Source organism: Trachurus japonicus, chromosome 1, assembly GCF_045865225.1.
Source record: "Trachurus japonicus isolate A0001 chromosome 1, Traja_1.0".
NCBI classification, from domain to species: Eukaryota; Metazoa; Chordata; class Actinopteri; order Carangiformes; family Carangidae; genus Trachurus; species Trachurus japonicus.
Genome location: NC_140907.1, coordinates 23,064,801 through 23,208,061, shown reverse-complemented (window position 1 = coordinate 23,208,061; position 143,261 = coordinate 23,064,801). Strand labels below are relative to the sequence as shown.

At 41.1% G+C, this 143,261-nt stretch overlaps 8 protein-coding genes across 15 annotated transcripts; 6 read left to right on the top strand and 2 right to left on the bottom strand.

The window, feature by feature from the left end:
• The first annotated feature begins 30,058 nt into the window (after positions 1-30,058).
• Positions 30,059-47,760, top strand: psip1a (PC4 and SFRS1 interacting protein 1a). Of its 8 annotated transcripts, none has more exons than XM_085780894.1 (17): positions 30,059-30,091; positions 30,596-30,686; positions 31,571-31,647; positions 32,124-32,262; positions 33,349-33,438; positions 33,792-33,932; positions 35,116-35,175; positions 35,283-35,343; positions 35,589-35,682; positions 35,804-35,987; positions 36,077-36,153; positions 36,404-36,459; positions 42,749-42,819; positions 43,575-43,676; positions 43,772-43,973; positions 46,503-46,599; positions 46,996-47,760. In XM_085780894.1, the coding sequence occupies exons 2-17, from the start codon at positions 30,615-30,617 to the stop codon at positions 47,018-47,020; spliced, it is 1,548 nt and encodes a 515-aa protein (XP_085637020.1). In that variant the 5' UTR covers positions 30,059-30,091; positions 30,596-30,614; the 3' UTR covers positions 47,021-47,760. The 8 variants fall into 8 exon arrangements, with proteins under 8 accessions (XP_085637020.1, XP_085637035.1, XP_085637011.1 ...); XM_085780909.1 differs by having other exon boundaries at positions 30,059-30,094; XM_085780885.1 differs by having other exon boundaries at positions 30,059-30,156.
• Positions 47,761-48,456: 696 nt separating this feature from the next.
• Positions 48,457-54,173, bottom strand: snapc3 (small nuclear RNA activating complex, polypeptide 3). The gene is made up of 9 exons (XM_085780816.1): positions 53,871-54,173; positions 52,783-52,866; positions 52,594-52,672; positions 52,377-52,481; positions 52,118-52,267; positions 51,859-51,941; positions 49,588-49,746; positions 48,837-48,944; positions 48,457-48,755 (listed from the first exon to the last, which is right to left on the bottom strand). The coding sequence occupies exons 1-9, from the start codon at positions 54,104-54,106 to the stop codon at positions 48,608-48,610; spliced, it is 1,152 nt and encodes a 383-aa protein (XP_085636942.1). The 5' UTR covers positions 54,107-54,173; the 3' UTR covers positions 48,457-48,607.
• Positions 54,174-55,779: 1,606 nt separating this feature from the next.
• On the top strand, positions 55,780-61,290 carry LOC146991931 (tetratricopeptide repeat protein 39B-like). The gene is made up of 18 exons (XM_085780804.1): positions 55,780-55,999; positions 56,440-56,471; positions 56,919-57,023; positions 57,134-57,265; positions 57,438-57,514; positions 57,638-57,767; positions 57,880-57,985; positions 58,105-58,170; positions 58,253-58,361; positions 58,459-58,526; positions 58,636-58,695; positions 58,813-58,974; positions 59,095-59,186; positions 59,280-59,400; positions 59,487-59,598; positions 59,706-59,823; positions 60,601-60,717; positions 61,114-61,290. The coding sequence occupies exons 1-18, from the start codon at positions 55,970-55,972 to the stop codon at positions 61,226-61,228; spliced, it is 1,752 nt and encodes a 583-aa protein (XP_085636930.1). The 5' UTR covers positions 55,780-55,969; the 3' UTR covers positions 61,229-61,290.
• A 1,970-nt stretch (positions 61,291-63,260) lies between these two features.
• Positions 63,261-71,451, top strand: dnajb14 (DnaJ heat shock protein family (Hsp40) member B14). The gene is made up of 8 exons (XM_085780791.1): positions 63,261-63,411; positions 67,264-67,438; positions 68,732-68,877; positions 69,096-69,290; positions 69,627-69,712; positions 69,845-69,954; positions 70,258-70,430; positions 70,562-71,451. Exons 1-8 carry the CDS (start codon positions 63,279-63,281, stop codon positions 70,684-70,686), a joined length of 1,143 nt encoding a protein of 380 aa, XP_085636917.1. The 5' UTR covers positions 63,261-63,278; the 3' UTR covers positions 70,687-71,451.
• A 923-nt stretch (positions 71,452-72,374) lies between these two features.
• On the top strand, positions 72,375-79,704 carry LOC146991929 (group XIIA secretory phospholipase A2-like). Its single transcript, XM_085780778.1, has 4 exons — positions 72,375-72,778; positions 73,144-73,220; positions 78,091-78,256; positions 78,926-79,704. Exons 1-4 carry the CDS (start codon positions 72,559-72,561, stop codon positions 79,042-79,044), a joined length of 582 nt encoding a protein of 193 aa, XP_085636904.1. The 5' UTR covers positions 72,375-72,558; the 3' UTR covers positions 79,045-79,704.
• Positions 79,705-82,302: 2,598 nt separating this feature from the next.
• Positions 82,303-85,438, top strand: LOC146991928 (group XIIA secretory phospholipase A2-like). Its single transcript, XM_085780766.1, has 7 exons — positions 82,303-82,581; positions 82,715-82,822; positions 82,962-83,060; positions 83,222-83,356; positions 83,488-83,564; positions 84,312-84,474; positions 85,131-85,438. The coding sequence occupies exons 1-7, from the start codon at positions 82,377-82,379 to the stop codon at positions 85,247-85,249; spliced, it is 906 nt and encodes a 301-aa protein (XP_085636892.1). The 5' UTR covers positions 82,303-82,376; the 3' UTR covers positions 85,250-85,438.
• A 970-nt stretch (positions 85,439-86,408) lies between these two features.
• LOC146991927 (caspase-6-like) lies at positions 86,409-89,633 on the top strand. Its single transcript, XM_085780752.1, has 8 exons — positions 86,409-86,520; positions 86,771-86,812; positions 88,202-88,244; positions 88,341-88,490; positions 88,618-88,694; positions 88,815-88,990; positions 89,089-89,239; positions 89,360-89,633. Exons 1-8 carry the CDS (start codon positions 86,490-86,492, stop codon positions 89,593-89,595), a joined length of 906 nt encoding a protein of 301 aa, XP_085636878.1. The 5' UTR covers positions 86,409-86,489; the 3' UTR covers positions 89,596-89,633.
• A 1,680-nt stretch (positions 89,634-91,313) lies between these two features.
• On the bottom strand, positions 91,314-106,120 carry LOC146991926 (calcium uniporter protein, mitochondrial-like). The gene is made up of 8 exons (XM_085780739.1): positions 105,777-106,120; positions 94,456-94,525; positions 94,132-94,299; positions 92,943-93,047; positions 92,627-92,787; positions 92,272-92,481; positions 91,769-91,879; positions 91,314-91,582 (listed from the first exon to the last, which is right to left on the bottom strand). Exons 1-8 carry the CDS (start codon positions 105,882-105,884, stop codon positions 91,505-91,507), a joined length of 1,011 nt encoding a protein of 336 aa, XP_085636865.1. The 5' UTR covers positions 105,885-106,120; the 3' UTR covers positions 91,314-91,504.
• Positions 106,121-143,261: the final 37,141 nt, after the last annotated feature.

The window sequence follows — 143,261 nt, the reverse complement described above, 5'->3', positions numbered from 1 at the left end:
CTTACTGTCTGTTTTATTATCTTGAACTAAATGCAAACTGGAGGATGCTGTTTTTGCTGCAGGAAGGACAAATCAAAAGTGTTGGACTCTGCTGATGACAAACTTGGAGAACATGTATCCTCATCAAGGAAACAATGACTGTATCCAGGATTTCAAAGACATAACCACCACTCTCTGTATTCATTTAACCCGATCCAAGTCCTTTGTAGACACCGCTGTTCCATCATGGACCCGACTCACTAATTGTTTCTCGTGTCTAGAAAACAAATACATAACAATTATTTCTAATCACTCCGGTAAAACGGCCGGGCCCTCTCAATTTAAACGTGCGAGTAAGTGATTGTTTGTGTGCGCAGGCCACTCGTATGAAAGTGTAACTGTGCAACGGCATGTGTGTAACACACCAGAATGCACATTTCAAAGGCAAGACAGCTCCTGGGCTTGCTGAACTTTTGCTTGTTATCAGGAGCTGAGAGTGAAATGGAGAGAATTGATCTTTTGTCTACTGGAGGTGCACTCCCTTGGGCTGCGCCGCTCGCTTGCTCACTCGCTTGGCTGCCATGCAGAGGGCTCTCTTTCTCATCCCACCCCACCGCCACCCCCCCACCCACACCCCCAACCACCACCATCCTCTCTTCTCCCTTCATTCACTCACTCTCTTTCTCTCTCTCTCTCTCTCTCCCTCTCTGCATGGCGGCTGCCTCTCCTCCAGCTGACACTTGTCCTGCCGTTACTGGGAGAGATGTGTGCTGAGCTGCTGACACCAGGATTGATCTTCCTCCTTTTCCCCATAAGCTCCGTATCAAGCTCCTGGAGACTCTGGAGGAGACAAAGAGTGGGGAGGGAGGAGGGGATGGGGATATATACAGGGGTTGGGGAGGCGGCCGGAGTGGAAGGGAGAAGAGGGAGAGAATATTGTCAACTCACATCGCCTCTTCAAACTAACAATGTTTGGTGCAGCAAAGAAACGGAGAACGCAAAGTTGACAGTTTTATTGGCGGTGGTGGGAGGAGGAAGTTCACTCTCTTCACAGCACCGACATCTAGATTCCCTTAATGCTACCGACCGCAGTCGTGTTTCCTGAACCAAGTTTCAAATGGTCTATTTAACAGAGTGAGATAACCGTTAAAATAAAACGGTTCCAGGATTCTGTAACTAATAGAGCTCAAAATCTGCTTGATTAAAAGATTTGCCAGGACTTCCTCGCCACATTTTTGTAAAGAGATCCCCAGCGGTGTGTGTGTGTGTGTGTGTGTGTGTGTGTGTGTGTGTGTGCTGAGACATCTGCCTGAGTCAGACTGGCCTATTACTGAGCCCACAGGATGATTTTGAGGTCACACTTAACACAAACAAAATCAGTGCTGAAGCGCGACCTCCAGAGCTCTTTGCTTACTTTGATTTGATTTCTATTGTATTGATTTCTACTCAAGGTAAATGTTTATCATGCTGATGAAATCTACTTTAAAGACATGGAAATCTACTTTTCTTTACTGCAACTTCCTGCAACTGGTTATTATAACGATGAGACTGCTTCAGTGGTGGCAGGAGAAATAATCTAATGTTTAACTAAACTGGAAATTGTTTAGTCTTCACTGCAATAGACTTAATAACCATATTTTTTGGAAATATGTGTTTGCACATCAATTAAGTCACAGCTGAGTCACTAGTCTTCACTGGAGCGAGGCATAATGCAGAACAGATTTTCTTTTCTTTTTTTTAACTACATGGTCTTCTTTAAATAAAAAGTGCCTTTACACACAAGCCTTGGAATACCTACAGTATGTTATGTGTGTATTTCAAAATATCTTAAACACGCCTGGTGCTTACACAGCTCGTGTGTAATGCCTAAAAGTGGAAAATGCAGACATAAAAAGCATTTAACCAAGCTAAAAAGTTGCTTTGAAGCCTAAAGGGGCCCAAGTAACTTCTGACTGAGACAAAGGTCAAAACTAGCAACAACATGGATTGAATGAAGGCCAAATGGTCAAATGTAAGTCAGTACTAAAGCTGCTGTCGGGTTTATTATATAAACTAAATAAAACACAAAATGTACATCAGTCAAGGCCGCAAATGACTGAATTTGTTATCATATTATGTTACTATTAGGAATTTTTTTTTATCCGTGATCATCATCAACATTTGCCTTTTTTTTCCCAATCAAAAAAATGCTGTCATTCAATAATGTTCTCAGCGATTAATACTTCTTTCTTTTTTTTTTACCAGATTTCCAGCTTGGTGCCTAAATCTGAAATTTTTCCAAGACACTGACCAAAAAAAATAAAACTAAATGCAAAATACAACTCCATTGGCAGATGTAAAATTTACAGTGTCTGTAACTGAAATATTAATTAGAAATGACAATCACAGCATGACATCAAAATAAATAAAATAAAATAAAATACTTTCATCGTGATGTGCAGTCGTACAGTAAAGGGCGTGTCCTCAGTGGCTCTTGAGGACTTCTGTTGTGATTCTTAGTCCAGGCATGTGAGTGGATTTGACTGGGGATCTTTACAGTTATTACTGTGTGTTATTGGCGTCGTGAGGGGAGCAGGAGGAAGGGTTAAGGGTGGAGGGGGCGGGGGCAGATGGGAGGAGGGGAGGGGAGGGGAGGGGGGGTCTCTAGCAGCAAACATGATAATTTGCGGGTTAGCCAATTTCAGGAGGCCGGATGGCCCGATACCCTTGGTAAGCATCCAAGAGCAGCGGAGAGCAGAGCAGAGCAGAGCAGAGCAGAGCCGTGCAGGAGGAAGATGAATCAAGTTTAATAACAAAGGGTTCTAATTGCCCCCCCACAACCCTGCCCACCCCCACCTCAGAGCTGAACTCTAATTACAGTCAGAGCACAGTGCACTGTCACCCAATATTAAGTTGTTGAAAAGCGGGCCGAGATAATCGATGAACACTTTAGTTGTGGTGGTGAGGGTGGGGGGTGGGGGGGTGGGGGGGAGACAGAGAATGAGAGAATGAAAAAGTAAAATGCCCCTTCCATTCAGTGGGAACCGGCACCACCCAAAGCCCTCCTGGCTCATGAGAAGGCCGCTGGGACGGTCCAAGAATGATTGCAGAGCAATAATCCTGAGCACACCTCCCCAACACCCCCATACAAACACACACACACACACCCCAAACACAGACCCGCACGCACAAATACACACACATGCACTTATGTGAGCTTACAGCACAATGTAGAGCCCCACATTCCCCACAGGCTGCCTGAGCACCCGTGCGTCTGAGAGGAAAGGTGAACACGGTCACCCTAATTACAGGGGCCCTAGCTCTCTCACACACTTACACACACTCGCCAGGCATAACTAAAGACAGGCCAATTAGGGCGAGAGGGAGATAAGGGAAGTTTTATTTGTATACTAATTAAGCCCCTGATGAAATTCAAAAGGGAGGTGGTGAAGGGGATTGGGGGAGGGAGCGGACGGGTAATTGTGTGGTTGAGAAAAGGTTGCTGTAGGTACGGTTATCTGAGAAGCACAGCCTTGAGATAGTTGGCCCCTAATCCCGTGCTGAGCCCCGGCACTTCACTGCAAGGTCTCTCATAATTTGATCTGTTACATAGGAAATGGCAGGCTCTGACAGCGAGATCATCAGCAGCATTTATTGTCTGTTTGCTCCACATTTAAGTTACACACAAAAGAAGATGTCACGAAAGCAAGTGCTTTCTAATTCTTTGTTGTCTTACTTTTTTTCTTTTGCTGTAATCTAAGATTATTTGTTGAATAAAATCTGCATTAAGAATAGTTAGACGTTTGCTTGCAGACTTGTAACATGAGAATCTGACCACTGGAGTTTAGATTTCAGTGGCTAAAAAGTCACTTTAGCTGAACAGACCAATCAAAACAAACACAGCACAAGTGTGACAAACAAATCAAATTGATTATCAATTAATCTGTTGATTAGAGTTGAAATGTTTAGACCAGTCTGAGCATCTCTGCAAAGGTATGATGAGCATTTAACACCACATTTCTTGTATTCTCTAAACCACTCTTAAAGTTTTAGTTTTCACTAATCATTGTGCATAATTGTCTGTGTTGTTGTCTTTCATGTTTTAAAATAAGATTTCTACAGGTGAATGTCAACAGCTGTAAATGAATACAAAAATGAATTTGTAATGATTCTAAGGTCCTAGTTTTTTCTGACTTAGCACCGGTACGAATAATGTTCAAATTGGAGAAGCTGAAATCAAATCAGTTGTATCAGTTTTTCTGTTTGAAAAATTACAAAAAAATATTCAATTTAAAAACAATAATTGCCAATTCATTTTGCTGTTCAACTGATAATCAACTAATTGCATTGTATTGCAGTTCTCATCCAAAACAATCTAAAATGAAGTGTAGACCATGTCCTTGTATTCAGGAGTGACTGAGATATATCACTCTGAAAGTTAGCTTAGGCCTACCTTTGCTTGCAGACGCAGCCATTGTTGCCGCTGCGTGCACCTGCCACGTAACGTCACGTCATCGGCGCATCCGCTGCAAGACGGCCTAGTTTGGAAAGTTAAAAAAAAACAAAAAAAAAACCTATCATCGGGTTAATGCATCAAAAGTAATTAAGTAAAATAAGTGGCACAAACTACAATAAGTTATGTCAGCACTCCTGCACCACCTGAAGGCAGCACAAAAACGTTGTATGTTTTCCCCAGATTCAAACTATGAGTGAAAATGATGATGATGGAAAATGTAGGAGGCTAAAAAACAGCCTAATATGGCAGAGTTGGTCCTTCTTGACAGTTATTTTCGTGGTTGATATTTTCCCCAAAGTTAAAATAATCAATTGATGAATGAATTAGTTGATTGTCAGGACATGAACCGTAGCCTAACCATTTTTAACAATTTCCTACAAACATGTTGGTTTTGTTTTGTTTTGTTTTGTTACTTGTCAGACAAAACAAGACATGACAACACAGGTTGTCTGTTCAATCCTTTGAGAACAGATAGGCCTACTTGTCAGATGTGCAGATGTGTTGATAATTGGTAGCCTACTTGCATCTTTGTATTAACACAACCTTCTTCTGGGTTTTCTGCATGTTCATTACTATTACTATAGCCTATCAAGAGTTGTTTGACAGAGTAAATTAGCTCAATACAAACTAAACTGGAGTTTCACACAGAAGCCAACTTCAGCCACAAGACTAAGGAGTGATCAGAGATGATTTTCTACTGCAGTGGTGAACATTTGCAAATAACTAAATATTGAACCCAATGATTTAGAGTAAATCCAAGGCTTAAGGAGCCACAGGCCATGCATGTGTAAGGTCTATGAGCAGTTGTATAGGTTTTGTTCCCGTGTGATAATCCAGCCTTGAATATAAACATATAGCCTAACTCAGGAAAAGTTTTCGTTTTTAAAACCTAATTTATAAAATGTTAAGTTTATTTGATTCTGTTGGCCTTTATTGTTATATAAAGCCACTTTGTGTAATAAAACTGCAGTATCTCATTGAACAGTAGCACATCCAACAGCAGAGGGCTCATCATTAACGTTTCTACTTCAACCATCTTAAGACATCATCATTAACAGCCAATCCTAGAACAGTTCTGTAAGATCAACCTGGCACTCAGTCGCTTCATCAGAAGCTGCGTTTCATCCCTTATTAGACATTAGCTTCACAGAGACCCCCTGTGACGTGTTGTCACAGTAAGCCATGTAGGGTTGGGTATCAAAGTGGGTGCCCCACTGAGCTTCAGCAGAGCTGGCAGGATCATCAAAAAGTCAAGCAATCAGGATGATTTGATGGTTCACAGCAGGCGGGTGTGTTGCTCATTTCTGAGAGCGATTCTTCACTGATTCTCCACCATTTTGCAGCGCTCTCAGCTTCAAATTGAATTTGCCAGCCAGCAGATGAAAATATTAATGATGTAATAATTCAAGCCCAAATTCTTATATGTGCTATATACTGTGTGATGTTGAGTGATAAAGGGAATAAGATATGACCCTTATCAGCGAGCTGAAGACACATGCATTCATATAAACGCAGTATCTTTTAAACCACATGTGTAAACCAGAAAGTCTGGAGATATTGTCTCAACACAGATTCAGTTGAAACAGTGAATGTGTTAAGACAGACTTTGTTGACTGAAATATTCCCACTGTCACATCATACCATCAAGTTGAGTGCACTTTTAATTTCAAGACATCACTGACATTTAATATCACAGTCCAATGAGAAAAAAAAAACGTTTGCACCACTCTGGATTTCTATTGACTCTCAATAGTCCAATTAGTTATAGAAAATTTGGATCAAGTTTCAGAAGACAGATTGCACTGCAAAACTGACTAATAAAGATTTAGAAGAGTGATTTTCATTTAGCTATGACCATTTGTGCGTTGTACATTCACTTGCCAGGAAGAGGCATTGGGGGAAGATTTGAATAATTCATCCAAGTTAAACCCATTAAGAATATCCATGTGGACACTTTTTTTGATGTTAAAGACAGTGTATGATCTCAGGGTGCTTTCAAACTATATCTGGCTTTACTTCTGGTGTCTGTTTTCCCCTGAAGCGACAAAGATCAACTGGCTCCTGTGTTAATTCTGCAGAAGTGTACAGTACAGAGGTCTATGCTGCAGAGCTGGCAGGCGAGCCCGACTATCAGTGTTAAACAGCTCTGCACGTAGTCTGAATAAAGTCTCTCAAAAGCTAGAGAATGACAAATTATTCAGTGCATCTTTCTTAAAATGAATTTTATGGAGAAAAAAAATGAAGCATGGGAGAGCTCCCACTGTCAAATGACTTTGAGTCATCACTTCAAAACTTTGATTAATATCCTACTTTTACCTCAAAAGTTTATCAGTTTGACGTGAGTATCACTTGGAAAAAAAGACCATGTGAGAATTGCCACTTTATACTTCCTTATTAATTCATATGAAATTAATGTTGTTTACTGATTTTCTGCAAACACATCAGTCCAATCTTCATCCATCTGATAGGTTTCCCCTCTTGAATTTCACAAAAATATTTGGAGGTGATGCAAACGCCAGCAACAACCACCGGGTCAAAACAGGGTTGTGAGATCTCATAGAAACACAAATCATCAAAAATCTCTCAGAGTGCTCAGACAAGCAGCGTGCATGTGGGCATTCGAATGAAAGGTAATTCAACACCGTGCTTGTCATGGATCGCAAAGAAAAACAACAATCGCCTCCTTCAGCACAAGAGCTGTCAAAGCCTTTTATAGTTTTTTTGCCCAGCGGTCACTTCACTTTTCAAGGCGGAGGGCTCGACCAAGCCCCCCCACAGTGATGCCGGGAATCAGAGAGTAGGCGGTTTTCTGTGTGAAGCAGGTGTGGTAGAGGTCCACCTTTGGGGCCTGACTGTTTCTCCCAGCCAAGACATTGCACTCTCCTCTCAGGCAGGATTTTTACTGGCCCACGGCATGTCTGCGATGTATATTTTGGGTGTCCATCTCCCACTGTGAGCCTCCGTGAACTCCCTAAAAAGCCTATGAGCTACAAATTACTGCTAGAACCGGTCCTTTTTCACCTGTTCCCGGTCGTACCATGGATCCAACAGGAATTAAAAAACACTTCAGTGCCAGGCCTGGTGACCTCAGAGCGATTCCTTCAGAGGTTATTAGCCAAGGGCCACTGAGGAGGGCTCTGGAGAGCTTTCCACACACAAGAGCCAGTGACAGGCTCCGCACAGAAAAAAAAACTGCCAGAGAAGCACAATAAAGATAATTAGCAATGAGACCACTAGCCGCCCGTAGCCCCACACCACCGGCTCCATATCCCTGGATATCTCACCCCCTTCCTCCTTAAACTGTGCTTAACTCATCCCCTCCATCTCCTCTCCCCAATACAACCCTGCTCAACCTTGATCTGCGCACTATCCGTCAGACCAATAAGCATCCCTAAAATTCACAGTGGCAATGTCTTCAGTCAGGCAATTAACAGGTTAAATACATTTTTAGCATCTAACACTTAGATGAGAAGATGGATACCACTCTAATATCTGCCTGCTTTTTTAATGTCCTCTTGTGAATTTCTATAGCTTCTTATTTTATTTCTCTTCTCATTCATACAGCTCCTAATGTGTTTTCTTGCCACCCAGAAACTTGAACGTGTGAATTTACATAAGAAAACAAGAATGTCAGTCTTTATGTTGACATTTTTGCAACATGGCCACTGCTGCGTAAATGACTCTGTAACAAAGGGGAAAGTGGTGTTAAATGAAAGCACAATAGTCCTATATATATACAGTACATATGAATTTTTTGTTTGTTGTTTTTTCATGGTCTGCATGGACGTAGCCTCCATGACATATCCCATATGTTTTTGCAGAACAGTTTTGATGCCATCTTGGCAGTGCCGGACATGTGCTCATCCAAAAATGGGCAAAGAAGTGGGCAGCCTGTGGAGCCAAGGCTTTGGCGCATACAAGTTTAAAGTTGGGCGGTTCTGTGAAGATTTCCCATCATTTGCAGCCAGCACTTAAGTGGCAAGTGAATTCTATGGTCGCACCATGTGTAAATAAAAAAGCAAGTTGCCGTATCAACTTAACAGGGTGGGTGATAAATCAAAGTCTTTGCTCTGCGGCTGCCCAAAGTGGCTGGGAAAAAAAGTAATTAGTAAAAGGCTTAAGCTTAAAACAAAACAGCGACATTACACACTGATCATCATCACATAAAGTCCAGGCCTCAGCAGTGAACCTGAGCCCTTACAGTAGGCTACTTCTATGAGGAGGCACAGGATAAAATCAGCGGGAAGAAAAAAAAAAGCAGAGGAGTCTGATGTTTAGCAACCCATTACTGGACCCACGACACTCCACCATTAATCCCAGCCCTTCAGACATGTAACTTCTGTCTGAAAACAAGGTAGTGTAATTTAGAATGCATTTCAGGGCAATTAAAATTTCTCAGGCACAATTACTTATTCCCCCAGTGGGGCCGCCTCAATCAGTCTATGTGTGTAATGGGTTTACGGCCTTGACGCGGCAAACATGTCCTGCCTATCTGCCTTGTGCTCTTCTCAAGGCTGTGGTTATTAATTGTGGCTAAAGTTGATAAATAAAATCACCAGTGCTCTTAATGCTAATTAGTGTTTGAGATAATATTTATGATTTCATAAGCACATATTTCTCCAAAGGCTCAGGCATTGTGCCCCCATCCATCGGTCATAGGCTGTCTTGGATGTAATCTATCTTTGGGGAGAGGAGAGGCCGAAAGAGGGGCCAGAGGAAACACAGGCAGTAAATACTAATAGTACTTAGTGGGTACTTTGGGAGCAGGAGTATTTCAGGCTATTTATTGAGCTGGGCTACTAAAGCAAAGATACAGGCTTTTATAGCGAGAAATATATGATAAATAAGATTGTCCTCCAAAATGGAAAACATTCAGTGGTGTGTGTGTGTGTGAGAGACAAATATTTACTGACTAAATGTATGTTTTCTGGCTATTTATCTGCACTTTCATATAATCTATTGCAATCTATTGTAATACCTTTGTGTATTCGTCCTTTGCACAGTCTATGATGGCCACTTTTTTTGTTGAATCCGTTGGACTGGACTACATTACACTGAAATGTGTTTTGAATATTCTTCCCTCTCATGTTTTGTAAATGAATTGGGGAAAACATTTCAAAACATCTCTCGATATAATTCAGTCCTTTTCAACACCACTGCAAACTTCAACCTCAGAAATGAATGTGTACAGTAGTTAAATTAACACTTTCCCCCACAGTTGTCAATCAAAACCAAACACTGTTGTCTCTGCAAAGGTAAAGATTGATCTTCTCAAATATGACTTTTAACAACTGTAAAGTCGCAAGGTCACAACTTTTGCTGTGTATTATTAGTCTATATACAAATGCTGCTGTAAACCTGTTTAATCGTCATCTTTCAGGGCTGACTTCTTTAGCAGTTATTGTGCATTAAAACATCTGGCATGAAGGGAGCCACATTAGCATTCATGTGACGTTGCTGTTGAATGTCCACTGTCTACTCCCCTTTTTTAGCTCTGGTTTGGTCTCCTTGAGGAAACAACCTCATATGAAGCCACTAAATACTGTTGTTCCCCACCTAGAGCTGCTTTGCCTACTGTTTGGTGCCAGTATTGTCGACAGGGGAATATTATAGAGCCTTTTTGATAAAACAGCTGCCTGCATGTGTCTGACAGTGTAATAGCACTGATGAGAACAATTAGAGTGAACCAAAATAGCTAAGTTGTGTACCATAAAACAAACCTAACCAGTTAAAAGACAGTAAAATGCTTCACAGCACTGAATAGAAAGATAGTGGTGATCTTTTTTTTATTTTTATTTTTTTTATTTTCCTTTGGCAGTACAAGTGACAGCAGCACAATCATTTGATCTATTGTTAATCTAAACACCATTTGTTATCTGTTCTGTCTCCATCTCTCCATCATTGTCGTCTTTTTATGGAAAACCTTTTTTTATTATTATTTTTTTTTAGCCTGATCCATTGTGGCTTTCCAGTACTTTGTAGCCTGCAGTGTGCTGCTGAGATGATCTTGACAGGAACTGCCTCCTCTCACTTGCCCAGCACACAGGCATTGAGAAGCACTTGAGCTACTTTTTAACATCACAACATGCTGGTGCCAGTGGCTCACTGGTCTGACTATTGATCCAAGTCACCACATCAAGGTGAGCATCAGTGCTGCAGAGTCCATTGTGGGACCTCATCCTGAAAGAGCATAGCTGTCCACAGCTCTAGGCGATGCCCGAAAGAGTGACAAGTGCTGAAACCACTTCAAGGGGGCTAACAGTGCCCTCAGCCCTTTCTAGTCCCCGCTTCAAAGCCGAGAGCAGCCTCTGGCAGTTCACCCCCCTCCCTCCTTATCTCCCTCTATCTATGGTCCTCTGGGGTAGCCGGTCCTATTCTCCTCTCCCAGGGCCGTCAATGTCAAAGCATGAGTGAGTCCAGTCAAAGCTAGTCCCCCCCTCCAACACACACACTTGTTTTATTTTTTTCTTTCCCTCCCTTTAAGTTTTCTCTTTCCCTCTGATGCACAGGTCCCATCCCCTCTGCATGACTGGCCTTCACTGACAAGTGGAAATCACAGAGATCCTACTGGCAAAAGATGGAGAGCGAAGAAGACTTTAGAAATGTGTACCCTACAGCTATCAGTGTCCTCAGCTCAAGAATGAAGACACCAAGTACATCTTCTCCACTATATACTATGAAAACTGTTGAGAGCATGTTCACAAAAAATTTAAAGGGGGAGGGGGGGGCTACAAAAAAAAGGTTTGCTGCGTGGTGATTTTTTTTTTTTTTTTTTTGACTTTCTAAGATAAATAAGTGATAGAAAAGAGGGAAGAGAGGGAGCTTTACTTTGCCAAAAGGGACCTTGGGTTTTGCCCTGTGGGCATGGCAGCTTTCATTTTCCTCTTTCCTCCGTTCATATTCCCAGCCGGTTTCCGGAGTTATGATTGAGTTTCACATATTGGAGTTATATCTGGCAGCCAGACTTGTTTATCTGCTGGGGCTGATAACTGTACTGGCCTGAGTATGAAGCAGAAAGCGAGGGGAGGGAGACAGAGAGTGGGAGGGAGATACAGAGAGACAGACCACTCATATGTTCTCATCTCCTCCAGTCTTTTCTCATTGATTTAGCATGTCTTCATCAACAGTCTGACCCAGGTATGGCTCTTTTTTCTTTATCTCACACTCCGGCTTAAACCTCTGGTATGGACTCAGCGGGACGACCTGCCAAGCGTGCGTCAGTCAAAGCAGCTGAAAAAGGACGAAACAAGGCCAAGGACATAATTTATGGGGACAAAAAAATGTTTTAATATATTTTTAATCAAAGCGCTATTTTTCACATGTCTATTTTCTGGGAGATTAATACTCAGTGTGAATGCATATGTGCATTCTTAATAAGCATCACAAATCCTAAAGAGTTCAAATGAAGTCAAGGTTTTAAACATGATAACAATGCAAAACAGAAAAAAATGGGTGACAGAGAGCAACACACTACGACTCAGGTATAATTTCACTAAAACTATAGTGCCACAACATTTTTGAGACAGACAAGGACCAGTTGAAAGAAAAGTGAGACAAAGAGACTTGGGGAGGGTTGAGAGGAGGGGGAGAGAAAAAAAGAGGACTGAGGGAAAGTGAGAAAGAGAGAGAGTGAGAGAGAGAGAGCAAGCAGTGCTTGCTGGACCCTGACTGCGTGCGAGGCCTCAATTATTCATGCGGCAGTGCACATGTCAAGAGCTCACAGACAAGCACAACAGCAAGGCCGAGCGCAAATCAAACAGCGCATCCGTGGGCAATGCCCACAATGCACCTGGAGGAACACACCTCGGCCCATTTCTCTGTTGTTCTCGGATAAACAGAGAACAAGCCTACCTGAGCACTGCCTGATTCTCCTCAAGAGCCAAGAGCTGCTGAAACAGTCTTTGTTTGTTTGTTTTTTCCCCCCCTACTTTATTTACTTGCTTCTCTTTTTGGCAGAGATGTTAGTGCCTGTGGGTTCTATCTTTTCATGGCTCATTAGCCCACTGTTTCGTTCACTTTATTTCTCAGAAACAGCTATCATGCCCTTAGTGTTGTTTAAGTCCACTGCCTCTCTTTGCTGGTCCCCAACATGTCTACATTAACTACGGCTGAGGTTTGTCTCCTCAAGTGCTGGAAGTTAACGGATGGCTCCAGACTTCCATTCTTATCTTGTCTTAGTTTATCGACCACTGCCTCGCTGTCTACTCTGTTTCGTCTCTCCATATACTCCCAGGCTTGCTCCCAACACTCATGCAGGCTTTTTTTTCAATATTATTATTGTATTTTTCAAGGCTCTAAAAAAAACAAAAAAACACCCAGCAACAGAAATTACAGCTAATCATCCAGGTAATACTTCAGGTCTTATTGGTTTGATTCAACTGTGCTGCAATCAAATGTTCAATGATGTGTGTATAATTGTCATCATGCTATCTTAAAAAGTCCATAACCAAACACTTTGACATTTTGTATTCACTTCAGCATTTACAGTAGTCTGACATCATGCTCATGATAGATATTTTGTGTTTGGAGGAGCCTAATTTTACCCTCAGTTTCCTAGCTCATAAGAAGGACGTTCACATGCTGATCCTTTCTACAAACAAGTGACTGGGTCAGTTCAGCAAATGAAACTGTCAGAGTTACTGGAGAAAAAAAAAGAAATAGTGATTTTGATAGTTTTCGACAGGTCTTGTGTTATTTTAAGATTTTATTTTGTTTTAATGGTGAAATCTCTTCTAACCTCTTTTGAAACACACTTTCTAATCTCAATAATACAGTAATTTGCCAGTTGAATAAATGTAACGTTAGAAAAAGAAATCTGAGATGTGGGCAGAAATTCAGAGGTCTGGGACCATTCAACTTCAAATGCTAAACAATGTACAATACAAGATCCTGACAACCTTTTTGTGCACTTAAAATGTAAAATGTAGAAATAATTCCAGAAGAATACACTCTCCATGTTGCCTGTTAGGGGTCTCCACATCATCAAAGCACTGGTCCCACTCCCACCCAAGGGTCAGCCCTTTTTAGTGGCCTCTTTGATTGGCTCCCTGCGGCCGCTGACAGGGAGCGCTGATGGGTCACCTCAGGTCTGCCCCGGGCACAATGCATTCTGGGACAGCTGCCCACATCCTTGGGAGGACTGTGAAGCCACACCGGCAGCTTGTTTAACTGCATGCCATGTGAGCCTGTGTGTGCGGAGCTGGTCTGTCATCCAATTTTTTATTTTTTTATTTTAAATGTCTTTATCTACCTTTTATTCTAAATTTATATTATAATATACAAACAAAACAAATATCTAAGAATGTGTTTCCTCTTTCTTCATTCAGTTTTTTTATTCTTGGTGTGGTCAGCCGGCTCTCCAGACACTACTCACCACACTTTTCTATGATACCTGAAATACATTATTGGCCCAGTCCCTCTGTGTTTGTATCCTGAACTGAATTTGCACTGGCCTGACAGACATGAAATGTACGTTGCACAGCTTTAACAGTCGCTCTGCTGAGGAGCGAAGTGGCTCCGGGAGAAAGAAGAGGGGGGGGAAAAAATCACTTTTTGGAGACATCATTTTACCGGTCAGTGAATCCCATTTCTTCCACAGTGGGGAATTCTAACCTACAGTAATGCAATAATCTAACATGTTTCCTTTGGAGCTGAACTGTCCAACATCAATTTAGAAGTATTTTCAAGGGAGGGCACACGGGGCTGTTTGAGCCATTCTGATTTTACTGTGAATTCCCACTCCCTCCCTTGTACTGCTTGCTCGGCCATGCAACATTAATATATATTTGCAGGTGAAATGGCCTTTTGTTCTTGCGGTCAAGCTGAAGAGCCACCAAAACAAAAACTTGGGGGGCGGGGGGGATTGTGAGGATGCGAAGGCCTGTGCAAACACACTACAAGGTTTTTTTTTTTTCTGTCAATAGCGCGACAAGCTTCACAGGAAATTACAACAAAAACACAGTTTCAATGTATGTACAGTAAATCCACAAAGGAACATTGCCATCGTGTTTCCAGTGTGGACTCATGTTTGTTTACTGACACACTCAAACATGTGGGACTGACACAAGAGTTTATATTAGCTGAGGGACTTCCTGTTGTCGCAGTCAAGTGCTTGAGAGTCATTGTTCAACTTGTTCACTCTCTAAGAATACAAGCTTCTGACCATGTGTCTCTATACACAAATATGGATTGTTAAAGTCATGATCCATGTCTCATGTTCAGGCATCTTCATCACAGGAAGAGATCAAGTGCTAAAACATTTACCAGGAGGGAGATCTTTCTCCCCATAAACCCAAAGCAGCCAGCCTTGGTGTTCTCCATGGTGGCAAATGAGAGAAGGAAATCGTGTGAGTTGAATATTACACTGTGAGCATCACACACAGGTTCAACACCTTCTCGGGATGGCTCCAGGGTTGATGTTGGAACTGTTGCACAAAAATGTATTGTTTTGTGGAAAGCAGGAGGTGAACATTTTGAGGGTTCTGCGGGCTTTTGCAGGATAACCTCATGTTTTATCTTAAAACAACACTTGGCTGTACTCTTCTTTGCAGAAGGAACTGTTATAAAATCATAGTGTTTTAACACTGGCCCATAAAATTGTAAATCTATCCTTTAATATTACACATTACACTGCAAACTATGCACCAGGCTGTTCTGGGTATGCAGCATGTATGTAGACACCTGATCAATATAGACAATATTATAACGAGACATAAGAATGGACTCTCTGCAAAAAAAAAGTTGAACTGTTCCTTTAAAAAAGAAAAAACAAGCTAAATCACAAGAATAAAATCTCTTTGTCTACCTTCAGTGTGATTTATATTCCAAACAGACTACTTCTTTTATTATTGTTTGGTGAGAACAAATGCCTAAAACCTTCTAAAAACCTAAAACCTTTCATTAAAAATTGAAGATGGAAGGACGACCAGTCTGCAGTGAAATTATTAAAATGTGTAAGGAGTAGTAATTAGCACAGCCTCAGTGAACTGCCAGGCTAGAGTTAATCACACCCTCACTGCGGTGGCATTGGCCTGATATAGATGAACATACACACACGCACACTAGCAGACACGCACACACATCTCTGTCCCACATCTCTGCAAGCAAGCAAAATAGACTCACTCTAGCAAGTAAGCACAGTCGGCCACGTCGGTCTGCTGTGTGGACAGTGAAAGCCGGCTCAGCGGCGCGCTGCCCTGCAATGGCACCGGTGACTGCTTTATCAGCATCCCATAATTTATGTTGTGTTAATTAGGTCCCTGTGGCTAAGGCTGGCTGGTAGCGGTGGCTGGTCCCGTGAAGAGAGAAAAGGATGGAGAGAGAGAGGAAGAAAAGGAAGGGGTGGTCCTCACAGACATAGTCGCATTAACATGCCCTCAGCAATGGCACCAGACTGAGATACAGGCATGTCATAATTAATGTTAGTGAATTATTAATGCAGCTGTCCTCTGTGTGTGCATGTGTGTGTGTGTGTGTGCAAGCCCTTGTGATTTTGCATGTTTACCTTGCAGCCTCCTGTGATGTTTAGACCAAAGCGTTCACTCGGAGCTGCCTCCTTCACATTCACACACACACTCTCAGAGATGAGGACGAATGTCATCATCTGGAACCTGGAGTAAAGCTCAGCTGCTGCAAGGCCCCAGCTCGGCCGTCCTACCTGCTCATTAGCTCAGGCCGAGGTCAGGGGGTCAGGCAGGGGAGAGCTGCAGCCCGCCGGCACTGCGGTGCACAGGGGCCGACATGCAGGCAATCCTGCGAGCCCCGCTGCTGTGTTATTAGCTCACAGTCTGTTGCCAGGGGCCGGCGCAGGTCGCACACTATGGTCCACCGCAGCTCCTACGAGGATCCTATACACACACACACACACACACACACACACACACACACAAGGACACAAACACACACGCTAAGCTGTGCACCGTAGAATACAAAATGTATACAGAGACTTCTTCCCAGAAAAGGGGGAAAACTTGCATGCACTCACACACACTCTCTCACACACACACACACACACACATTGAGCCTACATAAAATGGAAAGGCTGAGTGGTATTAAGATCCATATTGACAGAGTGGAATCCCATAAGCACCCCGGTTCTCTCTGTATGTCAAATATTCCTCTAGGTGCGGATCATTCAGTTTTATTACCTTGCTTTAAAATTCAATTGCTCAAGAGATTTAAGTCTTTTGGTGGAATAAAACACACACAGACACACATACACATACACACACAAACATGCCTACTCACGTTCGGTGGATGTATTACTCCTGACAGAGTGAAATACTGATTAAAGGAGCAATCCTTAATTTTTGAGGCCATATAAATTTGATTTGGTTAAATCCAGAACTACCAGATATATTTCAGGAGTTTGATTTATAAATGTAAAATATAATTTTGTAAGTTTTTCACTCAGCCTATTTTAGCGCTGGGTTTGACAATAGTATAGCATTTACACGAACACTGTACTGAACAGCCATTTAAATTTCACTAAATGTCATTACAAGAAATAATACTCATAGTACAAAATATAATGAGATTACACCACCCAACAGGCTATATACTGTAAAATACTTCACCTTAACCAGTTACACAAATAAAATCATTTTCACAAATGCACCCACCAGTTATAGTAATTCACTATGTGGCCTAATAATTTAGGATTTTCTGGGCCATTATTATTATACATTGATACTGTAAGTACATTTTGATGATGATGCTTTTACTTTGAATTGAATACATTATACAGATTTTTGCTTTTATTGGAATCTTAACTTAGTGGTCCAGTTTTGATCTGTTATTTGCAAACACAGTGATACAAACTGACATTTACATAACATAATCGGAAATCAGCTGTTGAGTAGTCTTGAAATGACACTACTATGTACAAATGTTGATACTAGTGCAAAGTTCACCTCTGACAGCAGTTGATAGACCAAAAAGTAAATTTAGTTGTTGTTTCATTTGTATTAGTCCATGAACAAAAGAACCTTTTCTTAATTTTTGTATTGTGTTTTTTACAGTAACATGGGATCAAAATCAGCATTATTGTATAATGCATATTATTCATGAACTGAATAGCTCCTCGTTGCTGGTCAGTGGTAAGAAAATTACATAATACACTTAAAACATGTACAACATGAAGAGCAGTGCCATCGTCACTGCTGTTGGGATATTCCTTTAATTTGTGTCATTTTGTTTGAACTTGCGTTGATTGTTGCAGCATCTGATGCTTTTCAGCGAATAAAACACTTTCACGCCCAGTCAATTACATAATTAATGCATCTGAGGCAACGTGGGAATAAATATGCCTTTTTTTAACACACATTACAGAGGCATAGTCTGACAAGTAGCAGTTTTATTTTTCTTTTACATACCCTATATAGCACATAATAAAACTCCCCCTCAAGACATTTAAATTGCTAATCACCACATAGCTTTACATATCATACAGACTATAAATAATTTAGACTAATGTCCAGTCGGCATAATTCATTCACTCTTGCTCAAATCCCTCTTTATTTCCAATCTGTCCAACCTTGAAACACTTTAATCCAGCGATGTTAAATGAGATAAAATCATAATTATGGCAGCAGTGTCTGTTATTTAAACCAGATCAAGGACAAGAAGGACTTCAGGGATGGTGGGATGTAGCATGGATAGCCATGTAGTAGGAGGAGTAAGGGAGAGCTGTAAATGGGCCAAATCCTCCAAGACCCATGGCACTTTGTGGAGGGTATATTTTAAACCCACAGACCATGAATGTCTCTATGAGCTAAAAACTAACCTTCTAATGGCCAGACAGGAAAAGTATAAAAGTATAAATCATAGCTTTTAGCATGTAAGGATGTAAAGAGCATTAATTTGGGACAGCTAACACAATGAAAATTCCTGTTCTTTCAGTCATACTGTCAGGTTTGGAGGGCCTTTGTATTTTACTGTAACATCAACATTCATTCAATTTGTCAGATAGCACTGCTGGTGCAGAACGCAACCAAACGCAACACTGTTTACCATTTGTGCATTGGTATTTGGCACTATCGGAGCATTGGAGCATTTTACGTCACTCTTGCATCAGTGTGCTTTGAATAAAAAAATAATGTTTGTCTTTTCTCCTGCATGTGTCTTGAGCTTCAAGTGTAGTATAAGCAAGAAATAGGTGAAGTGTGTGTTCTGACCGAACACAATGTGCCTCAAAGTATCCATTACTGTGTGGTCTGGAGTGAAGGAGTCACTGATGGAGAGAAAGCTGTTATTTGATAGCAGTCTAGTGTAGATCCAGATGACTTTGGCAGGGTGTGGATGCCATGAAGAGGTGTGCGTTCACGTGTGTGTGTGTGTGTGTGTGTGTGTGTGTGTGTGTGTGTGTGTGTGTGGTGGTGGTGGATGGTGGCCAGAATAGCTGCTGTCTGTGTTTGTGCAGCAGCGGGCCAAGAGGAGCGTGCCTGCGTCGCGGCCACAACCTTCAGTGCCCTGCCCACGTCCAGCCACCTTAGCCCGGCTGCAGAAGTACAGGAAAACCACTGCAGGAATAACAAGTCCAAGATGTTGGATAAAATCAAGTCTCTATCCACAAAAGTCAAGAATCAACATGAAGAATGTCAATGTTTGCGCAGAGAGAGGAAAAAAAGACATCTTAAAATATACATTTATTCAGAGCCTGCGCAAGATCAAACAGCAAAATTGATCTGCTCTTCCTTCAACCCTTGCTCTGCTCCCTCCCCTCAATTCCCCTTCTCTCCGAGTATCGACTTTCTGCACGGGCCATCGCCATGACGACTCGGGCCTGGCCTGCTGTCACCTCTCCTCAGGGCAGAACCATGACTACTATGGGATAGGGTTCGTTTGACTGCCTTGGGCAAAGATGTGTTTGGTGGAGTGGTGCACAGATCCCCATTCAAACACACACACACACACACACACACACACACACACACACACACACACACACACACACACACACACACACACACACACACACACACACACACACACAATCAAACTAGGCCCTCTTGTCTTACAGCAGTGAGCCACTGTTTCCCTGGGGCCCCTTCAGACCACAAACTACAGTCTAATCAAGACTATAAATGTGAGCCAAGCTAACGCTACAATTCTCCTGGATCCTCTTGCATTGATCCAGCAGGAAATCAGATTACTCACTGTGACCCATCAAATTTAATTAATCTTAAGTCTGCTCATTTAAATTGCTTCTTTGCTGACACCTCCCTGTGATTAAGACATTTCAGAAACCTTCCATAATACAGTGGGAAAGTAACAGCTTTTTATAAAACATTTGAATCCAAACAACGATACATTAGTGGCAATACTCAGAAACAGAGGCAGGAGCCTGTAAAAGCTTAAACAGAAACAAAATTAACAATAGGCTAAATATAAATGAATAAAGTCGGTGATATTCTCAACTTTTTTCTTGTGTTAGTCTGTCCCTCCTGACTTCCTCAGCCTCTGTTGAAAGAAGTGTCTTAAAACAGCTGGATGGTAAAGTTTTTAGTAATGCTACTCATACAGAACTAAAAGCAAAATACTATGTGGGCTTGACTAATAATAAACTACATTTTTATTGTAATGAGGTAACATGTCATGCAAGTGCATCAGTGTGGTCCATTAAACTGTTTTGTGGTGTCAGTGTATCCCTTTTGCACAAATAAGATGCAGTATGTATCAGACAAGATATGTATTGTCGGTATTGTCCCATACAGTCAGTTGGAAAAAATAAAACTCTGACCCAAACCATTTGTAAAAATGCATGTAAAATATGTGTCAACAGGCAGAACGTTAACACACCACAGAACAATTCCTATGAAAAGTATACTCTTTGAGAAGGACGGTAATCAATCTTGTAACAGAAAGTTTTGAGAGAGTGAATTATGTGTGTGGGTGTCACAATTATTCACACCATCCAACATCTTTGTGATGGGCTGCCAAGTATCTATCATAGAGGAGTGACCACTGATTGTAAACGATCCAGGGTCCTGGATATATAAAAGATACAATTCATTTGATACCATAAGTGAAGAAGTGCTGTTGTGGCTGGACGGACGCTGGGTTTGGTCCAGTGGTGCAGATATGGATGCAACAGCTCCTGTGGAGGCAGATCTCAAATTGGTCAGAGAGGAGGATCAATACCACCAGGAACAGATCGAGAGAATGATGGGCATCCCAGGCATCTCACTGAAGTAAATTACATTAGAAACTCAGACACACTGATTCATGATGAAAAAAGTAGAAGAGGAGGGAAAAATAGCCAGAGGGAGTTTTTTTTTCCAGCATAAGTTACCTCTTAAATTTATGGACCCGTTCTAGAAACATCAGGTTGTCGTTTCTATAAAGTCAGCGTAATTTTACCAGTGAAGGATCACCAATTTTGTAGGATTATTTGGGTGTAAAGAGTTACATGTTGACATTACTTTGTTTGAGATGGATAGTAATGCAACAATGGTATTGAGAAAGCGCTGAATCTTTGATCCCAAAACAGCAGAATCCTTGAGAACTGGGTATGATTGGTTATAAAACTAAATTTTATATGGGCTTCAGCATGAACATTTTAAAAGAATACATTTGAAAGAAGCTATTGCAAAACAAGTATTCAGATACTTAACATACATAAAAGTAGCAATAAAAAACACAAAGTAAAACTCCTGCATTGTCACTTTAATAAAAGTATGTCTTACTTGAAAATATTACTTAAAGTAGCAAAATAAATGCAAAATGAAATGACCCTTATGTGGATTATACTGTTATCAGACCATCATGTGTACAAGTACCTCAAATTGGTACTTGAGAACAACATTCAGGTAAATTCTACTTTCCAAAACTGGCAAAAGAGATGAATAACATCCTCTCAGTCCTGCCAAGCTTGTGGAATATGGGCCACAAATAAAATAAATGTCCACAGTAAAAGTGTGTGTGTCTTTGTGTGTGTCCTCCAGTTCCTTGACCTAAAGCTCCTCCTCTGGCCAAACTTATCAACGGTGTATTTCTTTTTTAAACACTGTCTACTGATCATGATCTCTGCCTCCCTCTGGCCCGTCGTGTTGGGTATATCCACCTCCACACTCTCTGGTGATGTGACAGGGTAGATGTAGGTGACCAGTGGGTGGCCCCTGCGAGAGCCAGACCGGAGGTCAGCCAGTCACTGTCCCTACGAGGCAGCCCTGCCGCGGGTCACCTGCTGCCCGCCTTCCCCTCGTTATTTATCTCTCCCTGACAGTTCATTCCTCTTCCTGTCAAAGCCCCTCCTTTTCCATCTCCCCATTTTCTCCTCACCTCTGCTGAGTTTGGCACCAGTCCTCCGAACCTTTCGCCAATACCGGCTATACCCGGGCCAAGGCATGCTGAGTCGACCCCTTCATATCACCCCCGTCCGGGTCATATGACATCCAGCTTCAGGGGCCTCCCTAACGATGGGGGCCGGGCCACGGGCCTATAAGTGAAAGTCCACAGTGTGTGAGTTGCTCTGGCTGGCTGGCAGGGCTCCTCTCAGCGGTCCACCAGAGGGGTAATTACCTCCCCAAGTTGGGCTTGGAACTGGACTTCTTGCCCCCTTGAGTCTCTGTGGACTGTCCGGGACGCAGCACCCCCTTTCATTAGGAGAGCAGCTTATGGAGGGAGAGCCTCGAAAACAGACAAAGTGAAGGCCCTCCTTTGGCTGGTGATAAATTGGTTTCCCTCACAGATGGGGGGTGGAGAATGACACTCAGAGGACACAAAGGGGATGAGGAAGTCACAAATACGGTATGGGGAAAGGAGGGATTTTGCAGATAAAAATATCTTAAGCTGAAGGTACAGCAGAGATGAGACATGAGCGCTGTGCAGTTTGGCCTCTATTCTGGGTGTATTAGCTGGGGAGCACTCTTCAAGGACAGAGCCCAAAGTGTGAGCAAGTGGTGAGCATTAACATCAATGAAGCACATGGTAATCACAGGAAAATAATTGCTATCATCTTCGCTAGGTCACTTAGACATGATTATCCCAAAGCCAGTTCCAGGTTTCTGTACCTTCCCCTGCCTCCCAGTGATCACAGCCAGTACAAAGTGACATGGTAAGGAGAAAAAGGAGCGAAGTGAACATGTAATTAGCAAGTGGTTTCATGTAAGTGCTCTTTGATTTATAATTCAGCATAGCGAGAACCCCTGCTACCCAAGGCTAGTGCTCCTCTGCATTAGCCCTGCGACTAGGAGAGGCTCCAGCAAGATGGGGGAAGAACCTGACTAATTTGTGCTCTGTTTGAGGTGGGTTTAAAAAGGGAAGGAGACGTGAGGTCCATACCTGAACCTGGTCGGCAATAGATCACAGAATAGGGCATAGGGAGGTTTTATAGGACTCACTCTCTCTCTCTCTCTCTCTCTCTCTCTCTTTCTCTCTCTCTTTCTCTCTGATTAGATGAAATGATGGTCAGAGTTATAAATGACTTTGAAACTGAACCCTAGACAGAAAAGTTTGATTTGATGAAAGCTGCTCATTTGTGACTCGAACACTGAGATCAGCAGTAAAGTGTGTGATAGCATTGGACTTATTTGCAAATGGCAACATGCAGCCTACTTACAGAATTTTACAGTTTCCGAGTCAAACTTGTGTATGAAGTTATTTTCTGTGGGAATTAAGCAACATTATTCCTACTCTGACTGCATCTTTGATAAGCGAGGTTTTTCTGTCAGCAGTGGCCTGGTTTTTCCTCCACTCAGCTTGGTACATACTGGATTCTCTTTGGTTCCCCATGGGTCCAATGATCCCCTGATCATCCTATATTCTGACGCCCTTATAAAGCTAATGTGCTGATTTTACGTTTTCAACCTGCCATGATCCCCCAGAATCCCCTCTGTTCCCTCCGGTTCTGCTTTCACACTCAAGTGAGGATCCGTTGCCGCTTTGATCACAGTCCCCCGTTAAAGGTTTAAAACGTCTCAATTCCTGATGATTGTTGGGGCCTCTGTGGTTTACTTTAAGCATTTCCCCATGCCCCCTGTCCAAATTCACCACTCCTAAATGAGGTACCCTCTCTCCCAGCTTCCCATCCCAGCGCTGCTTTCAAGTTCCCCCGATTGGGTGCCGCAGCTGTAAGCCCTAGATTTTGTCTCCTCCATCTTTGTCAAGCCCATTTGCCAAATACAAAAAAGGCCCAATAAGCTAGGTCTTCATTGCTGCTCTCCAAAGTAATCCCCAGATCTCCCACTCTCTCAAAAATCAATGCAAAGGTTGAGATGAGGTGAAACTCCCTTCTTAACTCATCGTGCTGGGAAGTGATAAAGTCTTAGGATCACTTTTTTTTATAACCATTGTGGCTCCATGATGAAACTAATTGTCCTATTTCATGTAGCCTTGCAGCTTTTCAAAATGTCCTTTATCAACACACATAGAAAAAAAACAGTACTGATGAAGAGCTGTGAGATAAGTTCTGTTTTTAAAGCTGAATTAGGTGATTGCTAGAAAAAGATGCAGAAGAAAGACTCCAAACAACTTCATATATTTCTTCCTGCAGACATGACTTATACATAAGTTTGGTGACAACTTCATAGATAAGTAATAAACTAAAGCAATGATGTACACGTTTAAAAGATGTAAGTGCACATAATAAACAAAGTGGTAGAATTGTTGATTACTCTGGGAGTGTGTCAGTATGGTTTGAGTACAAATGTTGGTTAAGCCTGCAGCGACAAAATTAGCCACAAGCTGTGAATGCAAACAATGTTTTTTTGTTGTTATTGTTTTTTACACACCCAGCAGATACTGACCAAAAGTTAATTTTTATTTCATGTCAAGTTTCAGGCCACTAGGTGAAAGTTCCCTTGAAGGAAATAGCTGATATTTCAAATAATATATTTCTCGACTAGCAGCTAAAAGTTCTGCTATGTTCATCAGCTAAATGCTAACTTTGTATCCGTATGGCAGGTACAGTGTTTTTTTTTCAGAGCGTTCTTTGCGGCAAACTTTTTCTGTCTAATGATGCGGATGAGGATGGTAAGGGAAAACCAAACAATAAATCTGAGTCAAAAACATACTAAAAAGCTCCATAGAGGGGTGTCCTGGTGACATGAGAGTCCAGGCACTGACCATAAACCACAATCTTTCCAGTTCATATCTGGTAACAGACCTTGGTTGTATGTCATTTGCCAAATTTGCTCCCGTCATTCTTCTGTCAGCCGTCCAGAATATGTATAAAATGGCGAAAACATTAATTCTGGGGGGAAAAAGGAGTCATTGGGTTTGTCGCTATACAAGCAACCCCATTTACAATCATTGAATGTATTGATGCCATAAAAATACTGATCAAAGCAGCTTTAATTAAACTTAAGACATTCCTATTAAGTTTTTTTTAAAGCATATTCAAGTGTTACTTTTGGATATCACCTCAGACATAACAGTTAGTTAGTCAGTTGTGGTTGAACCAGTTCAAACTGCTGCCTCTGCATCAGTGAGGTCTGGTTGAGAAAGAGGGCCAGTGCTGGGACAGCAGTAAATCTGCCAGCCAGCCTTGGCTAATGTCAGCCTGATGGAGGCTCCAAACCAGTGGGGTGGGATGTTCCGCTACAACCCTCTGCCCTATGGTCTACCGTCATAATTAATATGTTGTTGTATCAAAGTTGAAGCATTTGCCTCCGAAATGTCCCGTGCCCAGCCCCCTTATTAAAGACCTGACCTCCAAGCAGCTGAAGGTTGCTCTGCAAACTTGGCACACCCCCGAGTGAAAACATCTGCTTTCCTCACAGGCAGGACCGCCACGGACCCCATGTCTCAGCTGGTTCCCACAGCCCAGCGAGAGAGCCCTTCCCCTGTCCTCGCTTGCTGACCCCCACATTTATAACCCCCACCCCCGCCGCCACCGCTGCCACCGCCGCCGAGACCTCCTCAAGCCTTGGGCCCAGGCCTGGACCTCTCCATCACCTCAACCCCCTCCCCTGTCCACGTGTAGCACCGTGCCAGTGTGGTCACTTTACTGCTGAGAGGACTGCTCCTGTCTTGTTATCCCCACATCATAGCCTGTCGAGAGGAAGGGAGGGATGGGAGGCGTGGAGGGAGGGAGAGGGGGAGGAGGAGGCATCTGTGCTGCTCCCACAAAGCGGCGACTGTTGGAACGCTGACAGAAGCATCTGTCATCCCCTGCCTTCACACACTCACCTGCTGTCCGAGGGCCCGACTCTTCCTGTCTTCCTCCTTTCGCTCCCTCCCACTCTCTCTCCTCCTCCCTCCTCCTGCTTCTTGGAGTTTTCTTGGTGATTGTGTGAAGCTCTTGAACGCCCTCCTTTAGAAATCCTATACTCTGTACTTTCTCCCACCTTCACTAGTTTTAATGAATCAGAACTGTCAGCGCTGCAGGTCCACAGACACACAGATGTAGATTTATATTTAATATCTTGTGCTGGTAAATGGATCTGAAATTTCTCTTGTAGCCTACATGATTTAATTTGCATCAACATCAAATCACAGCAAAAAGTGTTAGGCTACTTTTTCACTGTGTAAGAATCGTCTCTGAGCATTATATGGACAGGAACATTAACTCTCTGCTACGCCAAGTCCTTGCCAAATGAAGCCATACTTATGAACAAATATTGCTATGGTGTTAATGAATGTACTGACCTGTCTTGTGACTACTTTATCATTCTCCAGTGGCACCCCCGTCCATTCCCCTAACATGCTGAAGGCTTGCCAGCAGTAAGGGGGAAAGATGCCAATCCATGTGTATGACACACACATTAAAAAAAAACACACACACACAAGCTCAAGGACACCATCACTCATTCAAGTGCAGGGAAGGTGCCCTTCATATGGTGTTACACAGGAGTGTGTGTGTGTGTGTGTGTGTGTGAGTGTGTGCGTAAAAGAAGTCAAAATCAATAAGTCTGAGGAACCCCAAAAATCCTTCGTAAATTTTCATCATTATTTAAACTGAGAAATGGCGGTGGAAGTCAGACTTCTTCCTCTTTTACAACACCAGAGTTTTTTATGGTTTGAAAATCTTGTAGAGTGTTAGGCCTCTGTTATGTATATGTTGTATATGTATATACATACACATGTATTGATACACAGATACCCATAAAGTTGGAATGATTTTGTTTTCAGATACATTCCTCTTTATATTCCTATTATAAAGGTTAATTGTGGTTTAATTTTTGGAATCGATTGATCAGTGATATACATTTTAACTATCAAGAATAAATCACATTTATGTTCTGTGTAATATCTTAATTTGTAAAATTACTGAACAACATCTACTAACTAAAGTAAATTAATTAAAGCTTTCAAATGTAAATGTACCCTCTAGTGAAAAGTGTTATATTTTCCCAGTGGAGCATAAATACAAAGTTGAAAACAATGAAGTGAAGTACAAGTTACTTTTTTACCACTGTATGCAAATTAGAGTTTTCTGGGTGGATTATATTTAACCCATCTAAAAAAAAAAAAAAAAAGGTCACATGCTGTCATTGTTTAGACACAGCACATATCACTTTGGTATTACAGCTCAACTGACTGTCATCAGCTCCCCTGCCTCACCCTAACCCACTAACTCCACAAAAGTACACGATGTGGAACTTGTGGAGCAAATTCCCATCCTGGGTGAACTCTGACTGTTCCCTTTTCTGGGTTGCCTCTACGGCCGGGGCGCATGCAGCATCAAAGCAGAGGGGTGATTTTGAATGGCACTGGTCGTATATAAAGTATCCTCTCTCAGCGTGTGAGCGAGGACTCTGCAAAGAAGAGAGGCAGGTTAACAAATGAGTGAGGAAGGATAGCAGGACTTTGTGGCCCTCGGAGACAGAGTGGGCTGGGATGTTCTGCCAACACATCGTCTGCCAGGGTGAAGGATACACACTCACATTCATAGTATAGCCACACACACACACACACACACACACTGTCATCTCTCTATAGCTCCATCCCTGGCCTCCGTTGCAGCCGTGTGTCTGAGCAGGAACCCCACTAAGCTGGCTGGGGTCCAACACTGAGGTCTCTCACCTCGCAGGCTGGGCAGGGGGCCTGGTAGCTCCTGTGAGTTATTCCTGGGCATGTTCCTGGGTTCCACCTCTCGCTTCTCCTTTTGTCTCACACACCCTCCTCTGGCCCATCCTGGCCTCCTCCTCTCCCTTATCCCCCTCTCTGGGACCCTGTGGCTGATGAGCCTGTCCTTCAACCATCATCAGCATCTTCTATTGTCTTTAACACACACACACACACTCACATAGACTCATGCATAGACTTGCATATAGGCTCGTTTGTGTATCTGTGTGGTCACAAATGTTGAGGTCACCTTCATATACATCCACCATCTGCAGGGTTTTATCTTTAGTACTTCAGAGCCTGGTGGCTGACTTACGTATAGATTTTTCATTTCATTAAATTAGTTATTATCCCTCTGGTTTTTTAGACTAAACACAGTACATCCTTTGAGAAACAAACAAACAATATGTAAGAGAAAGTTTTGCAACCATAAACCCCTGTAATAATAATGATTAATTATTGCCGAAGATGATTTTCTGTGATAAACAGACAATAAAGTTTTTCTATTCTATTCTATTTTATTCTATTCTTTTCTATATTCTAATCTAATCATTTCGAAAGTCATTTTCCATGATAAAATGTTGGCTCCTGCCTTTCACATGTGATGATTAGCGTCTTTTCTGTGTTTAAATATCTCAGTTCTGGATTAGTGACACATAATGACATTTTAGGACACCAACTTGCATTTCAGGTGAAAGTGATAAGCATTTTTCAGACATCCAAGATTGTCAGATTAATTGATAATGAAATATTGCTGCCATAACTAGAATTTTGTGAGAACAATAAACAATAAAAGGGCATACAATATAATGTCAATTTGTGTGGATGGATAGACAGTATGGTGTCAGCCTTGGAGAGAGATGTTATTGCAGGATGTGCAGACTGTTTGTCACATGCATTGTCATGGAAGACACTGTTTTATTTTTGATTTCATTTAATTAGCTTAAAATAAATAAGTTAACATGTTTGAGGCCACAGTATCCCGGGACAAAAAGCTCTTGTGCACTTCTGCCTGTATTTCATGTGTTACATCTGATCTTGCCACTAGAGGTCACTGAATGCCAACCAAATGGAGTCAGCATGTCACCAGGAGTAAGGATATGAAGAAATGAGGAAACCTTGAAGAGAAAATGTGTCAAGTTTATTAGTGACACCATGAAGGTTTGTCAAGTGTTCAAATGTGTATATCTGTCCCAGTTGTAATCCTTGTCACACTGGTTGATTCCCTGATTAATTCAAGTTGCAAAAGAACCAAACAGCACCATCGCTTAATTATGGATGGAATTCAAACATCTGTAAAACATCCTGTTGAAGTGAAGTTGAATGGATTTAAATGTTAATATTATGCCACTCTTCAATGAACTTCAAAATAGAATAAAGTAAGCAGGAATCACGGCCTGAGCAAAAGTTCAGGCAGTTAGTCAATACAAGTAAACACACATTTCACTGATATCACAGCTTTCGACAGTCTTTCTGTTCTTGATCTGGACATTTTCACCCACTCTTTCTTCAGTTCAACTTCAAGTTGTGAGATATCTTTGTTGTATTTGTCTGTTTTGCCCAAACAGCATGTTCAAGATCTACCCACAGAGTTTTTTGTGAAGCTCAAGTCAGGGGACTGTGAGGGCCGATCCAAAAGCTTCTGTAGCCTGTGATTCTTGAAGTATTTCATGGTGGATTTTGAGGTCTGCTTTGAATCATTATTGTACCATTGTAGAAGCCAGCCTTTCATGTTCTTGACAAACTGCATTGGCGTCTGCATTTGTTTACTTTGTGATACCTCAGAAAAATTTACAAAATGTTTAATTTTCCCAAGTGTGACTAAACTGTTGCATGTACTGGAATAAAATTGAACAAACAAGACAAAACATAAAAGGGATATGACCCAAGTTTTCTCTTGTACTCATAAACAACCACGCACAAAAAAAAACCTTCCTCCCTCTCGGGATAAAAGATAAACCCAGATGTTATGAAAGATGTTGCAGCTCGTGTCAAAGTGACAGCCTCAGCATCAGTACCAAGTTAAAAAAGAGAGCGATAAAAACAACTACAGAGCTCCCACTCCGATGCTATTTTCACGTACCAAGAACATGTGATTCACACATTGGAGTAAGAATGAATAAACGACTAAAGGTACATTTTGCGTTTAGTGTTGGCCAGTTGCTGTAGATCTACTCAAACAAAAACTCTTTGGCGAAGATGTTGAGCATAGCCAGAGACTTTGGCGTAGTTACATTAATTTGTCATGAGTGTGGGATGAGTGCGCATGCCTCAAAGTTGACGCCCACTTTTTTTCTCTCCAGCCGAATAACCTACATAGACGATCTATGTAACGGTAAGATGCTCAGAGTTGTTACCTTCACTAATATTTCCCCCTTTTAAAAAACAATCTGCTACTCCCTACAGGTTTGCAAACACTCGGTGTTCTTGTATATGTTAACTCGTGATTCTCCTTTGTAAATAAAACTATAAACAACAACATAAATAAAGAAATGTATTAAAATAGACCCTCCTCCGTTTTGCCTCGTAATGGTACAGCCTGACGACGTCCTGCGCGGGAGCGGAAAACGTGCATCCGACTGTGCGGAAAAGGAGCCGTGTGTTTTCCTGGTGGTAAAAAAAAAAAAAATACTCACGCTTTATCAACAACTTGCAGAATAACCAGCGATATTCAGGTTTCTCCCACACGGCTACACTCACTAGAGAGAAACGGAGGAGGGCTGTTTTGGTTTCGGCAGCTTTTTAAACAGCTACAGGCTAGGTAGCATGTGTGTGTGTGTATGTGTGTGTGTTGTGTTACATCTGGTTGACGCTGTGTTTTAGTGTCTGTCTGCCGAGTGTCAGTGAGATTAGATTGAGTAGACACAGTGGGTGTGTGTCATGCAAGACCAGTTTTGTCGTATGAAACATGACTATCACGTTTGAATGAAGTGTGTGCAGTTTGGAGGATGTAGGTGGAGGTGGTGGTGGTGGTGGTTAGGGGGAGGGGCACTGACTGAGTGGATGTAACGTTACCTATACACGTTTCCCTTTGCAGTGCTGCAGATGCGCCACCGCGGCCGTGTGTGTCCTTTATATGAATCGATGTGCTTTATCATTTGTCATTTGTTCCAGCCCTGATTAAACCTGCAGCATGGCGCGAGACTGGAAACCCGGTGACCTGATCTTCGCCAAGATGAAGGGCTACCCGCACTGGCCCGCACGAGTAAGTCCAGAGCTCATTAACAGGCAAACCATACAAGGCAAAGTTAGTCATCACTTCACATTTGATTAGTCATTCAATGTGTTTCACCCAGACTAATCAGCCCCTATAATCGATCAATCAATGAGCACAATGATTCAGTGATTGATCTGCTGTTTATCCTCTGGATTAAATTAAGTGATACATATCCTAAAATGACTAAGCTATTCAGTTAAACAAATGGTTTCCATTCAAATAATTCTGATCATATTTTTTTTATTTCCACTGATAATCAGTTTACCAACACAGCCCTAAATCAATTTAGAAATGAATCCCGATGTTGCAGAGTGCAATATCCAAAGCTGAGAAAACTTGCAGGTGTTTGACAAAGGTCAAATGTGTCACACCATTGATGTGAATTGTTTGCACCATAAATACCAATTGCTGCTCCAGCTGACAGATCAAATTCTTCAGACTTGAAGAAACATATGCGCTTGGTTGAAGATCCAATAAGAGTCATATCAAAGTTTTAGAAAAAAAATAAAAGATAAAGATTCAGCTGAAATTGCATGCCACCATATCTCTTTTTTCCCCTCAAAGTGAGAATGCCAAATATTTACTAATTTTTTGAGTCATATATGATACATAACTGAATATCTTTGGATTTATGTGTCAGAGGAAATTGGCCATTGGTCAGTGCGAAATTTTAGCAAGCAGTTTTTTTCCTATATACTGATATTTATGGATTAAAAAAAAAGAGCTACAGTTGATCATGAGTAAACTGAATTTACTGTACATTTAAATGCAGGTGCAAAAAGTACACCCTCACAACACACACACATACATTTACTCCAGCTCTACTGTCGGCTTTACTTTGTTTATGGATGTAACAAAAATCTCTCTGACAGATCGATGAAGTCCCAGACGGCGCTGTGAAGCCATCCAACATCAAGTTTCCCATCTTCTTCTTTGGCACCCATGAAACGTTAGTAACAGACCAGTCAACAGTTCTGTGGTTTCACAAACCTTATGTGAAGTGATATTTAATGTTTCACTGTTAATGAGTGGCCATGGCAGAAAATATGTCAAGTATATCTTGGCACCTGATTTGTTTCCTCTTTTTTTTTAAATGGTCAAAAATAGTGCAAGACACAATTTAGCATTAAGTAGATTTTAAGTTGCTGATAAAGTTATTTGATTTATAATTTCAAGTTTAAGTTTTAAAACTGTGGCAAACAAACATTAATTCACAGTATGCATATACATTCAAGTAGTGAATTTATAATGATCCAGTTTGTACATGTATCTGTTATTGAAGGTGTTTCTTCAAATACATAAATATTTGATGAGCGTGTAAGTTTCATCTGTGTGCTCACAGTAAACACACACTGTATTTGTATTGGTACAGAAAGTATAAAATGGACAAGTGTCCTTAAAATGATCTCCTCTTTTCCCCCACAGGGCCTTTCTTGGCCCGAAAGATATCTTTCCGTACCTGCTGAACAAAGACAAGTACGCCAAGCCCAACAAGAGAAAAGGCTTCAATGAGGGATTGTGGGAGATTGAGAACAACCCAAAGGTCGAGCTCACTGCACCCAAGGTACATCTTCTTCCTCCCTGTTTCCACCAGAAACATTTTTCCCTCAGAAGTTAGACTTGGGCTTAGATCGGCTGCTCCTCAGATGCTGCTCTACCTCCCTGACTGTTTTATTTTGACTCGACTTGTGGCTTTTGTGTTTGATTTTATCCCCACTTCCTGACGCCGGGTTTTTCCGTGGATATCTAAAGCTAACCAAAGTGTTTATTTTTGAAAAGCTTTTTCAGCAGCTTGAGAGAAGTTGGGGTTAACAGGAAAAAAATGTGTCAAAGGTCTGGGAGACTAGTAGCCGTTATGTATATGTACAGTGTTAATGTACTGTCCATGCTTGTAAAGTCAGGCTCTCATTATTCTTAGTGGTGCACTAACAGTTTGAAGAAGCAGCACTGAGCCACCTTACAAACTACTCATTGAAAAAAGCAACAAAAAAAATCACATCAGCTGAAGTGCACACTACATTTTGTTAAATTTCCACAACTCTGCCTTGCGTCAGACATCCGTGCCCTCTCAAGTTCATTCAGGCTTTCACTGGGAAGCAGCTGCTGAAAGAATAGTTCACCTTGAAGCGTCTGTGCACATTTTATTCACGAGTCAGTGTGCATCAAGTTCAAGTGGTCCGCTGCTCAGTTTAGCAAATTCTCATTGTGAGAAATGCATAAAGCTTGTTTCGAGGCCTTTTTGTCCTCACAAAGTTGGATTCATCGACCAATGACTCGACTCCTCCCTCCTCTTCTCTGATCATGATTGAGACTTTCTCCAGTTCTCAGTCACCGGATGTCAGGGTGGGGCGACTGAACTCATGCCTCTGTGTTTCAAAATGTCTCTACTGTGCTCTTTTATATAGATAGGTCAAAACCAAATGTCATATCATGTTGTTGTTTTGGTTATTATTATTATTATAATTGGGGGTGCTCTGTGGTCAAGTGGTTAGCGAGCACGTCCCATGTTGGCATATACCTGAAGCACTGATCGCCGCTTCGACTCCTGACCGAAACGATCCTTAGTGACTTCTACTGTCTTTGTTTGTTTTAAAGTTTTCTCATTAAATTAAACTTTTGAATTTTTTTTTATCAAACTTCTTCTTCAAAGCCGGTCCCTCCTGAATCGTTCATGGAAAAGGATTCAGACAGCAGTCCAGAGGGAGAGGAAGATACCGACGACAAGGGGATGAAATCCAAAGTAAGATTTTGCTCGTCAAACCCGTACACGTGAATATGTAGACGGTGGCTTCACTGCAGTGACCTGCTACGGGTTCGTACATGTGTTGTTGTCAGCTTCTTTCTTCTTTTGCTGTCTTTTTCTGATCTTTTCTCTAGTGTGTCACGTGTTGACTGGCCTCATACTGAATTATGTGTTGACAGCAGGCACTAGCTTACAAAAATGAATGGTGTGACTATTTGTATTCATAGACTTGAAGGCCTGTTTGCTAAGAGTAGTGTGTGCCACAGAAGGATACCCGCTAACTTTTCTCCCTTTCAAGACCGGCTTACCCCACCGCACTGCGTCCTATGCTGTGTCTCGGGTGCATTCAGGTTCCAGGAGTTGAGGCTGAGCAGGAGAATGAGAATGTGGAGGAGGAGGAGGAGGAGGAGAAGGAGGATGATGAGGAGGAGGAGATGGAGGAGATGGAGGAAGGGTCTCTGATGTCTGAGCAGGGTCCTCAGAACCAGGATGTACGTACTTTGCATGCTGGGATACCATAAAGCGGTGCAGGTTGTCTCATCCCTCCCCTTCCCCCCCCTCCCCCTCCCCCCTCTCCCTCCCCCGTGGGAAAGCATGTGACACTTGGTGGATTTTCAATTGGGTGGTTTCTTTCTGTTTGACTCAAAACTCTTGTCGGCGGCCACAACGTGTTTCTGGTGCCTGATGTTTTTGATTGAAGTGCTTGGCCGGGGTTTCGCTATGTTAATGCAACTGAGGTGATGGATGATCTGCAAACAGAATGATGATGAGATAAACTAGTCCCTGTGTTTTCAATGAAAGTTAAGATTAAATGATATCAGATAAACTTGAGCTAGCCCTCTGAAAATGCTGATGCTAATATCTTATATGACCTTTATATGCGTAAGATAAATAATTGGGAAGTGTTTCCTTTTCCTGAGCTTTCTCTACTTTACAACTTGTTAGTGTTTTCCATTTCCTGCCTTTCCTGTCTGTCCATAAACTGCGTAATCCTACTGTTGACAATTAGTTGATGTAACTTTATTTTTGCATGGCTTTCTGTGTGCTTTGGAGAAAGGTAAGTTGTAACTCAGATAATGTCTCATGTATTTTTCAATGCGGTTTTGTTTTGTGTCTTGATATTTTCCCAGTGGTGAGTATTTTTTACAAGACATGAGTTGTGTCCCGATTCCATACTGATAAAGGCCATTTCTCGGGAAGTATAGCCAAAAGAAAAATCAGTGTGCACTTAAAAAAACATTTAACTGTGATGCTGTTGTACACTGCTGTGACGCAATGTGATTGACAGAGCTTTTAATTAGAGCTTTAATCAGAGAAATTAATTACATTACAAAACGAAAAAACTATTAATTCTGTAGAAAGACATTTTCCATTAAAGTCTATTTGGCAGTATATTGTATGAAACTGGGACACAACTATAGTTAATGGAATCAGCACATTTAATATTGCAGTTGTACACTAGAGGGCGAACTACTGCCACTCCAGACACAAAGATGGTGTTTGAGTTCATATAGAGACTGATTAATAGTCAAAGAAGGACTGAGTACATGTCAATATGCCTTGTTCACAGTTATACTTAGCTCTCATTTTGTTCTCCTCTCAGTCCAGTACAGCTCTTGTTGACATTTCTGTGTTCTGTGTAACAAAATTATTAACAAAGTTGTTACATTTCAGGTTGCTGCCCAGAAAGACTCCACAGATGTTCTTAAACCCAAGAGAGGAAGAAAGAAAAAGGTGGGTAGCATTTATTAATGGGCTTGCAAGTGAAACTGACGCACTGAAAATGTTTTTAATTTGTAGAGAACATTTTATAAGATGGTTGTTGTGTCATTTTTCTCCAGAGCGAAGTCGACCAGGAGGCTGAAAAAGATAATGCTCCTGTGAGCCCCGTCAGTCCCTCAGGTCGGACTGTTGCCCTTGATATAACACTGTCTGTGTCATGAACAAGAAAGTCCATGCTCTTTCCAAACATGTCCTATATTGTGTGCATGCAGCTTGTGTGAGGAAGTAGCAGATAGACAGCAGCAAATATGATAAAAAATGCAATAATCACACTGACAAACATGCAGCACAATGAGCAGAATTGATAGATTTTGGCTCAAGTTTAGCATTAACTGAATTTTTGGTGTGTGTGTGTGTGTGATCAGGTGGAGAGGGTCCCAAACGGAGAGGCAGGAAGCCCAAAAGTGAGAAGTTGCTTCTGCTCCAGCAGCAGGACCAGCAAGGCTCGGGCAGTGAAATGTAACCACATGAATATGAACTCATTGGGATTCAATTTTTTAAAGAAAAGTATAAAAATATGTTATTTAAATGTTTCCATCTGTCTTTTAAGCCTCTAATACATAACTTTCATACATTTTAGGGATACTGCTGAGTCAGACAGAAAGAGAAAGAGAGCAGCAGAGGACAAGTCTAAGAGTGGAGAGGAGGAGAAGAGAAAGAAGAGGGAGGACAGCAAAGGAAAGGAGGTAGAGCTGAAGGAGCCTGAGACCAAGAAGAAGAAGCAGTCCAAGGATGACAGCTCCTCTGGCTCTGACGACGAAGAGGCAGGTGTCCGCTCTGCAAGACTGCAGTGTTTGCAAAAATCAGTTATAAGGTTTTCATTGACACAATCTTAACTTTCCTCTCATCTCAGAAAAATAAAGGCAGAAAGAAGCAGCAAAGCTCAGAAACTGACAAAGATCGCCGGCGGAAAGCAGATGAATTGAGAGAGTAAGTGTCTGATTATTTATATAAAGGTACCAGAGCCCAAAGTAATGTCCTAATGTTGTTTATTTTAGCAGCCAACAATCCAGTATGTTTTGATTTAACTATATTAAGATAAGGGCTAACATTTGAGTAACCAGAAAATGTTTGGTATTTCAATTTGAGAAAGGATTTGAATATTAAATGGATTTTTTTTTTTTTAAATACATTTGAATGTATAGATTTCCGATTTCTGTTGGTTATTGTGTCTTTGCAGGCCAAACAAAGATGATGGGAAGAAAAATGAAGAGAGGACAGGAGTTAAAAAGAAAGGTAAACAATGAAGCTGAATATTACAATGAAATAGCCAGAATAAGTCTCACATGTTTACATGGCACAAAGCAACCAGCTAAAACTCTTGTTTTTTTAGTTTGAAAGTGTCAGTATAAAAGCCGGGAGAATAAATGGTTTAATGATCTTTTTTCCCCCAATGGGGTCACCTTATAATGATAATGATGATAATAATGGATTACATTTATATAGCGCTTTTCTATTGATACCCGATACCCAAAGCGCGTAACCATTATTCAGGTGGTAAGCTACATGTGTAGCCACAGCTGCCCTGGGGCAGACTGACGGACCTTTAGAGACCCAGGACTTTATATATTAGCACAGCAACATCATCCCATAATCATTAGACCTATGGGGTTTAAGATTGAACTGTTGTAATGTCATTTAAAGAGATAGTTCAACATTTTGGCAAATTTAGTTTTAGGAGTAGGTTTGTTACCTTTAATCGTCGGTGCAAGCAGGTTTTAGAACGGCAGAGCTCCAAGCTGCTCAGAGCTACGCTACGGAGGCTATAGGGGATTTCTTGGTTTCCCTCATCAAACTCATCAAGTACACAATCCAACAACTCCAAAACGCTCTGGTGGACAAGTTGTGACCTGCACATTCACCACGCTATGAGATAATAACGGAGTTGTTGAAAAACTGCCCCTGACCCCTGCCCCTGGAATGCGCATCAGCGGTTTTGCATGAATTTGCCTCGAAATATTCCGTTATTATCACATAGCGTGGTGAATGTGCAAGTCACAAATTGTCCACGAGAGCATTTTGGAGTTGCTGGATTGTGTATTTGATGAATTTGATGAGGGAAACCAAGAAATCCCCTTATTTGGCCTCCGTAGCGTAGCTCTGAGCAGCTCGTGGCTCTGCTCCGCCGTTCTAAATATAGCACCGACAATTAAAGGTAACGAACCTACTGCTAAAACTATAGGGATTATGGCAATGGGCCAATTTGCCAAAATGTTGAACTATCCCTTTAAGACCATACATTTTCAGTCTTTGTCGTGGTTATCGTCAACATCTTGGTTCATTCCTCTTCTAATTAATCCTCCACACATTTGCTTTGCACTCAGACGTGGCTGGAGAATTTCCCCAGTAACAGGTTTTAGGTTCAGGTTTCTTTACGCGTAGGTAATTTCAGTGAACTTCTTCAGATTTAGGACAAACGTTCATTAGGCTCAGAGACAAACTGTCTGACTAAATTTAGTCAAAGATCTAAGGTCACTCTGACTGATTGAACACGGTTTTTGCCTTGTAAACAAGGCTGAAACTTGTGCACACCGGCACGGACGGACAGGTGCGTAGGAGAAGACCAGGTGGTCGAGTAACATGAGAAAAAGCTCCCGCACACTGTCATCACTTGCAGAGGTTTTATTGAACAACGTTTCGGTCCTGAGACCTTCGTCAGGTTCTAAAGGTGTGTGTGAGGGAGGAGGCGATATAAATAACCTCGGCACCAATCAGCGTCCTCACGTGACAACACCCCAGAGCAAAAAAGTTACACACAGTGTCAACAAAATATACACATTATATCAAAATACACATTACATTACAGAATCTCATACATTAGGAAAAAATCGAATAATTAAGAATTTTTTAAGGTTTTTTAAGATTTTTTAAGATTTTTTAAGACCCTGAGGGGCACTCAGGGAGACACAGAATATAGAAAAAATCTCTAGAAAAACATCTATGATAACGATTTAAGTAGCCTACATATCTGAAATAGACCTGCATGTGAGGAGACCGAACAAGACATAACCCACATCGAAAATCACATCATATCATATCGAAAGTATCGAAAATGCAAACATAATTCATTTACTATAAACATTAGACATTTTTTCAAATTTCTTCACATTTCTTAATAATTTTTAAGCCAAAGAGGGGAGTTAGGAAGAAACATGTCAAAATTATTACAAACACACATGAAGGGGCAACTCATCATTCAGACCTCTAGGTGACAGAGTCTGTAAATTGTAAATCCAGAATGCTTCACGACGTTTTAACAGCAAGTCATGATCCCCCCCCCCTGCGTGGTGGGACTACTTTTTCGATACCACAGAAGCGCAGGGAGGAGATGTCATGTCTAGCGTCATTGAAATGGACTGCTACCGGGTATTCCCTATCATTCCGGCGTATAGAGCTTTTGTGCTCACTAATGCGCTGTTTTAATTTTCTTATGGTTTTACCCACATACACTAGACCACACGGACAAGAAAGAATATACACAACATGCGTGGCATCGCATGTGATAATACTGTTGATGGGGAACTTCTTGTTTGTGTGGGGATGGCTGAAGTGGTGGGTTTTGTATGTGTTGTTACATTGGGCACAGTGGCCACAGCGATAGTTGCCAGTGGGAAGGGGGTGTATGAGACGCTGTTGTAGCTGCGTGGGTTGCTGGTTAGTGACGTCAGCGTGAACCAGTAAATCTCTCAAGTTTTTACCCCTCTTGTACACAAATAACGGCAGATCTTTAAACGAAGAAGACAATTCTGGGTCTGACTGTAGAATGTGCCAATGCTTTTTAAAAACAGGTTTTATGACATGTGACAGGGGAGAAAACGAGGTAATACAGGTGACAGAAAAACTCTTTTCTTTTTTTTGACTTTTTTTCAATAAGTCAGTGCGAGTTTTTTTCAGGACGGATTCATAAGCTTTCTGAATCCATTCCTCAGGATACCCACGCTGGACAAATCTAGCTCTCATGTCCATCGCCTTCTCCGTAAAGTCTTCGGTGGTCTGACAGATCCTCCTAAGTCTACAAAACTGACTTTTAGGGAGACCCCTCTTCAATGGGGTAGGATGAAAACTGTTCGCCAGAAGGAGTGTGTTTCTGTCAGTATCCTTACGATATAAGGTAGTTGTGAGAGTACCATTTGTCTTGCTGACCCACATGTCCAAAAAATGTACTCTCTCCTGGCTATAGTCTACAGTGAATTGGAGATTGCTATTAAAACAGTTCAATAATGCAACAAAGTCGTGTAATTCATTCAGATTGCCTTGATATAAACAAAATACATCGTCAATATACCTGTACCATTTAAGAATTCTGGGCAAATGTGTGTTTTGTTCAGGATTAAAAACAAAGTCTCTCTCAAAAAAGCCCACATAAAGGTTTGCATAGTTGGGCGCACAAATAGAACCCATACTAGTGCCGGACACTTGTAAATAGAAATCACCATTAAAGCAAAAATAGTTCTTTTTCATAACTAGACTGGCCAGGTCAATAATAAACTGATTAGGCGGGACCGATGTATTGTCCCGGTCTTGAAGATAAAAACTTAAGGCATCCAGACCACCGTCATGTGGTATATTAGTATACAAGCTGGCAATATCTAAAGTTACCAAAAAGACACTGTCAGGGAGATCAGTTATGCTCGCGATTTTATGAATAAAATCAGTCGAGTCTTTTATGTAAGTAGGTAAAGAATGGACATATGGTTTAATGAAAAAATCAACAAACTCTGATAAAGGGGACAGTAGTGAATTCGTTTGAGCAACAATAGGGCGGCCAGGAGGATCAATGAGGGATTTATGTATTTTAGGCAAGGTGTAAAATACAGGGCGTATAGGATGCTGACAATACAAAAAATCAAACTCAATTTTTGTAATCCAACCTTGTAATCTGGCCTCTTCCAAGTAAGAATGCACCTCCTGCTGGAATGAACTGGTGGGGTCAGAGAGCAGGCGTTTATAGAATTTGGAATTAGACAACTGTGACATAATCTCTGCATGATATTTATTTACATCTTGGACACAAATGCCACCACCTTTATCCGCAGGTTTGATCACAATGTCTTTGTCAGCAATCAGTTCATTCAGTGCCGTCTCTTCACTTGCAGTAAGGTTACGTGGAACATGTGGAGGTGGTTTGTTCTTTTTCATAATGTCTAGTTCCACTAACCTGCAGAAAGTATTAATAGATGCATTTGTAACATTCGGGCAAAACGAACTCTTGGGTCTAAAGGGGGTGGAGGCAGTGTTGGAAGTGTTGACAGGACTTTTAGAAAAAAAATGTCTCAATTTAATCTGTCTAAAACATCTGAACAGCTCTACCTTTAAACCAAACGTATTGACCCCTGAGGTGGGCAGTGTTTCCCCCAGAAAATTTGTTAGTTAAGGTGGTGTCTGACCTGTCGACGGGGGGGGGGGGGGGGGGAGCGCGGAGATCTGTTGATGGGGGGGGGGGGTAGCGGAGATCTGTTGCGGAGGGGGGGGGGGGGGGGGGGGGGGGGGGGGGGGGGGCGCGGAGATCTGTTGATGGGGGGGGGGGGTAGCGGAGATCTGTTGACGGGGGGGGGGGGGGGGGGGGACGGTCTGGTCTTGGATGACCGCTTGCCTCTCCTACAACTTTTTGGCCTGTTCTCTTGTGTCTCCCTCGTCCTCCTAAAAAAGAGGCAGCGTGTGGAGGACCACTGGAGTCGCTATCGAAGGTGAACTCACTCTCGGAGGTGTCCATTGCAGGAGTACGGCCACTGCTCCGTGCGAATGCTCCGGGACCACCGCTGCGTCCTGGCTCGTTCCTGCGTCCTGGCGCGCCCCCGCGTCTTTGCGCACCACGACGTCCCTGGGTCCATGCTGGCTGGGAGGGTGCCACGTGTTCCTTTGTCTCCCAGTGATACACCTCATTTCTGAGATAATCCTCTGTGTCACGTCTGTATTTCTTTAGCTTGATGGACTGTAGTTTATCTTTGTATTTGTCAACAGAGTCTTTTATAGATTTTTCTATGGTAGAGAACTCGGTGCCAAACTGTTGTTTAAGGCTCTCTTCTAGTTCCTGAATCTCAGTCTTTACCTCCTGTGCTGCAGTGGATACATGTTCAATAATAAGCAGCATGAGGTCCAGAGAACATTTGTTCAGAATTTCTCCCCATCTTTTGGTGAAGGTTTCATCTACTTTCCCAAACGTGGGAGCTTTCTGGATGCGTAAGCCCCTCGGGATTTTTTTGTTTCTCCAATACTCGCTCAAAGTGGAGCCGTGCATCCGGAGACGTGTTTCTTTCAGGTGCAATCTCTCTGCTTTGACCCTCAGGTCTTCTGAGGATATGGATCTCTCCATTCCGTGGTTCGGTATGAGTATTCTGTGGGCATCCTCCTCGGTGAATTCAAAAACAGTTGCGCAATTTTGGGTGAGCGCGTTGATCTCTTGAAAGGAGCCCATCCTCCAGAATAGGGATAACTAATTACTTGCAAGTGAGTCGGGTGCAACAAGGAGAAGCCGGAACACAGCCGGCTGAGACAAAACCAGGCTGAAACTTGTGCACACCGGCACGGACGGACAGGTGCGTAGGAGAAGACCAGGTGGTCGAGTAACATGAGAAAAAGCTCCCGCACACTGTCATCACTTGCAGAGGTTTTATTGAACAACGTTTCGGTCCTGAGACCTTCGTCAGGTTCTAAAGGTGTGACTTGCTGTTAAAACGTCGTGAAGCATTCTGGATTTACAATTTACAGACTCTGTCACCTAGAGGTCTGAATGATGAGTTGCCCCTTCATGTGTGTTTGTAATAATTTTGACATGTTTCTTCCTAACTCCCCTCTTTGGCTTAAAAATTATTAAGAAATGTGAAGAAATTTGAAAAAATGTCTAATGTTTATAGTAAATGAATTATGTTTGCATTTTCGATACTTTCGATATGATATGATGTGATTTTCGATGTGGGTTATGTCTTGTTCGGTCTCCTCACATGCAGGTCTATTTCAGATATGTAGGCTACTTAAATCGTTATCATAGATGTTTTTCTAGAGATTTTTTCTATATTCTGTGTCTCCCTGAGTGCCCCTCAGGGTCTTAAAAAATCTTAAAAAATCTTAAAAAACCTTAAAAAATTCTTAATTATTCGATTTTTTCCTAATGTATGAGATTCTGTAATGTAATGTGTATTTTGATATAATGTGTATATTTTGTTGACACTGTGTGTAACTTTTTTTGCTCTGGGGTGTTGTCACGTGAGGACGCTGATTGGTGCCGAGGTTATTTATACCGCCTCCTCCCTCACACACACCTTTAGAACCTGACGAAGGTCTCAGGACCGAAACGTTGTTCAATAAAACCTCTGCAAGTGATGACAGTGTGCGGGAGCTTTTTCTCATGCCTTGTAAACAAGCAAAGTCCCCTTGAATCAGGCGACACTAAATATCCATGTGCTTTCTAATAATTAACAAAAACATGTTTCTCTCAAGCGTTCAATTCTAAAATCACTGAAATTTTGTTTAAAAATATTGATGGAAAATAATAAAACATTTCAATTTTTTCTCTCCTTTTCTGCAGAAGTGTCAACTGACTTGAAACTCCAGAGGCTGCACAGTGAAATCAAGATTTCACTGAAAATCGACAACCCTGTGAGTTCACTGTCACATCATAAATTAAACACATCTAGTATTTCTTTGTAATTTATGTTTGCTTGTTTTCCATGATATGCATCAAACTGAAACAAACACAGGAATCAGCATTTTGCTCCTTTTAAATTGTTATTGATCTTCATTGTTATTCATCATCATGTAATTGGACTGTAAACACAGAAGTTCAGTCTCCTTTGTTTTCCTTGTGACATGGGTCTTAAGAGCCAATACAAGTGCTCTGATGATATTGACACTTGAGTGACCCCCAGACTGTTACGCTGATTTTCCATCAGTCATCGCACAGGTCTGTGAGTGACCTACATAGTGCAAAAGGCAGTAACATTTAACGGTTTACTGAAATTGTTGAAAGGCTGTTGACAATGTGACAGTCAAGTTTCTGGTGAACAAGCCACAGGACTAGATTCACTTTAGTCTGTCCTGTTTTCAGGGAGAGAAAGTTTGATAAAAAAGAAAAATGACCGAGTCCTTTATGCAAGTCATGCACACATGTAGGGAATTATTATTAATACACAACAATGATGTTTAAAAATGTTTTGCATTTGTATATTTATTTTTCTCGTGTTGTTTTTTGTGTGTGTGTGTGTGTGTGACTGTCTGTCTGTCTGTCTGTCTGTCTGTCTGTCTGTCTGTCTGTCTGTCTGTCTGTCTGTCTGTCTGTCTGTGTGTCTGTCTGTCTGTCTGTCTGTCTGTCTGTGTGTTTTCTTGTTGTTTTCGCCCGCTGCCTACCGCTCCAGGATGTGAAGAAGTGCTTGGAGGCTCTAGATGAGATAGGATCCCTCCAGGTCACCACCCAGCACCTGCAGAAACACAGTGAACTCATAGCCACGCTCAAAAAGGTACAGTGAATGAATGATCCAGGGCCCACAGAAAGACAAGAGTTTGAGATTTTATTTTTATTGAGCGGTGATGCACAATGTTGTTCATGTTCCAGATTCGCAGATTCAAGGCCAGCCAGGACATCATGGATAAGGCCACCATGTTGTACAACAAGTTTAAGAGCATGTTCCTGGTCGGAGAAGGCGACAACGTGCTCAGCCAGGTGCTCAACAAGTCTTTAGCCGAACAACGGCAGCATGAAGAGGCCAAGAAAGGAGCGCTGAAGAGAGTTGAACAAGCCAAGGAGAACAACCCAGGTACAAATCATGATGCTCACGTGTTTTTGTTCAAGCTGCTGTTGTGCAGTAAAATCAGAAATTAACAATTACATTTAACTCCACGCCAGAGAAACCAGATTTTCTCTTTGTTCCACTGGAGCTGCTTGTTTTAACTTGAGATTGTGATTGAGAAGACATACAAATGACCTTCTGTCACACTGTATGGGAACAAGTGATCACTGAAGAGAATGTTTCCATTGGTTTTACTGATGCTGAACTTCCATACAGTTGAGATAAGGACGTGACGCTAACCACAATTAACCACGGTCCGTGGTGTTACAGAATCTTCTGAAATGGCTGAAGTGTTTTAGAGCCAGGGAAAGAGGTTTTCTTCCTTAAAATACTCTCAAAATTAAGAAGAACACTGCACAGGCTGCGTAAGAATATTTAATACCAACTTTTGGTACTTAACACTGACACTGAAAACATTTCAGTCAGTCTCAAACAGAGTATAACATTATTAACTAGAACATTTCCTATGGGAAATTTTGAAAGGGGCCACGGGAGCTACTGCCGTGTGTACCATGTCTGTCAACATGGGAGAACCCACGACCTTAAGGTCAAGACAGAGCTAATCAGACAGACACATGATCATCTTTCACTGAGCACTGATATGGAGGAGCTCCACATTAAGTCACCTGTGTGTTTGACAGAGACTTGAACTAAACCTGATCGTCTGATGATGATCTGAGAACACCTTCAAGAACTTGTTCTAAGGAGAGTCCGTGTGTGTGTGTGTGTGGGGGGGGGGTGTTTATAAACATGTTAACGAGCGCCAGGCATGGTTGTGTTTGACAGAGTCTGTCAGTAGATTAACTGTGGCTCTGGCCTGAGGCTCAGAGATAGATAGATAGATAGATAGATAGATAGATAGATAGATAGATAGATAGATAGATAGATAGATAGATAGATAGATATCAGTCTGATTTAGCATCACTCTGGGGCGGTGTTTAAAACATGTTAACGAGTGGCAGGCAGTAATGAGCCCTGGCCTGAGGCTCAGAGGTTACTACAGCAATTTGAGGTGGTTGCCAATGACGATAGGGGCACACAGAAACGTGGAGGAAAAAGAGTGATTGTAAGGACTTCCTGAACGATTTGGTATGATTTTGGTGTTTCTACAGTAAATATTTTGGAGACCCTTGCAAGTTTAAAACAGGCGTCCCTTCTGCTTCTTTCAGAAAATCTTTGTATTGGAGTCAATGAGGAGCAGAGACAGATGTGGCTGCACTTAGAGGCCGCTAAATCAAATTCTTAAGTCTCTCAGATTTTTTCGAGCACATTGTGAGAGACTGAACAAGATTGTCTACAAATTTGGAAAGAATCATGTGTGTAGAGTGTAAATTGTGTCCGGGAGGAGTGTGGAAAGAGAAAAATTTCAGACAACTTCTCCCACTCTAAGCGATGATGTCACGCACTCTGACACGAACGTTCTGTGCAATACACACCCATCATAATCTCATAATTTCTCCAAAAAGTATCATGGTCATTGATCAGGGATTAATCAAAAACTATAATACCTATCAAAATGTGGATTCATACACCAATACACAAGACTTGTGTCTACAGTTTAAAGTTCAAATGAAGTCTCAGGTGAAAGTATGCCTGGGCAGTAGACGTTTGAAAACTCCAATGATTGTTGTTTTTTCACTCTTTCTGTTTTTCGCCCGTCCCATTGACTTCCATGCAAAAAAGTTTTCCGTTAAAAAAAATAAATTGTGTTCTTTAGAGAAAAGACATAGCACACCGATCCCAATCGAACCTCACGTTATCATGTCTGGAAGAGGAATAATAAGGAAAAAAGTGCTCCTGGCGATTATCTCCTGTGTATGTGATATTATTATTCTATATATTACTTACTGTTGTAATAATACATTTTATAATATTAGGATTTAGGAATCAATGTCGATGATCAGTAATCATGCTAATGATGATGACAAGTTACAAAGCAGTGTGCACAGGAAGTCCAAAAGTCAGGACTCATACATGTGAGCTATTTGGAAGCTGAAATTAACACAGCATGTCAGATGAATGGAGCAGTGAGAGATGGAGAGGCGTCGGTGATAAAAGAAGTTACATAAGAAGGCATTTGCGTTGGTTATTGGTAAATGAGTGATGACCAGTTGAGTCAGATATGAACACCACCAGCCAGATAACACAGAGACACTTATGTCCGTCTAGTCCTGTACGTCTCTTCTTTTTTCCATTGGGACGTCATCTGTGGTTGACATTCGTGACCATGGCAGTAATCAGCAGCCACATCCTTGCTTTAGTGACTCACTCAGCTGATGTGCACACTGTACCCACCAAATACACGGCGGCTCCCGTGAAAGCTCTCTTTCTAGACCAAGGCATGGCGAATGGGCAGAAAATCCTATTCATCTCAGTAAGGTCTGCAGCTCGGCATGTGTCGTCACATGCTCCTGTGAGTTCTGTCTTTGCGGTGGTTTTAGTTTGTGGAGTCATGTTCTGTCTGACTGAGTCTACGTTGTTCCCTCTGTTCAAAAGATAAGATGACGAACGGCGACATCAGCCCCGAGGAGAAGAAGCAGGAGACGGAGAGAGAGAAGCTGCTAGAAGACGCCCCAGCAGGAGAGAACCACAGGTAGTCCCTGGTTATTTCAACACTGAAAACACAACGTACGACTTTGACCCAACAGTTCAATCTTGTCACACAACATGACTGAGATCTTTTACATATATTAAACTAGAATTACACTCTAATATTGCACACTGCTACATTACTAATATTATATATGGCTAAGAGACATTATGATTAATCATTGCATATTTTCCTACAAATCCCACAAAATGAATAAAACCAACGGTGTCTCAGCCGGATCTTTTATAGAAAGCTGAGGTCATAACATGAACTCTTGGCTGGTTAGCTCTCTGCCACATGTTCCAATAGTTCCAATATACAAACTGTCATCACTTATCTTTAATTGTGTTCACAAATATCTGTCTACTGTACCTCTAATCCTATTTTCTTTGACTTTAGTAAAGCTCAGGAAGAGTCCACTTGAGTGTCCAACCTGCCTGAAGAACAGAGAGGACATGTGCTGCTGTACTTGTTCCAACTGGTCTCAACACACTGGGATCTCCTGTCCAGTTGATGACTGATCACTGTCACTGGTTTCCAGTTCACTGACTGTTGTCGTCTGTTTTGCTGCTCAAGGCTTCAGTGCATCAAACTCCCCAAGATACTGACTGACTGACTGACTGACTGAATAGTTTATTTTTGTACTTTGTGTAAACTTTAACTCTCAGACACCTCTTCTCACATGCTTCGTCATATATCCGTTGATTATTTTGATTAACAGAGTGAAGAAGTTGTAGATCTGCAGCACTGTGAACTTTAATATTACTGTGTGCTCACAGAGCAGGTTTAGTTCCTTTTGGTTCCATTTCTCAAATGGAGTAGATGTATTTTATTTTCCTCTCATTTTCTGTGCATTTAAACTTTGCTTTCTTGCATTTCCAGAATCAGCAGTTTGATCTTAAACTTCTCTTACAGATGATTTCAAGTACAGAGACATAGCTGTAGTTAGAAACACAAGTTACCATAGATGCATATTCACTTGGGATAGACAAATTTCTGCCGTTTGCCAAAGTTTCCTTTACCAAGAAAATGCTTTATTCTCAAGCATGTGCAAGTGTCTGTTTTTAAAGTTTTTCTTTTTAACATAGGTGTAAATAAGAGTATTTTTGTGCCTGTCTGATTACCTGTTTCAGCATCCAATAATAAAGCAGTACATATAGTACACCTTTTGTCTTTAATCATTTGTTCATTGTTTTAAATGTGTCAAACATTGCTTCCATTATTTGTAGAGCACTAGTAATACTGAGTTGAGGTAGCAATCAGCCTGTTAAACCACTGTGGTCACTGTCACAATCATAGGTATGTTTAGAATTGGTTAAACGATTCCAGCCTACAAAGAGGTTAAAGCACCAAGTTATCCTGCTTCCAGTCCGCACTTCAAACCAACACTGCATTATCAGATATGGGTAATGGACCCAAGGTGCTTTAACTGCCCTCTATGGAGTCGTATCAGACTGGCAACTTAATAGCCTCCTGCATCTATGCCAGGCATTTTAACTGACTCGACAGGATTTTTATGTCCTTCCAGTTCTGCCAATCTTTTCTAAAGAACATTAGAGGTCTATAAAACCTCTCAGAAATGGCTTGCTTGTTTTTAAATGCATGTAACAAATGGATCATAGGCAAATTATAACAAGGCTATTATCCTAATGTGCAAAACTTGGAAAATAACTGTGGAGGTGTGGTAACATGTCTGGAAATCTCACCATGTGCCCCCTAAGATCATTGACCTAGAGGGGACTTTTTCCCATTTAATATTGATGGGTAATTTTTCTGAGAAGGAGTTGTGTGCTTGGTTTACTCCTAAAAATTCCTACAATTTTGTTTCGACACAAGTTTTTCAGAATATGTTTATTTTAAAACAGAAATTATTTCAACCCAAACATTACTGTGGAAACATAGAAAAACTTTTAAAATAAAGTATACAATTTCCAAAACATTTCTTCCCGAAATACAAATATATTTTACTGTATTATACAGCATTAAATCAGTGATCTGAGCATTTCGGGCTTCAGTTGAAGGCACCACGGTCCACATAAGGATAGGCCAGAAAGTCCCCCAGCTTGTTGCCATCAGCGTCGTAGTGAAGCATGCGGAAACACTTGTCACAGAACAGACACGGGTCACTTGGAGCGAACTGGTCGTTGGTGGTAAACCATCTGCAAATAGATGTAATCAGTTTTTTAAAGTTTGGAAATCTGCTGTATTGTTTAGGGTCAACTCTTTTTTTTAATACACACCTTCCAATGAAGACGTGGCAAACTGAACACTTCTGGGTGGTGATCCTATGCTTGTGAATGAGAAGTGGGTACAGCGTCTTGTCCAGGCAGTCGTTCCTGTGGGCGAGTCTGCAACATGCAAGAAGAGAGGAGGGTTGGGAGGTTGGGGGGGCAGGAGACGTTTCTTACGTGATTGCCAGTGATGCAAGCATAGAGATGTCTCACATTTGTGACATTAAGAGCTGCATTCATGTGTGGTTACCCTGCTCACATCTAACAATAAATTGGCTCATTGACATTTACGCATCTTTTAGTCTTGTGAAAGCAAATTAGCAAAAAAAAAAAAAAAAGGTCTTGTGAGAGCAGTCAAATCGCAGGACAAGGAGGTGCTTTCTTTCAAAAGCTCGTATTGATTCAGCAAGAAGAGACTCCACAAGTGTCACAGGCAAATTCCAAGAAATCACGACTTGTCATAGTAAGAGGAGTATGGTTTATTAAGGTACAGGGTTTGATTAGATTTGATGAGAGCATTTTCCACACAAGCACACATGCTCCTCACTCAAAACAAACACCTAATTCATGATTAGTTGCAATGAGCTGGAATGATCCTGATCTCTGCACCGGTATTTTAAGGGTTCAGATTTGTTCTTTACTGACAGAACTTTAACTACTAAGACTCACAGACCAACAGAATATCCAACCATAGATCACTACAGTACGCTGTGCTTTCTAACTAACCTGGCTGCTGCACTTGAGGTGTCACAGCACTCACCTGACATCTGTGATGATGACGAGATGTTCGCAGTCTCCCTGGTGACAGTAGAGGTACGGGAAGCCCACTTTCACCTTCAGATCCACAAACCTTGTGTCCTCCATCTTGGCTTGGGTGTAGGGTGGGAAGTTGTGGGCCTTTGCCCATTCAATCGTAGTCCTGCATTACAAACACAAGGAAACAGATTACAAAAAAGTACTTTTTGAAGAGAGAGACTTTGTCATTGCATACTACTATGCAATGCAATTAGTTTTAACTACTTAGCATCACAAAAAAATACCAATAACACTATAAACATTATAAACAGTGGATCAATAAAGGAGAAGCTAAAACCCATTAAGTGCAATTAACGGAGACACCAGTCTTTCAATAATGTGCTCAGCCCTGGGGAAGAAGCTGTTTTTCAGCGTGTTCGGCCTTGCCTTTTTGACCCTTAACCTGCCAGAGGGAAGGGTGTCAAAAAGGCAGTGGGCAGGGTGAGTGAGTGGTCTCTGTCCAGAGGCTGGTTGGAGTGGATTGTCTTCCAGGCTTGGGAGATGGGCTCCCAACCCTTTTCCCCAGTTTCTACTTCCTCGTCTTCCTTGGCTTGTGGGCCCGTCCCAATATGCACACTCGATCACACTTGGGCACTTGGCGTGCGCGTTCATGGCCTTAGTGTCAGTGCGCAAGTGTGTCCCATTTCTCCAACGACCGAAAGTGCAGCTCGCTTGATTTGCACTTTACCCACACTTACGGTAAGACCGCATCGGAGTGGTATTTGGCCAAGTATAAATCCCACAATGCACCACGGTGAAGTCCGCCGTCACCGGCAGCCACAAGCCACGTTGAATTAATTTCATATTGAAATTAATTCAATCTCATAATTATGACTTTTTAATGTCATATTTTATATTCGTCATGCTCTGTTCATGTTTTTATTTTATTTTTTTCGTTTTTCTTGTTTTCTTGTTTGTTTCCTCCTTCCGGAGTTGGGCTTACACATTTATGTGTTAGCTGTGCTAGTGTGCGCAATGACACAGGCTGCACTTGTCAATTATGCCCCGATTGCTTTTAAATATCCCCCCACGCACTTGGCCACTTAAGACATGCTTGCACACTATATGCAAATATACGTTCTGCCAGCAAAACGTCACCAAAGTGTGTGCGTAACCAAGCGCACTGAGCCAAGGGTGGAGAAATGGTACAGGCCCTATGTCTTCTTCCTGCAGCTCAGATTAACCCTGGACACCTTTGAAGACTTGTCAAAGTGTTGATGTCGTACATCACATTAAATTGCATTCCTGGTAGTTTCATGGTCATCTATTTAAAACATCTCATGAGACTGAAGAGAGAACTGGACGGATGACTCTAGGGAATGCATAATTACAAGAAGTGTGTGATTTTACATAAATGAATGAAGAGCAATATGCTTGAGAGCATTTTTGACTGTGTGTGGTAACATCACCTTATGAACAACTCTTTCCTGACACACACTTTTAGAGTATTTCAAGTGTGAGAATAAAAGCAGATCAAGTGCAATGTTCTGCTCCAAATTTTTCCAACCACTGTCTATGGTGCGGTTACGAGTATAATAAGAACAGGAATCACAAGGAGTCAATAAATATATCCATTCAAACACAGATCAGGAGCTGAATTTAAGAGCTTCCGTTTTAACAGTAGTATCACGGCGACATTCAAACAAGGATTTCACTATTCCTCTGTTACATAAGAACTCCTGAAATACATTTCTTGACCTGGTGTCTGTGTGAATCAATTTGCTGTGCTCAGCTCTACGATAAAATAAAGTTTTACCCATAGAGGGAGGACTAACTGGACTGTGGCAGAGGAAATCAGTTGAGTATGTTGTCCTTCAGGATGGAGATGAACCCGAGATGAATATTAATGCCAGGTCTGAACGTGGCCTACATGTTGGGACTTCTTAAAAAGTCAGGTTTCATTTAGAAGGAATATGTTTTATTATTTGGGGAAAGGTTGCAGATTAAGGGACTTGAGAAACCTTTGATTTATCTTTTGGCAGGTGAACCTGTTTCCTAGATGGGACTGGGGAAGGGTCAAGGCTGAGCATAAGGATGAGGAGCATGTTTATGTTTTTTTAAATATTTTTATGGCTCATTGTTTAGGAAAGTTCTACAACAAATTATGAATGTGTGTATTACTGTTCATACAACTTACATTGTCATTCTTTCTCTTACTTTAATGTGCCATAATGCATTATATTTCTTTTACTACTATTTTTTATATCCTGATGATATAAAAAGAGATCAAACTCACATGCTGATGTCTCGACACTCTGGGAATCGCATGTCATTGTAGAAAACACCCTCGAAGAAGAAGAAAGCCGACTTGAAATGATCCTGAAAACAAACCACATAAGGAAAACACACTTGTATGTTTTGTGAGTGGGTCAAATAATAAATACTTTTCTTAGCCGGATAAATTAAATCATTATGATAAAAGGCCCTTTATCAGGGTGTGACAATATGATTGCATTCAGATTTAGCTTAAAATTAAGTGTACGTGTGCTGCTTACTCTGCTGATGAAATCTGGAGCCATGTCCGGCGTATTGCTGAATTCCCCGCACACTTGTAAGTCGCTGACACAGCAAATGGCGTCCCTGAGCTCCGCCAAGGTGTGGGAGCCTGTCATGCGTAGAGACATGTGGGGTCTGATTTGGTGAAACTGAGGGGAAATGGACGAAGAATTGTCAGTACAATGGAGAGACACCTTCAAGAAACAATTTCTGTAAAGAATGGAGAGTTTCAGGGAAAAAGAAAAAGTTGAAACTCACTTTCTCATAGACGGCTGGATAGTAGACGTTGATGGTTAGAATGACTTCTCCTTCCGGGACTGTGTTAGTCTTTTTTTCTGGTTCTCTGCCTACAGTTAAACGCTCCTGCAAATCCATCAGAGAACCAAGCCTTACGTATTATACGTGAACATTTGTGATACAAATGTTTAGGATGATGTGACTGACTAGCTTTTCAGAAACACTCCAGTGGACTCACCAGTTCATCTGCGTAGAGGTCGTGTCTGTTGTTGGGGTACTTCAGAGACTCTCTGTGATCTTGTTTCTTTTTTCTTTGTCTGCTCAAAACAAATCACACAGCAGGGAATGTGAATATGTTTACATGCTGTTGGTTTATCCAGGACAGAAAATACAGTGAGCCGTGACAGTTGATGATACAGATTCATACATTAGTGTTTTAAGCTTCGGGTCTGGAGGTACAACTTGAACGTCAGGCTGTTCATCCTCAGGATGGCAACGGAGTGAATCGACACTGGAAAAAGAGAAATAAAAGTTGGTAAAGATAAGACAAAAAAAACATTCAACACAGTGACAAAATAAATGGTTTCTGTGCATATGATATAATAAAGTGGATACATCAAAGATGCACATTTGGCAGTGTTTCTATTGGCCTTCTGTGTCCTGATGGCCATTATACAGTACCAGTCAGAAATTGAGACACACTTCCCTGAAATGTGTTCAAACTTTTGACTGGTGTCATTGGTTGCCATTATAGTATGCATTTTTACTATCACTTAAGCCTAAAAGGAATTATTGAAAAAAGGCCCAATTTCCCAACAGATATCACTGCCAATAACTGAATTAACAAGGGCGGCAACTTACTATTATTGCCATAACTGATTAATTGGTTGATTATTCGATTATTCTTTACACAACTCATGCAGACTCATATTGTTATTATCATTTCTCCAAATTGTTGCAGCTCAACAATTAAGATGCTTTGCCTTTATCATCAAACATGTTGAACAGCTTTTCTTCACAACTCCTGTCCTATAAATACCAAAACTCAGCTCATGAAGGAGAAACTGTCTAGGAAGAAAAAACTAATGAATCACCTCTTTTTATTATCATACCCACATATCCACGTGCTCACTACAGTGTGTTGTTTTCTGTATTATTGCATATTGCTTAACTGGTGTGGGTATCTCTGGTTTTGAGTGGTGCTGTAGAAATACGGTTTACTTATTCAATTGACATATTTTAAGGATTGTTTTCCATACAGTAAATATATTTGATTGCGTATCCCTATGATAGGCTATACCCGGGGGATGTGCGTCACTCAGGACCAAACACAGTCATGGTTCAGTGCAGTATCAGGAAAACAATCATTAAAATGTTAGTTTTATTGTTCTCTTTTCACCCTGGTGCGAAGCCGAAGTAAAGTGAAGGCTCAAATTAAACAAATGTGATACACTGTTGAACGTTTATCCGCTGTAAGGCGTTACTGAACGTCGGGTGGACGTTATTTGTGGATACCTGCAGACGGACTTCAGTTCAGCCATGGTCTCCGCACTGACCGCCATTTCTTTAGCAAAGTTTGCGTCAAAGGCGTCGCCGTCCTCCCGCTGGTAGGAGACGTCCGCCGCCTCCAGTCTGCTCAGCCACTCGTCTCTGAACGAGCCGATGTGAAAAACTGTGGTGTTCACATCGGCGTATTCATAATCTGGGATGTTGTTGCTGTTGCTGCTCGTAGAGGGTCTCGACGCCGCCATGGTGCTCGCTGAATGACGTAGCTAGCACGCGACGCGTTGGCTTATGGGTAATGTAGTTTTGGAGCGTGGTCCTGAAGGAAACTGAAATACAATGTGTTTATGTTATTACTTTGGATTAAAGCGGTACATAAATGATATGGGGATGGGGATTTTCTTCTATTTAATTATCAACAGAAAAGAAAATACAGATTTCTCAATTTTAGTTCCAAATTTAGTTCCATGATGGGTTCAATAATCATTGGATCCCTTTTTAAATTGGGGAGTAGCTAATGCAATAGAAATAAACCTTGTCCCCACATTTATATAGGCTATTGAATGACTCAAAGAAATCTATGAATCTATAATATATGTGTGGATGTGTTGATACATCTTCTATGATGCTGTTGCTCTGTGAGTTGAAAGGAACGATGTTGAAATCAGGGTTAAAACTAAAAGTGCATTAAAACATTGTCTACCAAATAGATTTTGAATGCCCGTACTTAACAGTAGGAGACTATATACTGGAATTTATTTTACCAGTCTATTTGACCTGTTATAAGCAATGTCTGCTGCATGGGCAGATTTTTTTCTTTAAAAGGCTTTAAATGCCCTATGCAAGATCATTTTAGTAGAAACAGGAAAGACATTTCAAGGAGTAGAGTGCAGAGCTGCAGGAGAAATGACAAAAACCACCCTGAAGAATTAGTTATGCAGAGATATCACATGCATGCAGCAGATAACCAGAAATGGTAACCAATTCTGAGTAAATCACCCCTTGTGCCATCATAGTCAAGTTAAACCATAACTGACAGGTCACAGACACTGGAGGGATTTGTCCTTCCATGACATTGATCACAGTGCTGAAAAGTAGCCAAGTAGGTACATTTCACTTCAGTTTTTCCATGTCATGCTATTTCATTTCACTTCTACTCTTCAGCTACTCCAGTACTTCACCAAACACATGAACTTACTTTTTTAGGAACTGGTTTAATATCTTAAACACAAAAACATATTCTAGAATAATAAAATGCAGCACAGAATAAAATAATTGTTTTCCAAATTTAGAGCTAGTTGAAAATTGTGTTTGTGTTGGAAAGTTTTTGTTTAGTTTTAAATAGGCCAACTGTTCAAGATCCAAAGTCCCAATATTTTACAAAAAGTAATCCAAAGAATAAAACATAATTTGAACGTTTCACACAAAATTCACATTATTATGAGGTTACCTAATATGCGAGTGCTACCTGATACCTGTCCACCAGGTGTGGTCCCTGCACCTCCACTCATCACCACGTGCCTCCGCAGCTGCAACTCATTAAAGTTCCTAGACGTGAAGAGGTCGGTTTCCAACACCATGTACAGTCATTTAGGCAAGTTCACTTTATTTGCATTTCAGTTATATGCAGTATTTTTTTGTGTAGTTTATATTGATCAAAGGACAACATTTCGACATAATAGCCTAGAAGTTTCTGCTCATTAAGTCCGGGACCTGACAAATCTTAACAAATTTTAGTCAAATCGTTAGGCTATTTAACAGTTTTACAGTGCTCAGTGACACGGCTACACACCCATCCATTCATGTCCAGTAATTACTAGCTACACCACTTATCCTTTTAGGGTCTGGGGCGGAGGGTTGAGGGTGGTGTACGACCCTCCAGACAAGTCGTGACCGCCGTGCTACATCAAAGGGCCTGATAGGGAGCTAGGCCACCACAGCCTGGGGACGAATTTGTGAACTGCCTCCGTAAATAGAGGCCACACCCGGATCTGTAGCTGATAAATATCAAGGGAGATCAATTCATTTTGACTGAGACAAACGGAGAGAGCGACATCATTGCAAACCTAAATCCTCAAAGTGTAACTTCTTGTCATCTAACTCAACATCCAATGGATACGACGGAAAATTCACTGCAACAGGTAGGTTTTCTTATATGACCATATCTCTGCATGTGCATAATGACCAGATTTAATTTAGATTTCATTGTTTTTCTTTTTAAAATTGTTTTTTCTTTTTTTTTAATACAACTAGGCTATTTTTTGGTACATTTTTACATGGTCTTTTTTGTCTTTTCATCTTATTTTATTTGGGGAGAAATAAATGTTATCAGTGCAGCAGTTCTTGTTTTTGTTTTACAGAGAGAGAGAGACACATATGTCACTCTAAACACATGAAATAAGCAAAGTAACAAACAGGTTTTGGCAGATTTAATGGGCCATGTAGTTAATAAATACAAAGTTTAAAACCACAAGAGTCCAATTTCGTTTTTCCAACTTAAATTTTTAAAACAAATAATAAAGTTAACTTTTAAAAAATCTGAAAAATTAAAAGTATCTTTATTTATTCTGTCCTTTCTCAGGTGGAACTAAACAATCCCAGTGCGGATGCAGTGTAAGTATTATAAAAGTTCTGTTTTTTAATGTTTTTGTTTTCAAACAGGCATTTCTGTATACAAAGGGGAGGCTGCAGGGGTATTTATGTATGTTCAGTATTTTGATTTCTTACATTTCAAATTCAGTTACACATGATGGGGAAAACGGAGAGTCCAGTAGGATTGGGGCATGTGAAATCTATTCATTGTAATACGGTTCACACACACTAGAGGCCGGTAGAGATGTAGCCTATTGGTGATATCCTGCTTCTTATCCTTTCTTCAAACCTATGACTGTATATAACCTGTATTGATCTCAATTGGTTTACTCCAGTAAATTTGTAGTGTGACAGTGTGAGTGACATTCCCTACTCCAAATGTTTTTTGCATGACTCTGCCATCAAATTTACAGACATGTTGGGATGTAGGCTAGATACCTTACATTAAATTGACACTCTTTCCTTCAGAACACCTTCAATGGATCTTGAAACTGCACTGAAGCAATGCTCCCACGCCCTAGAACTTTTCCTGAACAACAAGTTTGCTGATGCCCTGGCTTTTCTAAAACCCTGGTTAGTACTGACACTCGGGATTAATTAAAGGCATTTTAACTACTTTCCTAATCATTTAATTCACTTCAATCAGTCAGTGTGCATTAAATCATTGCATTTGCCCCCCTCAGGAAGAGTCAGAGCATGTACCACGCAATGGGCTACAGCAGCATCTTGGTGATGCAGGCAGGAATGACCTTTGAACCAAAGGACATGGACGCTGCCATGACGGCACTGAGAGAGTCTCTGCAGACGTGCCAGACGTATGTTGAAATGGTTCAATCATCTCAAAAAAATGTCAAGTTTAGGCTCTTATACAGTGACACTTGAATTCATAGATTGTTTTCTCAGAAGAATAGAGACTCTGTCCTGCTACTTCTCACATGGTCTCTGTTAAATTGCCTCCATCAACTGTGTATGTATTAACATCACAAGGTTTCGGAGGAAAGTTGGTCTAATGGAGACTCTGACCAGCCTATGGAGTAGACAACCAGCTGAAAGTCTGACAGAGGGTGAGTCATCTACTGTATCTTCTGATGTATTTGCTATAAATACTTTTCACAAATATTATCTCCTTCACTTATTTTCTTTTCCTTTTGTTTAACCCAACATGTGACAATAATTGTGATTAACAGAGGAGATGCACGCAGAGCTGTGCTATGCTGAGGTTCTCCTGCAGAAGGCGGCTCTCACCTTCCTGGATGAGAGTATAATCGGCTTCATCAAAGGAGGGATGAGAATCCGAAACAGTTATCAGATTTACAAGTGAGGAGCTTGGTGGCAGGAGGGGCGGGGGGTGATGGTCAACATGATGATAAAATACAAATAAAACATTATCATATTGATGTGATTTTTAAAATGTCTTCTCTCCAACCAGGGATTGCCAGGTGCTGGCAAATGCTGCAGAGGACTCAGAAAAACAGAAGAGTACATACGTTCATTTTCGGGGTGGCGTCAGCATGGGCATTGGATCGTTTAATCTTGTAAGAACTATAGAAAACAACGTGTATGCAAGCAAAAAGTACTCATAATTTGAATGTGCACTGTGATAGAAGAGGTAAAACACTATTTCTTAACTTTACATTTAATTTTTCCCCCCCAGATGCTGTCTCTGCTTCCATCCAGAGTCCTCAGACTGATGGAGTTTTTAGGTTTCTCAGGAGACAGGGTAGGCCTTCTGAACTTATGTCTTATCATAAATTCAGTAGATAAATAGTCAGTCAAATAATTATTCTCTAATTATCTTACAGGAGGTGGGCTTGTCAGAGCTGAGAGAGGGAGCAGCCGGCAACAGCCTTCGCTCTATCCTCAGCACCCTGACGCTGCTGATGTTCCACCTCTACATCACAGTCATACTCGGTGAGCACGCTGTACTGTGGGCTGCAGTTTCTTACAGAGTTTGATGCCTAATTTATTAATTGGGAGATTTTAATTGTTTTAATGTTTCTTTCCCAAGGTACTGGTGATGGAAACCTTGCTGAAGCTGAAGCTCTGCTGAAACCCTACACTGAAAAGTTCCCTAACGTGGGTCTTTTGTTTAGCTGATTCTGATCTACTGCATATATTGTATTTTAATGCCTCACTCAGTGAAATGGCATTATGTTGTATTAAAGTATGTGTATTTTGTTCATAGGGTGCCCTCATGCTCTTCTACAATGCAAGAATTGCTTTGCTTAAAGGAAACTTCACATTTGTGAGTACTGGTAACATCTAATACTTCAAAACAAATTTAACTGAATGTGTGCTGTCTCAGTCTTTTTGTTGTTGCAACCAGAGAGAGAGAGAGAGTTAAGTGTGTGTTTCTGTGCAGGCCCAGGACAAGTACTTGGCATGTATCGCAGCTCAGCAAGAGTGGCGTCAGATTCACCACCTGTGTTACTGGGAGCTGATGTGGGCGTATTCCTTTGAACAAAACTGGAAGGAGGCTTATCGATACGCTGACCATCTCTGTAAGGAGAGCAAGTGGTCCCAGGTAGGCTACTGTACCTAATATATCCTTCTACACGTATGCCTTGTGATCAAATTATCTAATGTCTTCTCATCATCTTTGCGTTTCCTTCTTAAAAACAGAGTGTTTGCTCCTTTCTTTCAGGCCACCTATGTGTTCCAGAAAGCTGCCATCTTGAGCATGCTCCCAGAGGAAGAAGTGACTAAAATGGGAGAAAATGTGGTGGAACTATTCAGGTGTGCTAGTGAGAAGGACAATAAATTATCCCTACAATTGGGTAGTGTATTAACCAATGCAATGCATTAATGGTGAAACGTGTTGGTTTGCAGGCAGGTGGACGGCCTCAGACTCAGAATCGCAGGGAAATCGATTCCAACAGAGAAGTTTGCAGCAAGGAAGGCGCAACGATACTCTTCTGCCAACCCGGTGAAATTAGTCGTCCCTGCTTTGGTGAGAGCATGATGTACAGGCTTTTTTTTTTTTTTTTTACATTGATTTGACAAATCATGAGAACATAACTCATGTTGTTGTCACAGGAAATGATGTACGTGTGGAACGGCTTCACAGTAGTTGGCAAACGACCTGAGCTGACTCAAAACATTTTGACCACCTTGGAAAAAGCAGAAGAGCAGCTCAGAAATGATCCAAGTAAGATATCCAACAGAGCTTGAGAAACACAAAACAAACAAACAAAAAAAAAGTAAAGTATCTCTATTACAAAAATGAAACTAACAATATTTTTTTTAAATGTGTAGACCCATCCGAGTATCACCTGGATGACCAGTGTGTTGTCCTGCTGCTGAAGGGCTTGTGTCTAAGAGAGTTAGGCCGTCTGGTCCAGGCTGAGCTCTGCTTCAACAATGTCATTTCCAGGTGAGCTCATCCCAGAGCACAACACTGGAGCGAATTTGATCCAACTACTGCGTTTGCATTGGAAAATTCACTTTTTATAATAGTGTTCATAGTGTTATCATGAAGGGAACTTAAGTTTAGTTTAGTTAGTTTAAGTTTATTTGTCCCCATGGGGAAATTTGTTTTCACAGACTGCACAATGAGAGACAATACATCACAAGACAGACAATGGTATACACAACAACATCCACAGCAACAGTGACAACATACAGTACATGACGACACAGTGAAACAGCAGACAGACAGATCAATATTGGACAGACAGATCAGCGGGGCCTGCTGTTCAGGGCCGTTATAGCTGCAGGGATCAGGCTTTTTCCCAGGCGAGCCCTCCTGAATTTGAGGGTTCTGTATCTTCGTCCCGAGGGTAGTGGGGTGATGTATTTGTGCAGTGGGTGAGTGGTGTCTTGGACTATGGAGTTTGCTAGGCGGTTGATGGATTTTTCATTTAGTTCTGTGAGGTTGGGTGTGGGGAGATCAATGATTTTAGCAGCTGTGTTTGTGATGCGTGTGAGTTTGGCTCGATTTGTGACAGAAAGCATGGTGAAGAAGCACGTGGAGCAGTACAGAAGGATGGGTTGAATAATGCTTTGGTAGAGTAATAACAGGAGGGGAGGTGCAACGTATAGTTAAACTATTTATTTTCCAAGAGCTTGTTGAGTTATTTTTTTTCTAAAGTTTTGAAGATGAATTTCGTCATCAAATGAACTCAGTGACATTTTTTTCTTCATTATGCAGTGAAAATGATCTCAAGCATGAAGACTATCTGGTGCCATTTACCATGTATGAGCTGGGCCTATTGCACAAGCAGAAAGGCGACATCAACACAGCCATCACAGTGATTGAAAATGCCAAGTAAGTCCAATTTTTGTTTCTGCTTCGCAAGTGTTTGCTTCCGATATTTAGTGTATTCATGTTACACAATCATTTTATAGCTGTGACCGGTGTATAAATTGATATTTATGTACAACTCTACTCTGCACAGTTGCTTTCAAAGCTGAAAAATCCCTAATTGTTTGCACTGGATTGTTTTATAATCCTTTAATTGGTTATGGGTGTTTAGATTTCATCTTTTACTGAGCACTATTGGAAATGTGTTTTATTGCCAGTGTGTCCTCTGAAAGGAAAATAATGTGCTAACATGGAAATGCACCCACAAATTGCAAATGGGCCTAACTATTTCTGGAAGTATCCATTATCTGTCTATCTAACCTATTACAAAAATGTGTTAAAATGTGATCTCATCTATAGAATGAACTACAAAGACTACAGCATGGAGTCCAGGCTACACTTCCGGATCCATGCAGCACTGAACACTATGGGATCCTTTGCAGCCAAACTTCCGCCTTCTCGCACACCGGCCTAAAGGAAGTCATGGAAGGAAACTCAACAAAGAAGAGGGTAAAACAAAAAACCTGAAACCAAAAAGTGTCCTCAACTCTGTTCACTGCTTTCAGTTTTATGATTGATTGCACTTGCGATCCTACAGTTGGGCGTCTAGCAGTCAGCCACTCTTATTTTGGTAACATGGGAGGGCAACTACAGTAGTATACCGTAATCAGATTTCTAAATGAACAAAAATGGTCTAAAATTTAAAGCAGAAGTAAGCGATTCGGTCGTTTTGGCTAATTCTGCGTTCCAGGCAGGCTTTTGAAACCGTAAATTACAACTTCAAGTCACGACTTACGACTTTGTAACGTTCCAGGCAACCCACTCGTGTTTTTCCGACCTGTTTTACCTGTGAAAGTCACTATAACGGCCACTCGTAACTTCTGACCCGTCAACTCGTACCAGATCGAACTGGTACGACTTCACAGGTCGGAAAAACACGAGTTACGGGCTGCCTTGAACACACCATAACTTCTTGTCAGCCGATGGAGTGAGCAGCCCCCGCCCTCGTCATGGATCTATTGGTCCTCGTCCCTACGTCACCACATTCAGGCGCATCCCTTGGCTGCACACACAGAGAGGACCGCCCCTTTATGCCATTCTCTCTCCTCATTGGATAAAACTTGTAGGATACGAGAAAAGTTTTCTCCTCGGCTCAGAGCAGAGCAGAGTGACTGACAGACCCGTGTTTCGGTCCAAACACTCTATGTAAGTGATTGCTGTCGGAAGATATAACTATTTAAGTCTTATATTAGCACAAATATATCGCTTACTTCTGCTTTAATGTAGAGCAGACACACAGCCTTGAGTGGTGAAGCTGTATGACCTGCCTTAAGATGACTATTTCCAGTGAATTATACCAGAGTTTACCAACACCAGAACAACAAAATTGAAAAGGTTTGTAGACGATTATATAAAGTTTGAGATTATTAGATTTTATTATATTATAATATTATTTTTTGATGTTTATTTTTCTTGTATCATTGTATTTTATTCAATGGATTACATTTATTTCATTATTTTTAAGTAGGCCTATGTTTTTTTTAAGCTGTGTCCTGCCTCAGTACTTCTTGTAAATAGTTGTTCATTTTCTTTATCTTCTGTATGAATTGCTGTGGGTAAATATTAATAACTGAATCAATATTATGAATGGAATCAAATTATGTCCTGTACTAAATAAACATAAAATATAATTAATTATATATATTTTCTAGGTGTTTGTGTGACATTTCATTTGACTTGCATGCATGACTGTACCAGCTAGCTACAAAAAACATTTGGATGTGCACTGCATACAGTAGCTACAGTGTTACTGGTTTAGTGCTTCAGCTCAGGTTGAATGTAGATGGCATAGTGCCATAACAGAATTTTATTTATTTTAAAGTTGTCTTGCTCCATTCAAAATTTCATAACATGAATATACCATACAGTATGCCCTGTGTCTACTGCGAGCATACCCTATATTAGGATATGAGGGGTCTGTCCAAAGAGGCATGTCTCTTTGTAGTGAAACACATTTGGACGAATTTATTCTATTTTAAATATTTAAAATGTATATTTCCCTCCCCCTCTAAAACTGTGGCATCCAAAGGGAGAACATTGTCAATCATTTATAAAAATAAAAAGAAAGGAGAGAAAGAAAATTAAGATAAAGCATGGACAGGCTACAATTAACTCTTGTTACCTCAGTCTGCACTTGTATTTAGGAGTTTTACTTGTAATCGAGTTTTATATATAGGCTAAGTAGGTCTATTGAGTGTAATTGAATCTTCCACTTCTGCCCATTAAACTTTTTTTTTTTCTTATTGGAAACAGACATACGCAATAAGTCAGGCTGTGATTGATAAAAATGAAACAGTGTTGGATAGATCCACAGTGGTTGGGAGAGCACTTTGCTGCTGTTTCCCTCAGACCGCTGTCAGTGCTGCTGAGCACGTGGTGCGGCAGCAGCGGATCAGCTGACTCCGCCGGGGAGAGACAGAGAGAGAGAGAGAGAGAGGAAGGAAGGAAGAGGAAAAGAAGAGAAGATGGAAGGGAACAGAGACGAAGCTGAAAAATGTATACATATAGCGAGGAAAGCCATCGAGGCCGGAGACAAGGAGAAAGCGGTGAAGTTTCTCAACAAAGCGGAGAAGTTGTACCCGACTGACAGAGCCAAAGGTAACGTCGTTTGTGGCCGCACACACAGCTAACGTTAGCTCGGCTCGGACTTTAAACTGACCAGGTGTTAGCATGTACGTGTGTTAACATACCTGACGACTTGAAGCTCACATGAACCCACCGGTTGACTGTTACACGGTGGGCACGAACAGGTGTGTTTCATATTTAGGTGTAAATGGAAGAAGAAGCTACGGTTTTTTTAGAGACAGGAAATTATGAAGCAACATCCGAGTTGACGTCGCTCAGTGTAACGTAAGGCCTGTTGGCTAACCTAGCCTGCGTTTCGCTTGCTGTCAATCTGGGGGGTTTAAGATGTTAAATTACGCTAATAAATTGATACAGATTATCAATATTGAAGCCTTGTGTTATCAGCAGCTAGTACAAACGAACTACACTAGCTGTTAACACCAAACATCCAGCCGCATTTGAGCAGCGTTGACGCTAGCCTTTTCCTGGTTGTAGCCTCTTAAAGATTTAGTTGAGCTGCTATTATTATGCTTTGACCTCCATTTACCTAACAGCATGTGATGATATAAAAAAAGAAAGAATAAAAGGTCGTGTTATTTTTCGGGATTTCAGTCAGGACAAGGCAAACAAACCGGCTGTATTGTAGTGTAGTGTAGTGTAGTGTAGGATGGATGGATGGATGGATGTAGGGCGAGCGGCTCGTGTTGTCCAGGCCACAGAGCCCAGTGCCAATCCTTTAATTGAATGATTGACCCAGAGAGAGCCTCCAAGTTATGGGCTAATCCAGGACACAGCTGCCTGAGTGCACTGTACTGTTGGAGCGAGGATGGGCCTGACAGACAGACAGACACACAGGTGTTGTGGATTGTACATCCGAAAGGCTCTTAAATGTGTAGACATGTTCACTGACTCCTGTCTCCTTAGGTGTTGCATTGTAACCTGCCGGTTGCCATGGGAAATATTGCTAAAGCTAGTTAGCTACCTGCGGAGTGTCATACAAGAGCACACACAGACGGACACACACACACACACCAATGTGTAATTCAGATGGATCAGCTTTCAGATAATCAAATGTACTGTATAAGATAGTGTTGTAGTCATGACCAATGGGGATCAAAGAATGAGACCAAACCAATGCCAGACCATTTTCCAGAGACCATTACTGCATTCAGTATCAGTACCAGTACGCACAATCATGTGGCTTGACAATTTAATTCATATTTAAAAGAAGGATCTAATTTTATATAAAATCTATACCATATTTAATTGAAACAAAGTTTGGATTGAACAGAATAACGCAGCACAGAACCTGCTTAAGTGTTTGACACTGGTGCAACCAAGTTTTCAGATGGTTACACAAGTGTACCCTATATACTTTGGTTGAACAATTTTAATTATCTTCAAGTTATTGAATTACATTACATAAAGCAAAGTGAGCAAGTGACAGAGAGAGACATTTGCAGTAAAAAAAAAAGAAAACAAAAGATGTCACTGCAGCTGTGGTTTTGACTGGTCAACACCAATATAAGCAACTTCAGTTCACATAGGCTGAAATGTAACATGTGTACATTATAAGGCAGTGCAATAAACATAGACATTATAAAATAGTGTTATGCAAAAGAGGTGGTAAACAAAAAAGGTGTTACGAACAAACAAAGCTACTCTGTGTATTGAAGGGAGCACATGAGTTATGGAGCGTGTTGGTTCTCCAGCTTGGCGCCTTTTCAAGATAAGAGTTTGAAATCTTGATGGGTTGGTTTGCTGTTTTTTAAAGGAGTAGAGGAGTGGAGGGAGTTTGTTGCTGCATAACTTGCCAATAGACAGACTGGCATAACAGAAAACTAACCTTGTTGGAAGAAGAAATAATTTGCTACTAACACTAACAGGTAAAAATATAATTAGCTTCTTATTTAGTAGTAGTAGTAGTAGTAGTAGTAGTAGTAGTAAGAAGAAGAAGAAAAGGAGCAGTGAAAACATTAATAGAAAAACAAAATTATTGCCTTACACTGCTGCTTCTTAACCCCCTTTTGCGTTTTCCCATTGGCTTGACAAGCTTGCTGGTGACTCCTGTAACTGGTGTAATGTGTGTATATGTCTGGCTGTGCCGCTGTGGGCGACATGGTTGTTGCAAGCCCACATGGCGGGTTGACGGGTTGACCGGAGAAGCAGGCACCTGTACATCGGCATTCCTCAAGCCACTTAAGAACACAGCAGTCACATGGAGCTTGTGGCCATAACATAAAGCCCTTTCTTTCATCAGTGAGATCGTTACCAACTGGCTTTGTGGCAGAAGTATAAGGTCCAGCGTAGGAGAGCTAGAGCTGTAGGATGTAAACAGTACGCAGCGTAATAGACATAATAGATAAAATATACTATAAACATTACACTGTTGTGTTTTTCAACATGTTAAGTCAGGAAGCTGCCGGGGATAGGAGGATTATAGTTGTGCAAGAGGAAGAGTGCGCTTGCATTTCACGAGAACAAAGTGTATAATAATGAATAATGCATTGGTAAACTATTCAGAACAATGTATCAGTGAAAGGCATTTATGCTGCTAAGCCCAAAATAAGTCGTTACTGTTGCTTCACTGTCTTTACACCAGACAGCATATTCTCCCATAGAGTTGTATTTGAATTGCTGGAAGAACAGCTCAAATAGTGGAAATCGGCTAGAAAAGTAAATAAGATGTAAACACTCATACATGTTGTGACATATTGTGTAACTAAGAGAGGACTTTAAGTGAAATGTGAATTTGAAATTGTCTTGCTGTCATGACGGCACGGTCGACATTTTTTGTCCTGACACAGTCGTCAGCTCAATGATTGTGTGTCATTGTGTCTTTGATGTGTGATAGTGATTTAATAGTAGGCCTACTATATTATGCTAACTAACTGTCTGTGAATTGTGGTGTTAATATGCAACAGGCATTTTGTGAATCATTGACAGTTTGGTAATGGACAACTGGTCACCTCCTGGGTGGGAGTCGGCAACTGGACTCGGATGGTGATTGAAGGAAAAACTGCCAGTGAAAACAAAATAGTTTTTACACTTGATCTGTAATGTCGGGTGTTGGGGTTCAATCTGAGAAAGGTGTACAACACCTTACATTCATGCAGAAAACCGTTTGTTTCAAGTAAAACTTGAAAAGCTGTACTTTTGTCTGCGTTAGGTTGTGTTATTTTTTTAGAGCTGGTTTGAAGGAATGTGAACCCTTACTACATTTCTGATGCACTTTTCAGTGCAATACAGTCAACTGGAAGTGATGGCTGATGTTGGGTTTAGACTTTAACATTTATCATTGTTAACTTTGTGCTTTGAAAATGTGCCACATTAGGTTATGTCTGCTGGTTTCCTGGCCTGTGGTGAAAACTTTTTCTTTGTAGTCTGTGGCCTTTTTTCTTGTATTTTCCAGGCTTTAAATGAAGAGATTTAAAAGTCTTAATGGTCCAGCTGAATTGTATTAGGACACATTATAATGTGGAGAAAATGCTTGAAATTCTTTTAACTGGAAGTGAACCTATCAATACCATTGTTAGATTATGAAGTTCCCCCCACCAAATTGGCCCATGGCAACAAAGGACTGTAAATCCATGCCTGCGTTTGGCTTGTGTTCATTTCCTGCCATGCCAGGGACATCGCTGTTCATTGTTAAGTCTGTGTGTGTGTATGTGTGTGACAGTTTTACATTGTCTGAAATCAGTAATCAGATCATTTGTTCTTCAAGCCTTGTGTTAAAGAAGTTTTAAAGCTTTTCTTATGTAGAAATGTATGTGTCCGGTTTAACTTCAGGGAGTCATTAAAACACCACACAAGACACAGAAGATAATGATTTTCTATGTAATTTACCTTTAGCTTGCTTTGACCTCTTAACTCCTCCCTCTTCAGCTTTGTTGGATGCATTAACGAAGAATGGGAGCTCGACAGGAAATGGCGCATACAGAAGGAGACCAGCAGAAAGCTCAGACAGCTCTGGTGCCAAACCAGAAAGGGAAAGCCAAGAGTCTGGTGGAGGGGATGTAGCAAAGGGCTTCACCAAAGACCAGCTTGAAGGTGTGCAAAGGTGAGAGTTGTAGTGTTCACTAGGTCTCCCCTTTAATTGCTGTGCTGTTCTTTGTCCGTCCTCGGTCGACCAGTTTGGTGCTTTGACTCTTTCTGTCTCACTTAATCTGACTCTTCATCTGTGGCTGGAGGACGACACTGTGTAGTAGTCCCCGCAGTGTTGTGCACACAGCTATTGCTATGGGAACCTCTTGAGGTTGATTGTGTTGCCCATGAGGGCAGAGAGTGAGAGACGTACAACAGTGTGAACTAGATACCAGGTAACCACTACATGCTCTAATTTTAGACCATGCAGCAGGGCTACGGCAAGAAAGGAAGCAAGAGAGTCAGTACATATTACCCACATACACCCACCTACCAGATCATTAGAAAGATGCTATAGGCTACTTGAGTTGTACTCCTCAGATAAAAAAAACTGCTGCTGGGTGTAACGCAATCCCAGCAATGTATTGCAGAGAAACCTAGTCACCCTTTCCCCTGATGTTTTTTCTACTAAATCCTTAGAGAAACCATCAGTGAGTTAAAAATTACATCATGTCATCTAAGTCAGATTGGCTGTGTATTGTGTTCATATACACGTGTTCATATCACAGTTCTACTCATTAGCGTTATATAATGATTCAATTGTCCAAATGATTCCCAGCAAATTGTCATCAAAATGTGACAAAATGGACATACATTTGTTAATTCTATATTAACTTTTTCACACAGTTGCTATTTTGTGATGCATATCGATAACTAAAAAATAACGCATTTTGTAATACCGAATGCATCTACCAGTTGGGAAATTACTCTGAAACATTGGGGTGTGTCCTGTTAGTCAGCTAGAGATGACAAATGTGTAGTTTCTGTCTGAATGTGTATCCTCAATTAATTTGGAATAGGACTCCCATCTATAGGGACTTCTGTTTTCTTTGGTATGTAAGGTGGTGGAAATAAAACATGAGTAGCAAATATGTCTCTCACTGACAACTGTTTAGCAGAATGTATACATGGTAAATGGCTTTTCTAAATGTTTAATATTGTCTGCGTGAGTAAGGTAGTAATAGGTGAGGTAATATAATGGTAACGGCTGTGGTATGAAGAGCTTAGTCTTGACTATTATTTCCAGGAAATGCATTTTGAGTGTCACTTGTCCGTGTGACAAACCCAAAACCATCAACATGTCATTTTGAGTTCCAATCTAACCACTTGTCTGCTGTTGCTAAAAAAGTGAAAGATAAACAGACATTTCATTTCTGCATTTCAAGTATGTTGCACTACATTTTGTTCACCTGCTGGCCCTCTCCTTCAGAATAAAGCGGTGTAAGGACTATTATGAAGTTCTGGGTGTCAGTAAAGAAGCCAGTGAGGATGAGCTCAAGAAAGCCTACAGGAAACTCGCACTCAAGTTCCATCCAGACAAAAATCATGCACCGGGAGCAACAGAGGCCTTTAAAAGTAAGTATGCCCTTCTATAATTGGGTGTTGCTGTACTCAAAACATGTCATATTGAAAATATAATTGACTGTGAATTTAGTGACGTACAGATTTGACCCCTGATTGACACCTGTTGTTTCTGGAAAGCTTGGTGGAAAAGTTTGCCATAGTGATTTACGAGTCCAGACCCAAACAGTTCACTAACCAAGCACCAATGTCCTGACTTTGTCATTTTCCAGAGATTGGTAACGCATATGCAGTGCTGAGCAACGCAGACAAAAGACGGCAGTATGACTTAACGGGATCAGAGGAGCTAAGCAGCAGCAGCCCAGGTCACTCGCACGGAGGAGGCTTTGACTTCCACAGAGGCTTTGAGGCCGATATCACTCCTGAAGACCTCTTCAACATGTTCTTTGGAGGTGGCTTCCCCTCCTGTAAGTGAGCACTCACAACTGGTACTGATGCATTTACATCATCATCATGTAGTGTCATGGAACATGGAAGGAAAAATAAAACTCATTTATTCACTCCTTCATGTGATGTGATGAAATCCACACATGACAAATGCACTTAGTAGATCCAGTCATTTTTAGCAATATGCAAAAATTCTAAAAAAAATTATTAGGTTTTGAAATCACAGCTATAAATCTTGCTTTGTTTGGATGATTGATGCACTATTAGAAACGATCACTGCACATCTCGCCTGACGTATCAAATAATGTAGAGCAGAATAATTATGTCATTGACACTCATGCTATTTCTTTTTGCAGCGAGTGCACACACCTTCACCAACGGCAGGACGAGTTACAGCCATCAGAATGATTACCGCCAAGAGAGAACAGAAGAAAGAGGAGATGTATGTGGATAAGTCCAGAATTTAACATTGCTATTTGCACATGTACTATTACAGTTTTAGTTGATGCACATCTACGCTGTTCATTCGACCACAAACATGTGACTTGAGTTGTTGTACTGTGTTTGTCTCCAGGGAGGTTTCTCAATGTTTATCCAGCTGATGCCCATCGTGGTCCTGATTTTAGTGTCAATACTGAGCCAGATGATGGTGTCCCCTCCGCCTTACAGCCTCTACTCTAGACCGTAAGTTTGCACACGCACACTCTGGTGACAACAATAAAGAGCAAATCAAATTAGTTCATTCACCTGTCAGATCTCTAGTAAAGATTACACTTATTACATGATTAGTTTACCTTGCACAGTCGGTCTTTTGTATAAAGAGTCACCTGACGCCTGAGGAAACTTTGTCATAGACAACACTATGTCATCTCATCTTTATGTAACTCTTCTCTCTCTTTACATACAATAAGATACCCTTCATTCAACATGTGGAGGGTAACTACAGTCGTCAACATTTTCACTTTTTATCCGATCCATCTCCTCCAGGTCCACGGGTCAGACTGTAAAACGGCAGACAGAAAACCTGCGCGTCGACTTCTATGTCACTAAAGACTTCAGGACTGAGTTCAAGGGCTCGGCGCTGCAGCAGATTGAGAAAAATGTGGAGGAGGACTATGTAGCGAATGTCAGAAATAATTGCTGGAAGGAGCGACAGACAAGTGAGTGTTTTTTTTAAATACACCCTCAGAACTGGCTCACTGAGTTCAATAATCATATCCGCTGTTTACTTTTGTTTCCCACAGCACTCTCTGTTTCTCACTCGTATTGTTTTCTTGCTCGTCTCTTTCAGAAACAGACCTGCTGTATGCTGCTAAAGTATACAGGGATGACCGAATGCGCAAAAAGGCGGAGCTCATGACCATGGATAACTGCCGGGAGCTGGACAGACTAAATAACCTCTTCAGAGGCGGATGAGTTGGACGCTTTTAGATCCTGTAGATGTAAATTAATAGATGTGTATGTTCATGTTTTTTTTAAAGGAAGTCTTTACACTAGGAGCAAAAACTTAAAGAAATAATATAGGTCTATTGTTGAAGTTTTAAACTGCCCCTCTCCTCATATCCCCCCACCAACCTCCTTGCTCCAGCCTGACCCCAGGAATCGCCTTGTTACAACCTAATGAACCAGTCTACACACTGTAGAAAAGCCCCAGACGTTTTCTTTTGTTTACTCTGCTCCTCTCGTGTTTTATCCCGGAAACAAGGACAAGGACACTTGATTGTGTAAAGGCATGTGCTTCGAGTAGTGAGAGGCATTCTTGCTTAAAAAAACAAACAAAAAAAAAACACTCTCTTAAGGTCGACCAACAGATTTTGTTACCATCTGCTTGACATGAATATAAGCTGTCCTCCAGCCAAACCATTTTTTTTTTGAAGAACACAGAAACAAAAGAGGGAAATGAAGAACACAGAACGCTTCTTTTAGCTTCCTACTCAACTCCAAGTGCGGATGAAGACCAGTGGATCATAGTTTTGCCAATAGTGAACATTTTTTACATTGTCCACTTCAGAATGTGAAGGTGTTTGGGACTCAACATGGAAGGACACCAAAACTGTCATTCATTAATGGTTGTACATTTTCATTTTGGAATGTTTGAAATTTATTTAAGTAACTATAGAAGAAAAGGATTTTTCTTCAATGCTCGCCTAATCATTTAAATAAAGTGAAATTATTACCATAGACTGGATGTATTTGTTTTTCTGATTCAGATGTTGTTCAGAAGACTTGATTCAATCAAAAAATAAACCATTTTCTTTCACTTATATTAAGTGGTATGAATCCATGGAAAACGTTTTGGAGTTATTTGCTCATGTTTTATTACGTGTTTCAAGGTTTCTGCTGCTGCTCAGGTCAGTGCTGTCCACTGACTTGAGGATACTTATTTTGTACAAAACAGCAGCAACGATCCGCTAATCAATTAGTCGACCTATAGAAAATGAATCTGTTCTGATCTAATAATTATTTTGCTGGTTACTTTTTCACCATGTGAGATTCCTTTTAGACCATTTTTGGAAATGCAAAATGAACTATAAAAATGAGATTGTTAAAGACATGATTTCTATCCATAATATCTCTCATATTAATAAATTAGTCCCATATATCATATCAGATGCATGTTCAAAAAAGCAAAAGACATAGGCCAGCATGAAAAATATTTATTGATTGACATTATTTTTATATTGTTAGTTCTCCGTTTCATTTATAAAAGTATAATAACTATCAAATTTCCTCGAAGAACCTCAGACTTACAACTTAATTATCATAAAAGTTACGTGTGTGACTTCATGAACATGTGGGGAAAAGCGTCTGAAGTATCAGCAGAGTCTCAGCTGTGGCTCTGGCCTGAGGTTCAGAGGTTGCCACGGCAAATTGAGGGGTTGCCATGACGATAGACGTACCCCTGCTAATGTAAAGAGAGAGAGAGAGAGAGAAAAACGCCCATATTAAAAACGTATTTCTAAAAATAAACATTATGTTCTTTAGAAACGTTGTTGGAGAGACTGAATTTATAATTTTATATTTTGACATAACGTCGGTTGTAGTAATTCTTCTGCTGACGTAGCTTCGTCTCGGTTGGTTTATCAGCGGTCACGTGATATCGTCAAACCCGGAAACGTCGACTATAGTTACAGCTGGTAGGTTCGCACCTTGGAAATGAAGTTGAAAACAAGCAGAAGTGAAACTTGAGATGCGATCGAAACGAATGTCCTGAGGAATAAAACCAGCCAAAGATTATCGACGTGCCGGGAAACGCAGGTTTCCTGGCCCCTTGACGAGAGGTGGACTATGCTCTACCACAGCTACACCTGTGTTTTTCTCTTGGCTTCACTCTCCTGCGGATGTTTCCCACATGTATCTGCCTCCAACCAAGAGCCGGAGACTCCAGACTGGAGGATGACTCTGAAAACTATTCGTAACGGAATACACAAGATTGACACGTACCTGAACGCAGCACTGGACTTGTTTGGTGGCGATGACGGGCTGTGTCACTATAGGTGCAGTGATGGTAAACCGGCGTCTTGTTTCTACTAAGAAAACCTGATTCAAAGTGATCGAGTGACCTATGAAACACAGGTTTAACAGAGAACACAAACAGCGGCTGTTTCATTTTAGTGCCAGTGCATACATCCAAACATCACTGACAATATTCACACCTGTGCTTTAATAATTCATCTTAAATCATCTTTGATCATAATGAAGAGTCAGCCTTATTATATGTTGAGTTTATGCATCAGTTGGAAGTTAGAGTATCAGCCCTGAGTGGCACAGTAAGCCATTAAACCATCTGTGCTGATGTGTTTATCTCTAACAAAACAAGATAACGTCGGTGGCAGAACAAGAGACATCTTCACCTTTGCTCCTGTCTCACAGGTTACAAGCCGGTGCCTCGTCCTGAGTACAAGCAGCCACCACCCAATGGATGTGGCTCCCCACTGTTTGGATTCCAGGTATAGTAGTGAGGTTGCATCATACGCCTGCTGCCAAAGTGCACCTTTAGCTGATATCTTTGAAAAAAAAAAGACAAAAGATATCAGTCAAACATGTGTGTCTGTTAACTGAACGCCATTGGTATGTTTCATACTTTTTCCACCAATCAGCAGAGACAAATTTTTCATCTTTTGATTTAGCTCAGGACAACACAGAACAAAAGCAAGTGAGGAATAGTTCTATTTTGAATAGTAACTAGAAAAAGCATTTCCAAAAATGGAAATGGTGTGACTGCTGATAGCAACTGAAAGCTGTTGCAGAATTAGCAAATAGTGCAAGCAGTGATCACCATACAAATGTTTGACCAAGGTAGGAATCGAACCCACAACCTCATGGTCATTAGACTTCCACTCTGCCTCTAGGCCACAGTGCACACACAGTTGCAGAGACTGTTGTCTGTTAATGATCTGCACACTGTCAACATCAAGAAAGCTTGAGAGTCAAGCTTGAATGACTTAGAATGAAAATTTCTGTGAATTTCAGGCTGAGAGCAGCAGTTTCAACATGAAGCAAGTTATCAGAAGTCAACAGAGGACAACTGGGAAAATAATTCACTATAATTGTTGTTGAGGCAAGAATTGAACCAGCAACCTTCAGGTCTCCAGACCAGCAAGCTAACTACTAGGCTACAGACAGAGACAGTATGTAAGGGGTAAAGAAAACCTTTGATAAGAGGATCACTGGCTTCTGCTTAAAAAAAAAAGTAAGGAATCGAACCCATGACCTCATGATCAATAAACCTTTACTCTGCCACTTCGCCACAGAGAGCACAGACATAAGCATGTTTCAAACAGAGTTGTGGAGAATTCTCAGCATTGGGCTGAATGAGAGCAGAGAGCTCCCTGGCTGCATTTAAAAAATATTTAAAATTATTATCTAAGTCTCTTTGCATTTTTGACCAGAATTTTAGCCAGAAGACAAGTGTGGCTACAAAACTGGAGAAAATAATTTGTCTAGAGTTTAATTTGCAGAAAAAGTTAAATATTTTAAAAAGTATAAATAGTTTAAAAGAGAAAAGTAACGCCGATAAAGTTCAAAAAAAGCTGCACGTTTTGATATATGAATTGTTGAAATAGCACAACACCTAACACACTAACCATATGGCCACAGAGAACCTGAGTTACAATGAGCTTTATACTATGAGGAATCAAAGACTGTCCAATGACAGCTGAATAATTGGAATCAAAAGTCAAGCAATGATGTGAAATGACTGAGGCAGGAATCGAACCCGTGACCATATGATCACTAAACCTTTACTCTGCCACTCGGCTACAGAGAGCACACTGCTTTCAAGACTGTTGTCATTCATTGTAATGTGATGATGTGCTGCAAACTGGTACGAGTAATCAAGGAGATAACAAACACCTGTAACCAATTGAAGGCGGGGGAGGAGAGCAGAATTCAACATAACATAACAAGAATTCTTCCCTTGGATTCGAACCAGTGACCTTAGGGTTGGCAGGCAGTTACCCTAACCCCTACACTACAGAAGAGTTGTGAGGAAGAGAGGTTGAGACTCTGATGAATGTGAGATTTTTCAATGATGCTTAAAACAAAAATAAATTAATATAAATTAGCCACACCAAGTGAGAAGAGGACTTTTTTGTGACCTGTGACTATTTTTTGGTGAATTCAAATGAATTAAAAAGCACTTAACAGCAAGTTACAAAGTTGAGCTCCTTCTCCTGCTGATGTGAAAAAAATGCATTGAGCTTAATGAGAGCAGAGAGCTCCCTGGCTGCATTTAAAAAATATTTAAAATTATTATCTAAGTCTCTTTGCATTTTTGACCAGAATTTTAGCCAGAAGACAAGTGTGGCTACAAAACTGGAGAAAATAATTTGTCTAGAGTTTAATTTGTGGCCATGCTGACAGTTTAGCCAGAAAAACTCTAGAATGTTTTTTTGCCTCTCTCCACTCTGACACCACTCTGGCTCTGCTCGTTAGACGCAATACACACACATTATAAAGCTGAAAAAAATCAGAAAAAGTTAAATATTTGAAAAAGTATAAATAGTTAAAAAGAGAAAAGTAATGCCGATAAAGTTCAAAAGAAGCTGCACGTTTTGATATATGAATTGTTGAAATAGCACAAAGTATGAAGGACTAGAAGAAGACCGTAAAAAGGCGGAAGAAAATGGCCAAACAGAAGAACAATAGTGTGACTGCTTCAGCAGTCACACTAATTATTATATAACAAATGTATACAGTGTGATAAAAATGAGAACAAGGGCTGCAAAATATGCCAAAAGAACATCATATAATGATCATATGGGCAGATATTGCAATGGCTTTATGCAATTTAATTTGGAATGGCGATTTTTAGTGTGACTGCTGAAGCAGTCACACTATTGTTCTTCTGTTTGGCCATTTTCTTCCGCCTTTTTACGGTCTTCTTCTAGTCCTTCATACTTTGTGCTATTTCAACAATTCATATATCAAAACGTGCAGCTTCTTTTGAACTTTATCGGCATTACTTTTCTCTTTTTAACTATTTATACTTTTTCAAATATTTAACTTTTTCTGATTTTTTTCAGCTTTATAATGTGTGTGTATTGCGTCTAACGAGCAGAGCCAGAGTGGTGTCAGAGTGGAGAGAGGCAAAAAAACATTCCAGAGTTTTTCTGGCTAAACTGTCAGCACGGCCACAAATTAAACTCTAGACAAATTATTTTCTCCAGTTTTGTAGCCACACTTGTCTTCTGGCTAAAATTCTGGTCAAAAATGCAAAGAGACTTAGATAATAATTTTAAATATTTTTTAAATGCAGCCAGGGAGCTCTCTGCTCTCATTAAGCTCAATGCATTTTTTTCACATCAGCAGGAGAAGGAGCTCAACTTTGTAACTTGCTGTTAAGTGCTTTTTAATTCATTTGAATTCACCAAAAAATAGTCACAGGTCACAAAAAAGTCCTCTTCTCACTTGGTGTGGCTAATTTATATTAATTTATTTTTGTTTTAAGCATCATTGAAAAATCTCACATTCATCAAAGTCTCAACCTCTCTTCTTGATAACTCCTCTGTAGTGTAGGGGTTAGGGTAACTGCCTGCCAACCCTAAGGTCACTGGTTCGAATCCAAGGGAAGAATTCTTGTTATGTTATGTTGAATTCTGCTCTCCTCCCCCGCCTTCAATTGGTTACAGGTGTTTGTTATCTCCTTGATTACTCGTACCAGTTTGCAGCACATCATCACATTACAATGAATGACAACAGTCTTGAAAGCAGTGTGCTCTCTGTAGCCGAGTGGCAGAGTAAAGGTTTAGTGATCATATGGTCACAGGTTCGATTCCTGCCTCAGTCATTGCACATCATTGCTTGACTTTTGATTCCAATTATTCAGCTGTCATTGGACAGTCTTTGATTCCTCATAGTATAAAGCTCATTGTAACTCAGGTTCTCTGTGGCCATATGGTTAGTGTGTTAGGTGTTGTGCTATTTCAACAATTCATATATCAAAACGTGCAGCTTTTTTTGAACTTTATCGGCGTTACTTTTCTCTTTTTAACTATTTATACTTTTTAAAATATTTAACTTTTTCTGCAAATTAAACTCTAGACAAATTATTTTCTCCAGTTTTGTAGCCACACTTGTCTTCTGGCTAAAATTCTGGTCAAAAATGCAAAGAGACTTAGATAATAATTTTAAATATTTTTTAAATGTAGCCAGGGAGCTCTCTGCTCTCATTCAGCCCAATGCTGAGAATTCTCCACAACTCTGTCTGAAACATGCTTATGTCTGTGCTCTCTGTGGCGAAGTGGCAGAGTAAAGGTTTATTGATCATGAGGTCATGGGTTCGATTCCTTACTTTTTTTTTTAAGCAGAAGCCAGTGATCCTCTTATCAAAGGTTTTCTTTACCCCTCACATACTGTCTCTGTCTGTAGCCTAGTGGTTAGCTTGCTGGTCTGGAGACCTGAAGGTTGCTGGTTCAATTCTTGCCTCAACAACAATTATAGTGAATTATTTTCCCAGTTGTCCTCTGTTGACTTCTGATAACTTGCTTCATGTTGAAACTGCTGCTCTCAGCCTGAAATTCACAGAAATTTTCATTCTAAGTCATTCAAGCTTGACTCTCAAGCTTTCTTGATGTTGACAGTGTGCAGATCATTAACAGACAACAGTCTCTGCAACTGTGTGTGCACCGTGGCCTAGAGGCAGAGTGGAAGTCTAATGACCATGAGGTTGTGGGTTCAATTCCGACCTTGGTCAAACATTTGTATGGTGATCACTGCTTGCACTATTTGCTAATTCTGCAACAGCGTTCAGTTGCTATCAGCAGTCACACCATTTCCATTCTTGGAAATGCTTTTTCTAGTTGTGTTTAATTTTCACATAAAAATAAAATAAAATTGATTATCTGAATTTATTTTCTTGCACCAAACAAACTTGTCACTGTAAGCCAGAATGTCTCCGTAGCATAAAAAATTGCACACAACAATGTTGTGACACATTTTACCGTATTGGCCGTATTGTTATTATTGTATTATTTTGATTGCATTAGTGATTAATTGTGCAGCCCTTAAAAAAAACAAAGAATGAATTCAATATTTGATGTGACAACCCTTCAACTCTAAAATGGCACCAGTTCACCTCAATATATTTCTGCACACTTTCAGTGCAGTATCAGTCAGATGCTTGTAACAAATGGCTACTTTTCGTATTAATTATAACGTGAAATAGACAGATGTAGATGTGGCTCTCTTGGAAAGAGTTGTAAGATTTTTTTTTTGCCGTGGAGCTACATTTCATAAACGGCAATAAACCTAACCTACTGGAACATTCACACAACACTTTGCCTTTTGTCCTGTTTTACCACTGATTCATGTCTCCAGTTCGACATAGGCATCCCCTCCATGACCAAATGCTGTAACCAACACGATCGCTGCTACGACACCTGTGGCCGAGAGAAGCACGACTGTGATGACGAGTTCCAGGACTGTCTCGAGACCATCTGCAGGAACGTGCAAAAAACTCTGGGATTGGCCCACAGTGTCCAAGGTGAGATGCTGAGTAGCTTGCTATCAATACCATACAGCATACTGATGTTTAAGGTGTGTTGTTTTTGCAGTGAGTGTCCAGGTTTTATGATATCAGTAAATCATATAGAATGGTATACATCAAACTACTACATTACTTTGCTGGAGTTTTCTTCACATACAATACATACTATACATATACACATCACATTTCTCTTTTTGCAGGTGAGCGCCTCCTCTATTTGATCATGTGTAATTGTAGCACAAAGTTTGTCCAGCAGAGGGCAAAAGAGAGCCTTATTTGCACACTGCACTGCAATCTGTGTTATCTGGATCACCTCAATCTGTGCTATGTGGATCACAGTCAGTTTAATTGGTAGTAGTAAATCAAAGAAGAAGGAAGAGCGCACACACTCAAAAGAAGAAAAAAGGTCTGGAGGTGCTCGGCCACACACTGACGAAGACTGACCGTCAAAACCGGTTTGTGTTAGTAGCCTGTACCAGTGAGGCATTAAAGATATCAGAAGGACACTGAGTGTTGCTGGTTATTTTTTAATTGGTAGTAGTAAACTACAATAAAATCTTGATTTAGATAATACCGTGTATGTTTTTGAACAAACTTGCCTGTGCACTGTTGTGTGTTTTCTCATGTTCTTCTTCCTCTTGTTCCCTCTCTCCTCCACCTCTGCAGCTTGTGAGACGGCAGTGACCCTGCTGTTTGACGCTGTTATGCACATGGGATGTAAGCCGTACCTGGACAGCCAGAGAGATTCCTGTGTGTGTCAGTATGAGATCAAGAAGGAGCTGTGACACTGCAACAAAATCAAGACTACGAAACAGAAGCACAACGTTGGCAATAAACTTCCTTCAGGCTCAAAGGTTTTCTCAGGGATAGAGCAGAGGGTCGATACGTGTCGCACTTCTGTCAGACAAGTGAATGTGAAATGACCTTAGTTTTTAGAGTGGACAGATAATAAAGTTTGTGTGCGGCAGTTAATTATTTATATTTTTTCAATACTGTGTAATGGACTGTGATGGACTGGGACCCGGTGTTCAGGGTTTCCCTGGGTTTTGAATGCTCCGGTAGCCCATGTGTTTTATTCAAGATACAGCAGGTCTGCTGAACATGTGCAATGTGCTTTTTTGTCTACAGGAAACAAGAATACAACTAATATGGAAATATACTTTTCTAGTTATTTTCTAGTTTTCTAGTTATATATCACTGATAAAAACATTTTTTTAGGTTTAATTGACCTGGTAATCACTGTCTGTATTTAAAAAAGCTCAACAAACAAACAAAAAAAACATTATTGCCCACTTCCGTCTCCCATGCAACTACTAGGAACATCTGAGCAACTGTCTTCCTTATTTAGACTTTGTAAAACACTACATGGGGATTAGACTATGGTGAGCTCAACTTTTGTATATGGAGAAAAACTAAACTAAAATGTCATTAAATAAATAAATGTATTTCGTGGTAGTTATGTGTTTTCTTAAAATAGTCAGTTGTTGCTGAGTTGTTCATTTGTATGACCACTCTGGACAATATGGTGCTGCTGAGCGGTCTAACAGGTATGTCTGCTCTTAAGCCTATACCTTTATTGCTATAAATAGGACAAGGAACCTGAACGTTATGCAAACATTAAATCAGGTGAAATGAAACCTAAGCTAACTTGCAGGGAAACGCTTGTGTCAGCTGGACGCTGGATCATGGCTTGTCATACTTACATTTTAATTGTTCTGTTTCTGTGCTCTTCCGTTTTTTTCCCACATGTTGCTGCCGCCAACCAGGAGCAAGAGAGTCGAAAATGGATGAAGACTGTGGAAAGCATTTGTGATGTTGTAAACTACGCAAGTGTACTTGACAAATTAATCAAGAAGACCAAAACACTCCTGGACATATTCACCTGGTATCATGGAGATGGTAAACTAACTTCTGTTTCACAACCTTTCTCGAAGTGGATTAGTGTAATGTTTTCAATTTTAGGATCCGGTCTTGTTATTTTCTAATTGGTAGACATAAAGAAGATAATGGAAAGTGTCCTGCACGGAATTAAGGGCTTTCAGCCAAGTGTGGATATATTGTTGGAAACATCCAAAGTGGTTTTCTTTCATGCTTCCACCAAAACCTTAATCAAATGGAACAATTGAACTGTGAGATAAAGGTATAACTAAGAAAACTGGAGTAGTGTCAGTATCCAGGTATCATGCATGTTGGTTGTTAACTCACACATTCAAACATCATTAATACTCCTCTAATCTGTGCTTTTTGTTTTGGGTTTGTTGTCCTGTGGTTGTTCCCCACAACAAGGCCAATGGGATCTATACTGGCAGACTTTGGAAGCTGCCTGTGACATCATATCCGAGGTTGAGACTCCTTATAAATGGCACAGTCACGGTAAACAAGATTTTTTTGATTTTATTCTAAAACTCCAAGTATACAATTGATCTTTGAAACACATGTAACTTAGAACATCAGTCAACAAGATAGCTGATGATGACAAATTAAGAAACAGATTCATATTGGTCCTGCTGCAGCTGGTAACTGTAATTTTTGTATTTCAATTTAACTCAAAAATAAAAATGACTATGATTTTGTTAGGGTCTGTACTAAGGCTGTCACAGACCTCCCGAACCTGTCAACCATTTACATCTTTCAGAGGTGTGAGCAGCTCTTCTACTTTTTACAGTTAGGTGCCTTAGATTTCTGTGTGTGTGTGTGTGTGTGTGTGTGTGTGTGTGTGTGTGTGTGTGTGTGTGTGTGTGTGTGTGTGTGTGTGTGTGTGTGTGTGTGTGTGTGTGTGTGTGTTTAACTTTTCAAAAAACATATCCGAATTCAGGCTACCATTATTATTGATTACTTTAACAAAAATATGTAAAAATCAATGATACACCTATATCTGTTGCTCATGTTGTTGTTCTTTCTTCTCACCACAACAGGGTGTCAGATCTATGATGGTCCGGGAGAGCCAAGGAGAATCCTGTGTTCTTAAAATGAAGTGCATGTTTGTTTGTTTTTTTCAATCTTATGATTTTCTTTTAGGGTGTTAGTGGTGTTGGACTTGTATTTGAGCACATGTGAAAATTCACCCAGTATAATGGTAAATAAATGCTTTTCTTCAAACACTGCACTGGTGAGCTCACCTTGCATACATGGAGAAAAACTGATTCAAAATGTCATCAAAAAAGAAAGAAAGAAATGTCTTTATTGTTAGCCTAATTGTGTGTTCTCTGTGGGTACATTGGTCTACATGAAAAATTTTGTTTGTTATTTTAAGCAAAATAAAATGTAAAACTTCATGTTCCAGGTTTACTGTGCTCTACTGTGGTGTACAATAATTTGAATTGTTGAACTTAATACATTGGCCCTGTCAAGTGGGTTAATTGGGGTATTGGTTGGCACAGCAAAAAAAAAAAAGCAGCACAAGATCAGAGAACATCTAATGCAGAGTTTAGGACATGTCACAAAAACACTACAATCAGAAATAAATCAGTATGATTTTTTTATTTTTTTTTCCCAAAAAATCTCTTATATATTATTAGTTATATAAATATTATGGCCTATGCATATTTCAGTCAGCCAACTCAGGATTCCCATATTTATTGCGGTTTTAGTATACATTTAGAGTTTTTTGGCATCTAAGCTCCGAGCTCATCACTCCCTGAACAGGATTTCATTAAAGGCTATAGATGGGAGGTGGTGTGGTACGGCAGCAGCAGTATCACTGACAGGTCAAAGGGGAAGAAGGAAACCTTTTGCAGCCCAGATAGCTGCTCGCCATATTGGGAGGCTGTGCATGACTGAGTGAAGCATGTCACATGAGTAAAGCAGTGCAGCTTGCAGGCTTCATTCATTCACAGTCATGCACTTTTGATATTCTTACATTAGCTACTTCATTATTGATTCATTGAGTTGTTATGCGACTGAATGAATTATCTGTGTGATTAAGTTGTGGTGTTGCTGAGGTTTATACCATTTGTCTTCTTTAACCTCCCCTCATTACCATATATGGGACACAATAGTCAGTGTGTAGTGTTGAAACTGACAGCGGAGAACAGATGAAACGAAAACGAAACTTACGGTAGGCTACTTGCAGGGAGACGCGTCTGTCTGTTCTTACTGGGAGATGTGCTGATGTTTTATGATGGTGCTGTATCACACCTACGCCGTTATTGCTCTGTTTTTATGCTCCTCTGGATGTTTTCCTCACGTTGCTGCCTCCTTCCAAGAACAAGAGTTTAAAAACTGGACGAAGACTCTGGAAAGTGTTTGTGAAGTCATACACAACAGTGCACCGTTAGTCGATGCTGCGCTGGACTGGGCCACTGGCTACAGGCAAAATGATGGTAAAGTAACAAGTAGCATCTTCTTGTGAATATTTTCTTTAAATGATTATTTGATCAGTTTATTGGAACTTCTAAACATGATATTAACTGATATGTTACTTTGTTCTCTTCCTCATATGTCTGCCCCCATAAGGCTCCGCGAATAAAGACTGGACCAAAATTGTTTTTGACAAAATATACAAGACTGGACCGTACCTGGAAGCATTGTGGACCCGGTATTATGGACATAAGGATATTGATGGTAAAAAACAACACACTTATTATGATGGTGCTGTATGGTGCTGTTTTTTCTCTGAATGACTTATTTTAATGTTAAGGTTTCAGGATCCAGCCTTGTTATGTTTTGCTTTGTTATTTATGTGTTATCTGCCTCCTTCCAGACATAAAGAAGACTCTGAAAACTATCCTCCATGGAATAAATGACTTTCACACAAGTGTGACTATACTGCGGAAAGCGTACAAAGTGTTAAGTGGTGCAGGTAAACTGATTTCTGTCTTCCCTCTCTGTCAACAATTATTAGGCTAAGTGTAACGAAGAACACAACTGTGGCTGTGTTGTATTTCAGATGTTGTTCTAATCTGTGCTCTTGTCTCTTTCTGTTGGGTTTGTTGTCCTGTGGATGTTTCCCACATCCATAAGAGAAATGGAGTCCCGACTGGCGGATGACAGTGAAAGCTCTCTGTTACATCATATCCAAGGCTGAACCATTAAAGGATGCAACATGGGTCCTTGTTGAAGGCGATGACAGAGTGTGTCATTATAAGTGTATTGATGGTAGCCTATATCAGTCTCTTTAAAAAAAAAAATCAACACTTTTCTCTAAGTGAACAATTGACCTTTAAAAAAAATGTGCAAGTTAGATCATCAGTCAACATCAACAGGATTACCGTGCTCCTGTCTCACAGGTAACCTCCCGGTGCCTCGTCCTGGGTACAAGCAGCCCCCACCAAACGGATGTGGCTCCCCAATGTTTGGATTCCAGGTACTGAGGCTGCATGTAAAATCATTTGTCCACACTACACAACACATATAGTCCCGAAAACAAGATGCAATGTAGGTGAGTCTGCTACGATGACATTACTGATATACGTATATTAGCTTCATATTTGTCAGGTTATGTCTGTTAGCCAGGAGGCATCAGTATATTTCATAGTTTGTAAACCGTCCAGCAGTGTAGGGTATTTCAGCTGTAGATAGGCCCATAACATACAATACTATGCAAAGGAATTCTATACTTGAAGTGAGATCAGGCCTACTATCAAAAATAACGCTTAAACATAATATAGCCTATATAAAAAAGTGCATTAAACAAGAAAACAAACCCTAAACCACATGACAGTTTTTTAAGCTTAGTAGGTAGGTTGGTCCATATAGGTCAACCAGATTGAATGCAGGATGAACTTGAGACAAAAGAGACACATCTTAAATGCAATTACGTATATGACAAATAAAAAATCTAAACATCTAAAGTGACTCAAACCTCAAAAATACAATGTTGATATGACTTTGCAAGAGTCTGGGCTGTCACAATATCAGATTTTCACTATACTTGTGGCCAAGAAGTTTCATGACAACAATATCATCACCATAAAGTAGTAACTCAGTACACTATACATTTTGTCATCTCTAAAACAGGTTGTTGTTTTTTTTATTTATTTTTTTATCACTGAGCCAAACTATAAGCACACTATTTCAAGCAGTAGAAGAGTAACTGAGGTGTTGTTTCCAGTTTGACATAGGCGTCCCTTCCATGACCAAATGCTGTGACCTTCATGATCACTGCTATGGCACCTGTGGCCGCGAGAAGCGCAGCTGCGATAAGGAGCTCCATCACTGTCTTGTGACCATGTGTAATGAGCTAAAACCTCTGGGACTGGGCCAGAGTGTCAAAGGTGAGAGGCTCTAATTCCTCACTATATAATAAAGGTTATGTTTTTGTTTTTTTTGCAATAGATACTTACAACACTTAACAATGCTTTAGTTAAACTACTTAAAAGCTTTCATGAGAGCTTTACATTTTTCAGAGGTATGAGTATATGTGCATTGCACTATGAAAGAATAATGTCTCAAGTTAATTTTGCTTTTTTGTTCTAAGGCTGTGTTGTGTCTCATTTCAAGCACAAGGTGCTTTCTTGTGAAACACCTTGTGAATTTCTGTGAAAGGTGCTATACCAAATAAATGTATTATTATTATTACATTGTTATTATTTATTCATTGTACTAAAGTGTGTAAAAATCAAGGTTAATGAATTTAATACAGGAGTTGTGTCTGCCTGTAGCATATAACCCTTTTTCAGGGAAAATAAGAATCATTACCAAATTCCTTTTAGCATGGAATTAAGATACTTTCTAAAGTTTTGTAGTTGTGTATGAATTTATCGGATGTGAGACAATGATAAACTGTAAATGGACACAGCCTTGTAATGTCATCTAGAGACATAGACCATATCTCTATGTATTTATATACGTAGGCTATATATTTTTTGCCCGGTGTTATTGCTTTGTGTTTGCTCATGTTCTTCCACTTTTTTTGTATTCATCATGGCAGTGTGTGAGTGGGTGGTGACTCTGCTGCACGACGGGGTGAAGTGCTTAGGATGCAGGCCGTACCAGGAGAGCCAGAGAGAGGCCTGTATGTGTCAGTATGAAAAGAAGAGGGATTTATGACACTGCAACAGAAAAAAACAAGAAGGATCAATTGAACTCATACATTTTTCTCTCAGACTTGTAGACTTTCTGAGGGATAGTGTTATATTGAACTTTTATTTGGACATATGAAAACTGACGCCCAATGTTATGTCACTTATTAACAAATACTTTTCTTCTTGAAGATTCAGAAGTTTGCCCCTTAGTAGCCTATGCATCAAATATGAACATGTGACTGATAATCAAAACAATTCTGTTTTTCTTCATATAAAAGTTGTGAAATAAAGAAATATAGGCTTCTGTGTCTTTAATTGTGTCATTTGTCCTGCCTATAAAGCTCTTAAAGTGGGATTTAGGGTTTCCCAAAATGACCTGATAGTCCTATATTTGAAGCAAATAAAGTTCATTATCTGATCTTATCTGCTGGTCTGTTGGCCTCCACACTGTATGATTACAGTAGGCTAATTAGTTATATTTTAACTGGTTGGTCTGTCCAGCTATCAACAATCCATTTTCTGATGATTCACTGATTAGTTGATAAGGGGGAAAATCATAAACAGCTCTTGTGATAACCACCAAATTGTTTCGGTCATTTCAATTTCAATTTTTTTTCACAGTACATCTGATAAAACATCAATTTCACAGCTCTGTCATTGAGATTTTTCTCTTCTTGATGTGTCCTAATTAGGCTAGGCCTATTACATGTCAGAAATAAATCGGCAGATTAATCATTAATTAGAAATAGCCTAACTGCTATAAACCATATCAGGACATAGCAAAAAATCGGATAAAATACGTTGAATCTAGGTCATAGCCTATTATCCTGTCTGGTTATTATTATTAGGCTATATCTTCAACAGTTTGGGCGGCATCACACTGATACAATACAAAAACTCATACAAACATGTGACTTTTTTGGGTGTAATTTCCTCTTCCCTAAACTTCGGCAGCAAACATAACCTCCCTTGAGCTATATAAGCTAATAAATCACTGTATTATGGGTTAGGGTTAGTTATTATTACTGTTTTATGAGTGACTGTTGAGACGTGACAAAGGCGAAAAAATAATGTGGTCAAGGCGGAAGTACCGGGCTGTAAACCTTTGAGCAGCAGAACTCAGAGCCAATCAAATTCCCCGTGTGTCTCAGTGGACCAATGAGGACGCGGGGGAGGGGCTAAACTCAGACTCATTGGTGTTGTCTTGACGAAGCAAATTCATTTTCCAGCGGTGTCAATCGGAGGGGAGCCAGCCGCCCGTGAACATGTCTAACACTACGGAAGACAGCTGTGCAGGTAACCTCTTTACATCATGTCTCTATTAAAAGTAGGCTAGACATGTCCGCTGTGGACGCCTCTGTACGCCGTTTTTTTCCCTTTAAGTTATTAAGTCGTTTTTTTTTTTGTAACCGACTGTTAAGTGTTACTCTTGTCCTGTGCTCAATGTCTCATTTCGCTTAAGTTACTCAGCAAGCTAGTGTAACATGTGTAGCAGTTTCACTACACTAGGGTAACATGGACTTAGGCTATTTACTCTTTGTTTCAGGAAGTGTTGCCAAAGACAGCAAAACAGCAACAGACAGGGCGGGTGAGTCCTTGCCATTAACACACACACAAACACAAACACACACAGACATTTACACGGATACAGCTGTGTCCCTAAAGAAAAGGGTCAATACAAAGCACCCTTAAGTTGTTCTCTTTGTGCTATGATGTTTGAACAGTTCAGGATAATAGTATCCGCCATCCTCTGAGGGTCACTGAATGGTTTGTTGAGTATGAAAATGATGTGAATCATATTCTGTGCCAATATCACATAGGGTGAATTGATGTGTTGGACAATGCTGTCCATCACCATCTACAATAGGCTACATCACACCAGGGAATATGTAGGTGTTGATTTCTCCAATAGAGTCCCAAGACTTGTGCCAAGGAGTGTTGAATCTGTTGTGACAGTCAAACACCTGAGATCTTTTATGTCAGTTTAAATTTGGCAGATGCTGTTGAGAAAGGTGCCATTGTTGAAATGTGAATGGTCATCAAAGCAAAAGTGAAACAGTATAAATGCCCCAGGAGGCAAAGTGCAGTCAAATCAAAGGCACTGAGGTGAATCATCAACTCAAACCCCTTTAATTATTGCTGTGTCCTGCGAGCATGATTTAATTTCCTCAAACTTTTCTGTCATCTTGTCATAAACAAGGTGCACTGAAACGGAAAGATATTAAACATCAAAGAGCAGCGCAAAGCCTCATGATTTATATCGTTCTTGTCTTGATCCAATAATATGTGAACTATATGTAAATGAGCTAAATCTGTAGTTTAATATAACAGCCTCAGAACAAATACTGATTACATGAAGGTTGTCAAAATCAAACAATATGAGACTGGATTAGTTTTAGCAAAGTGTACCTGATAAAGAGAGTGTAAAAAACAAAAACCATTAGCTTGATTTTACTATTCAAAAATGTGTGTAGATTCTGATCTTAAAGTTACAAAACAAACTATTTTGGGCATCGCCTCTGTCAAGGCGTCAAGCGAGGTGAGGCCTGGAAACACTACTGATTGGTTAGTTGTCAAACACCCCTGAGCCGCTGCCTTTTACACATAGACTCTAACCTATATATCTGTAGGGTGGGGCATGGAGGTGTCACTTTTGGCCTCTGTTCTTTGCCATCTTTCTCCACCTGTCATGCAGCTATTGAAGGCTATGAGGACTCTAAAGCTGAAAGAACAATGGCTGCTTGACCCCATCCCAGCAGCAGCGGAGCAATCCATGCACCTGGAGCTGTAGCTGTATGCTGCTATACAAAGACGCAACAGCCTGAATAGCCCAATCATGCTTTTTATTCATTTATTATTTTTTGGCAAAAATACTGTTTGTGATATTTAGAAAAAGCTGTAAAACCAGACTTGTCCAAGTGTTGTTATTTTACAATTGTAGGTTATTTCTATTCTTCATGTCTTTGTGTTTTTACAGCATGCACAGAGAACCTGACAGAGACCGATGCCTTCATCAGAAGGTAAACTGTCCCTTTTTTATCTGTGTAGTTACCAGCATGTAATTCTCCCATAACTCTGGTCTAGTTACCTAACATCTGTATTCACTTTTGAAACAGCTCTTTAGCTTTGGATCCTGCAGAGGAGTACAAGATGACCAACAAACGACGAGGCCTTGCGCTCATCTTTAACCAGGAGCGCTTCTTCTGGCACCTGAGGTTGAACGAAAGGCACGGTACCAACGCTGACCGCTACAACTTGGAGCGAAGGTATCACTTTGGAGGGGGAACTGTGTTTGTCTACACATGTTGAGGGACGGAGTGTTTTTCTCGACAGTAACATCTAGTGAGAACTTGCATTGCTTTGCTTGCTTTCTAATGTTAACTTGTCCTTTAGACTGGCAGAGCTCAACTTTGAAGTCAACGCGTATGACAACTTAAAACAGGAAGAGGTACTAGAAAAAATCAGTGAAGGTGTGTATATCATTCACTCATAAGACCATCATTACTCATTATTACTGTGATGCTACATGCTACGATCCAGTCCACTTAACCTTCGACTGCGACTTTAACAAGTGCCTGATGTCCTTCCAGCTGCTGAGGGCAACCATTCAGATGCCGACTGCTTCCTGCTCGTCTTCCTGAGCCATGGCGAGAACGACCATGTTTATACCTATAATGGCAAGATCAACATTCAGGACATCACATCCATGTTCAAAGGAGACAAGTGCAAGAGTCTTGTCGGGAAGCCGAAGATCTTTATACTACAGGTGCATGCAAACGAAAAGCAAAACTCATTGAAACCCATCAGCATATGACATTATATGACAATGTGACTTGTTTTTTTCAATGCCGTGCCTGTCACTAGGCATGTCGTGGAGACAAGCACGATGACCCAGTGACCCCCTGTGATGCCGTGGACAATGAGATAAAGGTGAATGAGGTGGTGGTGGACGCCAGTGCTGTATACACCCTCCCTGCTGGAGCTGATTTCATCATGTGCTACTCTGTGGCTGAAGGTGAGCAACCGAGGATGGAGCCAATCACCTGCTCTTTATGCCAAGATTCACGCTTTATTTGATTCAGATAATAGTGTAGTTCATTATTTAACTGTCCTGTCCTGTGTTATTTTTTATAAGGCTACTATTCCCACCGGGAGACCGTCAATGGAACCTGGTATATCCAGGATCTGTGCGCGCTGCTCCAGAAGTACGGGGATTCCCTTGAATTCACAGAGTTGCTCACACTGGTGAACAGAGCAGTGTCGATGAGGAGCGTTGGGAACTGTAATGACCGAACTGCAATTGGGAAGAAGCAAGTACCTTGCTTTGCTTCAATGCTCACCAAGAAACTCTACTTCCGACCAAAAAAGTAACTATTTCAGGTCAAAGTCATCAAATTAGCTGGTTTTCCATTAATGCCTAGAATACAGGGTCTGTGGAAATGGGGATTTTTTTTTCTTCCAATTACTGTTTTTTTTTCTAGTCATCTAACTGTATGTTTCTTGTGAACACTATGATTTACATATGCACTGAATCATCAGCTATTTACAGGTTTAGTTTTTCCGATCAAATCAGTGGTTATAAATAACAGGAACATGTATTGACATGTTCTGAAGAGACATGTATGTACCTGGCCTCAGGCGCTCACTCTGATGCAGATCATCTGATACTGTTTTTCTACGTCCTGTTTCTTGTGTAACCAGAAATCGGATTGCTGAGCAGCTACAAGTTAACGTGTCATTATCATATGTGCAGGTTTAGCCAACCTGTCTCAACCTGTTCTCTCACGCTCATCTGTCCTGTCTTGTAACTTTTAAAGTTAAGAAGCAATAGTGCAATCCAGTACAACAGCCTTGTAGTAATTCAAAGTGCATTGGAGGAGCAATATGGATTAATCACAGCCCTATGTATTCATTGACTGTGAAATATTTTACTCGATGTGTCACTACTATTAGAAGATAGTCTAAGTACTTCATAAAAAAAGAGACCGAATACCTCCTCTATAACAATTAAGCCTCTATAAAGTAAAATGTAAACCTTCAGGGAAGAGGAGCAGCATATTCTTTAGGCTGCCATATACTAAGGTGATCATTAAATGAGAGGCATTAGGATCTGGATGTTTTACAAATTCATCTTAACCAATTACCTACCTGACGCCATAATTCATGGTCCTCAATTATTGGATCACAATATGTGAGATGTTCCTGTTATTTTATCCAACCACTGCGGGGCAATACACGTGTTGCACTTTCAAATTGCTTTTAAACTGCAGGATAATCATGGACCACATTCTGTGTGAGATACTTTTCATAGCCTTTTGTGGTATTTTAGCTTGTTTGTTTAATGCAGTTTTTAATAATTGTGGTACCACAGAGATGGTCTTATTCTCTGGCTTACTGTCTTTTCTTCTTAACACAAAAACAAGACAAAAACACTACTAAATGACTGGTCTCCTTGCTCAGGCAAGCCTTCCTCAGACTGAAACAAAGTCTCTTAGGGAAGCTGAAAATGTCAGGTGAGGTTTTCTTTTTTTTTTTGCTGTACAGTCAGTTACAGGTATGTCTGTATCCAGTGAGGTACATAACATCATGATAACCAGGAAACAGTACTATTTGTTCATATCAGGGGTTAATTTCTTAACCTGTTTCTATAAGCAACAAAATCTGTCATACGATCATTCAGGCGCGACAAAAAACATGCTGTTTGTTCAAGCTCGCTCCGTCAAAAAGGGAATTCATGTTTGTGCTCTTCTTTGTGTCGTAGCAGTACTAAATTTAATAATGCGTAATTTGCACCCAAAACGGCAACAAAACACCAGTGTGGAAAGTACCTCAGGGAGAAGGGGTGTCCTTTTACACATGTAATGTGGACCTAAAACACTTTCAGCTGTGTCACATGATCTATAAACTCAGGAAACACAAAGCTTACCAGCACACATTTTTGTGGTCTTACTGTTGTGACTTTTTACAATAAATTCAGTGTGAGATTTTAATGATTTTGTTTTGGTCTTATCCGTCTACATCTACATTAAACCATCTTTGAAATTTACATATTTTTTTAAAGACATCACACAGACAGGAGATGCTCCCAGTGTTGGGGAAATACTTTTTATTTCAATACACCTAAGTGTTTGTATCTTTCTCAAAGATATTATTGGCATCATTATCAAGATTGTAAACAAAAACACAGAGTGATTATGGAGTCCTCGTTTTAAAAAGGGGCCATTATCAAAATAAGTGTTATGATAAGTGTGAGTGACGACTTGTCATGGCTTGGCTTCGCTCATGGCTTTGGCTGGATCTGTTCAAGTGGCAACTGAAGTTGAGTTGGATATTTCAGACGTTTCAGGTCGTCCTCCACCTGACACACAGGGAACACAGTCATGCACAGAACAGTAACATGTATTAACAGAACATATTTGATTTAAATGCCGGAAATATTGATTAAAGTGGTAGAACATTTGTGTTCAGAACATATGAGCGAAGTCTCCGCTCAAAGCCGAGGGTTTAACCAGTGTGAGTTTATAAAAAAAATAAATCAACCAACCTGAGCCAGTTCATCTCTCAGTTCGTTGTATTTTTGCACATTGAATTTCTTCTTGCTGGCCCCCTTATAAAAGTAACGCAGGAACTGTCTGTCTTTAGCATCTGGATACACGTACTCCTGAAGGAAAGAAGAAATTACAGCTTGCTGTTAATGCACAGAGGAAAAACTTCACCTATAAACATGTATAAATAACTTTAACAGGTGAACACTGAAAAACCTCACAACAGCACATGTATTGTCAGATGGATGATGTTTTGAAGTGTCTTTGTATGTGCTTCAGTGTGTTGAGCTGTCATGGCCACCGTATAGATGAGATGATTGATACCTCACCACCATCTCATGGTATTATCCTCTGGTTGTAGTTTCATATATAACAGTACGGGTATGGATGAGACTGGCATCAATCTTTTCATCCAACTCTTGGCAAGAAATATATGTCCCTAACTATTCCTTGAAATAGGAATAGAAAAATTGAGTTAAGTTCTACAACTGGAAAAGAACAGACTTGCCATTTTGGTCAGGATGTAATAGGCAAAGATTCCCATGCTGGTGCCGTAGGTGATGAAGTAAGTGACGGGCTCCATTACATCCCATGAGTAGACCCACCACGTGAGCCATGCCAGAGCACCACCCTGCACAGATAACAGGGCCATGCCGGTCCAAACAACTCTGGATGAGTGGAACTCCGCCGTATGGGACAGCTGTGCCTTCATCTGTCAGGAAACAACACACAAGGACGACAGGTTGCTGGATAATTCACAGAAGCCTGTCCAGCAAATCTAACAGGACAGCGATGCCATCTGTCACTATCAATACTGCAGCGCAAGACCCAGCGCATATCGGCACGCATCTACCTACCTTTTCTAGAGGTGACAGTTCTTGTTTGAGGTTGTCCAGTTTCTCCAGAAGCTCCCTCTCTTTCAGCAGGTGGTGTTCGGGCTGATGGAGAGCCGTGTGAAGCAGATGCACGACGTGCTTCATGTCCTCCAGCTCCATGGCGTGCTCGCTGGACGTACACTCTGCGATGGAGGACATAACAAGGTGGATGAGGTTGAGAAAGTGAGAAGAGTCACACCTGGAGAGATAATACCTACTATTTATCAGCGGGACTGAGTGTAACTGAGAGGAAGGTAAAAGGTGGATCGTTTATGGCTGGAGAGAAATGTGTTTATACCCCTCTCAGGTGCCTGGACGTCATAAACTGAGTCGTTGATGACAAGCTGAAAGTCCTTGTCCAGCAGAGCATCGATCAGCGTGGTGCTGGCAACACGCTCTCCATCTGTCGGAAGGAGACAAGTGTCCAACTTTTCACCTTTTTTTTGCAATAAAATAACTTTATCCAACACCTAGCAAAAGACTTTTCTGACAAATGGGCCAGATAAACACAATAAAAACACAAAACAGAGAAAAAAAATTGTGTGTAAAAAAAAAAAGCTAAACAGATCGATCCTCCATATACTACATAAACCTCAGACAGAAAATAACCAGACAGGGAGTCTAATTTACGGTTGGAACAAAGTTACTCATCACTGCAAGACCACAAAATGAGACACTTGGGGAAAACAGAGCACTGCTGAGTAACTCTAAATCTATGCTGTGTAGTTCTAACACGTCATATTTTGTGAATAATAAAATCCTACTTATCAATTTACCGATCTACTTTCAATTCTGATACTGCTGTAGAAAAAGAAAAGCATGGTTTTCTCTATTAAAAGAGAAAATAATTTAATACTCCTATAAAGTTGCCTGACAAAAACCTATTTTTTCCAACATGTAGTCCCCAGTGCTGACTAATGCTGACTCAAGATCTGCAGCAACCGTTCATAATTTCACATTTCCAATTTCAAAAGGCTTATTCCTGTGTTTTTCTCATACGCAGCAGTATTACCCAGCACTTTAGAGTTAAATGTTTCCTGTTAGGGACATAACTTGTGGGTTGACAGTGGCAAGTAAACAGATTCCTTTTTTTAAGGCACTATAATCCATTGTTGGGAAGCACCAATCCATTGGGCTACAAATTTACTGGCAATGGAAGAAACTTCTCCAATAACAGTTTGGATGTTAAAAAAACACATTCAAATATATATTAAAAATCAAAGTATTCATTATGTAGTGTGGATTGAAGATGGGTAATTATGATTTTACTTTATAATTAGTGACACATTAACGTGTACATCACTGCATGAATGTTGCAACTGGGTGAAATGAGATAATGACTTAATGAAATGATATTGCGTAGGTTTCCTGCCAGATACTGAACGCTGTTTTTACCGCTCAGGTGCAACCTGCCAGACCAGACTGACAACACCTGAAGAATGTCGCTGACCTAGTTACATGCATAGTTAACGCATACTGTGTCATACCCTTGGATAATACAGAGGCGGTAAGGCCGGGGTCCTCTCTCCGCAGATCTGTGATCAGGTCTCCTACACTCATCAGCATGGGTCTGAGGTAGAACAGACAGTTCTCATTCCTTGATGGCAGCGGGACCTCCAGAACCAAACGGCCATATTTGTACTTCAAAGACACATCTGCAACACAAAAAACAGAAATATTACATCTATATTCAGATGATATAGGGTTGGGTCTTTACCCAGAAGGAATGCATAAAGATAAAAAAAAAAGACAGTGTAGCCATGTTACACAGAATAGTTTACTTTCATGGGGAGGTAGTAACAGTATTTTACCACTGGAGGGTGCGAGAGTACTGCAGAAAAGACGCTGACAATTTCCAAGCAGAGGCCGCCTGTGTTGAACCTAAAAAAAAGAGATAAGATAAGAAAACAAAGAACATCAGAAAGAGATGGTGACATGTCGTGGGCCAAAAGCTTTAACTCAGCTTGTTCTTTGTTTGCAAAGCTACACCATCTGTAAACACTTGTGTCAGCAGACAATGCTGAGTAAATAGATCCAGAGCCTCCTGAATGGGAGGATCTGAAGAAAGACACCCACTTCAAAACGGGCTGCCAAGAGGTCGCATCAATTGAGCTGTGTGTTTTGGCTCTGCTCTGACAGTGCTTTTACACTAATATGTCTTCTACTACAGTCTCTGCCCGCTGAGACGCTTCCCACTGCCTTTGTAAACAGTGTGAGACTCGATCAGCTGATTATGATAATGCACATGCCTCTCTACCCCAAGACCTCAGACCTCAAGTATCTCCCCCCACTCCTGATAATGAAGGATTCATCCGTAGGTAAGACTTCATCATTCCAGTCAGCAGGACTCTGTTCTGTTCTTGGCATTACTTAGACCTAGTGTTTTTTTTAGTTTACGGTACATGCAAATTCACATTTCTACTCAATATACATCCATTTTTACATAAAGGCCATGATTTTCACTGTAGACGTGTTTGACCCAGTCATACCAGAGTAATGACTCACAATATTACATCCTCCAGTTTCTTCCCTAAAAGCTCTCAACACTAGCCACTCCCCTGTGTTGGAGCTCAGATTCCTCCACAGCATTTCTCATTTTGCCGAGAGCCAGAGGGGGTCCCACTTACATACATCTTTGTCCAAATGACAATCAAGGATGTGGCAGCCACTCCATCCCACCCCTTCATCCCCCAGCTGAGAGTCCGTTTGATCAATATCACATTAAAGAGGGACAAGGGAGCTGCCCGTTTTTTTTATGGGCCGAGACAGCAGACACGCTTGAAGGCACAGTGGTGGAGCAGATGCCAGATATTCAGCCCTTCACAGTCCGATGGCTAGGAGTAGGGGGTTTAACATGAAAACCAACATGCACATACACTGTGACTAGAGGGTTTAGTCTCAGTGGGAACCTGGACTCCAATTATGTGACAGTAATTCAGTGACTAGAGCTGGAAGGTTAAACATGATAAGGGCATATGCACCACAGAAAAAATAAAGGTTTTTCTACCTGAGGATTAGAAGCATATTTGGACCAAAAGCCCTTGTTAACAGTATTTTATAAATACTGTATAACCCTAAAACAGACAAACAAAGCCGTCCCAGTGAGACATATTTGAGCTGCTCAGTCTGTGTGAGATCTCCAGATGTTATTATGCAGTTGAAAGCACTCACTCACACTGTTAGACTTTTCACTGTAAATTTACAGTATTATACTGGCAGCAGCTTCACCAGCATAATACTGTAAAATTACAGCAATTTGCTGTATCTTATAATTACAGCAAAATACTGTAATTCAAATACTGTAAATTTACAGTATTATACTGGCGAAGCTGCTGCCAGTATAATACTGTAAATTTACAGTATTTGAATATACAGTGATATCCTGTATTTAATGATGATTACAGAATATTACTGTAATAGGCTACTACTACTACTACTACTACTACTAATGATGATAATAATAATAATAATAATAATAATAATAATAATAATAATAATAATAATAATAATAAAGAAATGACAGCAAGACAGTATTCATTTTTCAATTCAAATATTTATTGCAATAAAAATGTATTTCAGTTACAGTGCATAATGACATTTGGTAACTCACTGACAATTTGTATTTGTGAGGCAGGAACATCAAATTGTTTTAATAATCCCGTAATATAGGAAATGCAGAAAACAGCCAGGACAAATGCCTGGACTAAACGTACATTTTTCTGGCCACTCGAACTCACGGACACGGCGAGGAGATGACGAGGAACTGCTTGAAAGCGGACGTCTGCCTTGCAGAATGGACACAGGTTCTAGAATGAGAAAAATGTTGCATCAGTACATGGATTATCCGTTACTCTTAACAACGTTTTTTCTCATCACGGCGATTTCACCAACATAAACAGATATATTTTTAAACGGCTAAAAAAGTGGAGTAATAATAATACCGTAATAATTAAAAAGAAAAATCCTGTTCAGTGTAGCACCGTTCTATTGTTAGGTCAGCTGCAACTTGTGGCAGAAGCCAGAGGACCCACGTGCAGAAACCGGTGGAGGAAAAAAAAGTCAAAGTCAAGGACTAAATAAAAAAAATGTCACTGTCTCTCTCACGAGCAGTGCTGTCATTCAAATTTCAGCACTGACACAGCGGACAGCGCGCCTGCATGAAATGCATGCTCCGGAGGCGATCTTTTTTCAGTTAGTTTTGCCTCTTCACAGAGATTTTTCTGTGGAGATTTTTTCTATTTTTTAAACGAGTACGAAAAATACCTGCAGGCTATTCGTGCTAACGTTAGCTACTCCAGGCATAAGTTAGACCAGTTCTGCCAGTAAAATCGTGTTGTTTAAACAGGGTTACACAATGCTATGCTCTATAATTTCAGCTAAGCTTGAATGAAAATTGAGCTAGCTAACTGAAAATGAAAAGATTCAACAACTTTGTCCAAACACGGTTCTAAATGACAGAAAATTCAACTGGAAAAAAAATCCAAACCTTCTCCTAAGTCCGGAAAAAAAGATAAATTTATGTGAACTTACTCAGTGGACAGCTCCAGACATCAGAGGTGAGCAGGTAGCCTTCCTGTGACTGCTCACACACAAGCTGCAAAAAAACTGTCAACTTTTCAAATTTATTTTTCCCACACTTTTCACCTTCCCACAATGCTCTGCTGTTTACAGTAATCCTGTAAAAAAAAAGGGCCTTCTCTTAAAGTGCTGTAATCACATTTTTTTCTCCCAGATTGCATTGCAGTTTACAGTATGATACTGTATAACAGTTTTACAGTAAAATACTGCTCAGATTTTACTGTAAATTTACAGAAAAGGGTTACAGTGCAGCTTCACCACCTACACACCAGCTCTCAATGGAGAGTGGGGAAGAGGATTGTTTTTTTTGGGGGGATCCATGTGAATGTTCACTGATATTTGAAGGGACATGTCATAGCTTTTACATGTGAAGTGCTGTTTATTCATCACGAGTACTTCCCATGAAGTACCTATCATCTTCTCACAGTGAGAGTTATTTTTTTCCCCTCTGTGGCTCCAGGGATCTTTAAAAAGTCTGAAAAAAAAACCTTGTGTTCACACTTCAGTTTGTGCTTGAGGCTTAAAATTTCCAGCAGAAAGCTGGTGTGGTACAAACGGACGTTGCAGGTTTTGAAAGAATAGTGTTAAGGAAGCAGGCAAGGGCTGATAAAAGATGCCACGAACCTGCAAGAGTGAAACTGGAAAGACCAGTGTTCATGGAGCTTGACTCAACAGTCAAGTTACTAGTTTTGAAAATTCCCATCTGATAAGTCTTGTGAAAATCCAAACTTTATGGCAGCGCAATACTAAATCTATTAAGAACCTCATGAAATAGAAATAGCGATGAAACCCATCCGAGAACCACCAAATTTAAAAGAAATATTACCATTCTTTTTTAAAAGTTCTAAGTAGTGATAAGCGGCACCATACGAAGTGGATGACATTGATATATGCAACTGTAGATTTTGAAATGATACAGTAATAGTAATAGTGCACACATCATGCAAAATAATTCATACTACCATTTATCTGCATCTCTTCACTTGCAACTGCAATGGCCTAATACTGTGATTTCCGTCTCAGTTAGGAGTGACCCATATATTATCTTTAAATAAGATATTTTTGAAACTTCTAATGCAAAGTTTTTAAAAAAAGACAAAAAAAACAACCTTTGCTTTAAGTGCTTGCAAATCACATCTAGACTGATCAGTCATGTCTCCCGTTTTTAGATGTCACAAGCCAAAAAGGCTGGAAACCACCAGCCTATTACAGTTTCAGAAATTAAAAGGGAAAACTGTCACAGTATAAATGGTATATTATTCTGTGACTGCTCATAATTAACCCCTGACAACAAGCACATTAGCAGGACGTTAAACAGCCTGGAACCACATTTTAGGTCCACCCCTTACTGCCACAGCCACAGCTCCCTCAGACTGAGTGGTGCAGGCACTGACAGACGCCAACACATATGACAACACATGGAAATTGAATGTGCATACTGTGTCACTCTCATTAACACTTCATGTCAAGGTAGCATGTATTATCGCAACATTTGCATTCACAGTGCCCTGCTAATGGGGAAACGGCAGATATGGAGCTACACATCCAAGGGCAATGCCAGACTATTTGTCTCTTCACTGACTGGGAGGGTGTGTGTGTGTGTGTGTGTGTGTGTGTGAGAGTAAGATTAGTGACCGCAGTCAGCTCAACAGCTGACTGACTCCAGGCAGTTTATATGCTATGTGCACATATACCAAGCCCAATTCTAAATCAACAGAACGTGGCCACTGTGGCAGGCTATGTAGCTTGAGAGCTGTGTGATGATTAATAGTCAATTTCCGAAGCCATGCTCCTGGCCCTGTGTTATTACTGTCTGTAGGACACCACACCATAAATACTCACACTTTTATTTCTCTCACCTGCATGTGACAGGTATAAATGCTCTTACACATTCACAGTAAAAACAATTTATATACATTTGGGTGGGGGGTGGGAGTGTCATTTGAGAGATGATCTCGAGGGTTGAGGCTAAAAACGGACATCGCCAATTCTCCTTTGAAAGAGACTATTGAAACACGGGGGACATATTTGCCAGCCTCATCACACTGACAGACACATAAGGAGCAAGTGTAATAATGGGTTTTACGTGCCTTGTGGGAACAATGAGGATTGCTGCTTGCCTTGAACTCACTGGCAAACAGTGCAGACAAACCTCTGGAATTAATAATAGGGTCAGAGCCATTAGCAGCTCTGTGAGGCTGTAGCCTACTTATTGAGATACAGCAGTTCTTCTAGCTAAAAATTAAACATGCTTAGGCTACATGCTCACAATTACAGTCAATGTATCATTGTTAGTAGATAATGTCTAGTGATAACCATCCTTAGCATTCGTACAGCGATGCGTACTCAAAATGGATGAAAAGTTTTGACCTAATTTTCCATTACCAACACTGTCTGTTTAGCAAGCTAGCATTTGCTAATTTATCCAGCTAAGCTTTCAAATATTCAAGTATTGGTACGTAAAATGTCTGACCTACATTTTCAATCACCAACATTGTTTTACTTCATCCTGTACAGACCATGTACCAAATTTTAAAGCATCTCAAGTTATTTCACTCGATATGAAAGCCAAAAATGTCAACCTCATGGTGGCGCTATCGGGAGACAAAACACAAAAGTCATTGGGCTTTATCCTCTGAGGAACTTCAATGTTGTAATGTGGTGGACCAACCTGTTGCTCACATGGCTGGAAATTAAGTAAGGAGTGATGCTGTTAAAAATCTTTGTTTCCTGTAAACACACTGGCCAAGATTATGGATGATGCAATACGGAAGATGGTGAGGGGAAAAAGATGACATTACAAGTTGTGATTTTTCAATTTCCTTGTTAATTGGCCATTGATTTGTATTTTTTCCCTTTCTTTTCTTTTGACATATTTAGACCTTTCTTACAAATGCAACAAAGGTCAGCTCAGTCACCCTTGGACGGCTATCCATTATAGCGGAAGAGAAAATTTCCAATCTCAGTGTTCATGAATAATCTAATTTTTTCACTTGGGCTTTTCCCATGGAAAAAAAGATGAACACACCCATATGCTCTGCGCTGCCTGAACAAGCCTGCACTGCACACATAATGAGTAATCACATCTGCGTCATGTCACATGACGTACAGCCTGCAGAGAGGAGCGGGCTGCTCTGCTCTACGTGATAATGGACGTCACCGCCGGCTACTCTGCCGAATGTTCTTCCGCTTATCAAAACAAAACACACTTCCCCAATTACACAGCTAATCACTATCCAGAGCGCAGGGTTGTCACCGTCTATCCATTGTCCTTCACACATTTTGGAAGTCAGTCTGGAGCTGCGGGGGAGCACCGCTGCACACCTGCTCCTCAGCACCAAATCATTTTCCTCCAACTGTTCTTTCTCGAAGCAATCAGCTGAAGGTGTATTTACCACCTTATTCATGCCACACCAACAAGCAACGGGGAGAGAGCAGAGGGACTCAGGGAGATGAGATGGGGTGTGAAAGCTGAGGGGTGACAAACCACCACCTCCCCCCTTCTGCAGTAAAGTCTACCCTTGCAATGATCAGGGTCATCACGGTGAAAAGCGGCCTCATTTTCCCCTGCAGTCTCCCAGCAGGTCACTCCATTACCAATCCTGTCACAACTGAGCTATGGCCTGTTGCAGGCTTGCCATCACATGTTGCTCCACTTCCAACGGGCATTTCGTCCCACTCACCACAGGTTGGATATCACTAAGCAAAAGAAAAAGTGGCTTTTTCTTTCTCCCACACTGCGTGCACACATGTAATCATAACAGGATGGCAGTTTCTCGGAGTGGTGACTTGAAACATAAGGAAAGGAAAATGAATGCGAGTGATAAACGGCCTGAAAGCTAGGGGGGGAATATCGAAAGGCTGCCAAGGAGTGGAATTGACTGAGCGAGAACAGCCAGCACTCTATCATGAAAACGATTTGCATTGAAGCATTTGTTTTCTGTTATCCAGTTAATGCTCAGTCAGATACTGAAGACAACGGGACGACAGATAACGCGTTTGGCAACACTGAAAATCTAACTATTAAAAAAAAAACTGTCAAAATGAAAAAATAATAATTCACACAGGTATAAAGAAACAATGATTTAATCTATTACTTAATGCACCATGAGAATGTGAAGCTGAATTTTAGTCAAGAAGGTCCAACAAGCAGAGCAGATAGCTTTCCAAGTAGCTCTTCTGCCATATGAAGGGGGGAGAGTGGGAGACCATCTGTTTGACAGAACTTTTCCTCCGTGTCTTTACCTCAGCCAGAGTGGGCGGTGCAGGGTGACAAGCAGAGAAGTAACTTTTTATTTATTTATACCCTGCATGCGAGTAGGACCTTTTTTGTATTACCGATCATTCCAACTGCAGTGCTTTACCCTGCATCCCAGCACAACACAATGCAGGAGCTGAACGGGGGGCATTGATTTAGGAATTCACATGTGTTTGCAGGAGCCAGATTTAGAGGAGCACAAACAACTCCACCAAACAGACACTAAAAACAAGTTTCCATGCTGAACTTAAACGCAACGCTGCCACAAAAACTTTTCCTCTGCCAGCTTTAGTGAATCATGTTTGGCCTTTAGCTTACACAACACCAGGAAATGCTTCAACACAAGGGCATATCGGGACAAGGCGCACACATGGTAACTGGTTTTGTTGGATTGAGAACTACCAAGAACTTGAACACACTCAGATAAAAAAAAAGGCTGAAAGACTTTTCACTTGCTCACTGTTAGATTCACTAGTTTCCTTCTGTCTTTTTTTCACTACTCAGTTTTACTGCACAATACAGTACACTGTTTTCCCTTGCAAAAGGCCTCAGCTGTTGTGTAATATGATACAGCCATGTTAATTAAGTTGAGAGATTCACAAAGTACACAGCAATGCAATGTACAGTGTGTCCATCATATTGACAAGACAGAGTATAGACCACCATATTATTTACTTATCTGAACACTTTCAGTTATCCATGTCCTCATCTATCAAGCAGGCAGCAGGTACAGACAATGGATATTTATGTTAAAAAATTTTAATTTATCCAACCTTTGGCCTCATTGCGGCTCACATCACAATATGTAAATTAGAAATGGGGACAGATGACCGAACGTGTGCCAGCTTATCCTCTTTCTCTATACAGTAGCTGGAGGAATTTTTCTCACACATTTTGCCAGGCTTGTTTGATATGGCATGAAAAGGCCATGTTAGGCCAACTTACAGTTCAATGTGTGAAGGTTTTGCAACACCCATCTGATTGCAGTGTATTCTCAATGCATTGATACTTCACATGCATGTGAATCAGATGTATTTTTCTTCGTTTAAACCACCAGTTGTGCCACTTAATGCCAGGTATCAATGGGGTTTAAAATTCAGTTACTGTCTTTATCTCGCTATAGCTCTGTTAAGCCTCACTGGTCGACAGCTGAAATAGACCTACTGCAACAAAAGTCTGAGAGAGATTCCCTGAGGGTGACGTCCCCGTGCTTCAACCAGGATTTCAGTCCCATTCTATTTCTGTGAATGCTGCCCTCATAACAAGGAACAGCCTACGGCTGGCATGACCCGTCTTGACGCTGAAAAACAAGCGGTCTTGGTCTGTTGGAATGAAACCTCCTCTATTTTAACAGCGCCATGCCAGTCAGTCCACACGATGAAAGATGCAAGGCAGCAGATGGAGCTTGTAGTCAGATAAAAATGTCAAGCCGTTGGGTGACAAAGCGATGCCTTTCGCAGCTGCGCTAATGTTTTGGGATTTCAATTTTCTGTGGAATAGAGCTATTTAAAGCAGAAAATTATATCATGTCTGCACACTAAGAACACAAACTCTAATTGTGTAGCGATTGGCAATAAAGAAAAAACAGTTTCCTCCTTTTCTTCCTGTGCTGAAACCCTGCCTGTTGTGTTTATCACAATGAACCCGGTGAAACCCGTGGTCAAATGAAGTAATCTACATCAATCATCATTGTGCAGTGCGAAGGCAGTTGGCCAACAAATCCAAGAATCAGAGTAGAGTTACAAAAGTGCACAAACCTGGCAGCCCAACTACAGTAGGGCTTTTAATCTCACCTAGACTGCTGTGAAAATAAGACAGAACTGTCGCCTCTGATGAACTTGTTAGGCTTCCAGAGCCTTTTCAATGCTGCATGGTCAAATATGAAACTGATATTGATCTTCTTGTCTCCCTCAGAAAAGACACTGCAGACAAATCCAATTTCTATAATGTCAAACAGTCCCCTTTCTGTGTAAGTGTTAAAACAGATGTGAACAATAGACAGCCACTGCAGAGCAAACAAAGTATCAGTCATCTACACTGAGAACACCGCAGGCCAGACAACTTTGCTCATTTGCTCAAAGGCTCAGGCTCTCTCATATGTTTACCTGGATAGTATTACAGTACTGTCTGTTCAAGAGAAACATATTATCTGACATCATCTTCGCTTACTGGCATAAAAGTCAAACTCCCTCTTGGTTCAATCTCACTATATTGAAAATATGACATAGATATAACAATCACTCAGGCTACCCACAACAGATTGCATCTCAATTCTGCTTAAGCAGTCTACTACTACTCAAGTCTGCTGACAATGCACTATAGCATCTGCTATGAGTATTGAACTATAGGGGTTTAGCAATGATTTGCAAGTCAACCACATTTTATGATCACAATGCATTTCTCATCTACAACCTCTGGATTGACCCCTGTCTATTTCACCAGCTACCATGTAGATAACATGAAATCAGTTTATTTCTATTACTTATCAGAAATAGTCTAATAGAAAACTGACAACTGAGCCCCGATTGTGAAAACTGCAGGAAAATTTTCCATGCAGCTGTATTCTGATATGACTCTTATCTTGTCAGTCTTATGGGTGCTAGCCTATTTTAAACAAACTGTTGTGTAAAATATAGAATACCTTTGACCTGGGGAGTTGTATGTTGTTCAATATCTTAATCTCACATTTTCAGGAGTAATTATGAATGCTCTCCCAGCCTGTACAGAGCTGAGTCTACAACAACTTGGATGTATCCCAGTCAGCCTGTAGGTTGTGGAAACCCAGAGGTCAAAAGTGCATGCCATGTACTGTACTTGCAGAAACCTCAAATATTACCTCTATACTATTCTGTGTGCAATAAAAGAGTGAAAGATACCCAAATAATATTGCTTTGAAAAAGTTTGCTTAATCACACAAAATTAAATCTGTGACCAGCCTCAATGTAATCCAACGGTGCTAAATTTTCACTGCAGAAAAACATCATTATTGTCCATACCATGATCCATTATCCAAACCATAAGGGCTCCTCCAGCACTAGTCAGACACACTTGTTTCAGACTAAGGCATTAGCCTATAGATTTGATGTGTCTTTAACTTAAGAGGCCTTAATTGGGTCTGCTGGTATAGATACTTTACTCACAGTATGACATTTGAAAGGAAGAAAAGTGCAGCTCCCGTTATATAGGGTTCACTCTAAAAATAGAAGACATCTTAGTCATTCTTGCATGCAGAGGTGAGTCATGACAGCTTGTCCAACCGACACAATGTTAGATTTTTTTTTTTTTCAATCTCAGACACTGCACATAAATTTTCATTCAGTGTGGAGACTTCCATTGCATTTCATTCCCTTTTGCCCTGCTCTGTCAGAAACTTGAGGTGCCCAGTTGGGATCTGCATGCCCACGACTTAGCTGATCTCTGCAATTTATGGCGCTGTGTGATAAAAATGAGCGCAATGTGCGGGTCTTCACATTATGCTAAATTGCTCTCCTGGGCTTTGACAGATGATTGCATTTGATGATTAGTGCAGACATGTGCCTTGTATTGTTCCCTTGTGCACTTGATGATTAATATGTATAGCCAGCACCTGCAAAATGCACAATATGATACAACAAGATACTGACCTTCCTGCTGCAACTACTGTGGGGCTGCAGAGTATAGAGACAGTGATGTCTCTAGGATTGTGTTGGGTGAGGTATGTTACTATTTAAAGTATATTAACAGTCTATTCATGGTGTCTTTCCTCCAAATGGCTGACGGAGGAGCTCACTCAAAGGGTATAATTGAATGAGCACTGCCTTTGTGATAAGGTAATGTTCAGTAATGAACACTTTTCAAGCCTGATTGGCCATAGCAGCCACGCAGACGTCTGCAGAATACATAAACCCCATGCAGACGGTAGATAGTGTAATGTAATTTCATAATTTATTCATTGTTGTTGGTGATGGTGGTGGTAGTGGAAGAAAATTACAGGACACAGAGGTGGAGAGCAGAGTGAGTGAGTGACAGAGGCAGGAGCAGAGAGATGCCATTGTCCTGTTATGAACAACTGGATCTATTTTCTGTTAAGTTTCCATCTGACACAATAGCCTACAGTAAAGTGAAAAAAACATGGGTTGCTGTTAGATAAAACAATAATCCACCTCACATGCACCCACTGTAGTTTAGATCGCTTAGGTTCAAGAAGCAGGAAGCTGCAGGTTTTCAGAAAGCTCCGCAGACTTAGCTATGCACAGTTGTTGGGTGGTGTAGCAAATCAAAGCCGAATTAAATTACTTAACTGCATTATTCATTTACCTGTTGCAGAAATGTAGCCGGACGAATACTTTTGAGACCGCAGTGAAGTGGTTGAAGACTTCCCAAAAGTCTCGCCGTAACTTTGCCGACCATCCGCACCGAAGCCATCGTCAGCCCTCAAAACACACACACACACACAGTCTTTAGCTGTGTTGTGTGTCGGACATGCCGAGTTGGTTGGTAGGCTATTATACTTCCACAAACAACGCGACTGACGGTGCCAGTAGTGTCCGGACTTCAGCCTGAAAACGGCTTTCTGTTGTTGATGTGTAAATAAAAACAGATGCGGTGTTCGCTACGGGACAGTGGGAGCCTCGACCCAGCCCGAGCCGCATACCAATCCCTCCTAACAACATCCGACTCCGCTTCCTTTACACTACACCCCAGTTCCTCCTCCTCCTCCTCCTCCTCTCTCTATCTCTCGTTGGTCCGATTTGCATGAACCGCCAGCAGGGAAGTGAAAAGTGGGACGAACAATGAACAACAAATTAATTATTTTTTCTCATTGACTCATAAAAAAACACCCTCGTTCTATACCAAAAGCACATTTGAAAAAAATAAAAATAAAATATGGCCCTAATTGGACTATAACTGGACCACTGATGTGCATGTAAACGCTTAGTCCGACTAATGCCGGACTTCTCCAAATCCGAATACCCAGATAATGTGATTGGAAACCGATTTTCGTCTGCACGTTTTCGCTTTAATCTGACTAAAACTGGAGTTAACCATGCATGTGCGCATGCTTCACAACAGTAGAGACGGTACAAAGTGTTAAAACCTGCGCCGGGGTTGGGTTGATGCCACAGTGCAACCAGCAAGAAGATGTGGAAGCCTGTGGAACTGTAGTTGAGTGTAGGCTACATGCTATCATCACAACCCATCCAACACAGCCTATCTACCACACCTTCACCACACAGTGAGTAGTTAGCTAAAGGTGTGCTACTGTTGGTAAAGGAGCAGATCAGTGTGTTTTACTTGGCTAGGTGCCCTATAAGCTTGTTAATTAGCACGTTAGCTCATCTAATTTTAGCCTCGCAGATAGGTAAGTGTACCTAAAGTAAAGTTTGCAGAGTTGTAGGCTGGAAGCTGAAAAGAAAAATGTCAAAGAACTTTGTAAAAATAAGCTCTTAGCAGTTAGCATCTTCTACATCTCCCTGCCGTTTATATTAGCTTTCTAATGAGTTAGGAAAGTATAACTACCATCTTGGATTGCATGTAGGCTAGGTAAAAAGACTAAGTCAATTTTTATTACAATAAAAATGTATAAACCCTTTAATGGATGAGAATTATGTAGTTAGGAGTTAGCATAGTTAGCATAGCCTTGGTGGATGCACTGAGCAGCTTTCCAGTGAGTAGGAAATTATGTCCACAATCTTGGATTTCTTGTTAAGAAGCTATAAGTAAGTAGTATATTTAAAAATATATATAATGCGGCTATCAAAGGACAGTGTGAAACTAATGTGTCAGTGTGAAAGGGGGTCATTTGGATTCATGTGGCTTTATTGTTGTGGTTCACTCTCACCACTTTCATACACACAGCACACTTCAGCCTTAGCAACAGACAGCAGATAGACACAATAAGCAATCAGCTGGTTAAAAAATAATGGACTATTTAACAGCTAAAAACACAAATATATTCCTATGAAGCTTGTGCAAGACACAGTGGAGACGACAACTGAGTAGAGAGCAGAAGGAAAGACTGAATATTGGACTAGAGTTTAAAGGTGTCGTGATGACCTCAAATAAAAACTAACACTACTCCATAACTGAAACAAAAACTGTTTGCTAACCTATGTTGCTAACATGTTTGTGTCATCAATGTTAAAGGGGTAGTTCAACATTTTGGCTAATTCGCCTATTGCCTAATAATCCATATAGTCATAGGGCTAGGTTCATTACCTTTAATTATCGGTTGCATGTTGTGCAGGTCACAACTTGTCCACACGAGTGTTTTGGAGTTGTTGGATTGTGTAGCTATTTGATGAGTTTGATGAGGGACTGGGGATCAATACCGTTCACCTCCATTGTGTTTGCCAAGCTGCTCAGCAAACAACATCTCAAAACAATATGCGCCGATGCAATTGAAGGTAACCTACCCTGATATAGATTATGGCGAATTTGCCAAAATGTTGAACTATCCCTTTAAATATGATGAAACACTTGGATGCACATCCATGCTGTTAATCTCTTGGTGTAACACAAAGTGTTTGTTAAGGGAACCAGTTTGAGATGACTTGTGGTTTTTTGACATGGTGCATTAGTGCGCTGGAATCAGCCATTAGAAGATGGTAACTTGTGGCCATAACGAGATGCTCATGGACAGCTACTATATTCTGTGGCTGTGGCATTCAAATGATTAATGATAGGTAGGGTATAGTGTGTGTGTGTGTGTGCGTGTGCCAAGAAAGTATTCCTCACAGCTTTACACCACCACAGTTTAACATGAGGCCGGTTGGGTCCATGGATTCATGCTGACACCAAGGTCTGACCCTGCCATCCTCTAACCTCAGCACAAATCACACCAGACTTGCTAGCTGTCCAGTTTTGGGGAGCCTCTGTTCACTGCAGTTTTCATTTCTTGGCTGTCAGGACTGAAACTGGATGTCGTCTTCTGCTATTGTCGTCCATTTGTCTCACAGTTTCAGGCGTTGTACATTCCAAGTTTAACGCAGTTGTAAAGAGTGGTTAAACAACTTCCTGTGGCTTTTTTGTCAGTTCCAACAAGTCTGGTCATTTCTGGCTGACCTTTTGACCAACAAGACATTTTCATCAACAAAACTAATTGGATCCTTTTTTTTCTTTTCTTTTCTTTTTGCACCGTTTCATGTTAAAGAGAGACAACTGAATGTGAAAATCTCAGGAGATCAGCAGTTTCAGAAATACTCAAACCAGCTTGTCTGGAACTAACAAACAAAGTCACTGAGATCATACATTTTCCTTATTCTTATGTTTAACGTGAACATAAACATGAATGCACTCCTATAAGTGCACAGGGAGTCTATGTTTTTATGTAATGTTGTTTCCGCTGCCCCCAAGTGGTGGGAACTTAGTCTGTCTTACAGTCTGTTGGCTTGTATTTGCTCTGTAAGCGTTTTTATTGGAATGTAATGTTGATCTCTTACAAGCATTGATTGTTTTTTATACTTTACATTTGTTGAGTATGCAGATGCATTTAGTGACATTTCCTCTTGCACTGTGCTCACTTCAGCCCTGGTGCCAAGCTGATACGGACCGGACCCACTGAGTGTGAGGATCGAGATGGAAGAAGAAACTTATATCAACCCTCCAATCCAACGCCTGGTAAGACATCCAACATGCTAACTCTCCCAAAAAACTAATTGTAATTACATGCATTTTAATTATCATCTCTTGGACTGTCTTTGACTGAAAAAGTAATCATGGACTATAACTCAGTACTTCTGTTTAATAATGCATAGCTGCCCAATCCTCTAGTATAGTTGGGCAGTCATGCTTTGTTGACAGATAATCACGGTGAGTATGACGGCGTTGGTTTCATAAAACTATGTGAAAGCTCAGTTTTGTTGCTAGACAAGTTTATTCAAGATTATTTTTCATTTTAGAATGACAATATGAAATAAAATAATGTATTTTCTGGTCAAATTACAATCTTTTAACTCTTTACCTTATGTCAGCAGCTCTGTTTACAGCTCTGTTTACTGTTAAGTGTTTGGAGCTCTTGAAATAAAAATCTCTATAGTGCTGATGTAGATCATGATGTAAAACATCTTTAGGTGTTTGACTGTATTACTCAAATCTAAAAGGCTTTTTTGATGCCATCCAACATCAGAAAACCGAGGAAAGTGGGACTGAAGTAATAACGTAAGCCTTACTTTCTTTATTAGAATAAAGCAGAATAATTTTCCCCCCTCTAAACTCTCGCTGGTCACTAGACCTTGGATCTGGATTTGGGAAGAACTAGACTGAGCCTACCGGTATTTGATTTATATATTTAATAATGATTTCATTTTGTAGAGTTCAGCATGTGAGGGAAAATGCTGAGTATGTCAGTTTACTTTTGTAAGCGATTTTTTGGCGGTTTTGGCACAGCTAAATACGTATCTGCCAGAGAAATATGTAAAAACCTGTGTCTATTTGTGCTCTGTTTAGTGCTGGTGTGACAGATGGAGAACGAATGGAGCATTTTCGACACCTTTCTTTGATAATGACAGAGCACACAATTAGTTTTAATTGAAATACGTGTACTCTATTTATTGACACAAAGCATCTGTGTATGCATCATTATGTTTAATCATTCGAATTGATCACATAAGTTTTTACTAGACAGTCTTCCCCTGATTCATTGTGATGGGTTTATTAGTTCCTCACAAACAAATCAATGAACCCTCAGCTTTGTGGTCAGTAAAAATGAGTGCTTTACCTATTCTAAAGAAACACAAGCCCCAATGCCAGTCTGGAGAATCACATAGCAAATACTACTGATTGTGAAAACTGGAATCTGTTCATTAATATTAATATAATAGATAAACAAATACACTTGGAAAGCTCGGCCTGGTTTATGTGATCAGTATAAGTACAGTAAGTATAGTGTGTGTATGTTGTATCAACCATTTTTTGTTACCTACTGACCTTCAAGCCCAATACAGCTAAACAAACAGGAAGAAAACAAATCTCTATTCTGCTTTAGAGAACATTTGTTTAGTTTTCATCAAACAAACAATATAGTGCAATAAGATCAATTGTTAATAATGTATGCTGCATACAGTATGGGGAAAACTGTAACAATGTTGATCTCAGCAGTGGATCCATAAAAGAGACATTATTTCTCTCTCTGACATTTGATATGTAGCAGCTCTGATCCTTCCATACACCATTGTTGGACTAAAATCTGTTAGATATACTGTAGTGGAGTCAGACCCCCATTCATAAAAGCATTTGTTCATCTGTCTGACCTCGTTTACTCATGTATCCTGTGGACCAGTGCAATAAAAACCTGCGAGCTTGGTGAGAGTCATCAATACTCCCAGAGAGGAGAAAAGAGAGATGACAGAAAGGCTAGATGCAATCAATGTTTTTGTGGTAAGAAGTTTTCTCCTGCTTTCCCTTTAAAACTACAGTACCAGTACCCCTTTTTTGTGTTTATTTTTTAAGTTTCCTTTTATCCTGACGAATATCTATGTGATCGAAACGTTGATCTTATAGCCTACAATAAACATTAGAGGAGCTACAACAGTGTGCGGACTTCACCCTTTTTCAAAAAGTCTATTTTTTAAGTTTACACTCATTGAACATTCACATAGAAAGTGTAGAAAGAAAATGCTGCCTCATTGGTCTAATTCTGTTCATTAGTACAAATAGTACTATGAGTGTCAGTCATCACATACTTTATTTGAGAGTAACACAGAGAAAATCTTCTGCCCAGATACGCTTTTTTTTTTCCTTATCAGTGATTACCCATCGCCCTGCTAGATTTATCCTTTCATATTGGCCACAAGCTTAGTGATTAAGACTGCTGAATGCAGTTCTTTATGGGAAGTATGTGCCAGGTTTCCTTCTCTAATGAGTTGGCGAGTGTGCTTCAGGCCATCGAGAGAAGCTGCACTTTCGTAATGAAATCTGATTGCGCAGGGTTTTGTCTGCCTGTTAATTATTGAATAGCAAAGTGATAACGTCACTGCAGGAATTCTATACTTATGGTGACAAACATCTCAACACTGTGCTTTTGTTTTCTTATTAAGTTTTTGATTCTCAAAAATAATTAATATCTGGAATTAAAACCCAACACTTAAATACATTCTTTCATACTTGAAGATTATATTAGTGTACCACACTAAAGGATGGACTTGTCGTCAGGGATTTTCACCAGTTCTCATATACTATCTATTCTGCTGGTCTCTATTGCAGGTATTACGCAAGTAATATGGACCTAGAGAACCAACTCCAACTCAACAGGAAAAACAGCAGAGTAAGAGGACACAATCTGTAAATTTTGATTTGCTTCAGTTTATTTCAAGAGGCCTAAATAATTTGATACCCAATTCTCACACTGTCAGGTCAGTAAAACAACTGTTTAATGTTGTCCTCATAAAACATTATGAACTTGTGATAAGGCTTCCCCCTGGAGCTCTAGGATTAGTATTACAAAATCATAATGCACAATCAATACCACCAGAAACCCCCCACCCCCCAAAAAACGTGTTATTCATAAAAAGAAGAGAAAAGCACCAACAACCAGTATTTATCTTTTTTTATTCAAATAACATCTGCACAAACACTGCATACCTAATTGAATTCATAGATTAACAGAAAGAGTGAAACAGCTCTTGGATATTTGGCTCCATCTGGTGGTATGAAACACGCAGATGTCTGTATATCACATCAAATCTAAATTGGTGTGTTGAGAGACTGACCTACACAGAGAGGCGCCAAGGCTCACAGACAAGTTAAGCCTGAATTTTTAATATCTGTAGACTGAATATCAAAGGACTGTTGAAAATTATAGATGAGCCACCACGACACATCAGATCCTTTTGAGTCAATTAGACAGAGGAAGAAGACAAAATTGGTATTTTAACGGCTATACGATCTGTCACTTGTAATATATAGAACCTGTAGTCTGTCACTCAGTGGGTTGTGGATTCAGAGTTACCAGACGCCCCTGTGATATTGCAGATACTTGCTCTTTGGTGTTTGAATACTGCCATCTACTTATTGTTGTTTTTGTTAACTCTTTGTAAGGTTTGGTTTGTTTGGCTGGTAGTTACCTTAGCTGCAGTTTAATGTACAGAGCTTGTAAAGGGAATCACCCACCTCCTTGGAGCTACTCATGTTTTATTCCTTTGTTTTACATTCACGTACTGCAATCACCTGAAACCCAACTACACACACTAATTATGTGACTTTTGAAGCCGTCGGCTGCACTAATGATGATTTAGGTTTTTCTTATTGAAGGTGCATACACAATCACTCTCTATTTGTAATTCATCAGATGGCTTTGTGCAGACCTGTTTTCACTTTGAATTAAAAGGTCTTTTTGTGTTGATCAGTGTCAGTCAAATCCTCTTTGATTCAATGTCGTCAAACTTCAAGGCAAGGATAAACAGTGGCTGTGGGCACCATAACTATCTTGCTGACCCTAGAACAGTAGTTTAGCTACCCATATGTGTCCTGATTTTACATGTTAATCATAAGCAAGTGTTTCTCTTTGGCACGTTATAATATATGATTAACATTCAACCTAGTGTGTATTTGTGTGTGGAATGTGTTTGTGTGTTGGCTGAGCAAAGGTAGTAGAAAGTGGAGGGCTGTCAGAGGCAGAGGGACGGGCTGTTGTTTGAAGTGCCGGGGAGCGTGCAGTCGAGGTAATTGTGTCTGACGGGCGGCGATAATGATGAGGCGCAGATCAGATCAGCTGCAGTTCCCCTGCCTCCAACCCCCCACTGCTTGCCTTCACTTTTCCCTTCTCTCCTAATTGACCGGGCCGCGTCTCCCCCGAGCCCCTTTGTTATTATTTATTAATAATTCATCTCTAAATAATTCACACCCGTGGACCCGCTGTGTTAATTGAGCCGAGTGGGGTGGCAGTGCTGCGGGGTGTGTATATATGTGCTTGTGTATGTGGGGGTAGAAAAGGAGGGGAGCAAGGGGGCTTAAAAAGTAGGGATGAAGTGGGAAGTGGGCCTTCCTCAACTTGTGGGTGAACAAAAAAGGGAAAAAGGTTTGTGTTGTTGTGGATGAGGATGAGGCTTTAGGGCAACTGGACAGCACAGCTGTGTGTGTGTGTGTGTGTGTGTGTGTGTGTGTGTGTGTGTCTGAAAGCAAGCGGAAATCAATACAGTTCATAATATTTAGAAGTAAGGCTTTAATTCTCACACAGCAGACTTAAAACATTAACATTCTCACTCTTGGCTTGTTTTACATGTAAACTATAAGGTAAATACATGCATTTTAATATTCAAATGATATTGGATTAAATTGAAAAAAGCTCTATAGCTACTGAGTGTTGGGGCGTCGCGTGGCGTAGTGGTTGGAGCGGGCGCCCCATGTATGGAGGCACAGTCCTCGCTGCGGTCGGCCCCGGTTCGGGTCCCGCGGCGGGCGCCATTTGCTGTGTGTTGTCCCCCCTTTCTCTGCCTCCCCGTTTCCTGTCTGTCTCAACTGTGCTATCTATAAAGGTATAAATGCCCCAAAAATATACTTTAAAAAAAAAAAAAGCTACTGAGTGTTCATCAACTCTTACATGAATCTTTTGTCGTTGAATTGACTGTAAACAATATAACAGAGAATAATAAGCAGGGTCCTTAAAAATAGTTCTTGATGTTATGCTCTTATTGTGAAACAATATGAATATTAGGCACTAAATTATTATGATTTTTTTTTAATTCTCAAATATTGGCATTGGCTTTATTTAAAAGTCCACTTGTAGTTAGGTGTAAAATAAAGATGATTGTGGACATGTTTACATGTAAAATAGTTATAAAAGCATCCTTAACTCTTATAAAATCACCATGTAATGAAATAAAAAGTACAGTTTTTTTTCATTACTGTTAATGAATCAGTAGCTGAAGGACTGGCATGTGCTTGAGTCTGAGCAGTGATGTGGTTTGGTACCACTCCTGCAGTCAGCAGCAGAGCAGTCCAGTAGAGGTCAGTATCAGATCACCAGAATCTGCAGCGCCACACGCACCGAGGCTGCTTCGTGCTTACTGCCACGCTGCTGTTAATTTGAAACGACATGCTTTGTTTATGTTAAATTATTCATGCAACCTTTCATTAACACTCTAAACAAATACAAATAGCACAGCATAGAGGGGAATCATAGCAGTCACACTGTGCCAGGGAATGTTTTCTCAAGAAGGCCCCTGCTTGGTGGTTTCTCAACCTGCTCACTGTGCATTAGCACTGAGAAGCCTGCATCCTGCTCCTAAACCACTGGCCAGCTGGGGCTGCTTTCCCCTTACCAATATCCAAGAATACATCAAATTTAAAAAGGTTAGATTTGAGACTTTTTGTTGCCTCTGGCTGAATAGCTCATCACACTGAAGCCAATGTTTAAAATTTAACTCAAAACTGAAAATTGAAAACGCTGACTGTTTCATAACAAGTTACAAAATCATTCCCTCTGTCGATTTTTTTTTTCCTATCCTACATTTCTCTGAGTCTTCCTCTGACTCAAACACTGGCACTGTGTCGAGTCGCTTGGGCAATGCTCGTCTTCTGAGCATTGCCTAGTTGCTAAATCTCTTTTAAGCAGAGCAATATATCAAAAATCAAAGCAACTCTGAACCCAGGCTTTTAAAAGTTTAGATTTTCTTTGTTGGGGGAAATTTCTGGGTTGGGGAAAAAAAACAAGTTTGTGAAAAGAGAAAAAAACACTCCCCAGTTTGTGTTTCTTTGGGGAACGGTTCATCTGAAGCTGTCGACAAGGTCCATACAAGTCTCCTGCTACCACGGAGCATACAGACTGTCTTTCATGCTGCGGTGGTTTGGGACCAGAGAGGAAGGGCCAGCAGAGAGAAATCTGTCTACCCGCGCTCAGTGTATACACTGCATGTATTTTTGTAGACATCGTCGTACACTTCACTTAATCTAAGAGTACATCAAAGCATCCTCTGCTCCTCTTCTTCAGTTAAATCCTTCTGTGGTCCTTATTACCAAAGTGCTCATAAATGCCTTTGGGGAGTTGAGAAGAGGAAAAAACACAAACAAAAAACAAACATGTTTGCTTTTATCTTTCAAATAACTATTTATGCTGGTACAAATGAGCATTCTGAGAGGGGATCATATTGTATCGTAGTGGGTGAAGATGTAAAGATTTGCGCAGACTTAAAAGAATAAAGGGAAGGCGGCATCGCAACAGGGTTAATTGTTTCGGTGACGTTTGCCAGAATGTCATCATTGCTGCTAGATTGAAGTGGGATGCCAATCTGTGGGAAGAAAAAAAAAAAAAAACCAAACGCTTTTTGATTCAGCAAGTGGTTTCAAAAAGTGCCAGCGAACGTAAGATTAACAAATGGCTTGTACCAGTCTGTTTTTGATTTATTTTTGATGGCTCTGATGTGAGCATGGAAGTGAAGGGACTGGTTGTATATTCCAGCGGACCGCAGGGCCGGGGCCAGGGAGTAAACAGGCTCTCAGCGGCACAGAAGTCTTTCCATCAGGATAGAGAGTGTAACCCCATGGAGATCCTAGAGAGTTCTGAAGCCAGAGATGGTGAATAATAGAACAAAGTGAGGATGAGTCTTCTGAGGTTCCACTGCTCTTCAATATCCCTCCCTGCATGGAGAGCGGATGTGTGTGTGTGTGTGTGTGTGAGAGAGTGAGAGGAAGAGAGAGAGAGACAGAGCACTGATAGTTGCAACTTCTCCATCCATCTTAACTAAACTATGAAGAATGTTTTCCTCTTCGCAAGCAACACCCATCAACGAAGCAACCAAACTTTGCTTAAAGAAAACAATTGTAATTGTCGACTGGCACAATGACAGCGACACAGAACGGGAGAAAAAAAAGTCTGCATTGATATGACGGCATCAAAACCTAATCTCATGGGACTGCGGGCCTCTTCTTCTTTTTTTTTCTCTTTTCGCCCATGAAAAATTCACATCAGCCACCCCTCCTCCCCTACCAACGTGTGTCCTCTGTGCATCTCCAACACCGAGAACTGACACGCGATAAACGAAGAAATATTCAAAGGCAGGCCGGGGCTACTTGTCTCCCACAGGGGGTCTCCTTTTTTTTTTTACCCCCTTCGCCACTGGTGAGAAATCAAAACTCTTTGGACGTCACAGAGGCCGATTGAAGTTCGGTGCCTGCTCTGGAGCGGTCCCTTGCCCCAACGATGGCAAGCTTCATTAGAGCTGTCAGTCAGGCCCTGGTGACGGGGCAGCGCCACAGGGCACCCTCAGGGCCCAATCAATGTTGGGGTCCCCAGGAAAGAGCCATCAAACGGCCCTATAAGATGATGCTGTCACCCCGCATTGTTGAGCTCCATGCTCATCCCCCCATTGATCACATGATTAATAGCTCGGCTCCACACTTTCAGCTCTCTATTTGAACTCTGATGCAAAGCTGCGTTCTTGTATTTTTAATCACTGACTTCCCATTGGCTCTGGTATGGAAATGTGCACCCTGGAAGCCTATATAGGAGCAAGTCTGACTGAAACTCTAATGATGAAGGAGAATGAAACTTCTCTCACAAACAGCTCACCCCACTAGTGGCAGTGGGAAACAGGCAGCCAGTTGTTATTTTTTGCATCATTTCAGCTTGCTTTTCCCAGTGTGTTGCAATCACAATGAGTCACATGATGCAATGAAAATAAATGAGCCAGTGGGTGCTTCTCTGTCCAACAATCTCAAATCCTGGAACAATGAGATATCCACGAAATCACGGTACACAATTCAAATACAGGAGCAAACAAAACCCAAACAAAACAAAGCAACCGTCTTTGAAGAGTGAAAAACTCAGACTGCCTAAGTTCCTTTCAACAATATACAGAGTGCAATATTCTCAGTACCAGTATGTTATTCAGAGCGTTCCTCCAAATATTTGGAGAGAAGGAGGAGAGATGAAACAGGGATAGAACAATGGGACTTTGGCTGTGTTATGGCGTTAGTGCACCTCGCCCCGCCAGCCCTTTGTAGTGTGTGTCCCCATCCCCAGTCGGCCTCCCGCTTGTTCTGAGTCCAGGTGGGGTCTCGGTCCCCCTCCTCCACCACCCACTTCCCCCCAATTTGCCTATCTCGCACACACCTGCTCCATCATTTACTCACACACAGACACACACAAACACACAAACACACACACACACACCTTTTTTTTTGTTTCCAGCCATCTAAGCACAGATTAAAGACTGAGTAAGGGGCTGATTTGCTGATGAATTATTGTTATTTACAATTTTGCATTTAAAGCATGTTTTTAAAATGAGTTGTTATATTTCAGTCTTGGATCAGGACTGGTGCCTGTAACCCAAATCTGACTCTGCCCATAAAATAATTTACCCCTCCATAATGTTATAACACTGTGAAATATTCCCTTTGATCTGTTTGGTTCAACTCAGTGACATATGAGAGGGTATTTTGAGGATAGAAAAGTCTCTTTACAAAGAATATGAATAAAAACTTTAGATTGTATAAAAACCCAGCTGTATACATATTATATATGCATATTAATTAGATCCATATATTATTGATCATAAACAAGATCGCTGCTGTCAAGTGCTGTAGTCAGATGAAGAAGGATAAAGGATGTTGCTAATTTATTCAGGCTCTCTTCTAATGGAAATGAGTAAAATATTCTCTCTGGACTGTAACAGTGAACAGCTCCCGAAAGTTGGGCAGAATCCCCCCCCCCCACACACACACACACACACACACTTCAAATGCATTTCATATGTAAAAAGTTGCCTTTAAAATGCCCATAAGCAACACATTTAAAAGTGGTAAGATATCAGTTTCATTTTATCTCACACTCACATCAAATCCACAAGATAAACCCTTCACTGCATGCCCTCCCCTCCTTTCCCTTCCCCACCCCCACTCCCCCAGCGTGCAGTACACAAACAGACCACTGGAGGATGCTGAGATATACACTGCAGGAAGATGAAGTTGTTGAGTCTGGAACAAAGAAAATAAAGTAATGATTTCTCTGTCAGATATTTGGCTTTGGGTACGGAGTGCTACTCTTGTTCTTAGTAAAAGGTTGATCATTAGCAAGTACCAGACTGTAGACACCTTTTATCCAGCAATCAAAGGCAAATAGCAACAAAAACAAGGTCTGACCTATATTCACTCTGCAGCAGCATCCCAGAGGAACGACAGGTACCGGGGCATCACGCATCCTTACAGGATGTGAAGAGTGCACGTGACTAAAACAAATATGCTTGTGCCATGGACTGATAAAAAAGAATAAACACCCTTCAACACATGATCAATAAATACAGCTATTCATTCTTACATTTAAATCCAGCCCCCTCCCTTTTTCACGTTGAGGGGGTGTCTATGGTCAGCGTGAAGAGCCTGTGTCTGGTGGAGGTAATCCTTGGTGATCTGCCCTAATCTGTCACAGATACGCAGCTGAAGTGCAGAGAAGCTGTTAGAGGAGAGCGGAGGGATGGGGGGGCTGGATTATGGCAGTACGTCTGCATTAACTCGCTGGCCTTATCTCTTAAACGCTTTGCAAAAACAGCTTTGCCTTGTACACAGGGAATGGTGCAGTGTACTGTACAAGCTCGGATGTATGCTCGTGTGTATGTGTGTGTCATGCGAGCTGAGCTTATTTCATGCCAGCCATACAGGCCTGAGAAATAAGTGTCACCGTAATAGAGCACTAGAGCAGTGCCCAGCGCCACCTTGTGCCTGTTCACATCTCAGCCTCACTAGCTGCCTCAAAGCCTGGTAGCCATTCCCAGGTCAGGTGGTGCATTTTTAGCCTTCCTCCCTGTTTTTCCGGGCACAATGGCCGTCTGGCCGATTCTGTCCCTCAGCAAGTACAGTCACTCGATTTCCACAAACATATCAAATCGCTCTTTGTCCCTATATCTGCAAATTATGTGCTCATGACACAGTTTTTTCCTGTTCAAACCACACGCAATTATGGTTTACACGGTGATTGTGGAAAAATAGCTAATTGTCGGTTGTTGCGGATGAAACCGTCTCACATGTCGAGTCGCGCCCTTGTTTGGAGCCTGATTTACCCAGCAGCGCAGGAACACACACACACACACACACACACACACACACACACACACACACACACACACATCCTTCGCTATCATAAACAGACACACACGCACACACTCGCACACCTACAGTACAACAAAATCTCATAATGTCTTCACAAACAACCGTTATAAAACTGATATGTTGATTGATAACAGTCGGCGAAACTCTCCCTAATACAAACAGTGGGACAGCCAGAAGCACGCACTGCGCTGCACTCGTGCAGTTCCTCATCTCCAGTCATGGGAGGGTCACCCCTTTGGCCCTGAGAGAGAGACTGTGTGGATGCTCTCATGTTTATGTTTGGGAGATTAGCAATGATGAAAGAATGCCTTTTCAAGTCTGGGCTAGAGGGGCCTCTGTTCTAGGCCCCACCCTTTCACCGTACGCACGCTCGCATGCACTCCATCTGACACACACTTGCACGCGTGTATGTGTACGCACATACGCGCTCAAACGGAGTTGTGTCATTTTGTCATCAATCCCCGCACATTGTCCTCGATAGCTGCCACATGTTCACAAGAACTGTAAGTGTGCCATAACGTGCCTGACGTTGATTTAGCCGTCCTCGGGCTGCGTCTTGGTCGTTTTGCACATTGGAAGCTGCACTAACACTTCACCCTCATCTGTCCTCATCTCCCCTCCATCATCAAACCCCAATGAAAGAGCATCATTGTTCTACTAGTCTGTTAGTGGTCGCTCAGTGTTTTCTCTCAGACTTTCTCCCTTTAGTTCCCTCCATTTCTTTCGCTGCCATATGTTTGGCTCTCTCGAGTGCTTCTTCATCTCGTCTCTTTGTGGTGTCGTGGATTATAATGCTGACTTATTTATTTTCGGGGTGTTCCCATGCCCATGCCAGAAGATGAGCCCAGTGCTCTCAGTCTTCCCTGACACATCTCTCCCTTCCAAAGCAAACAGAAGAAGGTATGAGGTTTTAAAGCTGTCTGTCTCTATCGGTTGTGGATTTGGATTAGGGAATCCCTCAGTTTGAGGGGAGTACATGCTCAGACAATTTGTTTCCCATTAGTTGTAATATAAAGCAGGGTTTTCCAAACAAAACATGATTACCACTGGGTGAAGTACTCACCGCATCTAGGCCTCTCCCAGAAAAATGATCTAAAGACGACTGGGTCACAGTCTCATGATCCTTTTCACTCTTTAACCATTCCATTGTCTGATATGCATCAATCACAAGTTTGTTTGACCAGGTATTACAAGCTCTATTGTGCAACCTTTCTCCTTTATGCAAAGCTAATTCTGTTTTCTTTGGCTTCTTTACAAGGCCCTGCATGACAGTTTCACTCACTGCAGAGATTCGTGCTTGGAGAACAACTCATACTATAGGGTTAGAGGAGAGTTCATGCTTGTCTTTAAACTGACTAAACACTTTGATATTCCTGGGTTTTATTACCCGGCGTGGTGACTGTATCCAGCAACCTCCTTTGTTGTCTTGGCAAGTAAACCATTCATTCATCAAATGGTAAGAACCACAGATGTAATTGAAGTTTTCAGCATGATTACGGATTCTGGGGGGCCCTGGCTGTTGAGAGGCAAACTCCCTCAGGTCTTACCTACTGAGAAGTGGAAAGCACCTTTTCAGGTGAAGTCATGAGAGAGCACTCTTGCGGTGGAAGGATGAGGGAAGGGGAAACAAGAGGTGTGCTGTTAGAAGGTACTGGAAACTACTTAATTAAACATAAGCCCAGATGATAGTCATTATCTCCTGATTGGCTTGATAATGTGTTACCACCGGGAAACTATAGCGTCCTCCTCTTGACGCAAAAAAAAAATGCAAGTGGGAGTCGAAGCTGAGGACAGATAAACAAGGCGTATTAAAGAAAGAAATGGAAAGAAAAAAGATGAAAAGCTGCTGTAAAAGCTACCTCAGTGAGCAGTAAACCTGGAGGCACTGGCCTCGCTGCCTCTGTGCAACATGATACGGCCTCTGTGACAGCTGCTGACACCGCTTCATGTGTAGACTCTGGGACTGTGGAACCAGTCCGGCACTATGGGAGCATGTGTCTGTATTGTGGCGGTATGGGGTTGATGTTGGCATGCTCATCCAAAAAAAAGAAAAAGAAAAAGAAAATGCCGCAAGCCAAATGATACACCATCCTCCATTTTTAGAATTGTTAGTTGCAGATTAAATTGCATTCCAACGTGCCCTTCCCTCCAAGAATGAGACGTCTTGTGTGTTGTGCCCGCTGTCAATCACTGTCGCGCCTCTCGCAGTTAGCGACAAACAGGAATGTGATGTCATGTGGAGCTGACCTACATCAGCATTGCCCCTTAATGCAGATCGTTAACACTGTATACACCAGGCAGCCTGCTGGCAGCAGCCTGTCTTCTCTGTTGCGCTACAACAGTGCTCCAGTATTTGTCTGAGGCACCAAATAAAGGAACAAACATATTGACTCAATCAACATTGTCCTCATGAAACTTGTATGAGCAGAGAAATAAACATCCTGGATGTATTACACAGTATATGCCTCAATATAAAGCCTATAGAGTGATCAAAGCTACGGTCTGAGGAGCCGGTCCATATGCAGGACAGGATATGTGAAGCATTTTGTTGATATAGATGCACAGTGTTTGTTGTACATGGGGAGCAGATGGCACTACCGTTGACCCCTCCGTGTGTCTTCCTGTCCCCTAGCTGAACCACAGCATGAGGGGGCCCTTATCTGGTCAAACTTGGCGGTGGGGAGGGGAAGGCTTTGAAGGCACGCTTGTGTGGCGATGCAATCAGGCAGACTGCTGTAGGGCCGCAAAAAAACACCCCCCACACTCCCTCCCTCCCTCCCTCCCTCCCCCTCCTGTCAGATACCCCTCTTTGCCCCCTCACCACCATGGAGGGATGCTATGGAGCATCCCTCTGAGGCTCTGTGGGTGTTGTTTGAGCAGCAGAAGCTTCTGGACAGGCCTTGGGAATCATGCGGCGAGCATCACGTAAAGTCCTTCCCATTCCCCAATCACAAGCAGCATCTCCAGGAGCATCTCTAAGTGATAAAACACTTACAGGAACCCGAGGGATTCGTTGCAAATTTTCCACCCTGGACAGAAAAATAAATAGAGATTATCTATAGAGACAATGTGATCCCAGTGGTTCCCCCCTGTACTCTACCTTCTGCGTAGAGGACACAGATGAAGCCTAAAGATATCGACTGAAAAAAAAAAAAAATCTGGGCCACTGAGATGGACAACATGCACAATAAATATACTGGATTAACTGTATTAAAATAAATAAATAGTACATTAATAAGAATGTAGTAATGTCTTGGTCTGCTGCCAAAAACTGTGCTGAAATGTGGGAGTGTCTCCAACTCCTCCATCTTGATGTTAATACACATTATGTGTGTTTGTGTTGGCTGTTAAAGTGAGAAAACAGTCGGCTTTGAGCTGTCAGGTATCAGTGAAACTTTGGTTTCAAAAATGTCTTTCGGTCTCATGAAAGCTACTGCTCCCAGTTCACATGTGGTCATGTTAGCAAAAACGTATGCCAGCTCTCCCAGATTTTTCCAATTATTTCTTGTGCTATAAAAGACATAATTTCATCTAGCTAACCACTTTGATGCTTTCATCTTCCGCTAATATGTTCCACACTAGCATTGTAACAACACTCTACCACTCAGAGATATTGATTTGGATTAGGCTCTGTCACGTTCGGGGATTGCATAAATGAGGCTTCTTTTTTTTCTTTATTCTCCCCTCACTCATTTTCGTTCCCCCTCTCCCTGTCACATCTCCATGCTGCCTCCTCACAGGCCCTTTGATGTGCCTGCTTTAATTTGGAGCTTAATGGAATCTGTGGCACTGCTGTGCCTATCGGTGGCAGGATCACAGATCCCAGGGTTCATTGCGGCATGCCTCCATTCTGGTGAGTGGGTGTCAAGATAGCCGTGAAACAATGGAGGAGGGCCTGTAGCCCAAGGAGACGAACTGCATTTCCAATGCAGATCACAGTGTATCGGAAGCCCCTGTCGGGTTATTGCCAGTGTGTTTTACTGAAGGAAGTCCCATCTGTAGCTTGGTGTTACAAACAACTGTTGACGCAGTGAAGACAAAACAAAGCATAAAGCCACTTTGTTTATATTACATGATGAATGGGAGTATTATGTTAAAAGGGGAGGTCGCAATGAGCACAATGAGCAGTAAAACTTTAAACACAAGAATTAATAGGTAATACAAACAACTATAATAACAACAGTAGTCTTTGTAATGAGAGCTACAATAACAATTTTGTAATGTTTGAATTTTAAATGTTGACCATTATCACAGCATCTCCCGTTTGAGTCTGGCTGTTGGCCAGTGTTGTACGTCATGCACCTTCTCTTAGTTCCTGCATTTCTAATCTGTAAACTACGTAAACAGTTTAACAGCAAAGAATGGATATGTATCCAGATATGCAGCATCTATAGGTTCTTATTTATATACATGCATGCACCTCTGTATACATTGAGATTGCTGTAAAGTCAGTGCATATAAATGCAGTAAGTACCATATAGATGTCTATAAGTATCCTGAGCAACAATAAAAAACTCCTCTTGCAACTAAAGACAGATTTACTTTTCGACCATCGTTTGCATTCTGCACTTGTAAAAAAAAATATGCAAAAATATAGTGCAAGTTAAAAGAAATGCTGACAACTATTCTTCTCAAATCAACATTCAAGTTGTCGCCTTTTCTAAATATTGTTTTTATTCAGAAATCTGGAAGTCACTTCCAGTCGGCCTGCATGTGTTTGAACCAAACAGCAGGAATTCCTCTAATGGGTGTTCTTTGGCTGTAATTTTTCAAACATGCATGTTTTATAACCAAACCTTGTGGCCTTAGATGGCTTCCCTTTGCCCTGATATGTAGAAAATAATATGCTTTTTCTATCCCTGTGTGACACATTTCATCTTCTCCTGTCCTATGGTATTAAGTTTTTTAAAATTAGTTCTAATATTCACGACCATTTCCCACGTCTGTGTGGATTGCACATAGTCTTTAATTCATGCCATTTGCCCCTTCTGTAGTTTTTTTTATAAGCCAAGAAAGCTGTTCAAGTCTAACTGATAATATAGACCATCAGGCTCAAAGTCTGGACTGCCCAGAGCCCAGCAGTAGGACTGGACCTAGAAGAGATGTCAAGGATTTAACACACTGCAGTCCTGACTACAACTTCCAATCCATGGGGGTTATAAATCAAAGCAGGTGGTTTCCTCCCCAAAAACCTCTCCACAGGATAGAGTGCTCGGGGGCAGTGGGTTATGAGTGAGCGATGATAAAAGTACGGCCATAAATCAATTCTTCATCCTTATCAAAGGCATATTTCAATCACTGTATGTACCGTTTAACTAGCATGCTAGTAAAAAAAAAAAGTTAGAAAAGAAGAGGAACTTCCACATGTGTGTGGAAAGAAGACAGGATCTGGGATCTGAGGCCTGATGAAAAAGCGCCCTCAGCCATGCATTTGTACAGTATTCAAAGACACTGGCAGTCATGTTCAGACAGTTATGCTAGCAGGGGAAATCCCCCAATACAGGGGCCTTTATCTCTCCTCACATACTCAGCTTAATGAACTCTGCTGCATGTAATGGCACATACAGGAGCTGTGTTGGAGGTGCTTTGCCTCGGTCTTTCATCCATGTTTGTATTTGATGTGAGCCTGCTAGATCATTATATCGGAGGGAGAGTTGTTTATGGCTTTGAGGTTCTGCCTTTTGGTGGTGGATGTGCTGCTCTCTTCCTTCATCCTAATCTGCATCACATAGAGGGAAGATTTTCAAAATAAAACACACCAAAGACAACTTTAATTATAATGAATAGATTAGATTATGTGAAGGCCATGGCCAGTAATAATGTATATCTATATATTTTTTAATCAACTACAAGAGAACATTAACAATGTCCTTTTGACCCCGCAAGGATGGAGATGGTGTGGAATTGCTGCTTTGAAGAGACATGTATGCGCACAATCTAGTTTAATGCAATCTCATTTTGGGTGCATCAACAAATCGAAATGATGAATGAATGCAGCAATGAAAAATGCCGCACGTTTAACTGGTGGTGTGTAATTGAGTTTCCTTGTGTACAGAAATTAAATCTAGCCAAACATTTCAGAGATTTTGTGCATGCACATTTCATATTTTTCAACAAGCGCTGGTCAAAATATTAAATATTTTTTAACAGTCGAAGCAATTAATTCTATGAAACAGGCTCCAGTCCTGTGGGGGTTCAGATTAAAACATTCTTCAGAGGCTGATTTGAAAAAAAAAAAAAGAAAGAAAAAAGAGCATGTATTCTTACTAGCTCCTGCATTTATTTGATGTCTGACAACTCCTCATACAAAGACATATATTTGACTTCAATGCAGTTCAAAGTAAAATGTGTTTTTTTTATCCATTCGCTTACAGTGGTCTGAATATTTCTCATGCAGATCAAAACAGAAAAGTTAAATCTTAACTTTGGTCAAACTGAAATTCCAATACACCCACAGGCATGTAAACAAGATTTGCTTTATTTGTGCCACGTACCCCACCGCTACATCAAGTTGTAGCCACTCTGGACCAACCGCTGTTGCCATAGTGAGTTCGCGTTTCCTGTCATCCCTCTCATGTCTCTCTGAATGAACTCAGTCATATCCATGACGATAAGGGCACATGGGAAAATTGCTAATACCATGAAGCGGTTTACTGGCTGTTGGTCCGTGCTCTCTCACGGCTTTGATGTACCGACATACAAACCTTTATGGCTGCCGGTGGACACACCACCTTAGTCAACCCACACTTCAGGACTCGCCGCTGAACTGTTTGCGCTCTCGCTCGTAAATCGATGTGTGTAACGAAGCCAACAATGAACCTGCTTTAGCTGAGCTGTCCGAGCTGTCTGTTCCATTCAAATCTGACAGATGAGGAGGTTGCGGAGCTGCAGCCGCGGCTCTCTCGGCCCTACCTGAGCAGGAGAAGCCTCTCCTTCTGATGTCTGTCTGTAAATTGACTTGCCTTTTCAGGCTTTGACCCTGATGTCTGATGTAAGACCAAGACACCCACACATCAAAGAGAACTGGGGGGGTGGGAGAATGGATTTTTATTTTGGAAGAAATATTGACTTTAGGCGCTGAAGTGATGAGGCATCCAGCTTTTTGTATCCTATGTGATATTACAGAATCTAAAAATTGATTTTTTCTTTAAATTAAACTATCATAAACTATCATAGGCGTAGGCGCTGTGGTGTCGGGTGCCAAGAAATAAATTGGATCAGTTTTGCATTATTTGGCAATCTTTCTCAAAGGTTTGTCCTCTGACTATCACCAAGTGCAATTTGTTTAAGGTTACATCAGGGCCTCAACTATGCAACTATAATTATTTTTAGGTTAATGTGTTGGTTTTTAAAGATCCAAAAAATCATTTAAAAACTGAAAATTGTGAAAAAAATATCTTTCTCTGTTTCCCAGAGCACAAGATGACATCTTCAACAGAGTAGCACAACAAACAGAAGCACATTCAAACAGCAGTGGGAGAAATATTTGCATCCTTTAGTTTAATACAAGTCAACCATTCAGATACAGAATTATCAACAAAATGTACGTTTACTAGAATTAATGGTAGCCTACTCGTTAAGCAGAACGTGTCCTGATTTTGTGGTTGTTATGATATTTTTGAATATATTAAAATATATGATGCATTGATATAAATAATGTTATTATTACTTATGCATTAATATGTAAATAGCATTGTAATGTGGTAGCTGTTTGTTTTACAGGCAGTTTAACCTTTTGTATTTCTTAAGATGAGTAACAGTATGTACACTATCAATATGCAAATGATATTTTAACTTCAGAAAAATGTTCCAAAGCATAAAAAACTACATTTTTCGCAGTAAAGCACAGGTGGCCATTTGAGAAGTTGAACCCAAATATAGCAACTATTGGTCATCTCCATTCAGTAAATGAAGTTTTCAACTTGAAATACATTAATCAACTAACTTCACCACTTGCTTACATGACACATTGCGAATAGAAACTAAAACCAGTTTCTGAGGCACCGACTCTAGAAAACAGCAGCGTGAGACATCCTATAAAAACACACACACACACACACTCACACACACACAGAGAGGCTTCTCCTTCTTAAATACACACTATTGCAGTGTGAGTGGCTGGACTGAGAGTGGAGGAACATTGATCAGGCTTCCCCTCGTTCTTCATCCCAGTGTCAACAAACGGCACCCAGCTGCAGTCACTAAAGACAGAGGCCACCTGCTGCTTCCCCTGCAGGCCCATTCTGCTGCAGCATAAACATACCTGCACTGCTTTGGTATTTGGGCAAAGGTGCATGCACATACACAAACACACACACACACAGAGCACCAGAGCCAGTTCTTGAGGCCTACAGGTGCTGATTTTAGTGATAGCTTAGGTCAGAATAAGGATTGGCTTTGCTGGATTCCAGTAAAGACTTGGGTTAGAGGAGCTGTGGTGAGTCACACACACTGCCAGGAAACGCTGAACTAGCAGCCCACTCGTTTACGTCCTTTTAATATGCAGTTAGCCAGCACTTCATTTTTTAAGTCTAAGTCACCGTCATGAAATATAAGTCAACAATTAAACAACAATTAACATGCGACGGTTTTTCCAAGAACAACTTTCTTTGCAGTAAAGCCTTTTTTTCCCCCTCTTCTTTATTTTTGTCTGACTTCTCCGATGAATCACCTGAACCGGTTTATAGACTTCATTAAAAGAAGAGGTTAGTGTGGAGCCGCCTCCACATCACCGCCACCGCTGCCACAACACACAAGCACGCCGACACATAACGCGCAAACGCGGGCTCGCAGAGGACCAAAGATAACACCGCAGCCTCCAGATGACGAGAATTTATTGACGCACACACACACACACACACGCAAACATGAGCGCACACATCTAATGGCACCGCCAAAGCTCCAGATGATCTTTTGTTGTGAAAAGTTAGCTGAGACTCTAGAGCCATCTTCAAGGTTCAGTCAGCCGCTGCGCTCAGAGAAGAGTTTGCGGGATGGAAAAGCATTTAAGCTGGATTCACAGTGGGGATCTCCACAAAGCACACTCAGAAGACAGCAAAACCAAGTATTATACAGCCTTCTTTGAAGAGTGGGAAATACCAGTTGTTATGTTTCCCCAAAATAAGCAGTGCGGCACACTGTGGGTTTGTACCTTCAATTTTTCTCCTTGTACAAATAAAACTAAACATGGGGGGAAACGCAAACACACACAGCCACGCATCAGCACACAGGAAAAGTCTTTCAGATTCAGGGGGCATGCTTAGCTGTATACGTGAAAAAGCCTCAGTGATTTACTGTACTCGTACACACACACATACACACAGTACACATGCATGGCAAACCGCTTCCTAACCCTTTACCGCTAACTAGAGTGTGGCAGCCTGAGAGTTATGTCCCTCCTCTCGCTGCTCTTCTCGTAATAATGGGCTGGCTGCTGCCTCAGCCTCATGCAGCCTCAGCCACAGCGCTGCCTTGCTCAGGAGCCTCCGGGAAAAACAGGCCAGCCAGCCACCTGTGAGGTAGGCTGGCTGGCCCCACGCCAGAACAGAAAACAGATATGAAAGCTAGTACCTGTGAAGGCGTCACACTCCAGCGCAAAGCCATACACACCAACACTTGCGCACACACACACACACACAAAAGGGAGGATAATTCCCTTGGCCACATGAAAGCAGGAGGCGGTGGGCAGAGCGCCAGGCAGCGCTACCTGGAGACAAAGGAGCAGCACCTCTGGGGGGGAAAGGAGGGGGGGGGGGTTAATGTTCATCTGGGATTCAACATGCTGATGGATCCTGCCTGTGAGGGGGAGAGGGAGATTGGGCTTGTGTGTTTGTGTGTGTCTGTGCACAGATGAATATATTCGAGCCTGCGAGCAATGTGTGCTCCCAGCGTGCTGCAGCTCCGTAGTCTGCAATTAATCTCTCCGACATCAGGCCTTCCCCCAGGGGGGGCAGATTTCTCTCTGCTGCTACTGATCTCCGCCGCGCAGCAGGCCCGCGGGCTTGTGGGCGGTCTGAGAGCTCACCCAGTCTACTCAGGCAGGAGGGGATCCACCTGAACACCAGCAGAGACACGAGCAAAGGCGCAACTCACCTGCCTCGGCAGGGCAGACGGTGTGGTGTGAGATTAGTTTTGATTGGCGGCTCATTAAGTATAAGAAATCACTTCAAGTAATGTTAACGTGTTTATTTTCCTTCTCACCATCTTCTCCTGATAAGGATGTTTGTCGATGGAACTGACCCACTTTGTTGAATAAAAGTTTTATGTGTGAAGTGCAGACAGAAATCGGCGTTCTTTAAAAGTCTGTCACTTCATAATGCCATTTCTTTTTTAAGGATCTGGCTCCGATTTTACTTTGATGACAATACATTTTGACATTATCCAGTGGGCTTAAAAAAGGCTTTCATGAGCCCCTCCAGAGTCTGATAGTTTCTCAACTCTTTGCTTCTTCCTCAAATGATAAAAAAAAACTCAGTCCCAGCAGGATTGAAGGGGAAAAGTTTAGAAAGACATGTACATGGCTGTATATTTGTACACATAGCCTACATATTGAAAAAAATGTTTGTATTTTTAGCAAATTGTCACTTTCTTTAAGATTGAATCTCTAAAAAAAGACTAAAAGAAAAGTTTATGCTCTTGATCTCATCTGTAGCAAATGGTTATTTGCAGTATATGCATTTCCTTGATGCAATTTTACTGAAAATGTTGAAAATTAGCCCCTAGAGCCCAAATTGGCTTCTTTATATTACTTTTCAGATGCAACAATTACTAGATTCAATTGATTAATCCTCAGTTGATTGATTGATTAATAATTTCATGCAGAAATGACAGTTCCAGGTTTTCGATTTCGATTTTGCTGCTGTTGTTGGTCTCACACATTGAATATTATTGGGGGTACCTCACGTGAGATACTAATCAGTAGCTTAATCAATAATAGGTGATTAGTTGGCTTTAATCACCTGTTCTAAACCTTGACGTGTGTTTATTCTCATAGGCGACAATAAATACCAACCAATGGAAGAGACGAATTTTAAACATCTTCTGATTTAAATATGAGTGTAATGATAAATTGATTATCAGTTGTTTAACTGGGCGGTTCTTTCAGCTCTACCTTTGTTACTATATGTTATAACATAGCTGATCAATAGCAATCCGGTCTTATCACCCCTGTCTGGTTAATGGCTGCTCAGGCATAACGGATGAGCTTTGTAGGAGCAAAAAAAATATGACCTTTTCAGTATTACATAATCTGAACAAAAGCAAGGAAAAAAGGATGATGCTGTCTGGGAAACAATGCGCCTTCCTGCCTTCCAAGCCTCTTGGTTCTGTTCCACGCGCGGCACAGCTGACTGATAGCACCGATGGAAACCGGTGGCGCTCGCCGCTTCTGCTGGTGCCAGATAATCCCGTGTTTATGTTTGCATGTGTATACTGAAACATGCACAGTGTCACTCCACATCAGCACAAAGAACCTGTGATGTGAGGATTACCACATAGAAGCTATGCGGTGATTTTGGTTTCATGCGGTGGGGACGACGGTTGGCTGCTGCGCACCACCACCACCACCCTCTGCACTGTCCTAATGATGTTGTCTGAGCACTGAGGGGTGGGGATGTAGGGGGTGTGGAGGTGGTGGTGGTGGTGGTGGTGGGAGGGGGGGGTGCAGGGGAAAATGGGGGAGGGGGGATGTTACTTATCTTCACTGCTCGGCAGCATTTCTCTTAATTAAAACTCCTATCTGTGTCTTTGAAGTTCATAATGAGTCAGTTTGGTTACGCGGAGGAACAGGGAGAAAATAAGGCCAGGGCTGATATTTATGCTGTTATTTCTCCACCTCTCATTATTACTCCTTGTATTCGACACCATATTGAATGTATGTTACCACGCATTATACCGGGGAACGAGCATTGTCGCTTTTGTTGCGGAGTCTTCTATTTAGTTGTTTACATGAAAACAACCTAGAGGAGCGGCCATGTAAGAAATGAGCCTGAAAAAAAAAGGAGCTACTGCTGCTCATTTTTCATTATGGGATGTGAATGGGTTTAATCTTATCACTGGCTGCTCCTCACAGCTTGTGCTGATCTCTCTCTCTCTCTCTCTCTCTCCCTCACTGCACACTCCTGCTTTCACAGGCCTTTCAGATTACAGTCAAATATTACAGCCCGTGACCAATCTCCAATTAACCAAATGTTGTAGGGGTATAGTATCACCCTTGGCTCCTTTCATGCTCCTTTAACGCCTTTTCAGGGGGCTTGAATATTTTTCACTTCTGTACTATGAAATATCATTCTGTTAAAGCCTCCTTACTTTTCCGCGCAAGCACCAATGGAAGCTTAACCTAAATAAATCAGTCTTCCTGTAATGTATTCCAAATCAGCTTGGAATTAATTGAACCTCAAAATTGTATTCCAATCAAGTAAATTACCACAGCATCCCAGTTTTGAAAGGCTGACCAAGGAATTTTAGTGTCTCTAATTTTCGTCACAAACTACCAGGCATAATCGAGCGTTAAATAAGCCGATCTTTTGACAACGTGGTCTACATGCATTTTGCTGGTTTACATGCGTCTTCTTTGTGTGTGTCTTGACGTGCTTTGGCCGTGGCATCACTGTGACAGTTTTTATCTGCCCTTTTTAGTTGTTTACGCGATCAGTGGTTCAAAGCTCTGAGGAGAAATAATTAAGAGCTAAAGGAGAATAAATAGCAGAGAGGAAGACAGGTTCAATAACCAACAACCTAGATGCAAACTGCTGTGCCAGTGTCGGTGAGTCACGTCGACGGACAAATTGAAGTCTCTCTGGCTGGGATTTGTTCTCTAATATGCACTGACCTGCATGAGTCTTCATTTGCAAGCAGACAAACAAACTCCATGTCTCTTACAGTCTGTTTTTTTTTTTTCCTCGAGCGCTTGTTTTTGCTCACCACGAGATGCACCTCTGAGATAACCTGAAAACTTTTCTTCATTCCTTCACTCCGCTCGTCTTCTAAACTCCAGTTGCTCAAAGCTGGCATCCTCCCTGTTCTTCTCCAAGAAAAGAAATCTGACCCTTCATGCCCAGATACACTGGATGTGAAACTCCAGACAGCATGTTATTTATTTTTCCATCTTTCTCTTGAGTTGAGAGAACTTCAAAAGAACACCCAGATAGTGTAAAGCACGTTTGATGTCACCAGGGACAAATACTGCAGCTGAGACTGGTGTAAAGTTTGGAGAAGGCGAGGTGAAAAGCTCAATACGAGAGAGACTAAAAAAAGGCTCACCATATGTCATATAAAGCAAAATTGTGTCTTTTGTGTTTTGAAATGAGTTTGGATTCTATTTATAATATCTCTGATTTGATATTTGCGGCACAGTGTTGACATGTTGTCACTGAAAGACGGTGAGTGATAGTTTGTGTGTTTAAACTGTCATAAAATAGGATTGGTGGATGTGTGGCTTTTAATTTCTGTTCTAATTGTTTTCCAGGACTATGCCTCTGGTTCAAAGGCATATTTTATCTGCCTCTGGAGTTTCATATTTCAGTTCTTGAACTGATTTATCTGTGTTTATTATCTGCAACAATCTTGTTGTAATCTTTGTACAACATGGGTAGAACAGCTTAATTACTCCTCTGCAAGACCTGAATGACATCACTCAAGAAATTAAGTGATCTCATAATTTGTTATTACAACATGAAACTAATCCGTTATTTTTTATTTCTAACCTCTTTGTGGTGTTGCAAGCTGTAAACACAACATCAATGTTAGAAAGTTGTTATGGTGAACAACAGCTGCGTAACTCCATATCCAGCAGGCCTGAAGTGACATTAACGTTAATCTGAGGTCAGATTTTTCAGGGACTGATGTCTTGCAGATGCCTCATGTTTAGTCCCTGTCTGAGCTTCAGATTTTGTTTCTTAAAGCAACACTAAGCTTTCTGGGAAATTGTTTAAATGCTAATAAGCTGATGACACACTAAAATGTAAGAGAACTCCACCGCAGAAACTCATCATTATTTCATTCTCATATGGTTCTGAGAAAAGTCTGACCAATCTTTTCATTGGATTGGCCGACCGTCCTGAATGTACGTACGTAACAGCCCCCACACTCCTCTCTACCCTCCACCAGGAAATAAACTGTTGGTGGCCCAACAAATGCGGGCCACTGCTTCCACTGCTTTGGAGCGATGGCGGAGACTGATGCAGCTCCATCCTGAGCTAGAAAAGGATGAGATGGTTGCAGAGTTTCAGCTGGACAGTGTTGTCATATGAACCAGCGCATCCGGTTGAGTTGGTCAGCCTGGCCTGTTGAGCACTCTACTCTTTAACATTGTCTTCCGTTTGCATTTTTATTTACCAGTTTAGGTTACTAACTTACACTGTATTATAAAACTCATCACTGACCCTGTTTAAGTTTTAAAACTCCGGGTTTGCGTTTGACTGCGTTGGTTGTTCACTTTCCTATTGTTTACCGTTACCTTGCCAACGCATGCAGGAGAGATGTGTTGGAGGTAAGGCAGGAGGAAGAGGTGGGTGGGACTTGGAGGGAGGTGGAGTTGTTGAGGTTAAAATCTTTTCTACTGTGTGAAATGCTAGAAAGGTAAGAGTTGCTTTAAGTACCTCATGGTGCATTTTGAAGTGGGCTTTGGATCATTGCTGTTGAGGGGAACCCAGTTTCACCTCCGCATGACATTTGCATCTCAGATTTGCTGATGTGTAATGGAGCCCATCCTTCCATCCTTTTGTTAAAGGATTTAGTTTCCACCACACAATTCCATCCAGACTATTTAGTGCTTATAGCCATTAGCATGGCGCATGTACTGTCAGCTAAACTTGCAAAAAACAAAATGTTTGTCTTACTGCATGATTGAGGAGAGCATACAATCCCAATAATAACTTAATATTCAAATGAACCTACCGCAGCCACAATTACATTACTAGTAATCCCTTGTTCCTCCATGGTGTGGAACCAAAACAATAAGCTCAAAGTCATTAAATCATCATAGTGCTAATGGTGTGTGACCCCTTTGACATCATGAATAGTCGTTAGTGACATAGTCCTAATTGTTCAGGGTTTTTTTTTACAAATATATTGATTCTTGCAGACTTGTTATAATTAAATTTCAGTTTAAAATGCAAAGTGAAAAGTGGAAGAGTTGAGGAAAGTAAAATTGATGTTTTTATCGCTGATATCTCAAAGGCCAGGACTCCTGCCGATACCAGACTCTCCAGCACCTCTATTACCGACAGACACAGCCCAGGGCCTAGAAATGGGCTTTCTGTGTCCAGAGGCAGAATTCACTGGAGCATCTTGAGAAAATGCATCTGCGAGGACACAGACGTCCTCTTCAGGTCTAAACCTTTGATCCTTAAGAGACCTCCACCTTCCTTTTACCCCTTAGCTACTGGCATCAGTGTAATTGAAGATCATTACCAACCCACAATGCAACCCTCTCAGCGACCGTCTCCATAATGGAAATGAATTGTGTGGCGCAGAGCAGCTCACAACAGCAGAAAATGGAAGCCAAGAGGTAGAAGGAGCGAGGGACGTATTCCAAATTGAAATGAAGTGGAAATATCCTGTCCGTGGTGCCATTGGTTAGCCAAGGAGCCGAAACGAGCAAGATTACTGGCTTACATTTGTAGCTCCTCAGTGTTTTTGTTTTGTTTCGCTGAAGTGGGGTGGTATAGGGGGGTTGTGTGTGCACTTCAAAAGAATTTGTAACAAACCTAATTCATCTGAAGCGTAGGATGAGCTGGTAAGAAAGATGAAAGATGAAAGTGAGTTGGCATGGAAACAGAAAGCACATCAGTGCTCACTGGCACACAAAAGGGCTGCCTGTGTTGCATGTTGCATTTTTGCGGGAAGGGATCCAGAGAGGCTTTAAGTGCTATCATGACCTTACAAACAAAATTAGCCAATTATGACTAACTAGGGTGCTCAATTTCCACTTTTTTATGAGACCGTGCTTATCATGTTTTTCCTCTATTTTTACATAGGCCCATAATCTGGAGCATAGAATCAACATTTTTGTTACACACCTTCAAGTATATTTGCTCCACACTTGTTATGTTGGAGTGTGTTGATCAACATGAGCGCGAATCCAAGATTTCAAAAACACTTAAAAAGCTCATTCCGTTTGTGTTTCACACTCCGTGTACACCTCTGGCTGTCCCCGTCTCCGCTGTTATCACTTTTCATCTCATGGTAGATGCAGGTGAAGTATTAATTGGAAAGCAGTGAGAACCCATATATCTTTTTTCCATTTGATCTCAGGAAGGGGGGATTCCACAAGTTGCTACTGCACAGACCTCCAGTGCTGCTGTTAGTGCCATTACACTCACACACACACACACGCAGGCGAGCACATGCACATGCATGCAAGACACACACACACAAAAAAAACAGACTTAGGAGAAGTCAGCAAAATACAAAAGAACAGAGAAGATCTCAGAGAGAAAGTTTTTCTGCAAACTGAAGCAACATTCCCAGAACAAACACAGTCCAAGTAAGTAAAAAAAAAAAACATTAAAGTAGACAATCATTTCCAGAAAAGCAAACACTGTACAAGACTGTAGCCCCCAAACATTTGTGGTCAGAACATCTGAAACAAAGAGGGCTTCTAAACAGGTAAACCGCCAGGACACAGTGTTTACCTTTTCATGTTCTCTCTCCGCAGAGGAGTTTGATCTTTTTCTCCTGTATATCCCGCAGTGTCACAAACACAATGCAGTGTCTCGCAGCTTCAAAGGCCCATCGGTGACAGGTTCAGGGGGAAAAGATCAAATATTCATTTCTAAGACACAGAATGGAAATTTAAATGAAATACAGTGAAAATAGGAAAATAACTGCTTGTGTCACTCGTGACAGGGACTCGCTCAAGAGGAAGAACCTTTGGGCTCTCCTTTGTGTTGTGTTTTTGTGTGTGCGTGCATGTTTTTTTTTATGACATTGTTCAGTGTGGTGACAATTGCTGTTTTTTTTTTTTCTTTAAGTGAGTTTCATCTTTAAACTGAGTTCTGTGTTTGACAGTCAGAGAAACAGCCAGGCAGACTGAGAGTCTTATTTTAATTATTACTTCCATCTAAAAACCTCTTTCAGCCCTTTATGAAACCTAAGGGTTGCTCACTCGTCACTGGAGCCAACTTTGTGCGAGAGAGATCACGGGCTTGTTTTGCCCGTAGTTAAAACTTTTCAGTTTGTTGCTTGTTATGACACCGAATGTTCTTATCATATCATCATAGTAACTCACAATCCTCTCTTGACTTACTTTTTGCTTGCTGCATACCCATCAACAAAATATCCCTCTGGGCTTCCGTGGCACGCCCAGCGAAGAGCTAATTGAATTAAACTGCATTAATATGACATACTGTATGTCCTTCCAACCAAAGAAGAACATCACTCTCTAATGCCCTCATGTTTATGATTATATGGGCTATTGATTTCAGCACTTAAAAGAGCGTTTTATCATATCATCCAAACAGCTCTCTCATGGTTTCTTGTTTACAGCGAGACTGGTCTAAATCATAAAAACAGATAACAAACATGTGCATGAAAAAATTCCCACAGCAATTTCAAAACCAATCCTCAGCAAACACCCTTTTTTTTTTTTTTTTTTACTCCTTCCATGCACTTGCAGAGGGAGCAACTTAATCTCTCTGCTCTTAGAGGCGAGCCGGGTTGTCAACTGAAATATGGGCGGGCTGCGAACCGATTGCAAGCTGAGTGTTTCATCAATATGACAACGTTAACAACGGGGCTGACCTCGCGAAGCCTCCCAAGCAAGAACTTCACAGGGGAAGGAGGTGCTCCCTCCACTTCTGTTAAGTGTGTGAAGAGGTGGAGAGCTTTAGTGGATTATTGTGATCCCTGCCTGGCTGGCACATGGAAGGGAGCGTCTGCTCCGAAACTCAGGATATAAGGAAGATCCGTCACTGCCATCATTTGTTTTCCCGGTGTCCTGATGTCGCCAAATAACTCGCATTACAAAAGCAAACATCACACCAAACAACACAACAGCCAAGATTAGATTCCCCCCCGCCCCCGCCTTTTTCTTATGCTATCTTCCTTGTTCTGATCTTCACCAAACTGCACTATATCCCTCCATTTCCACCCCCATCACCCCCCACCGTACATTTTGTGTATGTGTGAATGCATTTGAAATGTGAGCGACTGCTCCAGCAGTGGGGAAAGCGGAAGGGGAGACCAGCCGGCACATGTTGAAAGGCATGGCTGCTCTTTAATGTGGCTCCAGCTCGGGAGTCCTGGGCCTAATGAGGTGCTGTGGAGCTCTGCTGCTCCATCTCCCATCGCCTACACACCAGCAGCCCACATACTGCCACTGCTGCACCATTCAGGATCATTAAGGAGATGCTCCCAAATTCCTCAAGGGACCCTGGATAAAAAAAAAAAAAAAGAACAAAAAAAAGGGGGGGAAAAATGAGAAAATGACAGCCCTCAAGATTGGCACACAGGAGTTTGGGTGAGAAGTGATGCTCCATCTGCCAGCAGCCACACCCTGCAGCCAACACACTCACACAAAGCACGCGCATCCTTGACCAGCTCCAGCATCTGTCTAAGTAAACAGAGACTGGTTCCCCTCCTAGACATTTGGTTTAACAGCAGCAGTGCTGGGCATCAATTAAATATGATCATTTCTGAATCTGCATCCATATCCACTTTTTTGATTGTAGTCAATTGTGACTCCTGGGTTTTTAGTTAAGCAGGAAAATGTGGCAGATCTGAGAAGCCAGACAAGAGCACCATGTCCTTAAATGTCCAGATACTTTGGTGATTCTTCTGGTTAAGGAGCAAACAAATAGAGGACAAATATTTTCTGCCTGAACATCTGCATAACGTTAGCTAGTTCTGAACCATTATGACTATGAGGGTCTGGGACTACCAATGTTTTTCATTATTGATTGATCTGACTGTCATTTGATCAAAAAAATGTGAAACATTCCCACCACAACTTCAGAGTTCAGTCAAAGTGTGTTCACAAAAGTGAAAGTTTTAACGTATGATCATCACAGAACTGAACTTGAGAAAGGGGGATGTTGAATGACTTAAACCATAACTGCAAATCATTTTTTTGTTATTCATGTGATCAGGTTAGCTCAAAAACAATGTGGGAAATGCTATGTAATGTAGAAAGACTTTGCTGTAAGAAATTCTTTTTTCCCTGAAATGATATTTTCCTGCTTTTGAGCGCAGGCTTCACATGCATGTGCAAAGACAATGATAACAGGTAATGTATACAAATCAGATCAAACAGATCCAAACTTTGCCTCTGTAAATCAGTAAGCATGCTTCATGATGAATTATATCTACTTTAAAAAATCTTTCAATGCAGACACATTCAGAGCCTTTATTTTGAAACGATATTGCATCAGGATTTTGGCTCTTTCTTTCCTTCAAGACCTTAATGATTAGTAGAGGATCACATACAGAATGATAAATAAGATTTTCCTGCCCAGTTCATTCACTTCTCACTGACATAAATCCATCAAATGTCAGTGTATTTCAAAAATACTTCCATTTCTGAAACCTTACTAGAACAAAAGTTCAAACATTAACTCTAACCTTATCCCCTATCGTTTCTGCTTCCTGGCCCATTGCATTATGGATAATGTAGTCTTTTATACATTCCCCGTAAAACACGTTAAGACTTATTGATGCACAACTAGCTTAATATGGAAATGATAACGGACTACCCTATATGGTCTTTTTCCCATAAAGTATTCTTGTATTATTCTTTTCACCGGAACACGTGTCACAATAAATTCACAATAATCAGTGAGTTGATTTATGTATCAAACATGTTTGATATGATACGGTATGTGCAGTTCACAGCTGCCAGTCTATTTCAAAAAGATTCTCACTTTCATTAAACTGTGGCTGTTTTTTTACTCGCTCAGTGTCTAAAAAACATTGATATGAAAACTTTACACTGTTGCTTTGTAGCACACTCACCATTGCGTTATTGTACTTTATGTAAATTCGATGCGATATTACACCTCATCTAAATTGAATGATGATGTAATTTTTTTTTTCCTCTCTGAACTATAAGGACACCTAACTGTCGTCCATATCCTGCTGTTGCTGTAAAGATGCAATTTTGCCCCCAAAGGATTAATAAAGTTCATCTTATCTTATCTTCTAATAACAGCTGTTCCAACATCAAAGTGTGGCGATGGAAAAAGTCAAAATTCTTGAGTAGGAAATATTGGTGTAGTTATTTTTCCAAGTGCGACTGTGCCTGTATGTGCATGTCTGCATGTGATGCTGCAGCTGGTGCTGTGTGACAGTGGTATACGGCCCAACGAACAGGATGAATAATCCCCAACACCACCATCAAAGGATCCCCAACTAGGGAGCTCAGGCCATGACAGCGGCACATACAGCAAGTCTCCTAGCCTGTCTCATACCCCCTGGGGACAGCAGAGGCTGAGGAGAAAGGGTTGAGAAGTAGAGAAATGGGTAAAATGACAGGAGAAGAGAAGGGGAAGAGAGCCGAGAGGGGAAATTGGAAAGGGAGGGAAAAATGGAGGAAAAAAAATAGAAGAGAGTTGGTGGTTGAGGGGAAGAGATAATGTAAGCTGCGGTAAGTTCAAGAGCATTTAAGAGCTGTTCCTCTGGGTGATGAAGACAAAGTGTAGGAGATACTGCAACTTCCCAGCTGAGGGAGCCTGGACATACTGTAATATGCACTGATGATGACTCCCTTTGCCCACTCTAAAGAATGATCAGCTTAAATCAAGCCTAAAGTTCAAAGTGTTAATGTTTCTGAGGAAACCAACAAACTAAAAACAACAACATTCAAACCAGAACATATTAATTAAAAAACTATTTATTCTGAACTGAAATGCAAAATGCACACAAGCTGTTGGTAGAGAGCACAATGAGCACCTATACTGCGGTGCTCAAGTCCTTTCCTATGCACACAACAGCTATGAACTTGAAAAAATCATGGGGATAAGCTTAATAAAATAGCCTCTTACTCCCACCACTACATACTGATACTGGATTTTGCTGAGTCCGTGAAGAGTTCACCGAGTACTTGTGTTATTTATTGGTTGTGATGCTTTTGTAAATGATTCACATTCTAGGAGTCGATCATTGACCCGCATGAAGTCGGTGAGATTAATGATGTGGTTTGATTTGAGCTAAAGCCTTATTAAAAGTTACGAGTTTGACTAAAGCTTGTTTTTTTGTTTCTTTTTTTTTTTTGTCCAAGTCCACAGTGTCTGTCAGTTTCACCAAAACACTCACAGATGTCACTGTTTAGTTGTGTTACTGCTCTGCAATGAGGGATCACACCAGACAACTTCAGAATTGTGATAAAAAAATCATTCACACCTATTTTTTTTCTAGGCAGATCTAGATTTTACATGTGTATATCATCCATCGTAAATCCTGAATGCAACTCAAAATAAATATTCATTTTCAAATAGTTTTGGCCTTCTCTCGTCGTCTCCTCTGCTCTCGTCTCCCCTTGGCATCGGTGCATTACTGGCCTGTCGGACAGGGAAATACAGTACATCACAGCTGGCTCCATGCCCACTGATAGAGCGGCTCCCCAGCGTCCTCACACCGCTGCCTCAGATCCCGGGCCAATTCTCCTGCCCCGCCTCGTAGGTCAACCTTGGCTGCTCTCTACACCCTCACACTCCGGTCCCTGAGTCGATGCCCATCCCACCAACGCTGGCACAGTCGCGCGCCGGCTTTTCCCTGCCAGCTTTTTACACAAACCGTAGAGGATACAATGCAGTGTTTTGGTTAAGAGATGGACATGTAATTAACCTCGGATCATGGGTGTTTTTACTCCGTGTCAAGACTCGTGGAGAGGTACGGAAGGCAGGTTAGCTAACAGTCAGGAATGTTAACAGTGCATGAGGGAGGCTAAATGAATGAAAAGGACATCCATTAAGCTGTGTGGCCTGCTGGCTGCTCACTCAACCTGCACACTCTGGATGTGGATCACTGCAATGTAAACTCCAGAAAGCACCCATGAAATTATGCATTTATATTTGATGATTTACAGAACATTTAAAATGCAGTTGTTTTTGATTTATAGTTCATTATACGAGCCATTTCTCAAGCAAAAGTTTAAAACATTCCCAGTTCTAGTCTCACTTTTTGAGTTTTGCTCTGTTCCTCTTGTCATGTATGATTGTACATGTGAATTTCTTTGGCTTTTGGACAATGTAAAAAATGTGTCACCTTAGGTATCTTTGAAGTTGGTCTTCCAGGAAGCATAGGAACATCAGTCATTCCTGCAAGTGCCCAAAATGACATTGGCTTATATTGTAGTGACAAAGCCTTAGAAAAATAGGAAGTAGCATGACATTGTTATAGAGTCCATAGACAGAGGAGGTTTGGTGGCAGGATGAGCAGTGTTTGCTCCCTGTTTCCTATCTACAGTCAACCTTGTTTTTTGTTTTTTTTTCAAACTATAGAGGACTTGTTCTCTTTTTTATGTGTCAGTACTTTTTAACATTTATTAGCCAAAGCCACTAATCAAGAGAATTATCAGATGACTTATCAATAATGGCAGTAGCCTTTCGTTAAGTTAACAATGCTGCATGTCAGAATAAAAACACACTCATGCGTGCCCTTACCTTTACGTACCTCGAGGCAGCGTGAGTTGTCTGAGAAGGTATTACAGTTAATTTTAGATTTGCACAGTCATAAGGCTCAAACGCTGCTTCCAGTATAAAGATAGTTCTCATCATCACATGACCCTCTAAGCCATCCCTCCCCCAATCTGCCAGTTCTGTGACATTGTTCATCAGCAATTACATAAAGCCCTTACAGCCGCTGCCGATGTTAGGCAGCGTCTATTCACATGCAGATGTTACTAAATCCTCTTCTTGTTTTGTTTCGGGGATGGCTCATTTTGTTTTGCCTCCCTCCCTTGCACACCCCCTCCCCTTCCCACACCTCTCTCTCCTTCTGTGTTTGTGTCTTCTTATTTACATTTATAGCCCAAAAAATAAAAAAGTTCGGTCCAAATATAGATGGTACAGAAATGTTAATTGGTTTCTTGGTCTATATAATCAACCCCTGCACGCTCCGGCTGACTGTATAGATGATGACCGATAAATATTTCATTGCAGCTTCATGTCCAGCATCCCTACTGTCCATTGTTTTTTTCTTAAATCAATTGAACAATAGGCCTGATATTTTCCTCCCCGCTCACTCGTTTCTCTCTTTTTTCCTTTGCTTCTCATTCTCTGCCATCCCGTCTTTAAAAAAGAGTCTCACAGCTGCTCTACCAGCAGGGGCTGCCTTTCATCATATGCTGAATCCATTGCTCACCGTTTTTTTTTTTTTTTTTCTTTCATCGCCCTCACAATAAGTCAGGAATCATTGTGACATTACGCAATATGCTGTAACGCTATTACCTCATTGTCACATTTTAAAGTCGCCGCGAAGGCGGGTACACTGTCTTCCAACACCGTAATCCAACAAATTCAAATGTCCCCTCGCACGAGAGAGAGACACGCTGTGACTTCCTTCCTCTGCCAGACAAACCAAGTCACACTGTGGCTGGTTGGCCATCTCTAATTATTTCATGCCCCTTGGTTCTGCGTGTACAGGATGACACGGCATAGTGTTGGAGAAGAATGAGGGTGATTGACAGCCAGCCGCCATCCCACAGGAACTCATTAGGCTTCCTGACTAAAAGCTAGTGGGCACGCTCATGCTGCTCTTGCCTTCTTCTTCCTCTGGTCCTCCTTTTAGTCCTACATTCAGTAAGTTGGAAAAAGAAATGCCCGAACT

Bases quoted from the DNA above. Each gene is read 5' to 3' on its own strand.
- psip1a (XM_085780894.1), top strand. From the start codon at position 30,615: ATGGCGCGAGACTGGAAACCCGGTGACCTGATCTTCGCCAAGATGAAG. The intron at 35,176-35,282 runs GTGGGTAGCATT...ATTTTTCTCCAG, and splicing joins AGAGAGGAAGAAAGAAAAAG to AGCGAAGTCGACCAGGAGGC. The intron at 35,344-35,588 runs GTCGGACTGTTG...GTGTGTGATCAG, and splicing joins GAGCCCCGTCAGTCCCTCAG to GTGGAGAGGGTCCCAAACGG.
- snapc3 (XM_085780816.1), bottom strand. From the start codon at position 54,106: ATGGCGGCGTCGAGACCCTCTACGAGCAGCAACAGCAACAACATCCCA. The intron at 51,942-52,117 runs GTAAGCAGCACA...GTTTGTTTTCAG, and splicing joins CTCCAGATTTCATCAGCAGA to GATCATTTCAAGTCGGCTTT. The intron at 48,756-48,836 runs GTGTGTATTAAA...ATCTATTTGCAG, and splicing joins TGCCACGTCTTCATTGGAAG to ATGGTTTACCACCAACGACC.
- LOC146991931 (XM_085780804.1), top strand. From the start codon at position 55,970: ATGGATACGACGGAAAATTCACTGCAACAG. The intron at 57,266-57,437 runs GTATGTTGAAAT...TAACATCACAAG, and splicing joins TCTCTGCAGACGTGCCAGAC to GTTTCGGAGGAAAGTTGGTC. The intron at 60,718-61,113 runs GTAAGTCCAATT...TCTCATCTATAG, and splicing joins ACAGTGATTGAAAATGCCAA to AATGAACTACAAAGACTACA.
- dnajb14 (XM_085780791.1), top strand. From the start codon at position 63,279: ATGGAAGGGAACAGAGACGAAGCTGAAAAATGTATACATATAGCGAGG. The intron at 67,439-68,731 runs GTGAGAGTTGTA...CCTCTCCTTCAG, and splicing joins CAGCTTGAAGGTGTGCAAAG to AATAAAGCGGTGTAAGGACT. The intron at 69,291-69,626 runs GTAAGTGAGCAC...TTCTTTTTGCAG, and splicing joins TGGAGGTGGCTTCCCCTCCT to CGAGTGCACACACCTTCACC.
- LOC146991929 (XM_085780778.1), top strand. From the start codon at position 72,559: ATGCTCTACCACAGCTACACCTGTGTTTTTCTCTTGGCTTCACTCTCC. The intron at 72,779-73,143 runs GTAAACCGGCGT...CCTGTCTCACAG, and splicing joins TCACTATAGGTGCAGTGATG to GTTACAAGCCGGTGCCTCGT. The intron at 73,221-78,090 runs GTATAGTAGTGA...TCATGTCTCCAG, and splicing joins CCCCACTGTTTGGATTCCAG to TTCGACATAGGCATCCCCTC.
- LOC146991928 (XM_085780766.1), top strand. From the start codon at position 82,377: ATGATGGTGCTGTATCACACCTACGCCGTTATTGCTCTGTTTTTATGC. The intron at 82,582-82,714 runs GTAAAGTAACAA...TGCCCCCATAAG, and splicing joins TGGCTACAGGCAAAATGATG to GCTCCGCGAATAAAGACTGG. The intron at 82,823-82,961 runs GTAAAAAACAAC...GCCTCCTTCCAG, and splicing joins TGGACATAAGGATATTGATG to ACATAAAGAAGACTCTGAAA.
- LOC146991927 (XM_085780752.1), top strand. From the start codon at position 86,490: ATGTCTAACACTACGGAAGACAGCTGTGCAG. The intron at 88,695-88,814 runs GTGTGTATATCA...ATGTCCTTCCAG, and splicing joins ACTAGAAAAAATCAGTGAAG to CTGCTGAGGGCAACCATTCA. The intron at 89,240-89,359 runs GTGAGCAACCGA...ATTTTTTATAAG, and splicing joins GTGCTACTCTGTGGCTGAAG to GCTACTATTCCCACCGGGAG.
- LOC146991926 (XM_085780739.1), bottom strand. From the start codon at position 105,884: ATGGCTTCGGTGCGGATGGTCGGCAAAGTTACGGCGAGACTTTTGGGA. The intron at 92,788-92,942 runs GTATAAACACAT...CCTCCATCGCAG, and splicing joins CGTCCAGGCACCTGAGAGGG to AGTGTACGTCCAGCGAGCAC. The intron at 92,482-92,626 runs GTAGGTAGATGC...GTTTCCTGACAG, and splicing joins AACTGTCACCTCTAGAAAAG to ATGAAGGCACAGCTGTCCCA.